The sequence below is a fragment of the Xiphophorus couchianus genome, chromosome 16 (genome assembly GCF_001444195.1).
Source record: "Xiphophorus couchianus chromosome 16, X_couchianus-1.0, whole genome shotgun sequence".
NCBI classification, from domain to species: domain Eukaryota; kingdom Metazoa; phylum Chordata; class Actinopteri; order Cyprinodontiformes; family Poeciliidae; genus Xiphophorus; species Xiphophorus couchianus.
Window position 1 is genome coordinate 19,069,847 of NC_040243.1, and position 139,912 is coordinate 19,209,758.

Consider the following 139,912-nt stretch of genomic DNA (forward strand, 5'->3'; position numbering starts at 1 on the left):
GCCTGACTACAAATATGGTAATAGGCAGTCAGAAAGGTTCGGCTGAGGAGCCGAGTGTGAATAAAACACCAAGAGACAGGTAGTAAGTTTAAGTTATTGTATTCAAGCTTACAGTTTTACATAAATTTATGGACCAGTTCGGCAAACATCAAAGAAGCTCATAAACCGACGACCCACCAGAACCGCACACGGTAAAAAGCTCTGCCAGGATCCAAACAACTGCTCGGCACTTCCAATCCATTGAGCCAAATCCGTGCAAAAGTTCTGACCGCGGGAATTGAGGCAGCTGTTAAGTGGTGGCGCAGTGATCCACTCCCCCCACCTGAGGGTTGTTGACTTTAGCAGGGAGAGACACTGAGCAGGAGCGCAGAGCCGTGTGAGTGTGTGTGTGTGTAAAGAAAAACCCGCCTGTGCGCTCCGGAGCTCCCCAGTCTCAGGAGGCGCCCACCCACCCACCGCTGTCACTCCCCGGTTTTTACTCGAAACTCGGTATTTGGCGCTGAAAGAGGGATGTGGAGCTGATTACTCTGCCTTCCACCCGGTGTGATCCCCGCAGGAAGAAGAGATGAGCGGTAAGAAACGTTTTTTGGAGTAGTTTCTCGCTCTATCTGTGCTCAGTGCGTAACGAGGAAATAACACCCGGCTTTGTTTTGGTAAATCCTTATGCGCTTCGAACTGGAACAATAACCGATAAGGCGGTTATCGGGAGATCCCCGCTGACCTGTAAAAAGGGTTAGTAGTAAAAAATAACTAAGAACCCAGAAATATGCGTGTCAATTTTTTATTATTAATTATCTAATTTATATGTGACTTTTTTTAATGGCGTATTGAGAATTATTTATGCCTTTTGAAACCCTTTTCAGAATGACTTTCCAGTTGGGTAGAGCACCCAGAAATTGCACTGAATTAAGAAATACGTCAATATATTTTTACTCAAGTGAAAATACAAAGTAGTCAAATCAGTCACGTAAGAGTAAAAATGTAAGTTTGTAAAAAAAAAAAAAAGGCTGAGTAACTGGTGATGTCATCAGATTATGAAACAGATAGTATACTGTATGTGCAGTTCTTTCATCTAAAACACTAAAATGAAATAAATTACACAAATAAATAGCATTAAGTACAAATTAGCATAATTACATAACAGCAAATTGAGGCAGAATTTCAATTCTTTTTTTTTTCAAAATAAAGGACTCAGCAGGTAGAAAATAACATTAGAATAACAAAGCTATTGTACAAACAAGAGATCTCACTTCTACATAAGCTGTAGGTCTGTGTCTGGTGCATTTGTTTTTTATTTTGGTAAAAATTTGTTTGTTGTACACTCAGTGAAGTTACCCATAGTGGGCAGAGACTCTGGAAATTTTACTTAAGTAAAAGTAGTGATACTTCATAATAATATTACTCAAGTAAAGTACAGCCACTTCTAGAAGTACATACTTTTCAAAAAAGTTACTCGGGTAAATGTAGCTAGTTGCAACCCAACTCTGGGTATTTGTGATGATTTTTCACTGTTGGGGATTGGAAGACCTACTTACCATCACCCTAATCTTTTACGTCCAGACTCTATGAAAGTCAAGTCAGGATTCTGCTGGGTCACTCCAAAATGTGAGCATTACTTTCAATCAGAAAAAAAACAACAACATGGCAGTCAGATACAAAGACTAATTTAAACCTTAATATGCCAAGAGTGTAAATAATTGTGGTTTTTAGCTGTAGTGTTGCAGAATCGCAAAATCGGCTCAAGATAGAAGTGGATTAAGCCGGCAGCATGTCAGAGATGGTGACTTAGGTTAAAGATTTGGCTTTTAGTCACAAAAGTAATTCTTTAGACTTGACTTAGACTTTAAGTTTGACTCAAGTTGCTACAGACAGCAGCTCTGACACCAGTGGGCTTAATTTACTGTGAGAGGGCATGTTTGATTTATTATCCTTTGACATTAAGGTAGTTCCAGCTCTAAATGATTTATAACGTTTAACATAGTGTTAGATGTAGCGTCACAATCTCAGGTTTCTCTGAACGACCATTGGAAACAAAAAATACCATGTCTCACTCGCATCACGTTCTGTTGCTGTTAAGCTAGCAGCATCATTACAGACCAACAACACTTCCTGCTTATAAAAAAAATCCCCACTGTTAAAGTGAAGATTATGTTCATTAAGAAATTCAACATTGCTTTTTGAGTTGCCACACTGAGCCTTTTTCGTTATGTTGTAATTTGTATTGAGCCTTGAGGATGTTTACATTTCCCAATTAATACGGGCTTTAGATTTAAAACTCGGTTTCTCAATACTGTCAACACTCAAGAGTAACGTTTGATTTGTTCAAAAGCTTGACATGAACCAGTGTTCAGATCTTTCTATTTTATAAATACATATTTAAATGTCTCAGAGTGCATTATTAGCTTTTAACACATTTTATGAACGTTATAAAAAACATTTTTACTGAAAAATCTTTGTTACAGACATTATAGTCTGAAATAACGACTACTTGTGAACATATCTAACCTCATAACCAAGAGTTCTTGAATTCTAGCACTTCATATATACGGTAGCTCTCAAAATAAAACGTATCAAGACCTTCCTTTTTTAGGCTATTTAAAATTCTAATTTTAAATAGTACATCTGATAAGATTTAAGCAACCTGACAAGTTTGCTAGTTGTAGACGGTCATTTTACTACTGCAGGCATGTTCAGACCTGACTTGTTTAGGTTAAAATGGTTCTCTAATCTACAGAAATGTATTTATGTGACTCCATAAATAACATCTTAGCAGCAGGAGGTCACTAAGAGCTGGTTTTGTTCAATCTGGGGTTGGAGTCAACGGGCCAAGATCCGGGTAATAAATGCAGAGTAATAAAAGTGTTTTAGTCGATTACAAAGATGTTAACATACATGGAATTTGATATTTTCTCTACAATTCATAAAAATATTTCCCCCCAAAAATCAAATAAACTCATGTGCAAGGGTCTAATACATTGGCATGAAATGGAAAACGTTACTGAGAACAAAATGACAATGTGTAGAAAGTCGTTGATAATTATGTTTAGTTATTCATTAATGCTTCAATTTTTGTCATTTTTTTCCCGCTCAGGTTGCATTTTGTCCCATATCTCTTTTTGGATCAATCTAAACAAGATTTATCGGTTTAAGTCAAACCAAAAATAATTTATTATTCTCATTAGAATCTAAAATACTTCATTTTTAGTGCTATTGGTTTATCTAGTTTGAAGTGACTGATTGGATTCATCTGACCATAAAGACTTTCTCCAAAAATCGACTCACTAGTTGACAATAAAGGCCCAATACACACCTGGGTAAACAACTTAAATTGGATGCCAGTGTTGCTATGGCGACCGGTTGGTAATAGGATTAACTAGAAGCGGGTTCCCAAATCCAGTCCTGGTAACCTTAAAACAACTCTGCAAAAACATCGTCAGAGCCTTTTAAAAGGTCATCAGCAGTCGCGTAAGGTCAAACCTTTACCTGATTTTTATTTAAAAATCATTTTTATAAAATTATAAGTTAATGTGGCTTGAACATGTAAATGTTTCAAAAAGGAAAGTGGGAAAGCAATGAAGAAATGACTTTTACTTCACCTTAGGTTGTGTGATTTTCCACCAATTCACAAACAGTGGTTAAAGTTTCATAGATGTAACAAAAACAAAAATAAGAGTGAAAGTTATTAATAGAGAGTACTTTTTTTTCTATGCTTACTTTTTAGAAATGAAAGTATCTTGTTCTAGTCCTCCTTTCTTTGCTGAATATTAACCAGCTCCTACCTGTTCTGAGTTGCAAAACTGTTATTAATTTACAGATATTGTTACAAATTGCAAGACAACAATTTGCTACAATTTGCTGCCTTGTTTTCAGAGTAGATCAGATGAGCACTGAGTCTCTTTGGGCCGTTTCCGGGTTAATAACAGAGATTCCTGAGCATCCTGAAACGCGTCCCGACCTGCCTGCTGGTTCTGATGAACCTTCCTGGCACTTAGTCACACAGTGAATCAGTAACACACTTGGCAACAACAAAGATGTGATGGGTAAATAGCCTCAATCACAACTTATTTGCCCCCACAATGTTGATCTTAGTTGTCATAGCAAACCATCAAAAAAAGAGGGGGATGTGATTTGGTCTCTGGGTCAATGGGTTTGTGGTTTGTTTGGACTTTTCTGGAAAACGAGGAGGAAACCGAAAACAACGACGCATTTACTACGTCGGACTCCATCTTGAAGCGTTCGCTGAAACTTTCTCTTGTCGCTCGCTCGAAGCGAACGGACAGAGAAAGCTCTGGCCGCTGGTCGGCTGGAGTGTTTTTAGGTGTGTGAGATGAGTCACGCAATTGTTCGCATTCCTGTGCTCCGAGATAATGACCTACATGCGGTACTCCCTACCATTTATGAGCACACCCCACTGGACCTTTTGTCACTATAAAACAACCACCGATGGTTCCGGTCACAGGCTGACAGACACAGACATTACCGGCACGAGTGTCGCAATAATACGAGGCTTTTAATGATGCGTATGAGTTGTTGTTTCTAAAGGTTGTGTTGATAAAATACCTCTTAACTTCAGTCATTAGATACATCACTTGGATTTATTATGTGGGGTTTTTTCCTGGGGATGTTTGGGTTGTTTTGAGATTTTTCTGTGTCTGTATTTTTATGTATGCTTAGCATAGATCTCATGAGTTGTTCTCTGTTTATTCTGGTTTATTTATTCCTTATGCTTTAGTTATTCCTGCTTTTCCTATTATATTTATTAGATTGATGTTTATTTCCCCTCTAGCTTGTCTCTAGTAACATCTCTTTCCCTCAGCCTGCCTGCCTGGTCTCCCCTCTCAGCTGCACCCGGTTTCTAATCAGCCACATGTTCTCTGTGCAGTAATCAAGCTCCTCAGTATTTAAGACCCTCATTCCCTGCTAGACTCTTACATTAACTCTTTGCTCCTTTGTCCTGACTCTTCATGTGTTTGTTCATTATTGTAGGTTTTCAGTTTCTTCAATTACTTTAAACACAACCCATGCTCCCAGCTCCTGTCTGCGCCGTTGTCCACCTGTGACATTTGCCAAACCTGACATTTTCAAACTGCTTCAAAATTCTACATAGATTCTCATATGTTTATTATACATTCATATATGGGGGTGTTACATCCCCAAGGCAGTAAATTGTTACATCCCCAAGGCAGTCTAGGGGTTTTGGAGGGGGGAGGGCTGTAACAATAGATAAGCCAGGAAACATTAAGAGACAAAAACCAGGAGGGTAAAATTAAAGGGTTTATTCTGGGGGATCCAGAGAAAACTCAAAGATGAAAATGAAAACCTACAAGAAAAGAAAAGGGAGAATAACAATGAAAACCAGGGTTTCTAGTAGACCAAAATCCTCATTTGCAGCACCACCAAGCTGCAGCACACATGCTGCCCAATTGGCCAAGAGGCACCGAAAGTCAGTTTCCCAGCTAGTTTTATACCCTGCTCATCAAGAGACAGAGTGAAACCAGCTGGGCCTGCTTAACCCGCCGGAGCTCAGCAGCAACCCGAACTGGGAGGAATCCCACATGCAGCCACCACTGCATGTAACAGGGGGAAACTTTATTGTTGCTTTGAAAACATGCGTTTTGTAGCCAGCAGGAGAGAGCTGGAATAATCTTGGTTGGAGTTCGGACCCCTCTTCCTATTGGAAATGATCACATTTATTGAAATTTGTTTATTTTCTTAAACAGACATTTAACACATTTACATTGAATAATTTTCAATAGAGTTAAGATCAACGATATTACAACGTTTGTCTGCTTTATCTATTTAAAAAGTAGTTTTATGTGTTTTATATTATTTCATTTCCACCATCTACTGTTCAGAGATTTTGATCCTTTTGCTTTATTCCCCTCACTTTGTACAATCCACCAATAAGACTGGCAGGAAATCAAACCCACAGCATGATTCTGCCACCAGTCAAGCTGGAGTGAGCGTGATAGCTACTAACTGCTTCACAGTTAATAGTGTTTTTAAGTTTGAAAGAATCACCTTGACTCCTTTAAGCTTATTTAATGTACTTGTGAACAAATATCTAAATGTTTGCTTCATCTGACCAAAACAAATCCCTCTGTATTTTTTGTTTGTCCTTGTTGGAAGCTGCAGGTTGTTCAAGTTAAACTGTCTTCCCTGTGGTTTCTGAATACACCAACCAATTTCCTTCCATCGCATAGCAAGAGTTCACATTACACTTACATTCAAAGGACTTTAGTATAGCTTAAACAGATCATTTCCTTGATGTTATCCCTATTGGAAATTTATGGACTATGCCTAAAAGCAGGATCTGTGCCGGGAAGCCAACCAGTTCAAAACGACTCGTCCAGATTTAGTCAAAATATCCAGTCAGAAATTTGCCAGAAGTTTGTTGGATGTCGACAAAAGTCACATAATTTTCCCTCCAATGCAGAAACAAACATTAAACCAAATATTAATGGGGCTGTATGAGTATATGTGAGCCTCTATGAGTCATTTTGCCAGGATGGAGTAAATCACTTACGTTTTATTTCATCTTGGCTTGGGAAAGAAATCCTTTAAAAGCACAAAAGTAGTTTAATGGAAACGTCTCCCCAGAACTGCTTCCCATATAGTCTGAATAATTCAGCTTCTTCCTAATGCAGCTTAAATTTCACTGTGATTTTTTTTTGGGGAAGAGATTTATAGAGATACACACCTTATCAGAATTAAACACACTTTCACAATCATTTCAAGAGACAAGATCAAAAAAAGAGAGATTTTTATCCATCGTCTCTCCACTTTGGAACATGCTTTAACTTTAGATAGTTGATCTGTGTTAGAAATACATGAACTTGCAGCAGTGACCCAATTTCATGGAAGCCGACATAGAGATAAAGGCGAGCAGACAAAAACAAACTTCCTTTTTGGGGAATGTATTTAGTCTGGCGGTGGACATGGGCTGCGTCTGAAACTCCAGGCGAGCACAGAAAGAGAGACGTGTCGCAAGGTGGCAGGAATGCGCTTCAGAGAACTGATGCTAATCAGCATCATGATAACTCACTCCTTAAACCGTCTCTTTTCTGGTCCCATCCAGGCGACACCGACTGGCCAGAGGGCGAGGGCGCCCCGGAGGAGGCCCGGCCCACCCCCCAGTGGTCGGAGGAGCGCTGCGAGGAGCTGTGGGAGCGCGTGGAGGGAGTGCGCCACAAGCTCACGCGCATCCTCAACCCGGCCAAGCTCACGCCGTACCTGCGGCAGTGCAAGGTCATCGACGAGGAGGACGAGGACGAGGTGCTCAACTCCACGCAGTATCCGCTGCGCATCAGCAAGGCCGGTGAGGGCGGAGGGGGGCGGCTGTCCGTCCGATCATGGGTCGGCGCCGGTCGGAGGCATCATGTGATTCTTTTAGGGAGCTGCTGAAGAGAAAACGCAGGATTACACTGTAAAAACACAAAATCTCACCAAATAAATTTGTCTGGCTCCTAGTGCATAAATCTTATTACACTTTAAATAAGACAAAACTGATTTACAAGTAACTTTTCAGCAAGATATAGGAGCTTGTTTTAAGTCAATAATACCTTAAGTTATGCAAAATAAACTTTTGCATAAAAAAAGTTTATTTTTAAAGGAGAAATCCTTTAATCTCCCACAGCAACCATTCAGCTGTCCAAAACGCCTGGTTGGATCTAACTCCGCCTCCTCGGAGCTGCAGTGTCCAAGCTTCCTCCTCACAGAGCAGCCCTCCACCACTCGGCTCCTTCAGACTAGCCAGCAGCAATTAGCAAACACCTGGTGGAACTGCGCATCAGCTGAGCTCATTATAGGAGCTACTTCTCAGTGCAACGCTGCTAAAAACATTAAAGGGTTAATAGAGGAGCCATGTTGTGACGACTTCCTGAAGGCGGAGTTTCAGAAATAGGAGTTTTTAAGGAGACAGAGGCCCAATTTCAAGGCATTAAATCAGGAAGTCCAATTTCTTTTAAGTCATATTTTATATATATGTAGCAGTTTTTTAACAGCTGAGGTAATTTACTAACTTGATTGTACTATAAAAAGGCACTATGAGCCTGGAAACATATAACACTGTCCATTTAATACTGATTAAAAAGTAATAGTTCCTGTCAGATTATTTCATTTGTAACACATCTTGCTATAAATGGAAATAATCCGCCAGTGAAACGAGTACTTTTTTTTAAAAAAAAAATCAATCTTAAGAAATTACTGACTTAAAACAAACTCCTATATCTTGTTGAAAAATTACTTTAGCTTCCTTATTTCAAGATGTTTGCAGCAGAAACTAGACAGAAATAACTGGTAAGATTTTGTCACCTTCAGTGTACAAGGAAGATGCTAATACTGCAGTTAGATAAACTGACATGCTGTGTGTTGAGAAACAGAGGTGGAGAATACTAATATACAGATAAAAGATATTTTAAAACTGACCTAAGTGCTGAGGTTTGTGTAAGTGAGTCAGTTCATGTCAGTCGTTCATCATGTTCATCCTGAATACCTGCGTCACTACAGGGAAGCTGACACACATCAGAGATCCTGATTACACAGCAGTGAAACCTGACAGAACTTAACCGTCAGAACTGACAGACAGAACTTTGTTCAGTCAGTTTTGATTTTTGTCTCTGCAGAGGGATTTTGTTCTGATCTTTCTTTCTCCCTCAGGTCGATTGCTGGACATCCTGCGCGTTCAGGGCCAGAGGGGCCTCCAGGCCTTCATGGAGTCGCTGGAGTTTTACCACCCGGAGCAGTACACCCAGCTGACAGGAAAACCGCCGACACACCGATGCTCCCTCATACTCGGCAAGAAGCTGTTCACTTTACATCTGCAAAGCATAAAACTACTTTCTTACTGCGGATGAGTGATGGATGCTCTGGTTGATACGGAGGGCTGTTATTACCCCGTTTTTTGACCTCAACGCTGAAGCTATTAGTAGTAGATAGAGATTAACAACTTGAGCTCGAAAAGGATGTTTTCAGCATTATGTCAGAAAAAGATCAAATAAACCACCAAAAAAAACAAACAAAAAAACAGTTTCAAACCTGATTATCTCTTTTTTTGTTTTGGGGATCCTTTAAAAGCATATATCGCATCGTTTTTGGCCAGTCAGGCTGCACCAATAGTCCAGCTCCTGTTTAGAAATGAGTGTCAAGATACTACTAGGAAAACCTGTTTACTGGAATGATACTTTCTCCAATATGTTTGTATCAGACTGTAAATTTATACTCCTGGAAAAGAGGAGCATATTTAAGAATCAACATAGCAGAAAAATATGTTGTTTTAAATTCATGTTCAGTTTTAAAGTAGAAAAGATTTTTATTGTCCTGCAAAGGGGAACTTCAGGTGTAACATCAACATCAGGTATAAAGATTCACACAAAAGAAGTTCATATTGTGTTAAAAACAATAGATGAACAATAACAATGATAATATTCCAATAATAATAATGAGCTGTACAATAGAAAATGCACTGCAGTAATTATAAATGTTCGACATTTGATTCACTTTCCCCCCCAAAAAATTTAAAAATAATGTAAATAACGTGCTTGTGTGTTGGACATCTGTAATACAGCTGTACTGATTCAGCAACATGTTGACAGATGAGGAAGGTCCAGAGGGTTTGACTCAGTTTCTGCTGCTGGAGGTCCGCAAACTGAGGGAGCAGCTCCGAAACAGCCGCATGTGCGAGCGCCGCCTGTCGCAGCGATGTCGCATGGCGGAGGAGGAGCGCAGCCGAGCCGAGCACAAGGCGCAGGAGCTGCGGCACGACAAGCTGCTGCTGGAAAGGTCTGTCTGCTGCTCGACAGATACGAAGTGTGTCGGGGGGGGGGGGTTTGTTGTTGTTTTTCAAATGAGCGTCTCTCTCAAAACCGGACCCGTTAATAGTCGCTTGTGTCTAGGCTGCGTCAGGACTGGGAGTCAGCCAGTCGGGAGCTGGGTAAGCTGAAGGAGCGACACCTGGAGCAGGCAGTGAAGTACTCCAGGGCCCTGGAGGAGCAGAGCAAGGCCTCCAGCAGAGAGAGGGAGCTGCTGAGGCAGGTGGGTCCGCCGTGACCGCAGAGAAAACGATACTCAGTTCATCGGTTTCACCTCTTGAACTCACAAGTAACTTGTTGACGTGTGTGTGTTAAACTGCAAGCTTTATTGAAATTGTATGCAGAATAAAGCAGCTCATTAATTATTGTACAGTGAAAAAAAAAAGAGAGCGCCTGTAGCTTATTTTAATTCTGCTCTCGCTAAATACTTTTTCGAAAATATTTTCTTGAAGGATTGCTATTCCACTGGTAGATTTATCTCAGTTTTTTCCGTGTTATTAATGAAATAATCCACCGGTGGATCTAGAAATTAAATATTAAGGAATTATTTACTAAAAAACAAGCTCCTATATCTTGCTGAAAAGTTACTTGTAAGTCAGTTTTGTCTTGTTTCTAGTATCCTAAGATATTTGAACTAAAATACTTGGCAAGATTTAGTGTTTTTGCGGTGTGCCTCTTAACTTTTCCTGTTACTAATATCTCTGTCCCTGCTGATGAAAACCGTCTTCACAGCATAATGCTGCCGCCACCATGTTCCACTATGGTGTGTGTTAGTTGTCTGATACATCGGTTCCCAAAGTGGAGGGGGTGGAGAAATGATTTTCAGAATCATAGCAATGTGACCCCTGAGTTATATTTAGGGCAGGGGTGGGCAATCCTGGTCCTCGAGGGCCGGTCTCCTGCAACTTTTAGATGTATCTCTACTTCAACACACCTGAGTCAAATAATGAGGTCATTAGCAGGACTCTGGAGAACTTGACTGCACTTAGGAGGTGATTCAACTATTGGATTCAAGTGTGTTGGACCAGGGAGACAGTCAAGAGTTGCAGGACACCGGCCCTCGAGGACCAGGATTGCCCACCCCTGATTTAGGGCCAAAATTAAATAAATATATTCATCATGAAATAAATAAATGTGTTGTTAAGCTACTAATTAGTTAATAACTATACAGTTACGTACTGCTTTGATCATTTTTATCAAAGGAATTTATTTACAAATATGTATAATTATTTGACTTTTATTTGTAAATGTATAGAGGGAACTAATTGTTTCTAAGCAATGCGGCTTTGTTTATGCTGACGGTGGGACTTGATTTTATTTAGGGGTGTCAGAGTGAAAAATAAAATCACGATCATGCACTGCTTTCTGTCGGCCTGTCATGTAAGATCCCATTAAAATTCGCTTGAGCTTCTATGTTTCAGCACGAGAAAACGTGAACAGGTTCAGCCTGATGTTTAATGTGCTCACAGCACGGAAAACGTATATTTTCACCTGGAACGCTCGGGGCGACCCGCGTTCAATCAGCGCAGCTGGCGCAACAAAAGATCTGAGCCGAGCGCCCGGGGGCACCCGCAGATGTTATTCACTCCTCTGTTTTTTTTTTCATTTTGTCTGTGCGCTCTCACAAGTCTGAGTTATGATTCGCTAGGCCGCACATGAACACAAGCGTTATTGTTGTTATTAACATTCTTACTTTCGGGTGAAATCAACAACCGCGGCGTTGACACGCAATTCAGCCGATCCCATCTTGTCGACAGAATCATTGCGCTCGGTTTCTTGTTCCCGCTTCGACGAAAACAGAGGGATTTGTGTTCTGATCTGAGACCACGCGACCACTAATTGTCTAGAGTTATGGTGCCGGTATATTTTGGTTGTTACTATAGAAATATACCACAGCAGAAGCAAGAGTTTTGCACTAAAAAGAGAGTTAATAAACTTGTTATACGCTGCAAAAATGCAAAGTCTTACCGAGTGTTTTTGGTTTAGTTTCTAGTGCACTTGTAATAATACAAAACTAACTTACAAGTAACTTTTCAGAAATAAATAGGAGCTTATAATTGCTCAATATTGATGAAAACAAATGAGTTATACATGAATTAGTACACCAGTGGAACAAAACATTTGATCTTGTATAGAAAAAAAATGTCTTATCTGTCTTATAGCTATTGCTTTTTGATCAATATTAAGGAATTATTTATATAAAACAATAATTCCTGTATTTTGCTGAAAAGTTACTTGTAAGTTAGTTTTGTCTTATTTCCAATATATTTAGATATTTGGACTAGAATCTAGACCAAAACAATACTTGGTAGGATATTTTTAGAGTGTAGTTGTATTCTTTCTGCTTACAGGTGCAGGAGCTGAAGTCCAGACTGATTGAGGCAGATAAAAGGACAGAAAACCCGGGCGGCCCAGAGATTAACACAACAAACGGCGTCCTCTCCAACGGGATCAATGGCTCCGCACCAGAACGACAAGAGGAGCCGCCGCACCTCACTGATGCTCAGAAAGCAGAGAGAAAGGCAGTTCAGACAAGGAACTCAGATCCCTCCACTGGAGTCATTGTAAGCCTGTGTTTATTTAAAAAGAAAAAACAAAAACTCTTGATGCTTGTCGGGTTTGTTTTGCTTTCTATAAATAGTATTTCTGCCTATCTCAGGCCCTGATGGATATCTTGAAGCAGGACCGCAGGGAGGCTACAGAGCAGAGACAGGAGCTCTGCGAGATCATCACCAGACTCCAGGGAGAGCTGCAGGCCGCCGAGGAGAACCGGACCAAGGTCCAGAAAAAAAAAAAAAAAAAAGAAAAGAAAAACACTCTACATTTGTTTCTTTCCCTATTTTGGGTTGTTGCAAAGTTGTCCCAAAACTGGTTACATACATTTTTTTATCTCAAAACTATGATAGTGAAACCAACAAAGTTTAGTCGAGGGAATTTCATGGGAATTTGTAGCCCTTCTTCCAGAGGACCAACTCTGAGATCAGACACTGATGTTGGACAAGACGGACGGATTTACGGTCTGTGCTCTAATTCAGGCCAGAGGTCTTCTGTCAGGCTCACAGTCCTGTTTGACCAGGAATGGTGAGATGGATTAAATTATCCAAAACGTCTTGGAAAGCTGAAACAGCAGCTGTGTTTACATGTGCAAATTTCCTGGATCGGACTGAATTTAGTTTGTTTGTGTGGGCACAAATTAATTTTATACGATCATGATGTGTGTTTCAATGCAGCGGGCTGTTTTTTTTTTTCAGAATAGATGCACTGACATGCTCAGAGTTGTAAAATTTCCTTAAGCTCCTTCAGACTAGCCAGCAGCAATTAGCAAACAATTGATGGAACCGCACATCTGCTGAGCTCATTATAGGAGCTACTTCTCAATTAAATGCTGGCAAAGACGTTGTTGAAAGGCTAATGGAGGAATGTTGTAATGATGATTTCCTGAAGGTGAAGTTTCAGAAAAAGCCAGCCAGAGTTTTTAAAGAGACGGAGGCCGGATGTGCTGTGGTGGCGCAGGGGTTAAGCACAACCCACATAAGGAGGCCTTAGTCCTCGAAGCGGCTGTCGCAGGTTTGATTCCCGGCCTGGCGACCTTTGCTGCATGTCTTCCCCCTTCTCTCATTACCCACTTTCCTGTCAATTAACTATCAAATAAAGGCCACTAGAGCCAATAAAAACCTAAAAAAAGAGACAGAGGCCCAATTTCAAGACGATTACAAAGTCGAACTTCTTCTAAGTCACATTTGATATATTTAAAATTTTTATAACATCTGAAGGTAATAAAGTTATTTGATTGTGTTATAAAATGGCGCTATGTGCCTGGAAAGCACACAATACTGCCCATTTAATTCTGTGACCTCTATGTCACCTACTGACCTGCTGATGTTTAGCGGCCTTCCACTTGGTGACTAAGCTGGTATTTTTAGCAAAGGCTCCCACTGTTTTCATGAGAGGAAAAAAAGACATCATGCCATTAGAATTTAACAGGGAATGTGTTAAAGCTGAAGCGCAGTGAATACACACTCTATCTATAAATATTTGCTCTGATATTGACTACTTCCAGGACTATTTAAAGCTCTAGTTCAAACATGATTCTTCTGCCTCTAAATAAAGGCGGTAATGGTGAACTGTGTTTGCAGCTGGAGGCGCAGTGTGAGCAGCTGCTGCTGAAGGTGAGGACGCTCCAGCTGGACTGGGAGACGGAGCAGAAGAGAAGTCTGTCCTACTTCAACCAAACCATGGAACTGGAGAAGGAGAGAGACCAGGTGAGTCTCTGGGACTGGACAGCCTTGCAAATGGTTTGTAGCAGTTCCAGAGCATGATACTGCCACTGCCGTGCCTCACTAAAGAGGAAGGAGCCACAGGGCTGATTGGTTTGAGTCACACTGCAAAAACACAAAATCTTGCCAAGTATTTTTGGTCTAGTTTCTAGAGCTAATGTCTTAGTACACTTGAAATAAGACAAACCTAACTTATAAGTAGCTTTTCAGCAAGATATGAGTTTGTTTTAAGTTAATTATTCCTTAATATTGATGAAAAAAGTACTAATTTCATTGGCAGAAAATGTCTTTTTACAAGTGAAATAATCTGCCAATAGAAAAAAATATTTTTTTCATCAATATTCAGGAATTATTAACTTAAAACAAACTCATATATCTTGCTGAAAAACTCCTGTAAGTTACTTTTCACTTATTTCACGTGCACTAAGGTATTTGATCTAGAAACTAGACCAAAAATACTTTTAAAATACTGTTTTTCATTTTGTTTTTCAGTTAAGAAGGTTTCGCTCAGTCTTTCAAATCAATGTATTCCCTTTCGTAGCAGCTCCGTTGTGAATCTATATGTCACATGTTTTCTTACAACCGGTTAAAGTCCACTGATAGATGTCCTTATCATTTTTTATGACTTTGTCGGTCTAACCTAAATATTTTTAAGGCTGACCTTTGTGTTGCTTGCTTAACTGTGTTGCAAACTCCTGGGTCATTTCATAACAATGGGAAACTTATGCGACACATCTTGACTTAGTTCTTTTGAGCAACCAGCAGCAGCGAAACATGTTATTTTTTTACATCACAAAAGCCTTACATTTTGACAGCTGTAGAAAACTGTGGAAAAGACATCATGATCTTCTGCAGGGCCGGAGTTAGAGGGATGTGGGGCCCTGGGCTGGAAACCATTTTGGTGCCCATTTCACTAAAGAAAAATTATTTTGTTCCTAATTCAAATTACTGTACACTAATAGGTAGTGCTATACATATGAACTTATGATACCAATTGATGATGGTAGGTTGAAAACAACATATTTTGTTTCCATAAGAAAATACTATAACTTCATAATTTTCAAATACCTGAGTATTGTTCACATTTCGTAAATAATCCCAAATCCTAAAATATTACCGCACCTCACCTTATATGGGACTATAATTCTTATGTAAAGTACACTATATTCAAAACACATATTCATTAAAAAAAAACATTTTAATGAAAAATAAAATTTTAAAAACTGTAACAACCCCTCCCAAACAAAATTGGGGCCCTGGCCTACTGCCTGTGTGTAAACCCTTCCTAATGTCTGACCCAGCCCTTCAGTCTAAACATCAGAGGTGAAAGGTAAAAGCTATGGACATCTTTTAATGTCCAAATATTGTTGGACATTAAGAGTTGGTCTAAATACTAAACATCATTGCTTAGTCTGAAACTGGACGGGACGTGTGAGCTAAAAACGTTAAGAAGTTGAGTAACTACCACTGCATGCTTTGCAAAACCCTTCAAAGTCTGGCTGTTGACATTGCAGCTCAGCTTTAATCCTGTATGAAATAGTCTTTATAACACAGTAAGATGGCCGCCATTGAGCAAATTCAGAAAGTAAGATTTAAAATGAGATATTCCCTGCCTGGTAGTTAAATATTTTCAAAGGTTAAAGGGTTAGTTTATGTTTTTGTGTTCTAGAATAGCCATAAAATGATGCCTATGAACAGTTTGGGGGGGATAAAACAAGGATCGACAAAGCCTCCAGTCTTTGGGGTTTTGCATTCATAGTCCTGTTGTCATTTTAGCATCTTTTTCTTGTTTGTGTGTGTGTGTTTTGATCAGGCTCTGCGCAGTCGAGACAGCCTGCAGCTGGAGTACACCGACTGCCTGCTGGATAAGAACCGGCTGCGCAAACGCATCGCAGAGCTGCAGGTCAACCTGGAGCAGCAGCAGAGAGAGCTGGAGAGGGAGCGAGAGCGCTGCCGGGAGCAGATGCAGCAGAGTCCCTGTCTGAACTGCGTGAGTCAGAGCTGGACGCACACGCAGCTCCAATCCGGTTGACTCAACCACAGAGCTTTGTTTACACATCGGTTCCTCTGTGTTTCTGGTCCCCAGTCCCACTTGTCCCTGTGCAGCGAGGACCAGTGCTTCGGCCCCTGCTGCTCCCTGGACCTGGATCTAAGTCTGCAGCCCGTTCTAAGGAAGGTCAGTGCTGGACTCACTGTTATGGCTGTGATTCAGGCAAACTGTGCAACTAAAAGAGGCATCACCACGAAAAAAGTCAAAATCTTGTGAGATTAGAGTCATAATATTACGAGATGTGAGAAAGTGTGAATAAGTTTAAGTTGCATGGAGACGTTTGGAGGGAATTGGATCAGAAGGAATCAGTTCTCATAAAAGCTGCTGGATGTTTTAGATCGCTTTTGTGAAAGAAATTGTTTTGTTATGTTATTTTTACTTTAAATAAAATAATATGTAAAGTTAGACAAATAAAAGAAAGGGGGCAGGGGAAAATAAGTTTATACTTCTGCCTACCTCCTTTTTAAACATATTTAGAAGAGAGTATTGATTTAGATGTCTAAATCAATATTATAGTATGAGAATAAGCTTCAAAATGAGTTTGAAATAGCTAAGCTAAGCTAAACTACATTAAATGTGAAAGTACATTTTCTAAGTAATGCAGAAATTGATGTTTAGATCAAGAAAAAATGCTACAATTTTACCAATTATCCTCTGCTGGTTTCTATTCTATGAACTTTCTCTGGACGGAACTGTTTATTAAAATACATGTGTATTATAATAAACACATTATATTATAGCGTCTGGTGCTACTATGATTAATACATGTTGTGTGTGTTTTCTGGTCACTGTTTACACAGAGTGTAACGCTTTCCTCGTATTGTGAGACGGGATTTCCATGAGCCCCTCTTCCCCACTGCACAGACATGTTTCTTATTTATTTTCTGCTGTTATTACGTTATGCAAGGAATGTAGCCTCTGAAGAGCAAAGCAAAGTTTTGTTGTTTTTGGGTGTTATGTAACTGAGCGTGTTTGTACATGTCCCACCATCTCTCAGTGGCCCCGAAGTGATACAAAGTCTCTTGTTTTGTGTGTCACAGACGCCCCCTAGAGGCCAAAACCACGAGAACTCTGAGGGTAAGCAGTTTGATCTGGGAAAAATGCATTAATAATCTTTTGTTTACATAAAGAGGCTGATATTCAGTTGTTAATTTAATCATTCTCTCTAATCACTTAAAGGTTCAGTCTACAACTCGGAGGAGAACCTGCTGTCTTCAGTGAGTTTCAACAATTTTCTTTATGTGAATAAATAGAATCCATGTTTTAACGTTTACTTTGGTTTCTTCAGTCTAAAGATAGCGAGAAGGAGATAAACCGCCTGTCCACGTTCCCCTTCCCTCCGTGTGTGAACTCCATCAACAGGCGGTTTAACACGGAGTGAGTTCATCGCCACGCTGACAATTTTTGGCCCCGTTTTAACTTTGTCTCTGCTCACTGTTGACTTTGTTGCTCTTTTTCTCAAAGGTTTGATGTGGAGTCTTGGGGCAGCGACGAGAACGATAATATTCCAGGTAGGGCTGGAACGATTAATCAGATTAATCGATTACTGAAGTAACCGTCAACTAATTTAGCAATCGATTAATTGCCAACTGCCGTACAAGACTCAAAAAAACAAAACTAGTTAAGAGAAATAATTAAGCCAAACAAAAAACTGAACAAAATATATATACAGTTTGTGCTTAAGATAAAAGAAAAACACCTTTTGTCTGTAAAAATGTTTCACCCAAAACTCTTCAAGTGGCAAAGTTTCAGCTTCGCCTGGTTCAAATTTACTAAAAGAATGTTGTTATTGTAGTTTAGGCAATAAAATTTGGTCATTTAAAAAAGGATTTAAGCTCTTTGTTTATTTGCATCATTAATGTATTTCTAATATTGTGTTAAAAAAGACTTAAGTGGTATAATAAATTCAGATAAATTTTATCTGATGAATCGATTAATCGTCAGAATATTTGATTATTAAAATAATTGTTAGTTGTTGCAGCCCTAATTCTAGGTGTGTTTCCACACATTTGGCACCAAACTGTGACAGTTTTCACATAAAGTTTGTCATAAAACGCCGTCTTGTTTTTGTTTGCTTGTGTTTTAGGGGAACAGACTGAACCTTCTCTGTGGGATTCCTGGACCTCTTTGCACTCCCATCTCTTCCCCCCAGATTTGGTCAACCTGCCCCCAGTTCCTTCTCACCCCTCCAGCCCTAATGTTCCCAGGTACCTCTGACCTAACAAAGTAGGGCATAAAATATAATCGCGATAACAAAATCTTACTGTACGATAAATTCTCCCAGAAATTATTCAGATGAATGATGATATTGTTGTTTTGGGACCATTTTAAAGTGTCTTAAAGACTAATAAACTTCCAGTTTTTGTACAGAATACTCCAAACTGGAACTGGGAGACATTTTAAATATCCAAAGTAAAACAAAACAACCAAGAACAATACATGAAAGAAGGAAATAAAAACCATTTACAACCGAAACAATAAATAAAATGAAACAAAATTGCCCTTCGAAAAATATCTGAATGGAAATGATTGGGCTCATTTTACCTTATCATGCGATTAATTGATTAATTGATTAATTGCTCATTGTGACTGGCTTAACAGAACTTTTATTATACAGATACAATGGCAGAAGTTGCACCAGCAGTGTTTTGCATGTTGGATCCTGGACTTGTACTTAGTTTCACTTTGTTGTTGTTCTCAGGAAGCCACCTTCACCCTGCTCTTCACCTTCAAGCCCCTCCACCTCGCCAAAGCTCGGAAGAGCCAGCCTGGCCAACGACATCACCATAGTTGGAGGAAATCGGACCGGGATCTTCGTGAGCCACGTGAAAGCCGGCTCTCCTGCCGAGCAGTGCGGGCTGAAGGAGGGCTTTGAGCTGCTGGAGGTCCGTGTCTGCCGCTGTAACTTCAGATTTTATGTCATTAAGCTGTAAACGAAAACGAGACCGTAACGCCGTTCGGCCGTTTGTGTTTATGGTGTTCAGCTGGACCGGGTTCTGTTTGGCGGGGCAAGTGTGCAGCTGGCTCAGTGCACCGCTGAGGTGGCCCACTTTTCCCTGCAGTGTTGGGCCGAGCCCTCATCGCTCAAACACCAGAGCAACCCGGAGGGTGAGTCTGCAGGTCTACCTGATGCAAAAGGAGAAGTAAAATAGACCTGAAGGTTCTGGGAAAATGTTCCAGACTTCAGAGAAGTTCTGATCCAGTCTGTACTCGCCTTCTTCAAATTAAACAAAACTAGTGTCAGAACGTTTATGCTACGTTTCTCTCCAGAATCTTTTCTTTATATCGCTATCATTTTAAAAATTTTAATAAATGTTGCCAGAGGTCATTGAAGGCCAACCAGCCAGTCCACATTTACAAAATCAATGAACTGCGCTACAAAACTTAATTTATATCAATTTCATTTGGTTTTCTTAACCCTCCGGCAGTGTTAAGAGAGAGGGTTATTTAGACCCCCAAGTTTTTTACTCTGACCGCAGTCCGGTGGGGTCGCACTGACCCTGTGTGCGCTTCTACAAGTCTTTTTTTTTTTTTTGGTGTGGTTTTGGGAACTGACTGTCTGATGGGACAACCCCCAGCGACATTTGCAGCGGTAAAACTGTGGGAAGGTGAATATGAGAGTGGAGGGAAGGGCAGGTTGATCTGTGATGACCTCTGGAAACTTTTTTTTTTTCTTAAAAATTATAACAGCACAGACTAAATTTTTTGCTGCACTGTGAAACCATTTTATCATATTTTGCAAATATGATAAGACATGGCGGGTGGTAGATCTGTGATGACCTCTAGAAACATTTATTAATATCTACAAAATGATGGGAACTGAAATGAAAAGTTTTGCTTCTCAAATGAAGCACAACCATCCAATTTTGTTCAACTTCAAGAAGGTGGTGGGCAGTAACTTCTCTCTGGTCTTATCCTTCATTTTCCTCCTGCACGCCAGTCATTCTCCTGCCGTCCGTTCTCAGGCTACTCCAAGCTCCGCTCAGAGCTTTCCTCGCCGTCCTTTGCGGGCGCCGACTCCTTCTATGCACGGGTCAATCTCAACATGGAGCCTCATGGCGATCCGCCGTCTCTGGGCGTGTCCTGCGATGACATCATACACGTCACAGACACGAGGCACAACGGGAGGTACCAGTGGCGCTGCTCGCTGGTAAACCGGGAAACGGCCGTACCCCTGCAGACGGGAACTATGCCCAACTACAACAGGTGGGCCAGATTCAAATGGGTTTTAACAGCTTTATTAGAAATCATTTGGAAAGATGTCAACTGATTTCAGTCATGCTTTATAGTTTTCAATAACTTTCAAACGTAAGACACCTTTTCTCTTCCAGGGCACAACAGTTGTTGCTCATAAGGTTACGAAAAATGTCAGTGCAGCAGAAGGACTTCAGGAAGAAGATGGTAGGTCTGTTCCTAATGTATTGAAACTTAGGGTGCATTCACACCAGTCCTGTTTAGTCCACTTTAATCAAAATCAAATTCGTTTTTCTGAAAAGTCTGGTTCACTTGGGGAGATGTGAATGCGCAGTCGAGCTCTGATGCGGACCAAAAAAAGCTAACTCTGGTCTGCCTTGAAACCTTTGTCTTGGTTCAGTTGAAGTGATTTCTGGTGCGCTTCAATGTGTGAATGTCAAGCCGACCGAAGACAACTTCAAAAACAGAAAGTGGGCTATAGTGTAGGGCATTCTGGGTAAATCCAAAGTAAAACAAATGCGCTAGAAATCCTACAACCACTAAAATCTGATGCTACTCCATTTTTGTGAAGGAGGAAATTGTGCTCATGTCTTCTTCTGAGATATTTGTGTCGTTTCCTTTAATAGTTCTTGGTGCAGCGCCACCACAGGTGATGGAGGGGGAAACAAGTTTTTCAAAGAGTTTAGTTGGTTTGATACAATGCAGTGTGAACGCGAACCGCAAGAGCTGAAAATGTAGCAAATGTTGCAACCAATCGAACCGAGTGAACCGGACTATCAGGTGTGAAAACACCCCGAGTTTCATAACGGTGGTAACCAAATTATTGTTGAACCTCTAAATCCATAACATTTCCCTTTGTTTTATTGTGCTTCATTTCTGTAGTTTGTAAAGAAAACATCTGACCGAGTCCGACTGGTCAAGGCGGTGGATCCCAACTCTCGGGGTTCTGATTCCTCGAAGCAAATTTTTTACACTCTCAGCAAACGTAAGCTGCTGTTCCCAGAACTTTGTCCTTCTATCCGTCCACAGCGTATTGTTCATATCGGTATCCCCCTCTGCAGGTCATGAGGACCACTTGATCCCGTACAGTCTGGTGAAGCCGGTGAAGGTCCAGACTAAGCGGCCGGTCATCTTCTCGCCCTCCCTCCTGTCCCGCAGGCTGATCGAGAGGCTGCTGCAGCCGGCGGAGTCCGGTTTGAACTTTAACACCTGCCCACCTGGTGAGGGTGATGTAGAAATGTACAATACCTTAAACTGGTCGTAATAAAGGCTGAAACAATCAATGATATTAATGAATCGATTATTGAAATAATCGTCAGCTATTTTAGTAATCGATTAATCGTTAAGTGGAGCAAAAAGAGACAGAAAGATGCCATTTGGTGAAAGAACAAAATACTCAGAGGAGTAATTTAGCCAAAAATACCAAATATGTATACATTTTTGGTATCTTTACCAAAGATAACTTTATGTATTTAAGTTATATATAAAAAAAAAACCTTTATCTGTAAATAGGTTTGATCCTAAATCCCCTAATTGACATTTGGTTCAAATTCTATAAGAAAAAAATGTCCTATTAAGCACCTTTGGCTTCCCAACTATTAATTCTTTTATTCAAAAAAAAATGAACATATAGGCTCTACACTTCATTGATCTTAAGTTAAGGAGAAAGGGCTGAACTTTTAACATGTTGATGTTGGAAATATTTTTTTACCTTTGCTACAAATGATCAAGTGTATTTTTTTTAATGTTTTTTTCTTTTAAAAAGGAAGTTAATTACTTGTTTATTTGCATTTTTCTGTTTTTTTTTAATGCTGTATACAATAAGCTTAAGTGATTAGGTGAAAAATCTGGAGAATGTGCCATTTTGTTGTGCGATCAATCGATTACTAAAACAATTGTTAGTCGCAGCCCCACTCATAAGCCTTGATCAACACGTCAAAGTGCGTCAATTAGACAATAATTGTGAGGTGGAATTGAAATGATTAAGGTTTTTTCCACATTTGTCTCACTAAGAAACATTCTGTGTGCATTTGAACTCGTACTGCTGAGTCAACACTTTGTGGAGCCATCACTACCACTTCTGCACGTCTTACCAAAGTAGCTCCAAATAACTCAAACTCAGTCGAATTTGGTGGAGAGTGTGTTAGAATATCAGTTTAAAAATGTTGCCTTAATCTCTTTACTAAGCATTTTAAAATTAACAAAGTCCCTTAGTTTCAAGATATTTGATTGTATAAATAATTTATTAGTGTGTTCCCCTGCACTCACTTTATATTCTCGTAGCTTTCTCTTGTGTCACAAACAAAGGTTGGTGTGGTTGAGTGTTGGTTTTATGTGCGTAACACCATGACTCCTATACAATGCATGGATCAACAATGTTCTCTGATGAACAACCAGAGTTGGCAGTTCTGGATTTCATTCAGGGGAATCAGAGTAAATGAGGCTGAATACAAATGTATGCCACACTTTCCTTTGAAAACTGTGTACGATTTTCCCTCCACTTCACAAATGCGCACTGCTTTGTGTTGATATATCACATCCAACTCTATTGAATCACATGGAAGTTTTTCTCTCTTTCCATTTACATGATGCTCTATACAAAAAAAACAAAAAAAACAGGCGGTACGTTTCGATGATGCACCTCATTCTGTTTCCCATTTTCAGAGCCCATTCAAGCGTCGGAACAAAAGGACAAAAGGATATTTCTGCTGGATTCCTGCAGCCCAGAGCAGGCTCTGGGAATACGGCTGGACTCAATACAGGATGTGATCAGTCAGGTAAAACAAAACAAAAAACAACTTGCCGCTCTTTTGTCGCGCGCCGCACACAAAGCAGCGGCCAAAACGCTGCTGAATGCACGCTGTCACACGTTCTCCCATTCTTTCCCTTTATCTCCATCAGGGCAGGCATTGTCTGCTAGAGCTGGGGCTGCCCAGCGTCGAGGCTCTGCTGAGGCAGGGGATTTACCCCATTGTCATCCACATTCGCCCCAAAAACAAAAAGCACAAGAAGCTAAGGTAGGGTTTTTACCGGTGCCGGCGGAACGAAGCCGGGAGTAACGATTCTAACCGAAATGTCTTCTCGTGATGCGAACAGGAAGTTTTTCCCGAGGTGCGGCGAGGACAGCATCATGGAGGAAGTGTGCCAGGCCGAGGAGCTGCAGCTGGAAACGCTGCCGCTGCTTTACTGCACCGTGGAGCCGAGCACCTGGAGCAGCACCGAGGAGCTGCTGGAGGCCCTACGCAACGCCGTCCACAGGCAGCAGAGGGCGGTAGCATGGGTGGAACTTGACAGGCTGCAGTAGAAGGTGGACGTGTGCGTACACTGTATTTAATGACACGCACAAACTTGATCGTCCTGTTGTTATGGGAGCGGGTGCCAAACCAAAGCAGGATCTTTACAGTGACTGTGATGCAATGTATTTGTGCAAGGAAGGCAGACTATTAGGCTCTTGTGCTTCTAGTAATATTAACTATTTTACATACCCTGTTATAAATTGTGAATACAAGTCAACCTGTAGCAAATACTACATGACGCGATTTTGCCTACCCGTTCAGGCTCCTCATTATAATTAACGGCGTGTCATTTTCTAAAGCTGTAAATGTAATGTATGATCTGTACAGTAAAACAAGCGAGCACGTGTTTCTCCAACTACTGTGAATTCTGCTATGTTTTAACGACAAAGAAAACGTACTGATGTTGGCATCTTTAAGTGAAATGTGTGTGCTTAACCCAATGTTTATTGTAATCTTTTTTTATTATTCCGGTGACTTTTTTTCACAAAAATAAATATACATTTGAAAAAAAAAAAATCTGGATTTTTATTTCGCATTTCAATATTTCTGTTTACTGTTAGTTTAAAATAACACTAGATTTTAATATAAAAATAAAAGGCAGGACTTTTGTGTGTTACGTAATCCCTCTATTCCAAGATGTGTGGTTTAAATCCTTATTACTTTATATTATTTAATAGTATTGTTAATCTTTTAAGTATAGTAACTTAAACACAATCCACCAGAGGGCGCTTTGATTATAAATAATCAGTTCAGTGGCTCTGTTATGCAAATAAATGTGAAGTTCTGTACAGTAGTAGTAGCATCTCTGTATAAGCTCATTTAAAATGTGATCACTGACCCCTAAGTAAAATACTATTAATATCAATTACAAAATAATGTATTTTTATATATATGAATAATATATAAATATAATTATACAATTAAATAGTAATCATAAGAGTTATGATTATTATAACTGATGGTAGATACTTCAAAAGATGTAAAATAATTGCAATCATCACCATTCTAATAACACTCCTCTTCGTTCTTAATCAAAACTAAGCAACAGCAGGCTGAATTTAATAAAATGTCTAATTTTTTTATTGGGCCCCTGGGTGTATTACTAAAGGTAAACGCGCCCTCTGGTGGACCGAACCTATAATTGCTACCCTCGCGGAAGGAGCTCAAAGGCGCCCTCTGCTGGTCCACAGCCGACCTCGCCTGCTCCTCCTCCCCTCTCTGATCAACAAGCAGCCTGGTGATATAATACACTGGCTGAACCTCCACAGAGAAGCAAAATGGCCGATAGTAAACTAACCGATCACACAGCGATAGACAGTCATCAAGAGGATATGTATTTTTTGTTTACAGCTTGAGAACTGCGTTTGCGCAAAAAAGGGTAGTTGCGGTTTTTTCCCCACTTTTTCTACGATTAACATTTTTTCGCCTACCGGTGATGTCATTTCTTATTCAATTTAGCCTTGAAAGCCTCGAAGAACTAGCTCGCTAGGCTAGCTACCTTGCTAGCCTGCTAGCGGTGGGTCTGCAAGAATATTTGCACAGAAGCACTTTATGTCCTGTGTGATTCCCGAGGTGAGTAATTACCCCTTTTTTAAATGTTTATGCGCCCCGGGAGCCTTTCCACACCGCATATGACGCAGCTAAACCCGCAGCTGGTTCCTTCATTCACACGGCGAGCTACATCGCTGTTTTAGGGTAGCTTCGCTTGGACGAACGTCATACAAGTTTCGTCGTATAAATTTGACCCTGGCAAATGTTGGAGCCCAGCACCCGGGCAGCCTGCTAAACCCGCCTCTCACTTGAAAACCTTGAAAGGTTGTCGAGGGTCTAATTGCAAAATGTGTGTAGGAGGGGAGAACGAGAACAAGCGGCATATTGTTAGTAAGTTAACGTGACGTTGGTGTTTGTCGGCTGCGTTCAGGATGTGGCTGTGCGGAGCCGCAGGGAGACACCTTGCTCCCTGACAGCTCTCCGCCTCTAACCCCGGCTCTGTGGGTCAGGGAACGGTGCTCAGCCGCTGCTTCACGGGGGACCATGTTGAGCTTCTTTTGAGTAAAGCTGCTCCGTTGACAGCTACCCACAAACCTCCACTGTTCCTCGTTAGCGTGTTATTTAGATGAGGCTTATTCATTTTTCCTGCGGCTGCCCGCGTGCACTTAAAAACAGCGTAAAGACACGTCGTGCGTTACATGGTGGCGGATTAAACCCAACAAGCTAACCAGCTAGCTTGCGCTAGCAACGTAAACATTGTGCTAATTGCGTGCAGCTAAACAAGCTGGCTTGAGAAAGTAGCTTTCTGTCTCTCTAGAACAACAAGTTCAATGTATTTAAGTTTTATTTTATGTAGTGGGACAACATAAGGTGGTGCATAGTTTTCAAGAGGAAGGAAAGTGGAACCTGATTTTCTATTTTTAAAATTTATTTTGCAGGGGGAAAAAAACAACCTGGAAAGTGTTGCATGTATTTCCATTGAGACCACTTTTCCCCTGACGCCCCCAAATAAATTGCAGTGTTACCAACTCCCTTCAGAAGTCACTTAAATGGCCAGCATGTTTCACCTTTGGGTAGTTTGAGCAAAGTTCATCTGTTCCACCATCTGAAAATGGAAACGGTGCGGCACAGCTGGCACAAATGTTCATGAGAATAGTGGCAAGAACAAAAACCACAAAAACCGTTCCTGAAAGAAAGCCGTTCAAAGACCAAAATAGGGCTTTTGAACTAAATGCTGTTGTACAGCACTGACAACTGTACACCCCCTAAAACACACATCTCCATCTGTGCGGTGGAAGTGGCAGTATCATGCTGTGGGGATGCTTTACTTTGGCAGCGACAGGGATGATAGATGGAGCAGAAAAATATTTGAAACAGTGGCGGAGGTTCACCTTCAAGGAGGACATCGACCCTTAAAGCAGCAAGAGCCACAACTGGATGCTTTCGATTACAGTATATTCAGGTGTTTGAATGGCCCAGTCAAAGTAAAACTAGCAAGAGTCAAACTGACGCTCTCCTTCCAGTTTGACTTAGATTAGATCCCCAAAACTCCGGTTGAGACATACCCCAATGAATGAGGAGCTATGTCCCTGCAAATGTGCGCCACACTTTTCAGATTTGTATTTATTTTTCAATTTAAAATGTAAAACCTTTTTTTTCTTCTTCTTTTACCATGTCACATTCGTTCACTATATACTAAAATCCCCCAACATGCGTTGTAGTTTGTCGTTTTAAATGCATTCAGGGGGTTCGAATGCTTGCGTGAGGCGCTCCAAACGCCTGTGTCTAAAAAAAAGAATTTAAATGATGTTGCAGTTGCGATAGTGTAAAAAAGTTGATAGTTTTGCTGCGACATAAAACACACAGAAAGTATTTTTGATGTGTTCGCAAGCCGCGCTCCAATAACGGGACGTGCTGTTTAGGTCAGTGTAGCAGTCAAAAGGTCTCTTTTCCTGCATAACATTTCTTACAGAAGACTTAAGGGAGTCTTGGTTTTTCTTTTTGCTTTATGAATGAAATGAAACAAAGCAGTGAAATAATTGCACATTCTACTGAGGTCTCAGAATCTTTTGGGTTTCTAGTGAAATTTTCTTCTGGAAAAAGAAAATCTTCTCATGGTTGTAAATTTTCTGGACTTTCTCACTTTTGCCCAGCCGACTCGCCTGTGATAAGCTCACCTGGAAACTATTCTCCTCTGCTGCCAAAGCGCGTCAAACGTCGGCTTTTTCAGAAACGTACGAGTCCACGCATGTGTATTTTTATTTATTTATTTTTCCTGCAGTCTGCACTGTCTGCCGTTTGGACTCGCAATGGTTTGCTGGTTAATGAATTATGCAACGCAGCGCCAGAGTACCAAGGCCTGCTCTCTAAGTTGTCCAGCCCTGGTTACCGTTTCCCTCTCTCTCTCTCTTTACACCGCTGACATTGTCGGAGACGATCCGATGAACGCATCGAAACATCCCGCTTGTTTATGAAGACGGCGCGACTCTGACGCACTTGCGTTTAAACTGCAGTGGCTTTAATAGCATGAATAATTGAACGTGTGCATTTCTTTTTCGCAGGCAGGAGAATCAAGAAGGGGAACAGCAGTTCATGGAAGACAAGAAAAAGAAGAAAGACGAGAAAAAGAAAAGGGAAACCTCTCAGAAGGTCAGTCTCCAGCACCTGCTGCGTTTTTTTCAGTTGGTTAAAAAATAATAAATAAATAAAAAAGCGTAGTTGAGGCGAAATGATATTTTAAAATGGATCTAGAAATGTTTCTCATTAGTCAAAGCGGATTCAGTCTGACTGATTTGTCCAGATAATAAAAGCAGAAGTTTAATCAGGCTCGCACCAAAGCATGTGCTTGCATATCTGGGCTCTGACCCAGAAGTGTTAAATGTTTTATGGACAATAAACTAAACAGTTTTTTTTTTTGTGACCCAAATTGTCCAACCTGTAGAGTAAATTAAAATCATTTATGCATGTAGGAAATAAATAAGTTGGTTTTTTTTAACTCAAGCTCTGAGTTGTTGTTTTTTGTTTTTAGCTTTGCTGTATTGGTAAACGTTTATTTTTACATGTGAGATTGTCATTTCCATTCTGTTCTGAGAAAACCCACAAACTTCTCTGTTTGTTGGGGTTTTCTATTTTTATTCTGAGCTTGCGAAAGATTTCAGAAATAAAATCGAAGGAAGTTTAGAAGTGATTGAATTCTTCTTTTTAATGTATCTGTTTCTTCTTTTAGGTGCCAGAGCAGAAAATCAAAGGTAAATATATATATATATTTTTAATAATGACTTGCATTAAATATCATGGGTGATGTAAAGATTTCCTCTTCATTAACGTTGTGAATAAATCTGTCACAATTAATTAATCACATGATAAAATGAGATTTATTATTTGCATTTTGTTTGCAGAGATGTCACAATCCATTTTATGTATGGTTTCGATTGCGTATGGTTTTTAGTTCTGTTTATTGTTGTGTTTTATTTTTGGTCATGTACAATATCTTCCAGTTCCAGTGTTATCTGTTTTCTGCTAAATTAAAAGTTTATTGGTCTATGAGAGAGAAAACTTGCATTATTGTTCCATTGTCACGATTTGAAAACCGTCTCAAAACAACAAAATTGTTGATCGCAATAACTACTGGGACAATTGATCGTCCAGCACAATTTATCGTGACGGGCCTCGTTGTGAATGTTACACTAAGCGTACTCCGTAAACGAGCTTTTCTGACGTTTCAGTGCCAGAACCAGCCAAGCCCTCCTGTTCCCAGCCGCTCGCCACCCCAGGCTCAGCGTCCCCCAGCCCTGGCCCCGTTTCCCCGTCGTCCCCCAGTCCTGGTGCAGGTGGGGGTTCCGCCCAAGTCCCTCCTGGTGGCGGGAACAATGCAAAGCAGCGAACTGCTGTGGCCAACGGACAGCCCTCCTCCTCCGCCTCGTCTCCTTCTGGAAGTCAGAGTTCGCAGCAGCAGCAGCGATACATGTCTAGAGAAGTCCCACCGCGATTTCGCTGCCAGCAGGACCATAAAGTGCTACTGAAGAGGGGCCAGCCGCCGCTGTCCTCCATGCTGTTGGGGGGAGGGGAAAGCAGTACGGGAGAGGTGGGAGGAGGCAGTTGCTGGGATGTTGCCCCATCCTTACAGGGGGCAGAAGGCCCTAATGCAAACGCTGACGGAAATACAGGTGAGGCTAATGGCAACTAGGTACAGAGTTGCCTAGTGTTTGCCATGTTTACAGAAACATGCAAATTTCTGGATTTCGATGTGTGTTTAGCTGATGTTAACTGAAACCATAAATCTAGAGAAAAGCAGTTTTCCATAAATGACTGAATACCATTTGAAAAATAAATCCCAATGTTATTCTAATAAGGGGTGCACCAATTGCCCTTTTCTGGCCGATCACTAATATTTAATAAGCCTGACTCGCCGATTCCAATTTTGGCTGATACCGATTTATTTTGTCTGAAAAGTTGCTAAATATAGCAACAAAGTTGCCAAGTCGGCAGCAGTGGGACGACTATTGTGCAGGCATAACCTGATGGGTGAGTCAGTCGGTCAGCTCTCCCTCACAGCAGAGTTAAAAGGAAAAGTGACTGATTTTCAGACCTTTGTGAAGGTAGATAAGATTGATTTCACATGCAAAAGTCACCAAACATTACAGAAGTCTGTGCTGATTCCTTGGCGCAGCCTTAATTCAAATAATCTAGTCTCCAGAACTATTGTATCCTTCAATAGATTCGGTTAAAAACTGGAATTGCTCTGGTGGAGGAACCCAACATGTGAAATGTTCAATAAAACTCTCAGTTATAATAACTTCTTCAACTTTTGTCCACAGATTCCAACGTGGGTTCATCCTCCCCTTCACCCCCAACCTCATCCTCATTTTGTGTTGCTGCTCTGTCGTCTTCTACTACTACTTCAACTTATGCAAATTCCACATGGGGGGCCAGCTCCAGCGGCCAGTCCTCCTCTCAGGGCTGCAGGAAGGTGTTTATGGATGGGACTGACCTGGATGACTGGCCTAGCATCACTGCTGGCCCCAAACTGAGTTCTGAAGGGGCCGGAGGAGGGATGCAGGAGCAGGACTGCCCTGGTAACAACAACAGTAGTGCCTCATGGGGGGAGAGAAACATGCAGCAGAAAGGAGGAACTGCAGGAGGAGGAGGAGGAGGTGAAGGGAACATGGACAATATTTCCCCACCTCGCTCTTCTCCTCTTTCTTCTTCTTCCTCGCCTATTGAATGTGCTCAGCCAAGTAGTGTGTGGGTCTCCTCCGCCGCGTCCCAAGTGGAGGTAGGCCACGGCTCGGCAGCATCTTACAATTCCAAAGTCTCCCATCTTCTTCCTGGGCCTCAGGAGAGCCCGTTGGGTGGCAGCAGCAGCGTCCCTGGTGCCAATTTCAACCCTAATGTGAACCCGTCTGCCTGGCCCGCCCTGGGGCAGAGCGGGACCTCCGTTCCGGCTTGTAGCGCCTCATCGCAACACTCGTCCGTGACTTCAGCTTCCTCATTCTCTGCCAGCACCACTGTCATCACCACTCAGACACTTTCATCTGTGAATCAAACTGGTCTCTACCAGCAGCACACTGAAACCGCTGTGGGGGCCAAGACTGGAGAACAGCAGCAGCAGCACTTAGGAAATCCAGGGCCAGAGCCGTGTTCGGGTGGGGCGGGGAGAGAAGCGGGACCAAATCAAGAAGGCGTCAACGAGGGAAACTCTGAGGTTGGCGGTGAAGGTGAGGCGAATACTTCTGGGTCTCTGTCTTCCTCCTCTGCTGCCTCGTCATCTTGGAGCGCTATGCCTCCGGTGACCTCCGAACCTGGCGCTGGTGCCTCGCAGGCAGACGGGTGGGGTGGAGGGGGTACTGGAGCTCAGGGGCATGAAGGGAACGTTTGGAGGTTTGGTAGCCAGGACGACAAAGCTGGGTGGGGCAAGGGGAATGGCGGGGGGTCAACCAACCCAGTTGTATCTCAGGGAGCTTGGGAAGGAGGAAGTACAGAAGTGAATTGGGGTGGCACCGCAGAAAGTGTAGGTTCTATTAACTTAGCAATAGGAAGTGGGGGAGAAGTGGATGGAAGCAGCATCAGCAGCAGCACGGACAGCGGCGGCGGCTGTTTAGAGGACTCTGCCTCGCAAAACTTAGCAACTATGACAAAAGCTTGGGACAATCAGAAAGGGATGGAAGGTGGAGACGGGACAGTCGAGGAGTGGGGAGGCGCAGGAGGGCAGGGCGGAGCTGTCGGAGGCGGCGGGGGAAATTCGTCGTCGAGCGGCGGTGGATCCGTCGCTGGAAGCGGAGGTGGACAGAAGGAGCGCTCCGCGCGGCACCATTCCGACCATTCCTCCGAGGCAGACGTGGCCTTACTTAGCATGCTCAACAGATCCGACCTGGACCCCCGGGTTCTGTCCAACACGGGCTGGGGCCAGACTCAGATCAAGCAGAACGTGGCCTGGGACCTGGACACCTCAAAAGGTGTAGGGAACAGAAACGAAAGAAACCCTTCATCTTCCTCTGCATTCTCATCAGCAACCATAAACACTACCACCATCCGCAGCTCTAGGTACCCATCCGAGAGCGGTTCTGCGTCCAATGATGCGTCGTCTGGCAGCCTAAACTCTGGCCCCGCTACTCCCAGGGATAATTGGGAGGGTGGCACTAAGCAGTCCACCAGTGGTCCTTTTATGCCTAGCAGCACCATGAGGAAGCCAGGATCGCCGGAAGACGACGTGCAGGGCAGTCAAGGAAAGGCAGCTGGAGGATGGGGGGAACCCCCACCTGAAAAAGAGGGCAAAGGATGGAGGACGGACGATCAGCAGTGGGGAGGTCACAGAGGAGGAAGGAAAAACTGGCAAGACTATGAACAACAGGGTAGCGGGTGGGGAGATGGAGCAGAAGACAAAGGAACAGGGGGGTGGAAGGGATCTACAAGAGGAGAAACAGGTGGTTGGGGAGAGGAATGGGGCAAGAAAGACTCGGCTTCTGGAGCCGGGTGGGGAGATGGGAGGAGGAGAGTCGGAAGCAACTCCGACGAGGGATCCTCCTGGGGAAACATGGACGAAGGGGGATCTCAGCGAAGAGGGTGGGGCAGTGGAGGAGATGTGGGTGGAGGCAAATCCCACCAGGACTGGGGGAGCGCCAAACCCAACGCAGCACAGATACCAAACAGCCAAGCGGCACCAACGAAAGCCCAAAATCATCATCATCATCAACAACAGCAGCAGCAGCAATCACCGGAGGGGTTTAACAGCCAGCCGAACGTCGGGGGCGGAGCTCAACTTTCAAAGAACCAGAACCAAAGTTTGGGGTGGACCGCTGGCCCAATTCCTCAAATCTCTGGGGGCGCGGGGGACCCGCTAGAGCCCAGCGGCTGGGAGGAACCGTCGCCTCAGTCCATAAGCCGGAAGATGGAGATCGACGACGGCACGTCAGCCTGGGGGGACCCAATACGCTACAACAACAAGAATGTCAACCTGTGGGACAAGAACAGCACCGCGCCGGGGTCGAAACAAGGTCCACAATGTCCGCCGCCAGCAATGCAACAACAGCCTCCGAGACGGCAGCACAGCATCAACTCCAACCCTGGCAGTGGAGCAGTGGGTAAGGGAAGCAGAATAACAATCAGGACTGATTACAAGGGTTTCCATAGCAATTTATATAGCTAAATGTTCAATTCCTTTGCAGGCATGTGGGGGGGAGCTGCACAAAGCGTGGATGATGGTACAACGACTTGGAGCCAGGCGTCGGACGCTGCGACCAGCTGGAGAGAACCGGACGATTCCAGCAAATCATCTGGCTGGAGGAACCCTTCACCCAACCCCAGCAAACCTGGTAGGAACCGAAACATTTATTGATGTAGCTCCAGTGGCTTCCAGAAGATTTTAATCCACTTTTTAGCACGAGTAAATAATGAGGTTGGCTCAACAATCTCTAGACTGGACTGCTTTTTAAGCCGTCTTGCTTTGTTTTTGCTGCAGGAGTGAAGTCGGTGGACAGCTGGGGCGGGAAGGGCGACAGCTCCATCGCCGCATCCCGGCACCCGAGCTGGGAGGACGACGAGGACGGCGGCGGCGGCGGAGTCTGGAGCAGCGCTGGTTCTCAGGGAAGCGGCTCGTCGTTTAACTCTGGAGGCTGGAGTCAGAGTCATGCTGGGAAGAGAGGAAACATCAAGGTTAGGAATGGGGTGACCTTTCTGGAACAGAACTATTTTCTTTCTTTTGCTTACTTATTTTTTCACTTTGTTTTTTACTGTTTTCCCACATTGGTGGGAACAAAGACACTGTCAACAATCTTTAGCAAATACAATCAGTCCTAAATCAATCCAAAACAAAAAGTCACACAGCAAACGATAGATGTTTCATGTTGTGTCCATCTTGTTTTTCTCTTCTTTTTTTTTAACCATGTACATTATTTTCTATTGAAGAATAAATGCTTTTAAAACTTTTTTTTGCTTGCTTTTGATTGAGAGCAATGTTTGGGTTTCTTTCTTACAGAGTGGAGGAGGCGACAGCTGGATGAATCCTGTATCTCGCCAGTTTTCCAACATGGGTCTTCTGGTAAGAAGTTCTCCAAAAATCCCAAACCGCTTCGCTTTTATAAGAGGTTATCATTAAAACATTCCTTTTCTCTTTTTTTTTTTTCTTCTTTTTTCTTAGGGTGATGATCCAGGCGTGGAAAAAAAGATGGACGGGGACAAGAGAGGAATAAATGACTACAATGGAGAGATGCGAAGAGGAGGGCGAAGCGGAGGAGGAGGAGGGTACCGCATGCCTAGTTCCAAAGACATGGGCCCTGGTGACATGGGACCCTATGGTGATAAGGTGAGAGTCTTATTGTGCTATATCTACATGATTTCAACGTAACATTGAAATCACAAGTCACCTGAAACTCTTCAAAGCCTTCAGTTTGATTCTCTTAGCACAGAGTTGCTAATGGTTGGTGGTACGTTGTTGTTCTAGATGGGTGGCCATGGAGTGTTTGCTGCAGGTGGAGGAGGGATGTCTCAGCCTCGAGGGATGCACCAGCCTGGCATGCATTCGATGAACTCGTCCCCAGGGTTACGGGCTCAAGTGCCTCATCAGTTCCTTTCTGCTCAGGTTGGCTGTCCTCAATTGTCGTCTTCTTCTTGTTTTTTGCCAAACAAAAAACAAAACGAGAAAAATACCAGCAAGTATTTATCTTGCTGGTATCGCTACTTTTTATGGTGCCCAATGAGAGTCATAGTCATTGCAATTTTGCTGGTGTCTTTTAGTTGTTTGTTCGGTTCCCATGGTAACCTGTTGTCGGGCTGCGATGTTCTCCGCTACGTTCATTATTGATTCTGGTTTTAACTCAGAAATGCGCCACAGCGTCAGGATATAGGTTTCACACCAGCTGGATTCAGAGTTGTTGCTATGGAGACAGTCAAAAACACAAGTGACTTGCACTTGCAGCTGTAAATCTTTAAATATCGCAACGTTATGCAAACAATGACAACATAGAATAAGATTTTTTTTATTTTCTTTGTTCATTTGATCGGGTCTAAGCCTTTGCTGTTTATTGATCTTTGATTGGGCGAAATTGTGTTACATCATTATCAATACATTTCTTGAAAATGGTCTCAAAACGACAAAATTATCTTTTATCACAATAATCACTGGGGCAGTTTATAATGCAGCAAAATGTATTGTTACATTTCCCTTGTTTGTTCATTCCTCTGTGCCTATAGACTGTGGCGTATTTCAGCTGTTGAGAAAGTTTTGTTTACGGTTTTATAGTTTCTGTCCAACATTATTTCTTTCCCAAGCACCTTTTTTATAAGTGACAAAAGTTCCCAAAGTATCTGGAATCAGTGTGATTCTGTTTTTTGGGTTGTTTTTTTTAATCATGATTCACTTCAGTGTCACCAAACCCAAATGTTTTTTTTACTCTACAGGTGCCGGGTCCCATGCTGAAGCAGATGCCCTCTCCTGGCGGCAGCGTAGGGGGAGTGGGAGGTGTCGGCGGCGTTGGAAGTGTCGGCGGGGTTGGCGGAGGAGTGTTCCCGCCTCAGATTTCCCCGCAGCAGCTTGCAGTGCTCAGCAACATTTACCCCCACATGCAGCAGTTCCATCTGGTACGCGCTGAAACGTTACGTAGCTCACCAAGATGAGTCATCCGCTGGTGACCCTTTCGCGAGACTGCAATCGCTCGAACGAATCGGCCGTTCGAGCGATTGTTGAACGTCGATTTGTAAGAAATGTTTCTTGCCGTCATTTGTGGCAGGCTTGTCAGCTGCTGCTACAACAACAGCAGCAACAGCAGGTCCTGCAGAACCAGAGGAAGTTCCCCCAACCTCAGCCTCTCAGACAACAGACAGACACGCAGCAGGTGAGCATTTCGGAGATCTTTTTAATCACGCACATCTTTGCTTCAGCTGCCCTTTCTTGATCACACAACAAAGAGGCCGCTCCGTCAGGGCTGCCACTGTTAGCCAACGTCATCCAGAAACACTCAGAAGTGTTGCAGAGCAAGGCGTGGCGTCTCCGTGGTTGCGTCCCCCCCCCCCTTAAGTTTCAGCGGGTTGAGTTAGGTTATTGTGTTGCTAAGCGACACAACTACACAATGAGGTTCACAGTGATTGTTGCTGAGTGAAGACAGTTTTATTTCTGTTTGCTAAAGCGGTAGCCACTGCAGCAGTGAAACAAGCGACGACATGAGAGGTCGTCTGATTCGACGGTGGGGTTAAAAGCCATTTTATCGCTTTGGATGATTCTGGATGATCCTTAATTAAGTTCCAGTTCAAAATTTGAATTATACAAGACTGATGTTGTAGATATAGGCAATGTACACATGTAATCAGACTTTAGTTTGTTTTTGATGTATAGAACTACACATAGAGTATTATAATATAAAGTTAATAAAACACAAGATGACATTGACTGGGAAACATGTCTAAGCAAGTATGTAGACAAGTGCAGCCAATATATGTCCTTTTTTTCTTGTTTCTTAGCGGGTGGAGCTTATATTCAGGTGCTCTAACTAGTCTAGAAATTACAGTACTTGTACATTTTCTCATTCTACTTCCTTATATATTTTTCTTCTCAGCTGGCGAGGATCATGGCGATTCTCCAGCAGAGGCAGCAGCAAGTTGGAGCTGGAGGAGCAACAGCTGGTGGAGGGAACTCCAAGGTGTCCCCCTCTCACCTGGGAGGAGGCGTGTCCAAACAATCCATGGTAGACCCCCTCCCACACACTGGAATGGGGGGTCCCTTATCAGACCTTCATGCCAAATCACAAGGAATGTATTCTGGTACGTTCCTCCAGACAGCTGATGTTTTTTTTACTCACCCGTGAGCCAGAGTAAAGGATTGATCCAGGATGGGTTTTTTTCTGGTCAGGGCTCACAGCTGGTGGCAACCTGTCGACACTAGAACTCAGCCCCATGATGGGGGGCATGAAGGACATGAGTGTACAACAGTCCCGCTTTAAATGGATGATGGAGGGACATTCCCCTGCTCCGTCTCCTCCAGACACAGCCCTTCACAAGAACGGTAGGCTAACAGATGGTTCCCAGTGGGATTTTTTTTTTTTTCTGTATCTCCAAAAGTCACACCTCCGATGCTGCCGCGACTCCATTACTCACTCGCCACTCACAGTGTATCCGAGCGTGACGCAGAAAATGACTAAAGCTGTTTTGTGGTTTGTTTTTTTTTTTGCTATCCGCAAGGCCCTGTACCCAGTTTGATAAAGGTTCGAGGAGGGTCTCCGTACTCCCAGTATGAAATGCTGGGGAGTGAAGGGTTAGGGATCCCACCTCAGGGCTCTGCAGACAGCTGGCACCGAACTCCTGGTAGTAAAATGGGAAACAAACCTGCCACTTCAAGCTGGCCTCCAGGTGTGGACATGCTGCTTTTTTTATTATTTTATCTGTTTTCGTCTTACAGGATCAGTGACAGTCTGAGAAAAAATGCGCTGATGAAAACTTTACGCTTATGTTTTTACAAGTTAAATAGAGCTGAAACCTTCAATTATTTTAGTAATTGAATTGATAAATTGGTACATTCTGCAGATTTTTTTTTATTAATCCACTGCAGTCTTTTATTTACACTATCAAAAATGACGAAATGAATTCCCTTTTTAAATAAGAAAATGCTTCATTCTTTAAAATGTAATAACAAAACATTCATTTAGTGTATTCTTGACTATTTGTAGATTTATTGATCTTTTGTTTTCACTAACTGTTCAATAATTGGATAGCAAAAGGTGCTTAAGAGAAGACTTTTTTTTTATTTACAGAATTGGAATCAGGTGAAGCTAAAACTGTTACGAGAAGAGTTCTAGGTTGAATGCATTTACAGAATTTTTTTTTTTCTTAGATGCAAGTGTATATATATTTTTGTACAGTTTTGGCTTAGTTATTGTTCATAGTGTACTGTGTTTCCAGCAGGTTAACGATTTAATGCAAGTTTTTTGGGTAATTATTACAATAATCAATTAATCACAAATAATCTGATTAATTGTTTCAGCCTTAAAGGTAAATAACAGCAGATTAAGGATTGTAATTCAGAATTGGTGAACACTGAGGATTTTAGAACGTAGCCAAGGCTATAAATCTTAATATATGCAAATTATCCAGATCATTTAAGCTACTTATGTTTCTGTTGTGACAGAGTTCCAGCCTGGTGTACCATGGAAAGGAATCCAGAGCACTGGAGACCCAGAGTCCGACCCCTACATGACCCCTGGTAGAGTCCTCGGCTCCCCAGCATCCCCAAATCTCAATGATCCGGACCACCCATTACTACGAGACAATATAGGTAATTCACTGCCAAATATCTTCCCGTTTTTAGTTCCTGGTTTGAGTGTTTCCATATTATCCTTGAGACAAAGGTACATGATGTACTAACTCTAAAAATGATGTTTTGACTAATTGAAAGATAATAAAATCTTATTACACCACATCTACTGTTAGCTGCTGTTGGATTATATTGTATGTATTATACAGTCAAGGTTTTAAAATCAATTTTTTTGGAATAAAGCTAGTTTACCTAGACAGGCAGAGAGATGTTATAGTGCCCTGGTAGTTTAACAAGATTTTCTGAAGTTTTCTTGATTCATCATGAAAATGTTGTCAAACCTCTTAGTCTCGTTCACATTATAACCAAAGCTCAGGATTTTTGTGTGCTTAACAGGAAGCAACACATAATAATAAAGTAGAAAGAAACCTTTTATTCAAATTTCTTAAAGCATTTTTGAGATTGAATATATAAGCATAAACGAAATTCATCTGATTTGGGTGGATGTTCCTTCCAAAGGGAATGAACACATGCTTTTTTTTTTTTTTTAAATGGCCCAGTTAAAGTACAGGACTAAATCCACAAACTTTTCAGGTTTCATGTGTATCCTATAAAATGTCAATAAAAAAAGATTCCTTTAAGGTTTTTTCCTAAAACATGGTGAAGCTGAAGAGTAGCTACCAAAAGCAAGAGGCTCAAGGTTTGTATCCTGGACGAGCCCCCAATTTATGTTCTGATTCAGGTTGTTGAGCCGCAGCGTCAAATGGACAACTGAACAGGAAATGGATAATAGTTTTTTTGTGACAGTCGTTCAATAATAAAAGTCCTCAACAAGCAGATCTGCCCTCTCTAGGCGTGCCGTTAATCTGTGCTCTCTCAGGTGCAGCCAATTAACCCCGTCGAGCTAACAGCAACTGTTGCCGTACTCTAAATCCTGAGAGGATTTTAGATAAACGCTAAAGGAAATGCCATGTTTCTAAGGAATAAATAAAGAAAGAGAACACTCCTTATCACTGAAGCTTCACTGCTCTGTGTACTGTAGCTCAGCCCTGTCGTTTCCTGCAGCCCTAACACAAGGACAATCTTCTTAATGGCTCAGTATTTGGGCTGTTACTTTCTTTTTGCTGTTATTGCTCATGTTTGAACCGTTTGCAGGGCCAAACCCCTCCCTCAACACCTCGCTGCCTTCACCTGGTGCCTGGCCCTACAGTGCCTCAGACAGCCCCCTCAGCAATGCACACAGCACAGGTCTGATTTCTATTTTGCTTCTTCTTTGCATTCAACTCCTTTTTTTTCTCCACGCATTAATTTGGAATTCAAATCACTACATGGTCATATGTTTGTTAGAAAAGTTTCCCCAAGGTTTTAGGTCTGCTAAGTTGCCGTATCTGCCGTCTGCAACGTGCCTCTGTGTAGCTTGCATTTCATAACTCATTTATCTCTCCCACTCTCCAAACCCCTCCCAGGAAAGTACGCCGAGTACAAGCCCAGCTGGCCTCCAGAGCCCATCGGACAAAACAAATTATGGAAGACCAATCGCAGTAGCTCGCAGCTGCCGCGTCCCCCTCCTGGCCTGACCAATCAGAAGCAGGCCTCGCCCTCCCCGTGGGGAACTGGAGGTCCGCGGTTGGCTCGGAGCTGGGGAGGGATGAATCAAGAGTCAAGATTTGGGTCAGGTACTTTGGAGAGAGAATTGGTTTTATAACCATTTTTTTTGTCAGCTTTTGTTTTGATTTTATACTGTTAAGAAAAGAAGGTTTCATGTATCTTAGCTAGGTTCTGACTATGGTAGCATGATTAGCATAAAAGTGTTTCTGTTTCATCATGTTATTCTTCTCTCTTCCTGTTTTTTTTCTAGGCTCAGCTTGGAGTGATGGTACCTCTAGAAGCAGCTGCTGGCTGCTGCTGAGAAACCTAACCCCTCAGGTAAGGACAGAGGACGCTCACATGGACACAGGAGACTAAAAATATCAACCCTTGTTTGGAAATTTAACTCAGAACAATAATTACAGTAGCAGAGGTATGTTAGATTTACTTGTCAGTAACGTCTATATTTTAGTCGATGTCAATCTTTTAATGAGTTATCTAAATAAACAAACTATATTTAGTCAGGTTCACATAAAAGGTTTTCTGATAAAAGATTTATGGGATACAGAGTTACAATCCCTAATACGCAAAATTCTGAGTGTTGCTCACTGATAACCAACTTTTAATCTAATTTTATCATATTTTTAAAGTGATTACATTGTTTTTTGATTTTTTTTATGATGCAGATGCTTACTGTGTGAAAATAATGCAGTCCCTTTCAAAAGTGGCACACCTTCAAGCTGCGCACAAACTCAAGAAACTTTTATTGAGCTATTATGTGATGAGCCAAACAATGTGATATGTAATTTTAAAGTGGAATAAAGTTTTCCAAATTTCTCACCTATTAAAATCTGAAGTGGATCTTGGGATTTGGATTCAGCCTCATCAATTTCCTTAAACAAAGAAAATAGGATAGTTTAGATATAAGCATATTTGTGCTCAAACTCTAAAATAAGTATTATTTGAGACATTTCAACCTCTTTTTTTTTTAATGCAAATTAAACAGACTAAAGCTTGACTCTGCCAGAGCTGGACTGGAGAGATAATTGAGCCATTTAATGAGTTGGGGTTAGCAGAAATTACTTTTTCAGGACATTCCTCAAGAAGCTTAAAAATGAAGATGATAACTTCTGGGCTTACATTAGTAATGCACACCGATTATCTCTCTGGAGACGTTGTAGCGCCCTAGCTCACTGTAACAATTAAGAAACTATAAATGAATTCAATGCAAAGTGCGATGTCTGCTTTGCAGTATTAACACGTAGCTTTTCCTCTGCGTAACCATTCTTGCCGTAACCACCAACGTTCCTTGACCTTTTCTGGCCCAATACTTAATGAACCTGGTGAAATGTTTTACACCAAACATTCTCTCTTTCTTTTTTTTCTTTTTCCGATTCTAGATTGACGGCTCCACGCTAAGGACTATCTGTATGCAGCACGGCCCCCTGCTGACCTTTCACCTGGGCCTAACCCAGGGCAGCGCTCTGGTTCGATACAACAGCCGGCAGGAGGCGGCCAAGGCTCAGGGTGCTCTTCACATGTAGGTTCACCAGCAGCCCCACAGACACTACGGATCCAGTGCTTCTCAGATATTGTTTATAAAAATAAATCCCAAGAATGCTCTAGAGCTTATTGTTGTAAGTAGGGAGGAAGTTACCGATTAATGAGTTAATGTAAAGTTGATTAATCTTGTCAATCAACTAATAAGCGGCCAGAACCTGAGTTTTCTCTTGTTTTAAATTCCCTGTGATCAGAAAGATTTTCACGCAGAAATACCGAAGTACCGTCTACGGTTGCTGTTGAAGGAATATTAAAACTTTGCTCCATAAAATGCATCAACTCACAGCAGTCCTCAAAATCAACCATGGTTTTATTCCACCACTACACAATTGTTCTGTGTGATCCCCTCTGTTTTTTTGTTGTTGTTTTTTGTTATACTAACCTCACCTTTGTATCACATAAATTTTTGGTTGGGAAGTTGAACCCACTACCAAAAAAGTAAAAATAAAATTATGAGCAAAAACTCATACTAGAATAACATCGTGGTATTATGAAAATAACCATAATAATATTACAACTTTGTTCTGGTAGTTTTACGACTTTATTCCCGTACGGGTATATTCTTGTAATATTGACTTTACTCTCGTAATTTTATGACTATATTCTCATAATTTTATCTTTCTTTTTTATTTATTTTATTCTCTTACCGTGGCCTAATACTGCGCCGTAGCTCCGCTCTGTGTTTATGCACTTTTGTTTTGAAATATATAGGCCCTTTTGCATCTCACACCGAACTCAGTTTGGACCCGGTTTGTTTTGGGTTTTTTTGTTCTGTATGTCTCTGCCATCTTAATTCCTGTATCACCTGGCTCCAATTAAGGAAGACCAAGGCTTGTTGGCGGCCAAACTACAACACAAAAACATGGTCTAAGCGGAGGTTATTAGTTAATCAATGATAATCATAAGTCAAATAGTTGTTTGCGTCCCTAGTTATGAGAAAACTTTAAGGAGTTTAATGAATATGAATAATGTTGCATTCAGTTGTATTCCTAAAAGATGTTTGTCTTGACTTGCCTTCCAGGTGTGTTCTGGGAAACACCACCATCCTGGCTGAGTTTGTGAGTGAAGAAGAGGTTGCACGCTATTTTGCACATTCCCAGGCCGAAGGGGCTGGCTCGGGAGGAGCAGCGGGCAACGGAGCGCCCGGTTCATCCGGAACGGGCGCGGCCGTGGCCAGCAGCGGCGGGAGCTCCCCTGGGAGTGAGCGGCCGGCGGTGGGCTCATCTTCAGGTGGAAACGGAAATGGCGCCGGCGGAGGGGAAAGGTCGTCCGGCTCTGGATGGCAGAGTCTCGACGGTACGGGCGCGTCTTCGGAAGCGTCTTCGGCCCAAGGACCGGGGCTCGCGATATTCTCCCAGTGGAGCACCAACGGAGCCGGGGCCGGGGAAGGAGGCGTCGGCGGGGTGGAGAGTGGGCGGTCTGGGCTGTGGGGCGGCATAAACACAGGATACCCGAGCAGCAGCCTGTGGGGAGCACCTCAAATGGAGGAAAGGCACCAAATGGACAGCTCCGCCGGACTGTTGCCTGGCGACCTGCTGGGTGGGGGGGCCGACTCCATCTGATGAGCCCGCCTAACGAGTACGATCTGATTCGAACACACTGATAGGGCATACACTGGGATACATATGTACTTAATATGGCACACATATTTACATGGTATGCATATTGATGTACTGAATACATACCCGTGCGTACATATACTAGGATGCATATTAACGTGCACACACACAAAGCAGAAATGTGAGACATGCTTACACACATTCTCATGGCCAGACTTAAGCTATTATATATTAAAAAAAAAACAAATGCAGGGACTGTTAGATGTGTATTCAGCCTTTTTTTCCACACATGAAGATTTCAACTGCTTAGACTTGAAACCTGAAAAAGAATGAAAAAGAAAAAAAAGTCAGTGAGTCTTAAAGACTCGACTGGATCGCAACGTGCTTAGTAAGTAGGGGGACTTTTTAACCGATTTACATGAACATGCACACACCAAATACAGAGAAGCCTTCAGACAGACAGGCACTGTAAACAGCATTACCTTCATCATTATAAGAGAACACTGAGGAGTGCAGTTTGTATTCACATCCCCTTAAAGACAGAGATTGAATCCAAACACATGCAAAACGGCTCTGATCCAGATCAGGGCTGTACCTTACTGTGTATGTTAGGTTTGTTTTTATTTTGTTGTCGTTGTTGTTGTTGTTGTTTTCTTTTTTTTTTCTTGTTTCGTTTGGATGTATGATTATAATTTTTGAATAGTGAAATTTTGAAAGAAAAAAAAAACTAGAAAAAAAAAAGTCATTGATAACGTTTTCAAAAATGCTGACCTCCTACTGTTGTATCTCACGCACTCTTTTGTTTTTTTCTGTTATTCGTTCTTCAACATGTTTGTTACTGTTGCAGTGATACATGTTTAATTGCTGGCATTTTCAGGCTACGATGCATTTCTCCACGTGTCGATGCTGTGTGCAGCATCACACACACTATGAGTATGAGTGAGACTTGAGACCAAGTAAGTGGATTATAAACCACCGCAGTCGCTGTGCATGTGTGTGAGAATGTGACGACGATGCGTGTGCGCATGGTAATGCCTGTCATAATGTGGGTAAGGCTGCTTACTTATACAGAAGGTCTATATATTAAAAAAAAAATGTTATGAGTGCATTTGGTATTCTGCTGACTGTGTGTTAAGAAATATTGGCACTAATGCTTTTTTTTTTTTCTCCCCTTTTCATTTGAAGTGTTTTTTAGTAGATATGTCTTTTTTTTATTGTCTGACCTGCAATAATAAGAAAAGAAACATTTTAATGACACAAAGAGCTGAAGGCATATGCGTTGAGAAAAATGGACATGCCAAATCTTATCAAACTGTGTGCAGTGGGCGGGGCGGGGCGGGTTGTTTACAGATACAGTGTAAGCGTTACCGTTCGTTTTTAATGGTTTGTTGTGTATTTGTTTTAAATTAAGACAGGCTTTAACACTCCTGTTCAGTGTTTTCGTTTTGAGATTTTACAGAAGAAAAATTTATTTAAACAATGAGAACAAGATTAATAAAGATGAAAGTATTGGCTTCTAAGTTTGTCCTCGTGGTTATTTTTTTTCATGAAATGTACGCAGCTCTCGTCAGAAATTTGCATAAATTCATCTTGGACATAGATGTTCAGATTAATTGTGTGCTTTTCAATGAACAATTAAAAAATTAAGTCATTATGCAAAGACAACTTAAATGTTTTTTTATAACCAATGTTTACATTTTTGGGGAATTTTTCTGTACTCTACACAATGTCAATATTCCACTTAAATATTTAGTATTATATGTATTAAACACAAATGAAACAATTTACAATTGTGGTTCTGTGTTTAGGCTGCGAGATGAACCCAGACAGAACCCACTTATGCACAGAATATACACACTCCTTGTAGAAAAGACCCCAGGTTGTATAGCCTCAACCGATTTGGTTCACCTTAAAAAATAACTGCTAAAAATACTTAAAAGATAAAAATGATGCTGTTTATGCTAACTATGAATGTTTGTAGTCTTCTAACCAGAATTATGTGAAATTTATCTCCCGTTTGGCGATTCGTAATGTGAATTTTCAACAGTATCGTTTGTTCTAACTCTTATATTCATATTAGCAAAGTATTACAACTAATAGTCTTGCAACAAGCCCTGTGTCAGTCATCGTTTTACCATCAACACCAATCCAATTTAAAACCAACGTCACAACCACAGTCAACAATGGCTTACAGTTAACTGTTTACTTGCTGTAAAGTACTAATGCGATATAATATTTAAAAAAAAAAAGATAGCACGTTTAACTGTCAAAATTTTATTAAGTAGTTCCTTTTGGAGCGAATAACGGTAACTAGAAATTTAATGAATGGTGAAATTAAATAATGGAGGCGTAGTTAGATTTGACGTTCCAGTTTTAGTACTGACGGTGACATCCAGAGGGTGACGTCATCGACGTTGTGAGCACGTACGTCGTTAAGTAACGAGAGGAGGGGGAGGCAAGTCAGAGTGGAGAACGGCAGTTTGTGCTGCTGGAGCTTCTCAGGGACTATCAACAGGGAGCGCAACCGACGACTGAGCTCAGAGCCGGGGGTATGAGAGCTGTCATAATCCGCTCCCATCCTCCTCTGGTCGGGTTCTTGTCCGACTGACAACCATCGGATCAGAAGCTCCACTTAACCAGCTGTCAGACGAACCCGATATCGGGTGAGTGTTGGGTCGGGGAGCCATTAAAACCGAGGGGGAAAAAGAGACCCGATTCGACCGAAGCGGAGTCTCCTATTCACGGCTTACAGGAGAGGGGGAGGGGGCAAGTAGTAGGACTGGCTGTCTACCCTGGTTAGTTGAATGCATGTGAGGGTGCGGTTGTAAGTAAGACAAAAAATTTGACTTATTCAACTGTATTAATGTTGAGCTTTCTTAAATTTAGAACCTTTTCAGCAGTACGTCCCACGGTTCGGGTAACGTATTCCTCCTACTAGCTTAGTCGTAGCGGCTAACAGTCAACTTACGCTGATTCCTGTGGCTTATATTTCTAACGCAAACTAGTAAAAGCACATATAAGCCGTCTAAGTCACCTATTTATTATTTTTGTCAAACTATGACTGTATATGTTTAATATTCTTTTTCTAAAAATATATCGCAGCACTTTGTCAAACGGAATACCGACTGAATTGTGCCACTATAGCTATACAAAACCGTCGTTTTGTTAGCATAAATGGGGGTGAAATTGCGCACAAAATGTGGCATCCGTTGAATTCAGAACAAAGTAGTTGTTTGTAGTGACAGCTGTGAGGGGCGTAACGTTAGCAGTGTTCGTGTGATTGCGAAATAATCTGGTTTTGCGTGACTGACATTGTTTTCTTTCTTCTTTTTTTTATTTTAAGAGTTTTGAGTAGATGTAATTTCATATAAAAGTGCTCCAAACAGAAGTTGTTTGGATTGATGGAAAGCTGGAAAAAAATACAAAATATTTCCTTCTTTACAGTCGTCACTGTGAGGTATTAAAGCTTAAACCATAGCAGCCCAGCTCCTTAGTACATCATGTTTTCGCAGCTACTACTAAGACTCCCCTTGAACCAGCAGATATGTACTGTACCATCCTGACCAATCCACTCTCCTGGAGACGATTACTACCGTAATAGCACATGTTGTTTTCCCAGTGCAGTGTGACAAGCTAATTCCCATTGCTTCACCTTATACACTCACCGTCTCTGAGACCTGAGAATGATGAATTCCTCCCTTTGCTGTTAAGCTTAAGATACTCGCACCTTTGAGAATCCTAAAATCCCCCGTCATAAGGCAGGCTAAGACCAGTACAATAGCATTTATTTGAATGCATTTATGCTAACAGTACAAGCACCGGTCTGAAGGATGCAGAGAAATGGAGCTGAGTGTTGTGCGTCTCTGTTTCTGAACTGAGTGCTCTCTGTTTTAGTTTTGTAATTATTTTACTCCTCAACTCTGGTCTTTTGTTGGAACACCGGTTCCACGCTCTTGCGTGTAATGACCCTAACCCTTTATTAACTCTGATCCGTCTGCGTCCGTCACATCTGCCATGGCGAGCTGCCGACATTCAATTTTTAAAAATGTTTTTTTTTAATTGTTGCCCATGTGTTTTGGATTTTTTTTCTCTGTTAACTAGTTTCATCATAAAACCGGAGGATGTATTTATCCATGTGCTTGTAGACAAAGTATTCTAAATAATTACAGTTTTGTGGGTTCGTTTTCTAACTAATGGCATACGACAAGCTTCTTTTGGATCTTAAACAGGTAATAAATGTTAAATTGCTATAGATAAAAACATGAAATAAGTAAAATAATCAGAGATGCACAAAAAATACACTTATAAACCATAATTGGACTATTTTTAGCTTAACCATCACTGACCTGTAATCAACCTTTCAAAACAATCAGTTGTTTTGACTAGATGGAGTACTAACTCAAGATATCAGTAAAATCTAAAAATACTTTTTAAAATGGCTTGAATTATGGTGTCATTCAAGATGTTTTTGACTACTTCCTGACTAGTCATAATTTATTTTTTGATATCAGAAATATTTTTTTCAGATGGTCAGTAATTAATCGCTGATATCTCAATTAAAGCTCACACACAAATTAATGGTAACTGACGTCATTTATACTAGTCAGAAGGTATTTAAGAAATATCTCAAATAAGTATTTTGAACATAAATTAAAATAACATAATTAAGGATTTCTTATTGTAATAATATGTCTAGTCATGCATCAATTTTTAATATCTGGAATATAACCGGAACCAATTTTATGTTAAAACTGCCTGCCTTGGTTCTCCAAGAATTGTTGCCTAATTTGCTGGAGTTGTCCTCAAAGTGAACTTGTTTTGAAGATTTGGATTTTCTCTCCAAGTAAGATAAGCTGAGGTATTTTTGTGGTTCCATCCTAGGAATCAATGCGTTATCTGCATAATATATTTATATGTACTTGTTCCCTTAATATGAATGTATTTGTAGGCTCAGTCTGACTGCGTTCTCCGTAAAGTAAGCCATGCTGCATTTTGAAAGCGCCACATTTTGTCGACACGGCGTTCCCAGATTAACACTGGGAGTAAACCTCGTCTAATGAGCGCAGCTCTGGGCTTTCTGGAGTTCATTACACAGACCCAACGGTCCGAGGGCTCTGACACAGATCCAGGCAGCCAGTGCTCTCTGTTGCCGTGGCTGCTCATGCCTTCTTTCCGTCGGCGTTGCCAGCTGTTGGATTGCCAGCCCAGCATGGCAGAGAGCTCAGCCTCGCTTTGGCAGCGCCTGCTCAATGTGGCGTGGTCGAGCGAAGCGCTAAATAAGTGATGATCCCGCGCCGCCATCACGTGCGAGCTTGGCTCGGAAATTGCGCTCAATTTCCTCATGCATCCCAAAGCCTTGTGCTCGTGCAGCATCAGGTCTTCCTCGTTCCTCTTCCAGGTTTAAATCGGCATTTCTACTTTGGCCTCTTTTTCTTTTCTTTTTTTCCCTTCACTCCTCCTTTCTTCTGCTGAGCCCAAAGCAGTCTCCCACCCCACCATCTCTAGCTACCCTGCAAGTTCCATCTTTTTTTTTCTTTTTTTGTTTTGTTCTGGAGAGTAGATGGGTGTCTCCATCTAACAGGATGCATCCTCTTGTAAACATGTGGTAAGTTTTGCTGGGATAAATTCATCATATGAGAAACCGAGTCTCAACAAAGACTTCAGTCATTCTGTCACGTGGCAAAATAAAGAAACTGGCTCTGATTTTAACGCCGAATGGTTTTTAACCAAAGGGACAATTATATAAACTTAGTTTTATTACAAAACTATGTGGTAATATTGTCATATAAGTGATAAGAGCTGTTTATTACTACTTTTTATGTAACTCTGTGGCTGTGACTGCATGGCACAGCAATTGTAGCCTCTCATGCACAAATTCTGCTCTTGACTAACTTTTCCTTGAAAACGCCATGAGTCAGTTGTTGTTAATTGAATAAATTTTTTGAAAATAGTATCTTCTGTTGAGTATTTATTAACCAATTGATGTATACATAATCACCTTTTAGAAAACAAATGGGAGACACTACAACTTTAACTAATAAAAACTAAACAACATATAACTAAGAAAAACTAGCAAACGCGCTCTAAAAGCGAATCAAAGCTGACGGGTCAAAATGAAATAAAACTGAATCATAATGAAAAACCCAAAATGATGTACAGTAACTGCATTTAACCATATTTAATTCAAAAAACATATTTATTGATGCACTCATTGAACAAACGGTGTAGAAAATGGTAATACGGACAGTTTTAAGGGATTAATTTGAATTTATTGAGCCAACAAATCAAAACTCTTAAAATAAATATATCACTATGGATGATAAACAACACATTAACTATCCACCTTTATTTTTACCCCCAAAATATGTCTTAATAACGAGCCACTGAGTTGAGAATATGTGTGTTTAAACGTTGCTTTTATTCCCGTAGATCTACGTTGTCCGTTGATGACAGTGACACCTCGCAACCATGGAGCTGAGAGTGGGGAACAAATACCGGCTGGGGCGAAAGATAGGGAGTGGATCCTTCGGAGACATTTACCTCGGTAAGCGGGGGAGGAAAATGTTCCTCACCTTCATCCATCGTCAGGCACCACAACGTGCTTCTCCTTACAGATGTGGTTATTTTTGTCCGCTTCTCCTCAGGTGCCAACATTGCGACGGGCGAGGAAGTCGCCATCAAGCTGGAATGTGTGAAGACCAAACACCCACAGTTGCACATTGAAAGCAAGTTCTACAAGATGATGCAGGGAGGAGGTGAGCACCTGCCGCTTCAACGCGCTCGGCAGGATTTTTCAGCGCATTCCTTTATAGACGTCATCGTGGCGGCGCAAAAACATCCTGCTGAACCCGACGCTCATTACTGTAATATTATGCAATGAATCCAGTTAGCAGAATCAAAATGACCTTTGTATATACAGTACAGACCAAAAGTTTGAACACACCTTTTAATTCAATGAGTTTCCTTTATTTTTATGACTATTGACATTGTAGATTCACACTGAAGGCATCAAAACTATGAACAACAAATGTGGAAATATGCACTAAACAAAAAAGTGTAAAACAACTGAAAATAGCCCTTATATTCTAGTTTCTTCAAAGTAGCAACCTTTTGCTGTGATTACTGCTTTGCACACACTCTGCATTTTCTTGATGAGCTTCAAGAGGTCGTCACCTGAAATGGTTTTCACTTCATAGGTCAACCTGCCCTGTCAGGTTAATAAGTGGGATTTCTTGCCTTATAAATAGTCATGAAAATAAAGAAAACCCATTGAATTAGAAAGGCGTGTCCAAACTTTTGGTCTGTACTGTATATACACACATATACTGTGTGTGTGTGTGTGTGTGTGTGTGTATATATATACATATATAATTTTTAACTGATAAGATGTTGCACCACAAAAATGCTTCCCCCCATCTTTTCAGTGGCAAAGAAAGCAGTTCAGCAGATTCTGCTTGCATCATTTCCAGAGACACTGTCAACAAGGAACTTAAATCGGAGTTAGAACTTAGAACCATGTTAAAATGTTCTGTCTGTCTCTGTTAAAAAGTAGAACATGTTAAAATCTGTCATTAATTAATCAAAATTAATGCATTAAAAGTCATGGAACTTTTCCTTACCCTACCTAGGCACGAATGCAGTTTATGTATTACTCCTCTAAGTTCCATCTCCACATATTCCTATATTAATAAGTAGCATTAACATATTCAGTTAATGCTACTTTTCCCTTACCACCCTTGCAGTTTTAGTGTTTTTATTCAAAACATGATCGTGTGGGAAGCAGGGAAGGGTAATAGAACAGCAACCTGTCTGTGTTTACATGGCAGAGTAACTGTTTATTCTATTGAACTGGTTTATTTCCTGAACACAAATCTTCACTGTTGAGATGATAATACTGCTACACAAAAGAAGCGACAGAATAAGCAGTCCTTTGGTATAAATAAAAGCTAAAATTCACCTTAACACAACTTCAATCAACTTTGCTGCAGTTTTAATGATTCTTTTTAAAGCAATGCTGTTGTTCTGCCACTCAACCCTACATACTCCCGTTTTATTTTATTTGACCAGTCGGGATCCCATCGATAAAATGGTGTGGCGCCGAGGGCGACTACAACGTCATGGTGATGGAGCTGCTGGGGCCCAGCCTGGAGGACCTTTTTAACTTCTGCTCCAGGAAGTTCAGCCTGAAGACTGTCCTGCTTCTGGCAGACCAGATGGTGAGACTCAAACTTTGCCTTAAAGAAACACTCAGTCAGGCAGTATCAAGGTGAACGAGATATTTACGCTGCCAGTAGAGGAACATGATATGAATGACTCTTTCTGCAGCAGGTCAGTGTATATTCTGTGTGTAAACATTGTATGCGATTCCCTTGAGGCCTTTTTAAAGGATATAGATGCTTGATTTCCTTTCCTCGCCTGCTGTCGGCTTTATTCTGTGTTGACTGAGATATTTTGTATCACAGATCAGACTCTTGACTCACCTTTTGTCCCTGACGCGTTGCCGTGTCAGACGTCCATATGGCCATCCGATTGGTTGCTTTTGAGCCTTGCGGGGTCATGGCCTTCCTGTCCTGATTTGTCCCGCTGCCACCACCAATCTGTCGTCCTTCTGTCCGTTTGCTTAAGTAGATCTCGCACGGCTGCCTGTCAACGTAACAAAATGTTTCCTTTCCAGATCAGTCGCATCGAGTACATCCACTCCAAGAACTTCATCCACAGAGACGTGAAGCCAGATAATTTCCTCATGGGTTTGGGCAAGAAGGGCAACCTGGTGTACATCATCGACTTTGGGCTGGCCAAAAAGTATCGTGACGCGCGCACGCACCAGCACATCCCTTACAGGGAGAACAAGAACCTGACGGGGACGGCGCGCTACGCCTCCATCAACACGCATCTTGGAATCGGTGAGACCTGACGCGAGTTTTACTGTGATATCTACTGAGGGAGAATCGTTTGTTTCCTAACCTAAAGGTATTCCTCTTATCAGGGTCGCTCTGTTCTGCCTCAATGACGGCTACATGATAATCTGGGTCGCATTGACCTTTGCCTGGTGGTAGAGTTCAGTAGATGCACAGATCTAATTGTCCTTGGAGTTTTCTGTGTGTTGTTCTTTTTTATTATTATTCTTGTTGAAAATGTATTGGTGGTGTATGAACATGTTGGTGGTTTTCAGATGTGGAAGGGTTTGCTGTTACCATCTCATGAACAGCCGATGCTCCTTTTTGTTAATTTTTGTGCAGGCATTCTGACTGGTCACAGCAACTGATGCTCCTGTGACCAATCAGAATGCCTGAATAAAGCTAAGAGGGGTTTAAAAATAATGTGACTATGGCTGGGTGATGTGTACGGAAGAGGATTAGAGCCACCGGAAAACAAAATAAAAAATCTCGGAATTCTGACTTTATCTCACAATTCTGAAAAAAAGTCAGAATTTATTAATTTTTTTTAACTCCCTAATCATTTTCCATAGATTTGGCTTAAAACTATTTTCCCCATAGTATTCTGATTTTAAATGATTTCTACTTCTAAAAAAAGGATTTTTCTCTTACTTAAAAATAATTGACGAATGACAAAAAACATTTTCAAAATCTGGTCTTTACTTCAGTCATGCTTTCTGTGAGTTGTATTAGGTCGTGAAGAGTTTTTGTTTAATTAACGAAAAAGGTCGTTTTAATAAGAAATAGCTCCCTCAATGATTTTGTAACAGTGTCAGCCAATTAACAAACTACAGTACTATGTTTTTTCTTCTTTCAAATCAGATTTTTCAAGCATGTCTTTCTGCATATACATTAGTTCCATAATTACCGGAAGTTGAACTCTACCAGGAAGAAAAATTGCAACAATTCTTTAAACCCCCAGATATTTGTCCCTAAAATCATCAGGTTTAGTTCTGTCTCATTCATGCACACCTGTCGCTTCGTGTCCACAGAGCAGTCGAGACGTGACGACCTGGAGTCCCTCGGTTACGTCCTCATGTACTTCAACCTGGGCTCGCTGCCCTGGCAGGGCCTCAAGGCTGCCACCAAGAGACAGAAGTACGAGCGAATCAGCGAGAAGAAAATGTCCACACCCATCGAAGTTCTTTGCAAAGGATATCCTTGTAAGTCCTTGTGCATTGGTACAGCCACACGCTCCTGAAACCATCCACAGCTTCTGTGTTTAGTTTGTTCTGCTTAAAACGGAACCAGAGATTCTACTATTTGTGTTGACACTTGCAGGTTGTCTGCCTTTCCTGTATATTCACTTTCTCATTCTTTGTTCTATTTTTTGTTTTGTTTTGTTTTTCTTTCTACAGCCGAGTTCTCCACGTACCTGAATTTTTGCCGCTCGCTCCGTTTCGATGACAAACCGGACTACTCCTACCTACGCCAACTGTTCAGGAATCTCTTCCACCGCCAGGGATTCTCCTACGATTACGTCTTTGACTGGAACATGCTCAAATTTGTACGTTTTTCTCTTTTTTTTGGTTTCCAAACTTTCCTTGCTTATTGAAACCTTCAGTGGAAATTTCCTAATATGGCCTATTACATTTCTCAGGGCGCCAGTCGATCAACTGAGGATGGGGATCGTGACAGAAGGGCCGGGGACGATCGAGACGACCGGATTGGAGGAGCCCCCAGGGGGTCTGCGTCGCGGGGCCTCCCTTCGGGCCCCACCCCAGTCGCTCCCAACAGAGTCCGGAATGGACCAGAGCAAGCCATCTCAAACCCGGCCTCACGGGTCCAGCAATCTGGTTGGTTACTGATTAGTGTTATGTAAAGTTGACTTTTTTTATAGCTTTACATCATGTTACATTATTAATCCTTTATCAAAAACATACCTGGAGTGTGTTTTTGATTATTTTGTGCATGTTTAAGAAGTCCTTTAATCTCCCGTAGCAACCATTCAACTTGTGCAAAATGCCTGGGTGGGCCTAGCCCCGCCCTCGAGTACAAAGCTCCTCCTCAGAGCTGCATTTTCCAAGTTCCTGACTCTCAGGGCGGCCCTCCCCTTACTCAGCTCCTTCAGACCAGCCAGCAGCAATTAGCAAACACTTGGTGGATTTTTCCATCTGCTGAGCTCATTAAAGGAGCTACTTCTCAATGAAATGCTGGTTAACGGAGATGCAATGTGTGATGACTTCCTAAAGGTAGAGTTTTTTAAAGAGACAGGACAATTTAAAGTTGTTAAATTAGAAAGTTATTTTTGATGTATACAGTATTTTTATGACAGTTACTTGATTGTGCTGTAAAATGATACCATGTGACTGGAAAACACATACAGCCCCTTTAAATCACTTTAATTGCAAGAGAAAACTTTGCCAACTCGAATGTTTTCTAGAAAATCTTACTCAGAAACTGTCTATTATTTCTCTTCCCTATAGGCAACACGTCACCTCGTGCAATTTCCCGCGCTGAGCGGGAGAGGAAGGTGAGCATGCGTTTACACCGTGGCGCTCCTGCCAACGTATCGTCCTCTGACCTCACGGCCCGACAAGACCAGTCCAGGATTTCCACGTCACAGGTGAGACAACATTCAAGGCACTGAATTTTTCTAAACAAAAATGGTATCATCCTTGATGTTAGACCCCCCTTTTTGACACATATTGTGTTTTAAAACAACAGCTACATGGAATTGATTTCCTCATATGCTAGATTAGTGTTGTTTGCACTGTTCCCTGCTGGGATCGACTCCCAACATTAAACCTCTAACTTCTGGAGGTATTTTGGAGGTAATTACAGCTTACTGTTTCAGTGTTTAGCAATGGAAGTAATTCCCCTTGAGATTTTCTACATTTTCCCACAATACATCTCCAAACGTCGATGAATTTGATATGATGGACCATGTATCACATGGTTGACTGTGAAGAGGTGTAATGATAAAACATGCCTCAATAAAATTCAGTTAATTCGGTTTTTGCTGTGAATCTTGTGTAGATCTGTCAGTTAATTATTTATTTTTTTGTAGAATTAAAAAGAAAATGAAAACCATGTATAATTTTCCTTCACTTCACGATTATGCCCTACTTGGCGTTTCACTTTAAATTCTCCATCTGAACATTGAAGTTAGTGTTTTTACTGCAGCAAAATAAGTATGAACACATGGTTACAGTTCACCTCTGCTCTGATCAAGCCTTGAGCATCTACTGCATCTTAAATCTGGATGATATGGCTGAAAATCGCCTCACTATATAACCGTTTCATATGAGTCTATCGATAATTATTGATTAGTTCTTTGTTAATATTTCAGATATTTAAAACATCTGGTGGCGTGACCTTTCCTGTTTTATCCACAGTTTTCAGTCTGTGCTGTTTGTATTTAAGCAGCTGCAAGTGGCCAAACCAGAAAATCTTACTCAATAGCTTGTTGCTAGGTAACCAAAGAGTGAGTGAGTTTGTTGATGCTACTTGGTCAGCTGGCTGAGTGGTTAAGTGACTTAAGTCTTTCCTCTGCCTACATCTCCCAGAATGCTGTGCGGTTCAGCGACTATTCTAAATAATGACTATTGGATATTCTGTCAGATATTGATCATATGTCTATTGTAACATATACAGTTATAGATTTATTGACTAGCCCTACTGCATCTTGTGGAGCCACAGCTGAAGTTATGAAGTGACATTTCAGACAAATAAGCCAAAATCAGAATCGGCAGGGCGGCCTTTTTAAGGATCAGTGATCGGCCAGAAAGCTGCAATCTGTGCAGCTCTAGTTTACATTATGGGAAGTTAAATCCATTGAAATCCATCCATTTACATTTCAGTTTAATAATATAAACTGGAAGTTGTTTGCCTTAAACTTTATTCCGTCGTCGTTTGCAGGTCAGCGTGCCATTCGAGCACATTGGGAAGTGAGATTTTGCAGCTCCTCATGCACACATATGACAGGTGAGTTCAATTTTTACATTTTCTATTGTTAGAAATATAAATACAAAGTCTAATTCTGATCCTGTTCTTTTTGCAGGGTTGCAAAGAAGTTTTGTCACTATATTTTTCTTTACCCCCAACGTTCTTTATACTTTGTTTATTGCAAAACTGTTCAATGGACATGCAGGGTTTTTTTTTTTCTTTTTTTTTTTTTTTTTTTGCTGCAACAAGAAATTAAATGTTTAAAGGATTCAGGAAAATACACAAAGGTATTCAACATGCGTTCTTACCCGGATTGTTATAGGCTCACCACCACGATACATGAAACTAACGACAATGCTGCACCTTGACAGTTGCTCATTCCTGCCCTGTTGTTTTTGTTTTGGTCCTCTAAACATTCCCTTGAAAAAAGTCGGCATTGAAGGAGCAAAAAAAAAAAAAAGATTTCAGGGACATGCATGTTTCTTAGTGATGATCAGACTTAGAAAAGTTCCCCTTTTTTCCCAGAAAACGGTAACTGTCATCCTCATTATTCATGAAGGAATATGAAATCGAAGGTTGAGTATCCCTGGTTTGTTTCCTTATTTTATTCTTTGTATTTTTTAAGAATTGAAAGCTAAATCGGATGAGGCATGTAGATTAGAGGGTGGCAACCAGAGAGGAAAGGAAGAAAGTGATGTTTTTTTAGCTGTTGTAATATTCCTGGTGAAGTAGCTGGTATCTGCTTTTCCCCTCACATCCACTTTAGACATAAAAAATCCTCTGCACATCTACTCTGCCTATTTTTTTGTTTTTGTTTTTACATGATTGATTTTAATCCGTGGCAGAAAAAAAATATGATTGTGGAAATTCGAAGGTCTCACTCCTAAGTCTTGAGCGAAGCTCCTCAGGAAATATCTCAGCATACCGATATTCGACCCCAGACCACAGCTGCCCGTTTTGGCTTACAAACAGGGGATGCAATTTTTATGATATTTCTTAAAAGTTACCTTTTTTATTCATTTGTTATTTGGGGCTTTGAAGAAGAAGAGGTGAGGATGGGGGGGGCAAGTCACTGTTAGGAACATGAGGGTGGGTCTGGGCATCAAATTTCTTTTTTTTTTTCCTTTTTTGTTGTTTACTCCACTGTAAATATTTTTTATTTCATTGTAAAGCCAAAATGTGGTTATTGTAAAGGTGTAAAGTAGAAAAATGCATACTAATGACTTATAGGGCGTTGAATCCGAAATAAACGTGGCGATAGGCGACTGTTGCCGTGCCAGCTGGGTCATCCAACAGGTGTGAGTGAGTCGAGTGCTACAGTAAAACCTCCAAGATCAATAACGTCACTTCATCTGTTCAGATCCTCCTCTATTCCCCCAAAAAACAGACTTCTAATATTTCTGTTATAGAAAAATAAATTGGTTTAGTTGACACCACATTCTCTTTATTTAACCTCTCCAACTTTGTCATTAGATGCATCTGCTGGCGTGTGTGTGTGCGTGTAAATGTATATGGAGTGCACTGTGTATAGTTACCATTGTACAGGCCACAATGACCCAGTGGCATTGCAGTTGTAGATTTGCGGATGATGTACAAGAGGATGAAGCAAAAGGTATTTCACATTGTGTATTGTGTACCAATATCCTGTACAGTTCTTTAACACTATTTACAGTATTTGTGTATATTTTATGAAGTAATAAAATGGATAATGTTGCTGACAATCTGTTTTTGGTTGGGTGTTTTTTTCAGATATATTTGCACTTGCATGAATGAATGAGCTGGATACTTGTGTTTAGGGAGGAAAAAATTCAGGGTCTTGATACATATGAGAGGATATTAGAAATATGTCCAGGTTTTATTACATTTTCCTTTATTTAAAAGTTGTACACCTGTCAGTCCATTCCATCAGTTCCTTTACCTAACTATCAGTCCTGTCTTCCACCCATTTGTCCATCAAAATGGGTGATTTTTTTTTTCTTTCATTATGGTCAGGGTTTTCTCTTTTATTTAAAGCACGACTAATTAGAAATAGTTGGCGTAATTTATAAGGACGTTTATATATATATATATATGAACTTTAACTGTTTGGGGAAAGCTAAGAAATTTGCAATATTTGACAGTGTAATCTATACTTCGCCATTAAAAACGTGTGGTTCTCTGGAAGTTGAAGGAGGAGGGGAGTGGTGTTGAGAACTTGTACGTAACCAAGCATAAACTGGGCGCGCATGCGCTCTCGGAGCAGAGTTCCAGCGAGCGGCTGTTGACACACAGCTTTATGATGTGGGCGAAGTAACGGTCTGTGGTCATTCTGTTTTGGACTGGCTCTAAAAACAATAGTTATCTTTCATTTTACTACCGTTTTTGCGTGGGGTCTCTAACACGAGTTCAATTCTTAGTTACCTCTTCATGTAAGGCGAGGCTTTGGGCGGTGGGAAGCTTTGCTACTCGCTAGCTAGCAGCGAGCGGATCAGCTGCCGAGCGGGCGACACTTCACAGCTTTTATGGGAAGAGAGGGAGATGCTTCCGGTGCTCGGATAATAATGCAGTGATTACCTACGTGGCTCGCTGTCGACTCGATATTAGCCGTTAGCCACTTAACTTTTAGCTTGGACTCGTGAAGGTTCACCATTCAGCTGGAGATGAAGAGCTAAATTGATGCTTGGATTCAAACATCTACAAAGGAGGTAAGCTTAGCAACACTGAGACATTCAGCAGGAAATATTAGTTTTCGTTTGTTTATCTCCGAATCCGTCATCAAAATCAATATCAGCTTTAGGGATACATATTAATGCTGTTATTTCTCTCCCCATTTTACGTACACGTAACGTATGCGTTTCTAGTTGCCTGCGTTGTTAAATCATTTTTGTTCATTCCTGCTGACGTGACAGCAGATTCACTTGTGACAACGCGCTGCTTTACACCGAAGACAGCTGGTTCGATGCAGCTCAAAGTACGACCCGTGTTGTGAAACCTATCCCCGGATGAAGTCAGCAGGATTGATGAGCTGCTCCTCTCTGTTTTCTGTGGCCCACTGGGAACCAGTAAGCTGTTCCTGGAGCTACACGCTGGTGTTGGTGCGCTGCTGTGGTCCGTGGATCTCATTCGAGAGATTAACCCCCTCTGGTTGTTGTCCATCTCTCCTTTTCTCATTTCAAAGGACCATTCTGCTGTATTTATAGACTAAAGTATGTTAAATAATTCAACTTTATGTGGATTATTTTATACCAGTGAAACAAACAAACCAAAAAAATATTTCATGTTTTTTTTGGGGGGGGGATTTTCATGGGGGTTCGGTTTGAAAACTACACCAACTGAGTTATTCTACACAAAAACACAGTTTGTAATTTTTGAAAGTTTCATTGGCGTTATAGGACCATTAAGGTTGATTTCTATGATCTAAGACCATCTTAGGTTATTGTAAACTAGAGAGGAACACGTTTTCATTTAACAAAAATCTTTATTGAATATATTACAAAATAAGGTTGAAGGCATTTGTTGTTTGGCTTGAAAACTAGAATCAAGAAATAGACAAAAAGCCTTAAAATCTCTCTTTAAAACTCGCTGTTTATATTCAATCTGTCATCATTTGGACACCTTCATCTAGCCCAGATTTGAAGCTCCGAATGGATATAATGAACTTCAGCAATGTTTACAATTTAATCAATAGTTATGCAAGTTTATTGATACAGCAAAAATCCAAAAATGCTTAAAGGAAAAGCAAAAAGAAAATACATTTTTGCTTTAAAAGAGGGAGCTTACTATGTCACAAACGTGTCCAGAGAAACAACTGTTAAAATGCAGATTTAAAAGTCAAAACTGAATATAAATTTAAATCCAAATCTGATGGTTTAATCACTCATCAGACAAGCGGTTCATTGGTCAGATTTGTTTTGTTGAAATCTGCTGTAAACAAAAATGTCTTCAGTCCAGATTTAACCGTTTTCTGCACATCTCAGGTTTTCAGGGAGTTTGTTGACCGTGGCAAATGTTCAGAAACGTTTTTTAACCAGTGTGTGGAGAAAATCAAAGGCAAGTCGCTAAATTATACATGTTGGTCATACTGAGAAGTACGACAATGCAGAAAAAAGGGCTGGTGTTTGAAAATGACGATAATAGATGATCTGATCTGTCCTGAACTCAAGTTTCTTGAACAATCTGGTAAATAAATGGATTTGATATACAGACCCATTTAATAAATAAGAATATTATTCAAAATATCCTTTTATTTCAGGAACTTTATCACATTATATTGATGCCTTTATTTCTGTAAATTAGAATGATTTTTAGCTTACCGTTAATGAAAACATGACATTTAAAATTATAATATTACATGAGATTAAAAAAAAATAAAAAAAATTTTAATAAGAATGTGTACTTAATTAAAAGTATGTTTAATATATGCTTAAAGGTTATCAGTTTTCAGAGGGTACTTTTAATCTGACAACACACATATTCAAATTTATTGAATATGAATGTTAATCACATGATAAATTAAAATTAGCTTGATCATTTCCATTCTGATGGTCAATTTTGAACGGGAAGTTTGTTTACGGAGATGTCAAAAGCTGCTTTATTTACGGTTCCGGTTCTTGGTTGTTTTTTTATTTCCGTTCTGTTCGTTTTATTTTGAGTATTTACATTATCTTCCAGTTGCAGTATTAAGTGTTCTTTGCTGAATTAAAGTGTACTGGCCTTTGAGAGAGCGAACGCGCAGTACTGACATATTGGTTGAAACTGGTCTCAGAGCAACGAATTATTGTCCAGAAAGATTTGTTCTCATGCTTTACAAGTTTGAAGAAAAAAACCATAGTTGAACATGATGATAAAAAAATTTTTATTCACCCATTTTCTTATTTTTTTCATAATGGGAGATGAAAAATAGTGGGAATGAGTCAGATTTCATTGAATCGGCTCTGGTTGTGGATCCAGGTGACTCAGCAAATGCAGGGGAATAGTTTGTTTATTAAAGGGATAGATTTTAAAAAATCTACTTCCTGCCATTCTTAGTCTACAAACATGACACAGGCTTCTGAGACTGCTACAAATCTGACGGAGGTTATTGGTGCATCAAATGGGGATTTTTCTACATTTTTCGTTTTCTTTTAGATTCTAAACTAACCTCGTTTTCTGTTTTATTTGTTACAACCTTCCATCAATCCTTCCTTACTGATGTGCTCCCTGCTTCTGCATTGTCACAAGCTTATTGAGTCTCAAGGCAAGGGGCATGAGTCACTCATGACCACAGGGTACACACACACACAGACGCCTATATTTAGCTTCTACTCAGAAGGGCTTGGGCAGTAATCACGAAAATGAGTTTTCAGTGCGAACGAGTCGATCGCCACCTTCCTGGAAACGCCAAACGTAGTCGTCAAGGTGAGCGATGCGCGTCGCCAAGTTGGGCGTCTTTTTGATGTGATGAGCTTTCAAGTTTGGGCTGCCTGGCTTTCATTTGTCTGAGTGCTGTGCGAATAGGTGGCGTGCATCAAAGATCTCGGTGAAAGCCGTCAGGGGAAACATCTAAACGTGTCTTCTAAGTCTGCAAAAGTATGTGGAAAAAAATAAAAAGGTATGGACATTTTTTTTTATTTCTGCAACTTATTGCATCCATCCGTCTAACCTGCTTAAAAACGGGTTACAAAGTTTTGGGCGATTACTTCTGGAATAGTTCGAAACTTTCTAATGAACTCAGTGGTGAAATTATTTGTTATGAACCTTTTCTGTCTGCATTTATGGAGCAAAACCGAAAATTAAAGACGCCTATTTCACTTTATTTATTTGCTTCTATGTAAATAATTGAAGGTGGTCACAGGTTTTCTGGTGTGGATCATGTTTTGAACTGATTTCTGCTCTCTGCGGAAACTCGTTTCTATGGTGTTTCTATCTTTAGCACGCCTCTTCCTGCCCTCGGCGCAGAGAAATAACCAATCTAAGTTTGTTTCATGTTAATATCTCTGTGTTTTTTTATTTGGTTTTATTTTTTGCGTTCCCATGATTCTCTCCTCTCACCCCCTCGGTCTTCATCTCACGTCACATCCACCCGACGCCTTCTGCATTTTAGATCTGTGCACTGTCCTACTTTCGCTGTTTTCCCTGTCTCTCTCTCTCTCTCTCTGTCTCTCTCTCTCTAACATCAGTGAATGTTGGCTGCAGATTTAGGTCACAGCTCAGGCTTGTGTAGTTCTGTTCAGCTGTATTTTCACATGACGTTGTTTGATTTGGGATTTATAAGTCGTTTAGACGAACCGCTCAAGTTTGGGCTGATTTGTATCGCATGAAGCATGATCACTGACGAGGCCCCACTGTCTCCGAACAGATGAGTCAGCTTTGGTGGCGAGCCAAGCGCCTGTCGGAGAGGTTGGGAAGCGACTCTCCCGATGGCCTTCCTCCGGGCATCCCGAGCACCGTGGCCCCTCAGGGGTCCAACTCCTCCTGGGCTCCCATCCCCCTTGTGTTCAGGCCGGAGGAGCCGTTCTTCCTCATGACGTCCACTGCCCAGATTATCTCCGGATTCTTCGTCTGGACTGCGCTTCTCATCACGTGTCACCAGGTAAGAGTCGGACATTTTGAGCAAAATCCGTCCTTGGCCCCCTGATGGAGGTGCCGTCCAGGGGCGGTCCTAGCCTGTTTGGTGCCCTGGGCCAACATCCTTCACCGTGGGATCACTTAGGTTACCATGTACCATTAGAGACACACTCAAAGTTTTTTTAATATATGTATTTTTTCATTCTTTTTATTTTTTATTTATTAATTCACCAATCAGTGCATAAAATACAGACATTACAGGCTAACAGCCTGTTGTAGATCAGTGGTATTGATCTACAAAAAAAAGGTAAGAGGACAGTAAAAAATAAGAATAAACAAACAATAAAGGAGGTGCACATTAAAATGGAAACATTTCAGACAAAGACAAAACAAACAGAAAATATCCAAGTGGTGTCGCATCAAAAATGGAATTGTTTAACATACGTTGGCAGTTATTTTCTGATTTGCATAAAATATATTTATATATATATTTGAAATTTTTGGGGGGGAGAAACAAGAATAGTACTGTAAACACAGTAAGGCACACAGTATTTGCAGCTAAAAGTATACAAGTACAAAATTGAAATAAATTGCACCATTAGTCCAACATTTATATAATCATTTATATAATCATGTGTGATACAGTTGAATTTTGATGAAGACACAAATTTCACTGCACAACTGTCAATCCAAATTCTTTGAATAAGACATGTTAGACTATATTGCACTTCAGTTAATTTGCACAACTGTCTTACTCTTAATAAGATGATTACTTTTCAAGCAAGAAGCAGTCTACAGGTTTAGCTGCAGAATCGTTTCATACTGTGGGAGATGATGCCGCTCTGCAGGAGGAGCCGCCCTGGGCGTCTGCCCACTTCACTCGCATCAGAAACTGCTACTGGCACCATCAAAGAGATTTTATTTAACCTTTGTATTCATGTTTACACACACTAAACATCTGAGCACACCCAAAGTCTTTTGTTGCCTGGAGATGAGGAGTGTCCAAGGTGCGGCCCAGGGGCCATTTGCGGCATCTGCAGTGATTTTGTGCGGCCCATGACTTCAATTCAAGAATGATACAAACTTGCCATCCTCTTGCTCAGGTGGTTGATGCAGATGGAGACTTTTTATTTTTTTATTTATTTATTTTCTTACCCCTCCAGGGGGTCTTTTGTGGGCTCTAGTGTCCCTTATATGATAGTAGGCTGACAGGAAACGGGGAAGCAGAGGGGGGAAGACATGCGGCAAATGTCGTCGGGTCCGGGAGTCGAACCCGCGACGGCCGCGTCGAGGACTCAAGGCCTCCAAATACGGGTCGCGCTAACCGCTACGCCACCACGGCACGCCCCGACTTTTTATTTTTAACCAAGGCAAAATTATAGCAAATTAAAATCTTAAAATGGAAACCGTTGCTTACAATAACCAGACCTTTTTGTCTTCTCTTGTGAGGAATCCAGCAGGTCTTTCTTTTAATGAAATGATTAAAACTTTGCTATGTACTTTTAAACAAAAGCGACCAGAATCGTGTTTCTATTTCAAATTGACAAAAAAAAAAAGTTGTTTTGTTTGCAGTCGAGACCTTTCAAAATTTGCAAAGTCTACACCAGATCTCCAGTTTGTTTTGAAGCGGCTAGATGTTTTATGTTCGGTGTTAGCTCTGCTGATGAGCTTATTACGCCTCAGTTTGTTTGTTTGCATTCATTGTGCCTTTATGACCTGCAGATCTGTCATACCCCGAAGGCTAGATTACTTGTCTCTCATTGTTTGCAGATGCTCTTCACATTCAGAGTTAAAGAATAGGCTGTTGTCGCTCAGGCAACAGGTGCTCCACTAGCACCTCATCAATAATCAGGAGATGAGTGTCTTTTGCTCGTGTTTGTGGGCGTGCCCGTTCAGCCCAAGGCCACCTAGCAACAATGTGTGTAGATGGGCCAGCTCGTTTGGTGTGTGGTCACCCACTTGTCATCACTGCATCCAAGGTGAGGGTCTGGGGGTGGAGGAAAGAGCAATAGGTGCGGACATTGTGTAAAGAGGGAAAAGCAGGAGGTGCGAGGGGGCCGCATGGAGCAGGCAGAGGAGTCACAGTGATGAATGATTATCCTGTTGTTCCTGCCGTCTCCTGCTCTGAATAGGAGTGATAAAAGCTTGGTGTCATTTTCCTAAAAACAACCCCCCACACGTCGGTTCACACGCACGCATCCTGCCGGCTAACACGCCTCCAGAGTTCGGCAAGTGAACACTGTCCGCGAAGATTCGGGTTTCAGCAGGTTGGGTTTAGTGTCAAACGGCTTGTTTGTAAAACCAAAAAAAGACAGTAAAACATTAGATTCACACAAACCAGAGCTACTCGTTCAAGACTTTCATATGGTCTCTGTTGTTTGCGTTTCGTCACTTTTGGGTGCATGCATGCTTAGGTTAAGGTCCCGGATGTTGTCGGGTGATCGATCCAGGCTCGGTTTGTTTACAGTTTTCGATAACAACTTTTTAAAACAGTGAGACAGACACCCGAGATCTCTGACTGACAGTCTTCCCAGTTACTGCACTTTGTTCTTAGGTTCCTCCCAGTGTCGTATTACTACTAGGCAATTAACCCTTTGCTTCTTGTTTATCCCTGAAAGGGATTTAAAAAGTCTGAAATTCATATATCTAAAATTAAAGCCTTAATATATCTTAAATTCATAAAATAAAATGTGAGATGGCCTTAAATGTGTTAGTCACAGGTCTTAAATTGCGTCATGGCGGAACTTTTTAATCTCATACAATTTTTTCTTTATCTTTTGGGACCTTTCTGTGAGTCAAACGTTTGAGTTGCACGCAGACATCTTCACTGCGTTCTGTAACTACCGTTAGCTAAATGCTAATATACCATTGCTAGCTAGCTTTTCTGCATTTATCATGGGTAAGTACAAACTTTCGTCTTTGCCACTGGTTCACTTATGTTGTTAACCTGTGTGAGGCTAGGTATATTATTTTTTTTTTTAATTCTAAGCTAGGCTCTATGGCGTTAAGGCTGTAGAGAGCCATATGCAATGTGAGAAGCACAGAGCCATTGCTAAGAGCCACAAATGACCCCAGAAATGTCACTGTTTTTGCTATTTTTCCTTGTAATATAGCATAAATCCCCCAACCGTCTCCTATATTTATAGCTTTTAGGTCTTAAATTTTATTCAAGGTGGCATTAAAAAGGTCTTAAATTTAACTTGCTGAAAACTGCAGCTACCCCGTTGTTTACTCAGACACTACCTGCAAAACCTTAAGTTTGTATAAATATCAGAGTAAAACTGTTTGTCTTATTATTTCTCTCCAAATCTTCTTAGATCTACATGCACCTCCGTTACTACAGCTCTCCAAACGAGCAGAGACACATAGTCAGGATCCTGTTCATCGTCCCCATCTACGCCTTCGACTCCTGGCTCAGCCTGCTTTTCTTCACCAATGAGGAGTATTACGTGTACTTCGACACAGTCAGAGACTGCTATGAAGGTTGGTACACAGCCAGAGCCCAAAGCTGACCCTGGTAGACAAAAAAACCGTCAGGGCAGAATGAACAGCTGAGTGTTTCAGAGTGCGTCTCCTGCTAGAAATGAGGCCGTGTGGATTTATGTGAAACCCTGGTGGCAGATGGCCTTTGTAATGTCTTCGTTTACAAAGGTTGCCATCTTTGTTGTCACGTCTCCAAGGCCTGTTGGGATTGCAGAGGAGGGGGAAACCAGTTTCCTAGCAACCGTGTGAACACGGACAAATCCTTGAGAAAGGACCCCACCTTTGGGCAGATTGATCATAACTTGTCCAGTCAATCTCATCAGACGATGGTTAAATTATTAAACACAAAATTGTATTAATATAACTGTGAAGTGGAAGAAAGGAGATTCATAAACAAACATAAAAAGTGTGGCATGCATTTGTATTCAGCAATAATTTGCAGAACCACCTTTGCAAATGAATGATGCAATCACAAATACACAATCACACACAAAAAGAAACAAATGTAAAAGTTGCAAAGACAAAAAATATACGCAGAATTGACAAGTAACAACACCATTAAAGACCTGTTGCCTGAGTGATTTTCTGGGACCCAAATGGAGCCAGAAGACCGCTTAGGTCTTCTGGCTCTGGTCTGCGCTGCTTCCCAGAACCAGAATTCAGCTTCTATGCTCCTCTAATCTGGAATAAACTTCCAAAAACTACAAAACTGCTGAAATACTGAGTTCCGTTAAATCAATGCTAAAATGCAACCTGTTTGCCTTTGATTCAGAATTACTAGAAGATAGAACAATATGTTTCATGTGTATTTGCACAATGATTTCAATGATGCAATTTGGGGGGAAAAACGTGATGTTTATTGCTTGTTTCATAATTGATTCATGTTTTATATTTTTGTGGTGTTAAACACCTTGAACTGCCTTGTTGCTGAAATGTGCGCTACAAATAAACTTGACAAACTAGCGAAACTAATTTAAATAAAACATTCTGCAACCAGAACAAATAGAAGCAAAAAAGGAAAATAGCAAAACAGCAGCAAGTATAAATCGCTGCAAACTCACGCCACAAAACAGAAGTCCTCCAGACCACTAGGGGGAGTCGACCACCAAATCATACGGTATCAGACCCTCGGTGAAGTTGGGATGTTTTGAAGAAAGTTGGAGGAAGGAAGAAAAAATGCGTTATACTTTGGGACTTTTTCAAACACACAGTCCTTCAGAACGTAGGACAGGAACTGAAGAACAGCAGCGTATCTACATAGGTAACATTAATGACTCTAGACAACCCCTAGTGGTCTGGAAGACTTCCACTTGGTGGAGCGAGTTTGCAGCGTTTTATACTTGCTGTTGTTTTTGCTATTTTCCTTTTCTGCTACTGTTTCTTGTGGTTGCAGAATTTTCTATTTGCATCTGTTTCGCTAGTCATTCAAGTTTATTTATAGTGCTTCCTCGTTATCGCAAGCGTATTCTGAAACAATTTTAGAACTTATAGTTTTGATAAATTTTGGAGGTTGACACTTGATCTGTCCAGGAAAATGTGCTGTTTTGTCCTGCTCTGGTGAAAGTGAATACTTAGATTAATGGGGGTGCAGGAACTGAGCAGTGACACGAAGCAGATCCTGCAACTCACCATAAAAGATCATCCCAGAAACATCCGCTGCACCTGGAAGTTTTATCCCAAACAGAGTCTGGTTTTTATAAGCTGTGACTGCAGGGTCGTATTTTAGATCCTACAGTGATCTTAGTGTCAGAAAATTCTCAAAGCTGGAACAGGACAACTTTTTGGCTCGCTGAAAAAAACATGCGCAAGTCATAAGGAACAATACGGATCACTGACAGCTCTAAACCTGCAGGGGGCTTCTCTTCCACCAACACCTGAAAACAACTGCGGTTTAGACTCGCCTCATGTGTTTCTGTTCTCCATATTAATATGCAACATGAAGCATTTCATATATATTAACAATCACATGACAATCTGAAGAAAAGTGGATTGTTTTATGCACTATTGCGATTATTACTCTTGGGAATTTTCGCCTGAGCATTTGCATTAACGTTTTGCTTTCATGCACTGCTTGACCTATTCAAGCTACAAGGTCTGAGTTCGTTCTAGAGGGAAAAACACGGCATCTGTGATTATGCAACTCTTAACAAAGCCAGCTCTGTGCTGCTGCTGCTGACTGTGCTCTGGCGAGTGTTTTCACTGCGCTACAGAGTTGAGCTCAGCCACTTTGGACTGTAAAATTAAAAGACAGAGCGCAGACAGAGGGGAGCCGGCATCTGTGGGTTCCACCAGGGGGAGCAGGCAGCGCTTCCACGTTTATCTGCTTCTCTGCAAAAGGGCCGTTACCCAAAATTAGATGTTTATGTTGGCTTTAGGTGTTTTGCAGCCTGACTGGAAAGACACAACAGCAGATAGTGCCTGACATGTTTGCTCAAGCAGCATAACGGTCGCCAGCCGGCTGCAGGCTTTTAAACACAACATGGACGGACTGCTTGAGAACCGATCGTCTAACTACCTCTTTACTTCCGACCGCATTCAGGGTTTCTGCAAGATGCTAAAAGTCTCAAATACATTTTAGCTATCGATTAATCTACTGATTATTCTGACGATTAATCGATTAAACAGATTTTTTAAAAATTGGCACACTGTAGATTTTTCATTTAAGCAACACTCCAGGTATGGTTGAATGAGGGAATGACAAAAAAAAGTTGATAGGAGATTTTCTTCTTTACAAAATTTGAAGCAGGTGAAGATAAAAGAAAGATTTCTTTTGTCTAAAACGCAAAACGCTTATGTCATTTTTACAGTTTTGGCATAATTACTGATTTGCTCTTTCAGCAAATGGCCTTTTTCTAAGTCTGTATACTCCAGTTGAAGATTAATCGAATACTAAATTAGTTGTTAATAATTGATTAATCACGATGAATCCGATTAATCGTTTCAACCCAAAACATACTTCCCGGCAGGCCATTTTTATTTGGCTCAACGGGAGCCGAGTTTTATTTTATTTTATTTTTTTTACAGCTGATAGGTTGTATAAACAACAGAAATACTCAAATCCATTAAAATCTTAGTGTTGCACCTGAAATCCAGGGTCTGTGCCTGCAAAGACACACGTGCACCAAGCAGGAATACAATATGGCGCCTGAACAAGCCTGCGCATGACATCAGCATTATTTTCTCTGTACTGTGGCTGCGTTCCACGAACACCAGCTCTCCCAGGAGTTTGTTTTCCATGAACAGGGTTCCCAGAGGTCCCCTCTTATCACGCTGATCCACTGCCACACTAGAGACCGGCTCTTTAGTATTTATGCACAGACAAGACCAGCAGATGGGTGGGATTCGTTTCCAACTCGGAACCTGGCAGAATCCGCAAAACAGAGCTGCAATTATGAGAGAGGTGTCAGGCACTGTGGAGATTTCATAACTGAGCAATCGCTTTGTTTTCCAAAGAATAAATCCAGTTATTTTTAAAGGTCTTAATAAAAAGGGTAGTTTATATTGAAAAAATAACATGTTTTTATTCGCCTCCCTTTGCAGCGTTTGTCATCTACAACTTCCTGAGTTTGTGTTATGAATATCTGGGAGGAGAGAGCGCCATCATGGCTGAGATCAGAGGGAAACCCATCGAGTAAGTTTCATTTGCTGCTAGCTTAGCTTTCAGTTTAATCTTTACTTCTCCTATTTTACATGAAGATGACCCTAAAAACATGAACTCATCCTGTGTTGACCTGTGCCCTCCCATAGGTCAAGCTGCATGTACGGGACCTGCTGTCTGTGGGGAAAGGCCTACTCCATTGGTTTCCTCAGGTTTTGCAAGCAGGTATCATTTGCTGCATAATGTGAGAGTCAACCCTGTCCATTAAACTCCATCGGTCACCGTCCTCTCCTGCTCCCTCAGGCCACTCTCCAGTTCTGCGTGGTCAAACCTCTGATGGCGGTCATCACCGTCATTCTTCAGGCCTTTGGGAAGTACAAAGACGGAGACTTCAAGTAAGAGTCGGCCACAAAACGCGCTCGCACGAAAATACTCAATACCCAAAGTGTTTTGATAAACGTAATATTTTATACCGCAAAGCCTCAAACCAAGTTCATCACTGGGTCGCCTCAGTTTGTGTGTTCATTCATCAGACTGTTCCTTCCCCGTGTTTCTGCTCTCCAGTGTGGCCAGCGGCTACCTGTACGTCACCATCATCTACAACATCTCTGTCAGCTTGTCGCTCTACGCGCTCTTCCTCTTCTACTTTGCAACGCGCGAGCTGCTCGTCCCCTACAGCCCCGTGCTCAAGTTCTTCATGGTGAAGTCGGTCATCTTCCTCTCCTTCTGGCAGGGTGAGAACGCCACAACAGAGTCAGCAGAAATGTTACTGCAGACGGACCAATGTGGAGATTTCTGCCGATGTACGATAACGTTGCGGTTGTGGCCGATAACGATATTTACTGATATTTCGTACCGTCTCGCTGACCCCGAGAAGTAAACGATAACAAGATGGAAATAAATGTCAGCTGTTAATCTCGGCCCAGCTTTATTTATCGGATTGATATTATAATTTTAAAAAAAGACTGATATCGGCCGATACCGATGTTGGTGCCAATATATTTATTACATCCCTAAATGTAATAAAAGCTTTTTTCAAATAGGGATGTACATAACCGTGTTTATTAAGTAGGTAAATCTTAGCAAATGTTAATAACTAATATTGATTCCTGTCTTGTTGATTAGGGTAGGAGAATTAATATCGGTTTTTGATATCGGCCCAAATTTTCAAATCGGTGCCTTTCAACCTAAAATTCTGTATCTTAATATTAATTTATCACTTTTTCCCACCAATTTACACATTTGCTTCAATATTTAAAGGTTTTTTTGTGCCACTGAGCTCTGGCTGATTTGTTTGTTGTTCTAAAAAATAAAAACTTAACCAGAAAATGTTGCTGATCACGTTTGTGGTTGAAGCCACATGCAGCAGGCCTGAGAGACAGATTCAGGTCGAGGAATAAATCTGGAAAAAGAAAAGCCCAGTAATATTTCTGCATTATTTAAAGCCTCCCGACGAAGACTAAAACATTTATTAATCTTCCAATGAGTGCATAAAGTAACTTCAGGAAGGGGAAAAACAACTTGCTGAGTGGTGAAGCTTTCTTTGTTTGGCCAAAGCACATCAGAAAAGTTCATAAAGCTAAAGCTAGCTTTAGCTTCCCACCATCCTGTCATGGATCTGGTCGTTATTGTGCTTTTATTTTGGATAAATATCCCCCACCAGGGGAAAAGTGGCTCAGAAAAATCATTAATAGTGAACCACAACACTTTTACGCTCATCAGCGTCTGTAACCTCAGCAGGTCAAACCTTCTCCTTGGCCTCTTTGTTTTCGACGCAGGCATGCTGCTGGCCATCCTGGAGAAATGCGGCGCCATCCCTCAGATCAACTCCGCCGACTTCTCCGTGGGGGAGGGAACGGTCGCCGCCGGCTACCAGAACTTCATCATCTGCATTGAGATGTTCTTCGCCGCCGTGGCTCTGCGCCACGCCTTCACCTACAGGGTCTACATGGACAAGAGGCTGGACTCGTACGGTAGGGTGGGGGATCCGTCTTCGTTCAAACTCCTCCTGACTCAGGCTCGGCACGCCGCGGCTCGGGACAGGACCGACCTCTCCCCGCTTCTCACTTTGACTCCTGTCCATAACTCGACGAACTGTTAACAGTCGCTCTCCTTTTCTCCTCCTGTTTGCTCTACCGCTATTTTCACCCTGACTTTCTTTTGTTCCTTCTCTCTTTCTCTGCTCCTCGTTCTGCTGCACTTAAAGGCTCGTTTCCCATCTATGGACAATACGGTAGGTCTGCCTCTGTCTCGTCTTTTCCCCTCCCAGCATTGTGTCTCAGCAGGCTGATTTAACTGTGGTTAGTGATTCATTGCTTTGTCTGTGATCATTCTGTGATATTATTTCACCATTTGAAACGTGCCGTCTTTATTGCTTTCGATATGCGTTTGTAAAACTGAGTTCAGTCTGTTTTTCTTGGTTTTCCTCTCCCTGTATGGAGCATCGTCCTGCAGACTAAATGCTTATCAAAACTACTTTTATTTAAGCTATGCTCAATTCAAAAGATTTAAAAATTAAGGTCATAGAAATGCTTCTTTTAGCACTTTTTAAAATGTGTTTTGTGCAATTTTTCAACCGAATTTCCAAAATATAATTTGGAAATCTGCTCTTTTTGCCTGTAGTTATTATCTTTTTAATTGGGGATTACATTACGTCCTATTACAATTTTTTATAGATATGCTATAAAAGTAAATGTTTTTCCAAACATATAAGTAAAATCTAGTTCTTGAATTAAAGAATTAAAACAAATGTACTAAAAAAAGGGCAACATTTAAGTGTCCAAACTAATTTTATTCAGCGGAACCGAGGGCTAAATCTGTCCTTCGGGTTGAAACGGTTAACGCTTTTACCTCCAAAAAAAACAAACAAAAACAAAACAAATATGTCAACTTTGACATTTACTTTTGATCACAAAGTGAAAGATTTGAGCGTTAAGACTGGAATCAGCACAGGCAGGATTTTCAGCTGCTTTGTGTTTGAACTGTTCTGTTTTTTTAATCCTTTTGCACATTTTACAAATATTTCTTTGCAAAACGAAGCCTTTTTGTTGTTGTTGTTCTTTTTTGTCACTCATCTGCCCCCCCCCCCTTCACGTCTCGCCCGGCGTTGAGTCGTTTTCCCGCCTCGCCCTGCAGGTCGCGGCGCTCCGATGAAGAGCATCTCCAGCAGCCTGAAGGAGACCATGAACCCGGGGGACATGGTCCAGGACGCCATCCACAACTTCTCCCCGGCCTACCAGCAGTACACCCAGCAGTCCACGCTGGAGCGCGGCGGGGGGCCGTCCCTGTCCCGCAGCCACAGCAACCTCAGCGCCCGTGGCGACAACGAGAAAACCCTCCTGCTGAGCTCCGACGACGAGTTCTGACCTCCGACCTCCTGACGTTTTACTCAAGCCTTAACTTTCAGCTGTGTTTTTTTTTTTTTTTTTTTTTAGTTTCCATTCCAGATGAGAGCGACAGCTCTGGTTGGAAACCGTGGCGACCGGAGGCGTCGCGGAGGGACCATCCCAGGCTTTTTGAAGGCCGACTTGTTACTCGTGGCGATGTCATATAGCAGCTGTGGTTGTTACGGTTACAGATGCTAGCTAAATGTCTGCATATATCAGAATATGGGTTAGTACTAAATAACCGCGCCTGCTTATAGCATCTGGTTAATGCACTTTAGATGGTACAGCAGAGAAAATAAGTGCCATCTTCATCTAAAACACACAACTTTCTTAGTTTTTTGCTTTTGTTGGTTTCTTTTCTGAACATTGCCAAAAAAAAAGGAGAGAGAAAAATCTGAGCTCCTCTGATTTTTAAGCATAGAGTTGCTTTATAGAGAAAGGTACGGAGATTCAATCTGCTGGCTTTAGGTGTGTTCTTTTTTATTATTATAAATAATTTTTATATGTCATGCTTTGTGTACAACGCATTATTAACACACTATTTGAGAAATGTATGTCAGATATATTGTGGAAATACTATGTACTTTGTTATTATTGTAGGTTTGTTTGATGAGGCGCAGTGACAGTGAGCCCAGCTGTCCGCCCAGACAGGACAGCTGTAGGAGAGATTGTTTTGTTTTGACTTCGCGTGGGCGGGGGCTGGGGGGGGCGGGGACCGGAAGTACGACGCCCACGCAGATTACAGATTACCGAAGAAGCCATGCTTCCTGCTGAGCTGCCCCAGCTGTGATATGCTGGACTCTGTAATCTTCTGATTGATGCCGTCAAGTTAAGCGCCGAGCCTGCTGCCCCCTGGTGGTTCCCACATGTTACTGCATCTCCATCGCAGTGCATTTCAGACGTAACTACTTTTGGATAAAGGAAAGGCTTTAACTTTAATGGAGTTGATAATCATGACAACACATGGATTTTTACTTCTTTTTTTTTTTTTTTTGTCGTTGGAAGGTGTTAAGAGAAATGTGTTTCAGCAGGAAAATCATGATTTCTGGTGTTTTTGCTGTCCTCTGCTGGCTTTAATGACCTTTCTCCAGAACATGATGAAAACGTTTCCATTTCAGCCATCAGTCGCCGGTGTTGGTCAAGCCTTATGCTTTATTAATGCATAATTCAATCATATTTTAGGTATAAAATTATTGCAGACAAAAACAAGATACCTCATAGTGCAGCTCATATGAATGAACAGTTTCAGTGAAGGTGGACATTTTGATGAGAACTTTATTATTTTTGGGGATGTCCTGAGCCTGAGTTAATTTGAGTCTGAACTAAACCCGACTACACTACTTGTTATTTTCCTGAGTTATTAAAATCCACAGCCTATCCTCATGTTGCCAGTTCGCAAAATGGGATTAGTCGAAGTAACGGGGTTCCCTCACAAATCAAGCGTCTCTTATGTTTACAGTAATATTCACAGTAGCTGCGTTTCCATTGACCGTATAAATGCACTTAATAGTGAATTTTAAATTTTTTTAAAAAGTCAAGTTTTTTTTTGATAAAATGGGTTTTTTTGTACTGGGATGAAATTAGCGTATTTCACAAAAATGCAACAGAAACACTTTTTCCGAATCGCAGGAAACAGCCGGATGTTACTACTGGCAGAAAAGACGAAGGAGACGACAGGAAGTGGTAAGTGGATTGTGGCGCGCTGGGATTTTAATTACGTTTCTTGTCTAACGGAAACACCGCAATTGCAAAAGTTTTTTGTTTTTTTTAAATTAGCAGAAAAAGTTTAGCACATTTGTAATGAAACGAAGCTAGTGAATGACGCTAGCTGTAGCTAGCGTTATCCTACTATTTCAACAACTAATATGTCAGCTCATAGAGGACAGTCGTTTTATGTCTTGACACTAATCTTTAGAGATGAGATCAAATATTTGTAATTATCCAGAAAAGGGATAATATAGCATTTGAAACCACTGGGAGCTAATTGTGATAAAATAACTCCAATCTGTATTGGAGCCCCCCAAAAAAGTCCCGATCAGGACATCCCTGTTATTACTTTTGATTTTTTTTTATACCACAGAATATTTTTTTTGCTTCAGCAGTTTTGCAGTTGTTGGCTGTAACTCTTATTTCTTAAGGCTATGATTTGTGTGAATGCATTGCTTGTGTCTCCTATTAAGTCTTCAGTGAACTCAATCCATAAACTTAATCACTCAGTTAATATTTTATCTGGCTGTAGAATCTTTAAAACACTATAAAATAGTTTTTTTAATTTATGTATTAAGTCTGTCACAAATCTGACAGCTTCATTAATTGTGTATATAAAGCACTGTGCGATTTTTGTAGGGGATGAATGAGGAGTTGCTCGGTAGTGTTCTGTTTGAATATTTTAGCATCGAGTTGTTTCACTTTTATATTTGCTGACGTTTTTTGGTTAAAAAACTTTTTAATATGTATATTGGTTATTTGTTTCGATGCTATGTTGACTTCAGTTGATGTTGGAAAGCAAATAAAGGAAATATGGGGAAAAAATGTTTTTCCTAAGATATTTTTCAACTGTAGAAGTTTTTAATCATCTTACCGTCTTCAGCTCTTCCTCAATCACTCCTTTGCCTAAACTTCATATTTTTATTAATCATTGCAGCCATCTTGACTCATGTTAATTGCTTTTGCTTCAAGCTTATATTTACCAAGCAAGAGGTCTGCAGCTGATCACTAGTTAATCAAAGATGGACCTGGTTCTTTTTTTTATCCTTCTGGTAGAACTTAGATACTTTTCACCATCGGAACAAATTTTTAAGATCACCAAGGAAAAAAAAAATCCTTTATATTCTATTTGGAATATCCTATCGTTGCGCTCTTGCACAGGTCAAATTTACCCGACGTTGTCCGTCGCAAAGCATTTTTTTACTTGGAGTTAGTGCAATGGAACGTGGACTGAGAGGCTGTGATGGGACAGGGGGTGGGTGGCCATCATGCATCACTGGTCTAAAACAAATCAAATCCAACATGTCTGAAGGAGACGCTGTAGCGCAGAGAGCATCAGAGTTCGGCTCATTTTGCATATATTTAAGTTTGATAATCAGTTTCACCTGCTGAAAGCTTCAGCATCAACTAAAACCCAAAGCAATAGAACTGAATACTTAAAGACGTGCACAGGATGTCTAATAATCAACACGTAACAGATGAGGGGAAAAAAACTCCAGTCAAAAGCTTCAAACTTTACATAATACAACAGCAAAAGAGGCACATATGGCAGAAAATACACAGCTCCGACGTTACAGTAGTTTGTTCATTACACGAGATGAAAGGGAAACGGTACTGTGAGAAGAATCATTCTTTGTGCAAACATAAAGTGACTCAGCCACCGTGAGAGAAGCAAGAAATCACAAAAAAACCCAAAACTCTACAAAAGTGTTAATCCAATGTAGCTCGTTTGTGCAGGAGTCGTCCAAACATCTGTCCCATGTTTGCAGAGCATGCCGAGGCAAACGCAGATAAGTTAGAAAAAGAAAAAAATAACGATAAAGCACACGGAATGAGCAAGCATGCACACATTTGTTTTCTTTCCTTCCAGAAGGCGATGACGAGCGGTTGCAGGTTTGTTTGGACGCGGCCATGTAAAAAAAAAACAGACTAGACCTAGAGAGACAGTCGGCTAATTCAGAGTGAAGCAGACACACGTCATCACACCGACTAGTGAGTGAGGAAAACCGCTCCAAAAAAAAAAAATCACCGCCGTCCAAACCGATGTACGCCAGAATGACCGCAAAGGAAATGTGTCTGAAGACGGCGCCGATGGGAGGATGGAAGGCCGAGTCTGGAAGCAGAGAGTCTGTCGGGGTGAGTTCAGGTGCTATAGGTTCCCCCACTTCTCAGGGTCAGGAAGCTGTTCTACACTGCCGCTCTCACTGTGCTCCTGCTCGCCCATGGAGAACGATAGTCTGTACTGTAGCTGGATTTTCTCCTGAAGCACACAGGAAAAAAAAAAAACAAAAACAGAAGGAGTGATTATTCCAACTGCTGCAAAAATTACATACCGGTACTGATTTTTTTCTAATTCCTAATTCAGAATAAACAACTGCTATTCTTAAAAAGTCTTCAAGGACAGAAATGTTTTTTTGTTTGTTTTAGTGCAGAAGATGATTTAATATTTTAGGAAAATCTTTCAAGGGCTACAAGAGTCTAGCTAGGTACGTTTCCAGGTTTTTTCAAAAAACAAAAAGAAAAGTTCCTTGTCAAGGAAAATTTGTTTCTGCAGTGAATTTTGCCAATATTTATCACAGATGAATATTTTTGGTGTCAAATGATACACAGTTGGGCCCGTAAAAATCTGATTTGCTGATAACTTTTCAAGATGGTCGTCATGGAAAAAACATTTTTGCACTAAAATGGCCAATTTAGTGCAAATGTTTGGTGTCACATCCAAGCGTCTTGAGCCATAGAAATCAGATTTTCTTCATCTCCTGTTTCCTTTTTGTGGTGGACATATTTCAAAATGGCTGTCGGGGTTGTGATGTGTTTGCACTAAAATCAATACGGGGGGCTCAGCAAATTCCACTAATGCTAAACTGCTAAACACATTTTAAAAAAATTAAGAATTAGCATTAGTTAATGCTAACCATCTATCTTCATCAACTGGAGTGAGATTGCAAACAGAAAAAGTCCTCAGTTTCTAATTTTGCTGCATATTCTTACTTCATAGGTTGACAAAAGTTACGATGTGACATAAAGTTCATCCAGGTCATGAAAACGTGTAACATCTTGTGGCAATAGTTGGTTCAAAAGACTCAAAAACGGCGGCCATCTTGAAAAATGGAAACGTGAAAAACATGGGACAAAGTTTGCTGCTTGCACTATATTATTGCTAGTGTAGAACACTCATGCAAATAATTTTTAAGAGGAACATTAAAGTCTATGCTAGTAGCTACCTTGTTAGGGTTGGCTAGCAGCAGGATCTGCGTGACGGCAGCAGGGGGCAGGATGGGGTTAAAAGCCGGGAGCTCTGACCCCGATGGAGGCTGCAGCTTCACCCCCACAGACTGCAGATAAAAACATCAGGAATCTTTAACCCAGATGCGTTGACATTAGACATGAGCCAGTATGAATAGACGACGGTCAGATGACCTCAGGTTAGTTAGCTTCACTGTGTTATGATTACATCTCTAAAATGTGTCGTGCAGAAAACTGCAATCGGTGCAAACAGAACCGCAGGAACGGAAGGACAGAAAATTCACACGCCTTCAACCTTTCCCCACATCGTCACATTACAACCACAAACCATTAACCGCTAACGTTACTCTATTACCCCTAAATAAAACCGTGGGCACCCGCTTCCCTTAATCTAGTGAGTCTAAAAGTCAGAATCTGAGGAGGAGACACAGAGTTCATAGGTCATCACTGCTGACCTTTGGGGCTGTAGCTTCAAAGTGAATGTTGGTGGCGGGAATAGGAGCGGAGGACAACATGGAGATGATCACCACCAGCACATCGGGGCGGGACGGGGGCGAGTCGCGGGCGAAGTGAAAGAGAACCCGCAGACTGTGTCCGTCAAACACGGTTATGGGTAACAGACTACCTGGAGGAGCGGTCAGAAAAAGGCTAAATCATTAAAGCTCGAAAAACAACCATATATATGCAAAAAAATAAATAAATAAAAAGTGATTTCTCTGTACTTACTGGGCTTAATGGATTCTAGAGGTACAAAAACTCCAGCCAAGGAGGCTTCAGGGGGAGGAGTTGCTTCGTGAGCCGGGGATTTGTCCAGCAGTGTGCCTCCCAGGCCGGAGCCGGAGGGGTCGGCCGCCAAGGCTACGACAGGAGGAGTGCTAGCGTTGATTCCCGACTTGGTCTGGAGATCCCTCAGAGTCAGCTTGGTCTGCTGCTTGTCCCTTGAAGAAGAAAGACGAGCAGCAGGAATATTTAGGACTTATTTTAACCACCATTTCCTACGATGAAGAAAACACTTCTCTGTTTATAACCACAGAAGTGGTTCCATCTTAACTATAAGATGTTGGATGAAGGTTAAGCTGGTCCTGGTCAGTGTCCACTGTGAGCTGCATCACTGGACTGATTTTTATGAAGCTACAGCTAGCATAAGCACAGTGCTGTGACCAACTATTAGCTCATAGCAGGGTTTCTGCAAGTTTCACCAACTCAAATTTAACACCTTTTAAGGTCATTATGAACAGAATTTATGACCCGTGTCACCACAGAAATGTATGAATGTCTTCCAGCCAACTGGTCAAAACTTTGCATTCATCCATGATAGACGCAAAACAGCTAGCCAAGGTATATTAGCAGCTATTTAGCGGTAGCCTCAGCTGCTTTGAGTCACAGAGCACAATGAAGACTCAAACCTTTCCCTGACAGAAAAGTCCAGTAAGGGGAAAAACAAACAAACAGAATAAACAAGATGAAATTGTCCTGTCAAGACCCATCAACTCATTCTAGGCCTACTCTCTGTTTTTAATGAATTTAAGACATTTCAAGGCCCTTCATTCACATCTTCTGTGTCTTCAAGGCCTCGTTAAAATGGCTGGAAACAGACGTGCAATTATACAACCGTACATCTTCGAAAAGCAGAAGTGCAGCCCCCTGCTCAATCCACAAGAATGCAACAAGTGGTATCTGGTTGCCAAGTCAACAACAAAACACTCGTCTTTTCCATGAGCCATTGTCAGGGGCATACAGCAGTGAGACCAGCTGGCCAAACGTACTGGAGCTCAGATTGGGTTGCCAGGTGACGGGCAGTGGCTGCTGATTTGTGACGTTACATTCAAAAGGGTTTTGAAACAGCTAATTTTCCAGACACCAAAAAACATGAACTCATTGCCCAAAAGACACCGAGCAGAATCAGTAGAAACTCAAACGGAAGTACAAGAACCTGCAGAGTGAGAATTTTGCATAATTTGTCCTTTTTAGGGCTAAACCGGTCAGAGCTGTGGTCTGCAGCTCATTTCCACAAAAGACACAGAAGATGTGAACCGTTTCCAAAACTCCCGTCCCAAAGCTCGAGTCCGTGCGGCGTGCGTGTGAGAGGCGTACCATTTGACCTGCAGACCCTCGGGAGGCAGCGACTGCTGCAGCAGAGCCTTCCCCAGCAGGTCCAGCTCATCCAGCGACGAGAGAGGCTGAGAGTGCGACGGCGGGTCGGGACTCAGCAGGAGGCTAGGAGCAGCGTGGACGTCTGCGTCGATGCTGTCGGAAGACTGGAAGGAGAAATAAGAAAAGAAAAAAGCGAGTTTTCATTAGATTCTTGCACCTGGAGCAGCAGATTCTGAAGCTCTGCGACGTTTTCCCACGGCTCACCTGGAAGGAATCCCAGGCTGTGGCGTCCTCTGGTTGTGACGGAGGGTTGGAGGTGTGCGTCCCTTCGCTTAAGCCTTCATAAAAAAGACGGAGCTTAGAAGACGTTTCAAGTTAGCCGCGTTTCATGAAACGTAATATTGCACAACTTGAAGTTACGAAAATAAATTTGCATATTGGGAACGCGGCAATTTAAGAAAAAAAAAACCCCTCACATTTTTCAATAAGTTTTTTGCGCTACAATAAGGTGTATGATAGATGTATTTCACAGAATTGCAATGGAAACACTTTTTTCGCATCACAACAGTCACATGATCAACAAGCAGATGTTACTACTGGAGGAAATGACAAAAAAGATGACAGGAAGTGTTGAATCCGTAGCTCTTCTGCAAAAATCGCAGATTACAATTTTTCCAAAACACCACCTACATGCACAGCCACTCCCCAGTGTAACGTTATTCCAAACAGTAAGCGTATTCACGTCTGATTTTAATTCCGTTCCTTAGTTTATGGAAACAACACGATTCCGAAAATTGTGATTTTTTTTTTTCGGGATTAGCAGAAATTTTGCACACATTTGTAACGGGAACGCAGCTGCTGTCGCGAACCTCGAGAGCGTTCACATCTAAGTGGGGAAATGGAAACGTTACCGAGTGACATGAGCTCATCGTCCAGGAGGCTGATCCCCGTCTCCTGTGAGGGAGCCTGGAGGCCGTCTGTGTGAGTGGGGAACTCTGGGAAGGAAGGAGGCGACTGGGGCGAAGTGTCCAATCCGGACAGATCCAGCAGAGCCGTTCCTGAATCAAGAGGCAGCACTTTAGTCAGCTTACACTAAAGACAAGCATTTCTTCGGTTCCGTCTCGGACGTTGACCCACCGGCGGGTTTCTGTGCGTTTAGTGTGTTGTTTCCGTTCACAATCTCACCCTTCACCTGCTGCTTGTACAGGTTGATGACGTGAGTCAGGCTGTCGTTGGCCTGGAGGATCTCGGCTGCGCAGAAAGCAGAGCGAGAAGTTTTCATGCCACAAAGATGGACGCCTCTCATCCACAACGGCGGAGGAGAAGACGCGCGGCTCACCTAGAGCTTCGTCGTTGTCTTCCGTGTCGCTCGCCAGCCGGAACAGCGTCGGTCTCATCTTCTCGCAGCGCTGGTACAAATCCTGACGGCAAAGACGGGTTTCATGTTCAGGGTTCGTTCACTTTTCCCTCAGTGAAATTCAAACACTTTTCAAGCATTTTTTGAGTAAATACTCAAACGTTTCGAGCATCACTTTGGAGATGAAAACAATACAAACGAACCAAGGAAGACAGTTTCAATAGGATATATTTCATTACCGTTATTAATGTCTTGTGGTAATATTCTACATTACACAGCAAGGGAAAGGTAAATTAAAATAGAACAAAATGTTATGTTTTGAAATATCTCTCTAAAAGCACACCCTATACACCTGATGAGTCCGAGAACAAAACAATAAAACATAAGAAATTCTATCAATTTGGTTAAAGTGTAAAATCTATTTCAATTACAAAAGCTCAATATATCATTGAGCCTTTAGGAATAGTAAATATTTGTTACTTTGAAACCAAATTCAAACAAATCTCGTTAAGGTAAATTGCATTTCTGCTCAAATTAAATTCTTAAACACAATATAAAAAAATAAAATAAAATAAAAAACAAACATTTTGGGCATTTAGCAAATATAAACAAGAAAAGTTTCGTCTGATTTAACTAAGAAATGTAGCCGTTTTTCTTGGGTGTATGTAAATATCTGGATTTAACTGTGTCTGATTGCACCGTTTTACAAAACTGTGCATTTTGGATATCAAGCACTTTCAAGAACGTTGTACAGAAATCAAGCATTTTCAAAACCTTGAAAACACCTGATGGAAATTCAAGCACTGCCAAGGATTTTTAAACACCAGTACAAACCCTGCATATTGATAATCAAACCTGTGTGAGTGTTTTGATCACCTGTATCAGGTCGGCGTTGTCCTGGTTGGTCGCCGCGCCGTTGTAGTCCTGCAGGAGCTGAGTCAGCAGAGCGACGCTCTCCTTCACCTCCTGGATGGCGTTGACGCGTTTCGACACTTTCTCCGCTCGCCGCTGATCCTGAGCAGACAGTCAGGACATCGGTTGGCCCAAAAGTATTCATACAGGCTCAGAGCGACATCCTCGCTAATGTGTGGTTGGGGTTTTCTCCGCAGACTGTGTTTTATTTGCAGGCAGCAGAGAAAAAAAAACAAAACACACACACACTTTCTGTAGCTCCAGGGATAATTCTGACTGGAAATATGACCGCTCCTCTAATCAGAACTCATTTTATTGTCTGGCTTCCTGGAACAGAAGCGTAGAGTTTACCTTTTACAATTGCTAAACCTGTTTTGCTGTGTGTTCCTTTTGAGATGAAGTTCGAGGAATTCAGTCGACAGCAACTTACATTTAAGACTTTTAAAGACCTTTTTTTTAATACCATCTTGAATTAAATTTAATGACCGAAAAAAATATAAATACAAGGGATGATTGGGGGGACTTGCTCCATGTCAACAAAGCGTAGAAAAAACTTTGAACCCAGCTTTGTGCCCATGATAGACAGAAAAGCTAGCTAGCAAGGGTTTATTAGCTGCTAGTTAGCGGTAGCTTCAACCGTCCGCAACGCAAAGATGATGTTTGTGTCTGACTCAAACCTTTGCCTGACAGAAAATTCCAAAATAAAAAAAACAACATTACATAGTCCTGCTACGACACAATTTAAATCCTGTGATAAATTCTGACTACATTTGTTTAAACAAATTAAAGGCATTTTAAGGCTTGAATTTTAGACACAAATTTAAGACTTTTTAAGGATGCCTGGACATCCTGGTTGAAGTCGTCCGCTTCGTTATTCCATCCACTTTGTACAACACACCAGAACCACTGGAACAAAAACAGACCCTCAGCATGACGCCGCCACCACTGTGCTTCACAGTTAGAGAAGCATTTCTCCGCTTGAAAGCCTCATGGAGAAAACAAACCAGTTTAAATAAATCCAAGAATTATGCCAGAGAGCTGTGTGGATTCTCATCAACTTGCACACAAATCACAAAGGTACACATTTCAGCCTGTATTTATACTTTTGATACGGTGAGCAGTAGAAGAAATCTGCATTAAATTCACATTTTTTGCATCCAATTCCTGCTGGTAAAATTCAACGTTGAATCTCAGATTAATCTTTCAATTTAGGAAAAGAAAGATTAAAAAGCAGCATTTAGAAGCTTTAAAACTCAAATGAAAATAAAAAAATTACCTCTTGGACCATTTCCTTGATGAGTTTGTTAGCAGCTTTCAGGTCTTCAGGGTGTGAGCTATTTAGCAGGCGGGACAACATCTATTAAAGCAAACGGCATTGAAAAAAAAAAATGTCACTGACCAGAGCAGAAACATAAACAATGACGGCAAAAGGAAAGTTTAGACAGTAAACAGGAAATTGACTGAAAATGGCTTTCCACCGCATCAAATCAACAGTTTCATTTCGATAATTGTTACAAAAGGTTTTTACTTTTGACTTCTCCTCATCCTCAAAAATGGCATTTTTAGGTCTGCGTGGAGGAAGGTTCAGCAGCTTGTCTGGGGGAAGCTCTGGGTCTTGTTTAATGATACCTGATTTACAGACACAGTAAAAAAAATAAAATAAAGAAAGAATCTAATTTTATACTCCAATAAAATAATGAAAAAAAACAAACTTTACAAGAAAAGCTTAAATAACAAAAAACGTAGCATTTGCTAGCAGCCTCTTACCTTGTTTCTTTAGCATCTGATAAGCATCTGAGATCTTGGGCTCATCAGGCAACGCCAGCGTCCAGCTATAGATCAACTCCAAAACTTTCTTTTTTGCTGCCTCTGGAGAGCGAGAGCCTAAATACTGAGCATGAGAACAAAACGGCGTGTTTGTCGGTTCACTCGTTATAAAACAAAAAGGCTACGAGTTAAGTCTGGCAGACTGTGACGGGTCGCACCTTTGGTGAAACTACTTTGATGAGCTCGTTCAGAAATCGGAACTTGCCCACTTCGCTGTGAAACCTTTTCCCGCAGTTTCTCATGCACGTCTCCAGGACCTGGAGTTGAAACGGTAAAGACAAAGCAATGAAAGACAGCAGGAGGGAGGAAGGAAAGTGTTTGTTTGTAAAGGCAGCTCATTCTGAGCAGGTGTCAGCTCACCAATAGCGCCTGCATGGCCTCCCACTCTTGAGGAGACTGGATTTTGTGGGCCAGGAGCCTGGTGGCCAGCTGAGGCCTGGAACAGGATCAATTTCTCAAGGTGAGAAGACGTTTCTTTATAAAAAATAAACCTAAAAAAAGTCAGTCTGGGGGTTGTAAAATAACTGAAAAGGCATCGAGTCTCCTCTTACCCCTCCAGTTCGTTGTTGAGCTGGTCACAGAAGGCATTGATGCTGCTCCAGTCTGTGTCTCTGTTCAGGGGATTTGTGGCTCTGTCTGAAATGTCGACAAACAAAGCAAGGCCAGTCGGTAGGTTGAACAAAAATGCATCACAAAAAAATTTGTTGGAAAACATATGCATGGGGAAGTAGCTGTACCTAGGTTGTCGTATGTATTTATTTGAAACAAATGTCGTTTTCCTCTGTTACACCCTCTGTCAAATGTATATTTTTACATAAGCACCAATGTCATGCAAGTAAAGAAAACCATATCAACCGCCAATAAAACTGAAAAAAAGTTGAATAACTGTTTAAGAATGACATAAAAGATGCATAGATGAGATTAGGTTTGCCAATAATATGGTGTTCAAAAACCTGTGGTAATTCAGTCGTTTAGACTTTGACATGAAATGTTTTTCCCAATGAAAATATGCGCAATTATTCAGCTCAAAAGGCAGGAGACCAGCTGTTCGACCTTACAATTTAAAGAGGAACAAACCTGCCAGTGTGTCACCTGAGTGAACCTCAGGTGCTAACAACGTCACTGTAGCTAGCTTTCACTCAGCATTTCTAGTCTTTTCTCCGATTTTTCTCACGACACAAAATCACTGTCGTACGCATTTTTATAACACGTGTGATTTTTTACAAAGGCTGCCCTGATTCTGACACACACAGCCCGGCAAGCAGGTGCCCGTCCGCCGGGGAGCTAAAGCTAGCCCTGAATGTGGTCGGTGGCGTTGACAGCTGGCAGGTCCAGCAGCTCCGTAGCTAGGCTAGCATCCTGGAGGTGGCGGCGGGCTTTGAGCTCCTGCTGCTGCGCCAGGTAAGCCTGCAGTGAGCCGCTATGTCACCCACACCTCGTGGATAATGGCCAGCTCATGTCCGGAGCAACAGGCAACACCGACTCTGAGGGGTACGTTTGAAAGACTTACTGATATGAGACTCCAAACTCTCCGTATCGGGCGGCGCAGCCATCACTGCGAGATTTATGTACGTAGGGGCACGTAGCGCGAGGCGGAAGCTGCGTAAAAGAGGAGTGGACAGAAAAAACGAGTTTAGTTGCGTTACGCGGAGTTACGTAATGCCGTAAACTCGTGTTTTTGTTACTGCAGGCTGGTAATAGCATTATTACTAAGTGTAACTTGTTACACTTAATATTAAGTGTAGCAAGTTTGTTTAAAGACACGTTTGTTTAAGAGGTGTTTTAATTTATAAAAGAAAAATGAACCCAGTTTGGTTTATTTTTTAATGAAAATTTGAAATGGCACCCAAATATATTGTTCTTTCCAAGTTATTAGTATTTGTTTTTTGTATTTAAAAAACATTTGTCTCGGGGCCGGCCCAAGGCATAAGCAAACTAAGCAGCCACTTAGGGCCCCAGGGCCACTAAGAGGCCCCCTCAGTGGAGCTGATTTATTTATTGATTTTTTTTTCTTAGTAATAGTTTCTGTGTCATTATAATATCAAAAACACACAATTTCACTATGAACTGATTTGTTTTTACAATAATGTATATTTGATAATGTATGTAGAAATTATGTATGGTGGGGTGAATATTGTTAACTGCAAACGTTCAGACCTGACCTGGTGGGCCGGTCTGTCAGTCACACCTCTCACTGCAGAGCAGAAGGGGACAGAGACTGATTTTTAACCCTTAGCTGACAAAGATAAGATTAGGGGATAAGATCAGCTTCACATGTAAGTATCAGCAGATCACGATACCCCAAAATTAAGGAAATCGGCACCCAGAAATCAACTGGTCAATCAATCAGTTGGCCAATAAATGTGTCCTATTATACATGTATATAATGTAAACAGTACTGCCAGAGATGCAATAAGTTTATAGCAGGTGTGTGAATGATCTAATGATCGAACTGCTGATTGGAGCCAGTCCACATTGTTAGCAGAACTAGGGGCCCCAATACCAAATTTCGCTTAGGGCCCCATGGGCCGGCCCTGATTTGTCCGATCATACAATGAGAGACCTTCATGTCAAGTTCCCATTAAAGGGGACTATCCATCCAAGAAAGTGTATTTTCTATTTTACTTCCACAGTATGTTGGCTAACTCACTGAGAATTAGAAAAAACGATATTTTCAAACCTTTACTTTCATAAACCTTTAATTATGATGGTTTTCAGCTTGAAGTTGATGAAAGCACGTTTAAGATTAGGACATTGCATCAGACCAATAAAAGCATTATAATTCAGAAATGTGGGCTTGACAAAAGTATGCCTAAAATTTGACCAATCAGAATTCACATTCTACGTTATTTAATATGCCTGCATATATTTATATCACTAGAAACCTAATTATATAGCGCCACATGCAGGCAGTAAGTATGTTTTAACAATGCTACGTTTAAATAATTTATTTTCCATTTAAAAATATGTCTACATATATAACTGGAATACATATATTTTTGTTTATATGGCAATAAACATGTAAGTATTTTCTGTGTAATCCATATGAGCCGCCTCCAGTCCAGTAATGATGGTGTAGTTTAACAGTAAACTATATTTACCATCAAATGTTATTTCACAACTTTTCGGATAATAGTAGAAGGCTGTAATGCAGTCTTTAATAGTAAATACTGGTTTCTAAAAAGTAGTTTGTTGGAGAAAATGTGGCAAAACATTATTAAAAAGAAAATTTAAATCTACACGGAAGTCATGGTTAGGCATTGCTTTATGTCTCTATGGAACTACAACTTGTAATAAGCACAAACAACCTAACAAGTAGAGAATTGGTCCTACCAAAGCAACATTTAGTCTATTTTCTTGAATTTATTTGAGTGGAAAAATGCAACAGCAGAGACAGGGAAGCTGATAAAAACATTGGAAAAGAATAAAGAACGTCATCATACAAAGATATAAAAAAACAAACACATTTGGTTTCATGATGGGAAAGAAAGACGACTTAATCGTGAGTTAGAAAGCATGTGCTTTGAGCTGCTGACAGTAATCTCGTAACTAGTGACCTTTCCCTCCTAATTATAGAAAAAGAGCGGCTCCACGTCTCCCTCTAGCGGCGGCTGTGGAGCACAAAGAGGAGGAGCGAGCGACTTGCTGGGTTTTATTCAAATTAACACCTATTTTATCAGGTCTTTCGGGAGACTTCGTGGCACTGGACATATTCAGACAATAGTTCTCCTCCCTGTTGAAACTCTCTGGTAGTTTTATAGTGGAGAAACCGAGTCCGCGGCTCAGTGAGTGTGAGAAGAACCGTTTCTTTAACTTTGGTCGTGGCTAAAACCTGCGGGGAGGAAAGCCGCGCTCTTTATACACTCTTTAGCGTGGATATCTTTAGGTGGTGAAGATGCACATTTAAGTGTGAAGAAATAACCTCCTTCCTGTTGCTTCGTTTGGATTTGGCGCATTGTTTGCGCAGTTTGGTGGTTTTGGCAGAAGAGGGTGAACGTTTCCTGTTCTCTTCACCAAACCACACCGTTCTGCTTTTCTTTCCGTTTGATGTCTCACCCGTGAAAAGGGAAATGTTTTTTTCCCCGTGCGCAACTGAACGTCGTGCAAAAAGATGGCAGCATCACCGAAGGCTCTGCTGGAGTGGTGCCGCGTCACATGCGCCAGCTACCCCGCTGTGGAAGTGAAGAACATGTCAGCCTCCTTCAGGGATGGGCTGGCGTTTTGTGCCATCATCCACAAACACCGACCCGACTTGATGTAAGTAGACCAAAGGCTCCAGCCCTCCATCTGAAATACTTGTACTTTTCTTGTCTTTTTTTCTTCTTCTTCTTCTTCTCCCTCCTCACACGGACCTTCAGTTCAAACTGAGCTGAAGAGGACCGACCCGTTTCGTTTACAGTGGAGACTATAATCTGCTGGACTAATCCCTCTTCTTAACCTCTCCAGAGCCAGACTGAACGGATCATCTGACGTGTATTCACGCTGTAAAAGTCTTACTACAATTGAAACTTTAGAGAAAAGAATCATCTGAAAAGTGTGGCGTGTATTTATGTTCAGCTCACCTAACAGAATCGTCTTTTGTTGCGGTTACAACTGCGAGTCTTGTGCAAAGAACATATAAATATATATATATATTTGGTTGCAGATAGGCCGGCCAATTAGCAATAAATCAATTAATTGCATAATAAATGCAATTGATCAATAATTTCCATTTGAAGTATAATTTTTCACGTTTCTCTCTCTGTTGCTGCCACAAACTGGATGACAAAACTACTAATAATAACAGTTTTCTGAAACTTCCTAATTCATTGTATTTGTTGTTTAGTTTACTTATTTTGGATATTTAAAATGTCTTCCAGTTCCAGTGGTAAATGTTTATTTAAATTTAAAGTGGATCGATCCCCGAGAATGCATTATCATGTCATTGCCATTACATTACTTGAAAACGGTCTCAACGATGTTATCGTTTATCGCGATAACTTCGGGGACAATTTATCGTCCAGCAAAAATCTGTTATCGTGGCGGGCCTGACAGATTATTTAATCTGCACTGTGGGTCTCTGCAGCTCCTCCAGAGTTACCTCCTTGCTTGTTGACTCTAGAAAGTAGGTTTTGGTAGAAAAAGATGGAAATAACTGAGCTCATCTTAATTTTCCGTGTGATTAATTGATTTAATGCTTGTTGCGACAGGCCTGTCTCTGCCTTAACATCGGCATCGGCCCAGTAAATGTTTAACGAAGCAATATTGATCCCATGGGTAAAACCGGATCTATGATAATAACCGATGTTTGTTTTCATCTTGTTGATGTTTGTGTCTCAGGAGAGGTTGGCCATATTTGTTTAGGCATGTATCAGTAATGCAGCAAAGGATTGTGGGATGTTTAACTGAGACAGAGAATCAATGTAGGAGTCTGGTCGTTTTTTCCATGGTGTCGAAAGGGCTGTGAACTATTTGTAATACCAGTAAAAACTGTATAGTTACTGGTGTTAACAGTAATATTAATATCGGGTGTCAATATTGGCCTAATTTTTTCTCATCAGTGCGTCCGACCTGTTTGGTAATTATGTGACTTCTGGATGCAATTCATGACACTGGATGAGTTCACAGGAGGAGCCGCCATGAAAACAGAGGCTTCGGTTTGAAAGGTTTGGTTCATAAAAACATTTTTAAGATTCCACTTTCCTCCCAAACCATGAAATTACGATAAAGCACACTGAAGGGTGCGATAAAACAAAGTCATAAATGTTCACGTTGATACTTTTTAAGAAACGGTACCATTGCTGACTCCAGTTTAATCTAATGTGTAATCTTTCATTCATAAATTTAGCTTGTTTCAGTTTATGATAGTCCAACCAATTGTGATCTTCTTTTCTCCTGCTTCTGACAGTTTCTAACAGTTTTTTTTAATCATTGTTATTCTTGCTTTACTCTAGAGACTTCAGCTCTCTGTCCAGGGGAAATGTTTATCAAAATAACAAGCTGGTGAGTCACTCGCGTCTTTGTCCAAGCCGGCAGGAGTTTCCCGGGCAGCATTGTGTCCGACGGACCGCTGAAAACTCGCTCCTCCTCTCGGCTCTGCAGGCTTTCGAGGTCGCAGAAGCGAAGCTGGGAATCCCTCCTCTGCTGGACCCACAGGACATGGTTTCCACGGACGCGCCTGACTTTCTCACCGTCATCACCTACGTCTCCCAATACTACAACTTCTTCAGCGGAGAATCTCCCGGTCCGTTGCCGCGTTTCTGTGTGTTTGTCTTTGATTGCATGTGTTGCTCTTTGGTTAAGCCGCCCGGTTCACTTTCAGTTTGTGAACTGCTTACCTCACTTCCTCGCGTAGACTTAGACTTACTTTACTGTCATCGCACAAAGACACGACGGTACAATTGGCAACAAAATGTCGTGTAACACTTCTGCTGGACTGGGGTCGTGACCTTTTGCTAATGAAGAGCTATAACCGCAGCGCTTCTTTTAAGACCTAAAGAAGCTTTAGTAAAATCATTAATGACTCCAGACACGTTTTAGTACAAAAGAATCTAAAACCCCAATGTCTATTTTAAATTAAAAGCTCATGATTAAAAGACTGCTGGCCCGCAGCGTCACAGATCCTCCACTTTACTTTAGCACTTTGCTGAAAAGCTCAGGTCAGGCGGCTTAAAGATGGCGCCTAATGGTTTGGTTGTCATGGAGACGCTGTCCTCCAGATTTCTAAAAGTACATCTCTGTTATCTTTTTTGGTGGCAAACATCATTATAGGTCAGAGTCCAGCCTTAAAGGGACAGGCTTCTGTGTCACATCACATTTGGACCCCAGTTTAAAAAAAACAAAACGATTATTAATTAGGCGTTTCTAGAAACGTTTCATAAAATTAAAGGTTAAATAAAAAAATATATACATATATTCAATTACATTAATTGAAAAAGGATAGCTGGGACTACTGTTTCATGTATTGTATCTTTTTCTTTTTACTATTATTTCTTAATCTAGGAACTTTCCCTCCCCACTGATTACATTTTTTAAGCAATCTTAATAAACAGTTTTCTGAAGATTTTTCAAAGTTCCCATTTGGACTTCAGCTGCTTTTCCCCCACAGTTCTGATGACAACAACATACTGCAGTTTATGATAAGTAAGAGTAACACTACTTCTACACGTTTTTACCTGAACAAAAGGAAAACGTAGCCAACCAAGAGTGAAAAAATATTTGGTGAAACTGTTACTTGAGTAACTGGTCATAAAATCTGATTTAACATTTTGAAAAATGTTGCCATCAACATACGAAATATACATGTATGTGCAAATTCTGTCATTTTAAAGACGAAAATAAAAACTAATACTACAAATAAATACATAATAACACATCTAGGCAGAAGAAACACGTTTTCAAACTTTACCAATATTAATCTTCACTGAAAGGCATTACTTACAGAAGGTAAAGTGCATATGTTAGAGCAATTTATTCTACTTCCAGTGACAATATGTTGTGTTTTCTGTGTCGTATTAATCTTCAAATGGCCCAATAGGCTCAGCAGATAGAAAAATAACATTAAAACAACACGTTTCTTTTTAAAATATATTAACTTTTTCTTCATTGAATTGTATCGAGTATCCAGGACTTTCACTCATCTGAGAACAGCAGTAGTTCATAATCATATTACTCCAGCAAAAGTACAAAGATACTTCTGAATGTACTTGAGTAAGAAGTTACTCAAGTAAATGTAATTGAGTAAGAGTAACTAGTTACTACCCACCTGTGCTTAGCAAAGAGCTGTTTCCATCTAGTTAGCGACACTAGCATAGCTGCCAGCATGTGTGCAGCAGGATTTAAACAAAAACAAGCAGCGTTTTGAAAAGTGTTGTTTTCAAAGCAACAATCTATAAAGTGACCGTGAGTTTTTTTTGTGTGTTTTTTTTAAATCAACTGTAATATATTTAGGGTCTCATTTCCCCAACTGTCTTGTGTTGACTTCAGGTCCCTGCAGGTCGTGGTCGTCGCAGGTCCTGAACGTCACGAAGGTGCATAAAACTCTGAGAAGCCAGAAGGTACGGCGCCTCCTCGCTTCCCGCTCTCTCTCTCTCTCTGTCACTCGCCTCGCGTCCGACTGCCCGGTTTCTCTTCTGCTTTCAGAGCCTGACTGAACTGGAAACCAGTAAAGAGGACGGTCATGCTGGCCTGAGGCGCAGGGCGGTGTGTTCCCTCTGCTTCAAGCCGGTTCACCTCATACAGAAGAGTCTGGCTGACGGGAAGGTTTACCACCGCGGCTGCTTCAGGTGAGAGACGCTCGTCTTTCCCGGTTGGAATGAACTCGACGTTTGTCTCTAATGCGCCTTAGTTCACCTCTTTTGACATTTGACCTCCACACCTGGCTGTGACTAGGCAGTGCCTTGTTGAAGTGTCCGTCCCTCTTGATGCGTTTTGCGTTTTATCTGCCACGTTCTTCTTTGGGATTTGTTTGGGGGAATTGCTTTTTGTGAAACAGTTAGAAAGATCATCTGGAGACTGAAGTTTTTTCTCCTTCTTTTGTTGCAAAATAGGTCAAGATCAGTCAGATTGGACAGAGAGCGCGTGTGGACTTTAACTTTCTAGCTCTGGAATTTGACTAGGCCGTTCTGACACAGGTTACGCATCACGTCACAACGTTTTCTTCTCACAAAACGTAGGCAGCTTGAAAGTATGCCGAAAACCTGAATGTTGGCCATTCAGCGATGGGTTTTGTACAGCCTGTCCTCCATTTGTGGAGTGAACAACTAATACATTTTCCAGATTATTTGTGAAAAATATTGTACTTTTCCTTTCTATGATAGAATTTTGCGCTAATCTGTGTTGGTTTTTTCTTGAAATCGCAATAAAATACGCCGAGGTTTGCTGAGAAAAAGCTCGTGTGATGTGTCTTTTACAGTCATGGATAAAACCTTACCAAGCATCTTTGCTCTAGTTTCTTGTCCAAATATCTTATTACACTTGAAATAGGACAAAACTAACTTACAAGTAACTTTTCAGCAAGACGTTGGAGCTTGTTTTAAGTTTATAATTCCTTAATATTGATGAAAAATTACTAGTTATAAGTGAAATTATTTACCAGTAGAACTGGTCTTTTTTAAATATCAAAATTAAGGAAATATTGAGTTAAAACAAGCTGCTATATCTTTCTGAAAAGTTACTTTTATAGTCATTAGTCTTATTTCAAGTGTGCGCTAGAAAATAGGCCAAAACTACCTGATGATGTTTTGTGTTTTTGCGGTGAGTGACTCGTGTACTAGCAGCATATTTGAGCTGTAAAGTCTGCAACACCTTTAGCGTTACGTCAAATACTTTGCGTTTGGTCCGTTGTCTTTCAGGTGCAAAGTGTGCCTCTGCGTTCTGTTACCAGGCTCCTACCCTCCAGGAAGTGATCAGACGTCCTTCATCTGCTCTCATCATGCAACGGACAGAAAAGCTGCCGGCGTTGACAGCGAGCGGCAACTCGGGTCTGCTGGTCATCGGCCCCGTCGTCCGATCCAGACGGGTTTCTACTCTCTGAGCGGGTCGGCCATCTGCAGCGTGCCTCGCTACGCCGAGCCGCGGCGAGCCACGGAGGGAGGGGGACTTCCTGTCCCGGCTCCCAGGAGAAGCCTGGACTCCTCTGTGGCTCCTGTTCCTGCGTCCAGGTCCAGAACCGCTCAGGCAATGAGTGACTCCCCCGCTGGAGGTGAACAAGTTTTTACTCGACTTAATGTTCTCTAAATGACGGCGTGACTCTCCATTCAGAAATTAAGACAAATAAATTGTTTATGGGTTTTTTTTCTCTCTTTTTTTCTGCGCATGGATATCAGAGTCTTCACCTCAACCTCCTGGCCTGTAAGTGTACTGAACTTTTTAAAAATAATAATTATTATTATTTACAAATGACAGTAAAAATGAAGCACAGTTTCCAGTGGTATGGTGGCTGGTTTATCAAATCTTAAAAATACCCAGAAGAGATTTGAAAAACAAATGCGTTCCTCAATGAAAAGGATCTAAAATTTGCAGAAAGAGAAATCTAAAAGTTGCCCCCATTTTAAATGTCATATGCATTAGTTTGGATGAAATGCTTAAAACTTTTGATAACTTCATTTTTTGTAAAAATCTCTATCTGATTACAGTCTGTCAGATTTTATTTGGAGATCTTGTCACTCAGTTAAATGCAACACAAAGAGCTTTGTGGAGGCTGAAAACTAAGCGCAGCAAATAGCAAAATAAACTTAAGTAAATAAAACAATAATTATGAAGCAAAATTGTGATACAAACCGAACAAACTGATGAAAAGAATTTGCAGAATGGAAGATAGAAAACTCTATAAACATAGTACGTATGAAACTACAAAGTTATATTCATGCCGTCTCTTATTATTTTGATTTAATTGTAATTATTTTGTAAAAGAAATAATCAGTTTTCACTTTGACACTTGGGTTTTTGTAAAAAGTTTTTGGTAAAAAGCAAAACTTGGGTGGAGTGAATTTTACCACAATATTTCGTAGTGCTATTGTGATAACGACAAAAATGATCAGAAACTATGTATTACCTTTTATTTTTAGGCAACAGCATTCATATTATAAGCTTCTCAAAGAAGTATAATTTATTAAAAAATATATATACAGACAGAATTCATTTAATCATATTTATGAATTTATTGATGCTCTTGTGGAAAAAAACAGGGGAGAAAATGGTCAAATTAACATTCCAGTCTTTTTTTTTTTTTTACATTAACTGAAATTTATTGCGACAACGATGAGTCAAAATTCTTATCATGACGTGAATGTTTTATGATAAATGCCCACCTTATGCGTAAACTGGCCCTAAATGAGGCAAAGTTCACATCAGAAAGAGACTTAAGATGCACTAAAAAAAAAAGACACATAAAGTACAATACAAATTCAACATTTATTGTAATCACAGTTCAAACAGGCTGATCAGTGCTGAGTGGCTCAGCCAGATAAACCAAAGCTGTGCTTGGCGCTCGCTCCAGAACCGGACCGCCAGGATTTACCCGGGTCAGCCAGAAATGTTTCCACCAATCAGAGCGCGACTTTACAGCCAAAGGGAATTGAAAGGCGGACAATTGACAAGAGCTGGAGTTTCAGATGTGATTGTTTGACTTGTCCTCTTCCTCAGTCAAGGCATGTTGAACCAGGAACCGTTCTAGTTTCACAGTCAGGACTTTGACGAGGCCGACGTTCAGTAGTGAAGCTTACAAAGATTCCTGAAGTAGTTTTCTTAAAATGATGCAAAGAGTTTTCTTTCATGATCGCTTGTTTTTTTTTTGTTGTTGTCTCATTTAAGAGCTCAGCGGAGCTCCGGCTGGTTTTTATATAAACAGCCTAAAATGGTCACAAAGTCAACGACTGTAAGCAAGAAGTGAAACGATCGTTTTTGAACAAAATGAGGGTCAAACAGGAAATGCGTAAGTTCCAGTTACTTCAAAAACACAAAAATCTTACCAAGTATTTTTGGTCTGTAAATATCCCCATCCACGTGAAATGAGACTGTTACGGCCCGGCTCGGATGGCCGCAACAAAAAATAGGGAGGACACGGCAAACCCAACGGTTTTTAACCCCTTGAGAGGCATTTATTAAAAACACAAGGTGTCAGCTGTGCCAGCGCCGCCTCCGAGTCTGGATCTCGTCTGCTTCTGGTTCTGTTGTCGGCCAGCCACACATCCCGATTAATGGAACGGCGCTCCTTATATACCATCCCGGTGTCTGGAGGCACCTCCCACAATCAAGGACCTAATGGATAAACAGCCTGCACTACACAGCACACATACAGGACTGCACCGCAGGGCCGTCACAGAGACTAAACTAACTCACAAGAAAAAGTATTTGTTTCATCGGCAGATTATTTCACTTATAACAAATCATTTTTCCAGTGTTACAAGTGAAATCATTTGCCAATGGAACTAGCACTTTTTCAACAATGTTAAGAAATTATTGACTCAAAATAAGCTGCCGTGTCTTGATGAAAAGTTACTTTTGAGTTAGTTTGGTCTCATTTCAAGTGAACTAAGATATTTGCAACTGAAATTGGACCACAAATTCTTGGTTTTCTGCTTTTTGCAGTGAAGGAGATCAGAAACCTCTAACATTCCCTGTTTTCTCTTTCCTTGTGTAACCAGCAGGAGCCCCAAAGTGAAAAGCAACCATCCTTGGATGGCCATCGTGCATCCTGGACCCTGGACCCAGCTGCCTCCGGCTCCACCTCCGGTACCCGTCCCTCGGTCCAAACCCATCTCCAACACGCGGACGCCATGGAACAGACCCAGGACGCCCTCTCTTAATCCATTCGAGGAAGAGGAGGAGGTCGATGAAGCGCCGAAGCAGGAGGCGGCCAGTCGGACCGGGCCTTCTGCCGGTCCCTCGGAGGACAGCGGCATCGCTCGCGTCCAGGGCGGAGAGGAACCTGGCAGCAAGTCTGAGCGGAAGGCGGACGGAGGCCGGGACAGGCGCGCGTGTGTTTTTACGGAGGAACGTGAAGGAGCGGAGCCGGACCCGGTTCGGGGAGCGACCGCCGGCGGTAACTCGGCGGGAACCATCAGTGGAGAACTCGCAGACGGAGGTCAGAACGGTCCGTCACACGCGACAGAGCCGAGGTCCTCTGAAGCACAGAGGAGCGCCGCTTTACCCAGGAGTCTGTCCGTGCCAGCGATGCCGTCTGAACGCTCCGAGAGCGGCGCCGCGGCCGCAGGGCTGCGTGACGCCGACCGGCCCGTCTCAGCGTGCGAAGGGGAGGTACGACACAAAACCACTACAGGAAAGAATTAAATATGCATTAATACTTACTTGCTTGGTTCCAGACGGTTTTATGTTAAGAAACTTTTCTTACAGTAAGTTACTATCATAAAAAAACCCAACAATACACCATCCCTTGTTACGTTGCATGAAGGTGTTCCTCGAGGATCTATTTTAGACCCCGTTTTCTTCTCCGTTTCTATAAATGAGTTGCTTAGTGGTATCAGTTTCGGCAGAGATCGCTGCTCCCTGTGTTTTACACACACTCTATAAAATGACACGCAACCTGTTTTTTCTCCTCACTGTCTGACATTAGTTCCCTTTCTGCAAGCAAAACCTGAGTCATGTTTGCAATAAATCACTTGATGGCATGATAAATCAAAACGAACCTGATCGTTTACAGTTGGACAACAGTCGTTAAAGAGATGCTCCCCTTTAACGTATTTGAAAAGGCAGTATTTTGTGAAACACTGCAAATGTTTGATACCCAGTGCGAAGCAGTTGGCTCGTTTTTTCTTTTTTTTTTTACGACAGTCCTAATTTCCAATTTAGCCTGTTTTCTCTTTTTGAATTCAGGTTTGGTTAGAGACTTCATAATACATTATAGTTATTGTGTTTTTTTGGATACTTAAAATCTTTTCCAGTTACCGTGTCAAATATTTGACAGAAATTAAAAGTATTTTTTTAGGTATTTTTGATTGGGCATAATTGCATTAATATGACATTATGATTATTATTACATTAGTTGAAAATGGTGTCAAAATGACAATATTATCATTTATAGCAATAATTACTGGAATGATTTATCGTCAGTGAAATTTGTTATAATGACATTATTTGCATGCAAAATGTCACTTGAAATATTCCACCCTCCAAACGCTGCTGCTCTTTTTCCACCGTAAGTTCTGACACATAAATCATTCACCAGTGTTGAAGTTTATTTCTCCCCATTTCCAGTCCGCCTGTAAAGAAGATCCATTCTCGGAGCGACCTGGGATGTCCCGGTCCCAGACGGTTCAGAACCTGTCGTCCACCCGTGGGCCGGCGCCTGGACACGGTTTCCCTCTCATCAGGAGGCAGGTACAGAAAAAACCTCTGATTTGTTCGCAATCGACGTTTGCCTGCAGCAAAATGGCGACATGCTGTCGCCACGACAGGTGCGGACGGACCGGGACGTTTCCACAGAAGACCTGCAGAAGCAGATGAGGAGCTTGGACGGCGACCTGGAGGCGCTGGAGCAACGAGGAGTGGAGCTGGAGAGGAGCATTCGAGACGGCAGGACGGGTACGGCTGACGCTCCGTACCGGAAGGGATTCTACGTAAACTTCGCTTCTCTGCGGCGGCTCAGAGTTTCTAGCAAACGTGTTTGTTTCTGTTTCAGGCAAAGAAGAACAGATGCTGACTGAGTGGTTCGGCCTCGTCCATGAGCAACACACTCTGCTGCGCAAAAACAAAGAACTGGTCTACCTGTAAGTGGACCAGACGAAGGTTCCAGCTGTGAGAGGCGGCGCCTTGAAATTCTTCCACATTAAAAACACAAACATTGTTGAACCTTCTCGGGATCTTCCTCCGGTAAAACCGACAAAAAAACCCCCAAAACAACAAAAAAAATGCGCAGAACTGAAAAGAAAGAATAATAACATGATTTCAAATTCAACCAAAATGAATGATCTGCCCCCTTTACTCTCATACCCCTCAATAAAATCCAGTCCAACCAATAGTCTCCAGAAGTTACCTAATCAGTGGAGAGACCTGTGCGTATTTTATTCCAGCTGCTCTCCGAAGGCCGTCGAGATTTGTTACAGAGAAATAATCAAGATTAATTTCCTCACTCTTAAGGACCAAACCCTAAAGACAAATTTATTGCCTCCAAAAATATTGTTGAAATAAAGAAAAACTAAGCTACCTAAACACCCGAAACTAACTTCAGTTCTTTTTCTGCAAAGAATATTTTGCAAGGAAGAACTAGAGAAACATTCAGCGGTCAGATGTGTACAATCTGCTACATATATCAAAACAGCTGCGTCTGATTCTGTAAGGGCGAGCCAATAAAAAGGGTTTTCATATATGTGTTGGTAAAAATGTTGGCGATCGTGTTTTATTGTCCTTCCATTTCACAACCTCTGCGCTACTTTGTGTTGGTCGATTAAACGAATTCCCGACTCGCACTGCAAAAACACAAAATCTTAGTATTTTTGGTCTCATTTCTACGGCAAATATCTTAAAAATAAGACAAAACTAACTTACAAGTAACTTTTAAGCAAGAAACAGAAGCTTGTTTTAATTTAATATTTCCTTAATATTGATGAAGAAATTTTAGTTTCGAGTGAAATAACCTGCAGCTAGCGCAGGTTATTTGTCGCGATAATTTCTGGAATGATATATATCGTCCAACAAAATGTGTTATTATGACTAATGTACTTATGGTTAACTGGTACTTTTTCATAAATATTAAGGAATAATTTACTTTAAACAAGCTGCTATTTCTTGCTGAAAAGTTACTTTCAGCAATTTAGTTTTGTTTGGTGATCTAATTGTTTGTGTTGTTTTTGTTTTGTTTGTTTTTTTCAGCACAAAACAGCAAATATTAGAGGACAGGCAAGCGGATGTGGAGTACAAGCTCAGATGTCTCCTCAATAAGCCCGGTAGGTTTGAGTCCTTTCTGCTCAACATCGGCTGTCTTGGCAGTGGAAGCACGGTTCGATTTGGGTCTCTTGAATTTTTATGGTTTTCCTTCTGTTTTCTAATCAGAGAAAGACTGGGATCAGGAGGACCGAGGCCGGGAACAGCAGCTGATGGCTGAGCTGGTCACCATCATTGAACAGAGGAACCAGATCATCAGCAGCTTGGATCAGGACAGGTAGATGGAGACAAATAAAAAGTCTTTCATAATAACAGGCTGAAAACTTTTGTTTTTGTCATTAGAGAAAGAGACGAAGATATGGAAAGCACGAGAAATAAGAGTGAGTCAGATAAAAAGCTTTTTTTTTCTCTCTCTTTTTTACATCCAGAGTCACTTATTTTGCGTTAGGTCGTGAATAAACTGATAACTCTCCTGGATTCTCATCAGGCTTTCAGAAGGACGGGCCGAAGAAGACCAAAGGAAAGCTGAAGGCCCCGAAAGTCTTTAAAATGCTGAACCACAAACCAGAGAGCAGCAAGGAGCCTGTGGAGAAAAAGAGCTGAAAAAGCATTCCCACCGCACTAACAACCCGCAATCCATGTTCATCTCGAGTTTGTTATAAAAACATGCAACATCAGTGTGCTAAATGTATGTATTTAAGTTCTTTAATTTTGTAAAATGACACTTTTTTTTTTTTGTCCAAGTATCTGCCTGGGCGTTTAAGCCCGTTGATACCTGGTGGTGTAATGTCATTAATATTTTTTGGCCAGTAACATTTTAATTCACAAAGGATTCAGCTTCGTTCGACTGGCTTCATAATTACATTTTGTCTGCTGCTTCACATTTCATGTCATGTTTTTTTTTTTTTCCCAGTTCAACATTATGATGTGCTCCCAACTGTGTTCTTTCAAGGATCTATAATGATAAATATACGTACTTTTCACAGTGTTGGTGTCCTATGATGTGTTGAAATATGGAATCAAGCTATCAAGAGAGGTTAATACTGGAAGGCATAATTATACGTTTACCATAACTTACAATTTCTGAAAACAATTTAAACATTTTTTTTTCTAAGTCACAATTGTCTAAATTAAATAAAAAGGTCAATAATAAGCAATCAGTATATAAAAGATTCACTTTAGGAATTGAATTACTCAACATGCATCTACTTTTCAGTTGTACTCTAATTTAAACGAGATAATGAGAAAAAGTCATGCTGAAAAATAAGTAAGCAAGAAATAAAATATAGAACTTGTGAAAAATATCTATATATAATAAGATTTCTTAACTCACAATAACCTTTAGCTGACATAGCGGAGACGACTAATAATTGAAAGGATTTTTAATTTATTTTAAAACAATACAGGAGTTTTTTATATTTCTTGTAGAAAACTGAAACAAAGGGTTTTGGCTTGGTTGGATGAAAATTAAGATTCAGTCTAAATTCGCAGGGGGTATTAATAATTTTGAGCAAAACTATTCATAATACGGACAAGAAATGTGTAAAGAGCATCGAACTTTATGCTGAAGAAGATTTAAAAAAAATAAACGGAACTCAAATGTTGATCGTCATTGCGCACGGAATATTTCCCGGCGTACCACTCAACCGGAAGTTACATATACCGCTCATGTGGCCCAATGTTGACAACAAAACGAGTACCTGAAGGAGAATAACAGGAATATACAAACGTCTCCAAATAAAACATGTCCGACAACGAAGATAAGTAAGTACTCACTCAGCACTAACAGTGAACATTAAGCTCGGTGTTTGCGGAAATATTGTATATGAGCTAACTGTGATGCTAACAGGCAGTTAGCGATTTAGCTAACATGTTAATAAATTTGTAGCTTCGATGATGGAGATTTTGATTACGCCGAGGAGGATGAAGGATTAGATGACCTCGAGAACGTTGAGGACGTAAGTACCGATAAAAAAACCCCCCAAAACATCTAGATAAATAGTAAGGTTCATCCAACCTGGATGTTATTATACTTGTGGTCAAGTTAAGTCCGAATCTGTGCGTTTTCTTTCTGTCGGAGCAGGAAGATCAGGAGAATGTGCAGATCCTTCCTGCAGGAGAGGGTCAGCAGGCAAACCAGAAGAGAATCACCACGCCGTACATGACCAAGTATGAGAGGGCCAGAGTGCTGGGGACCCGAGCTCTGCAGATAGCGTGAGTGTGTTGAATTTTTGTCAACAAATCTGAGATGATCTGTGTAATATTAAGTCAGCACAGCGTCAGTGTTTCCTCTAAATGTAATATATTTCAGATCATCAAACGAAAATTGTCCAACAGAAATTACCTGAGGAATAAATAGAAAAAAGCATTTTCAAATGATTATTCCCCTTATGGAAGCTTCTCCTACTTAACCGTAGTTATTCTGAAAAGCGGCATTAGTTTTATGCCACACGTAACAGGATGCACGCCTTCAAAACCTTCCTAAAGTTTCCCTTTCGTTTCATTAATCCACGTCATATTTTTCAAGAATTTTTGTCAACAAAGCTGAGATGAGCTTATGGAACTGACATAGCCGTATCTAGGTCAGTAGGCCAGCGCCCAGGACTCAGATTTAAATCATGGCCAGAGCCGGATGCACAAAGACGTGGGACCCTGGGCTGGAGCCAGCTTTGGTTCCCTATCCTCGAAGGAAAAAAAAAAATCTTCTACTAATGCAAATTGCAGTGCATAAATAGGTAGTCCTATACACGAATTGGTGAATGGTAAGTTTAATACCGAGCTGTAGCGCCATGTTGTTTCTCGAAAATTAAAATTTCATAATTTTCAAAAACTTAAATATGATTTATATTCATAAAAATTCCAGAATGTCATCACAATCTATCTGATATGGGTATATTAGCTTTTACAAAGTGTAATGCAAAACATCCATATATTTAAATTTTAAAAAAGTCTTGGGGGGAATTCCCCACAAAATTGTTGCCCTGGGCTACTGCCCTTTTTAAGCCCTTTTTAAAGTTTGGCCCAGACAATGACCCTCTCTGGAAGTTTTCCTGCTTGCTAAAAACGGTATGGGGAAACTCCCATGCTCCATCGTGCTTATTAGGGTGTACATTATGTTTCTACTTCTGTGTTTACATTCACTGCCTTAACGTGACACTGGAATTTTGATCCACTAAATTCTCATAATAAAAGCTCATCCTGACGTGTTGTTTCGGCAGCATGTGCGCTCCGGTCATGGTGGAGTTGGAAGGAGAAACTGACCCCTTGCAGATAGCCATGAAGGAACTTAAGTAAGTCCTATTTTGCTTTTTTTTCCCTCTCACAACATCCATCCATCCATCCATTTTCTGTTCACCCTTGTCCCTAATGGGGTCGGGAGGGTTGCTGGTGCCCAACTCCAGCTACGTTCCGGGCGAGAGGCGGGGTACACCCTGGACAGGTCGCCAGTCTGTCGCAGGGCAACACAGAGACATACAGGACAAACAACCATGCACACACACACTCACACCCAGGGAGAATTTAGAGAAACCAATTGACCTGACAGTCATGTTTTTGGACTGTGGGAGGAAGCCTAAGTACCCGGAGAGAACCCACGCATGCACAGGGAGAACATGCAAACTCCATGCAGAAAGACCCCGGCCGGGAATCGAACCCAGGACCTTCTTGCTGCAAGGCAACAGTGCTACCAACTGCGCCACTGTGCAGCCCCTCTCACAACATTTGAGAACCAAATCCCTTTTTTTTTTGTAAAGACTTTTTAATCCCTCCGTTCCAACAGAAGCAGAAAGATCCCCATCATCATCCGTCGGTACCTTCCTGACGGCAGCTACGAGGACTGGGGCTGCGACGAGCTCATCGTAACCGACTAGAGATCGGACCGATCACCTCTCGGCTCCTCGCATCACGTCCGGCGTCTCACGAGCTTCTACGCTGCAGTTTGCCACATGTTCACACTGACCTGAGTGAACACTAGTAGAAGAATTTATTTATCCTCACTATTTTAATAGCTGTAGTGCCAGGAAGCGCCACAAGAGGGAAACAACTTTTTTTTTTTTACTCATTCAATAGTGCTGTGTTGTAAGATTCCATTAGTTGTTTTCTTCCAGAGAAATAATTTGTGTAAAAGAAATGTTTTATTATTATTATTATTATAAATAAACTCTTTTCTATAAGATGTGGTTTCTTGTTTGCTTTAATTACACCGCGCCGTGTCACGCAGGCTTGTTGTGGATTACGATTTGCACATGAAATATCAGTTATTTGTCTACGATTTGACTACATAAATATGCAATTAGGCAGTGACTGTGTCACGTTTGTGTTTTTCCACAAAACACCCACTGAACATATTATTTCCTGTTGTGACCACAAACTTCAGTTTATGTTGTTTTGTGTGACAGACCGTCACAAAACAGCAAGATGATTATAAACTGGATGGAGACGTTCTGGAACATCAGTTCTTGAGTCTTTTTTTTGACATAAATATGATTTAATATAACAGATTAAATTGCAAAAGGCGTTTTACTTAAACGCCATTAACTTAAAGCTCTAAGTTAATGGTCCAAACGTTATTATAACAGGGGGAAAAAAACAGTTTAATAAGAAAGATTTGGGTTAATCACAATTAATATGACAGGATTAGCCATATTGTCACAACATTATATTTACCTAATATCCTGAATCTCAAGTAGTGGCTCTTTGAATTATCCAAAGAGCCACTACTAACCTCTATTAACCCTTTAACAATATTTCCCCGCCCCCAGCTTTCCACTGAGAAGTACCTCATATAATAAGCTGAACAGATGCACAGGTGTTTGCTAATTGCTGCTGGCTAGTCTGAAGGAGCTGAGTGAGGTAGTAATGGAGGAGGGCTGCTCTGTGAGCCGGAAGCTACAGAAGTTTGGAAATTCCAGCTCCGAGGAGGAACTACACCGATCAAGGTGGTGGTAGGTCCCTGAATGGTTGCCGTAGAGATCAAAAGATCTGTCAAACATTCATGAAAGAGTCAAAACAACACCCCAGGTGTGTTTTTGATGAGGGAATAACATTATAGCATGATGTAAAACCTAAGAAAAAAGGGGAAAAAAGTTGATTTTACATGATACTGCCCCTTTAAGCTGGCTCTTGTGGATTTAAAAGCTTTGACGTGTTTTGTGTGGATGTATTGGCTTTGGATTCCTGGATCCATAATTCAGAGTTCTGGTGTGTTGCACATTTGTTAGTGTTTCTCGATGTACTGCGGATTAAGCCTGACTCCTAATTCCCTCCGTTTAATCGGCTGTGTGATACTTTGGAAAGACAAAGAGGGCCATTGATGGGAACGTTGGGGGAGGAGGGAAGGAAAGAGGGAGCCGTACCCAACTAACTACCTCGCCTGTAGCTTCACAGGGACACAAAGGGACCATTACTCTCTGCAGTCCTTTTTCCTCTCTCCCTCCCCGTCGCTTTCTCCAATACTTACCTACAAAATAAACCCAATTTGCTTGCCAGGTTCACTCTGTGATGGAGTGAAAGACGTGGAACGTTTTAGTGGTGTGATTTAGTAAAGTTTGCAACACTGGACTCTGGTTGTCAGAAGGAATATTTAGGGCCGGCAACTTTTTAAAAATTATTTTGATTTAAGTATCTAATCATTGTCAGAAATCCAAGGAAGCAGAATTTGGATCGCACCAAGGAAATGTACTGAGTTGAAAGACGAAATCTGACACGGAGCAGAGCGACAACAGTGTAGTCAAAACAATTTAAATTAAAACCCAGATTATTACGAGTCCGCCATTCTCAATAAGTTTCATTGTCTTTAGGCCAGTTGATCAAAAATATATAAAATCACGTTTCCTAAAGTGCAACAAGTGACCAAGAGAAATCGTGACTGATCAGAACAAACCAAACAGAGAGACTGTAGCAACCATAACTGAGAAAACTAATGGACAAAACATGAATATTCAGCTACAAAATCATTTTGTTTGCTGGCTTTAAGGTGGCCTGATGACCTCACAGCGGTTGGTAGGGTGAGCATCACATGGGCTGCCCTCTCATGAGACGAGCGCAGCATCAGCCTCAGGTCACGTCTCCAGAAAGGCTTCTGTATCCTAAACTTGGGTCCTGGTCATACCCCCACATTAATTACAAAGGAATAAAAAATTTTATATTTTATATTGGCTGTCACAAAGCCCTGAAAATCTGTAAGCAGAAGTAAGTAAGAAAGTAAAGTCCTGTATGATACTAAGCGTGACCACAACGCAAAAAAAAAAGCAGACATTTTGTGATGGACAAACAATTTTTGCGCCACTGTAGATGCCACTGCACACACACGCTAAGCAGATGATTCCTTGATCTTTTCCCCAGAGTCACAAATAGTCTTTTCTACAACAAAGCTGGTAATCCTGTTTCTTGCAAACTCTAAAACTCCCTCTCTTCCCCCACCCCCTCAGCTTGCATGTTTCCACCCGAACAGCAAACTCATTCCCACACAAACAACAGCAACACAGGGACTGTTTGGCTGCTTTGCATGTCCGTGGTGAAGAGCAGAGAGTCTCGCCGGGACAGTTACCTGTTTATCAGCTGGAGTAAACTGGTTACTTCTGCTCAATATTTATCGCCAGCTTTTATACCTTCAATAAAAATAAAATAAATAAAATAATTTTAAAAACTGAGAAAATTACAATAATTGCAATTAGGGTCTTGACTTTATTGAATTTCTCATGTGAGTCAACTTGGAGGGATTTTTGGGATTAATATTTATACTTCCTTCTTTTACCACAGCAGTTTCAAGTTAGGGAGAGCAATAAACAGAGAAGTAGCCAAAAGGCCCATGTTAACTTTGGAAGAGCTGCAGCGATTCACAGCTCTGGTGGCTCTATTGACTCAGCAGAATAGTATGTGCAACATTTACAACCCAAGGAGGAATTTTATCCCTCAGTTCAGCTAAATAAAACTCAATTAAAACAGTTAATGTTTCATGACTTTTTGTTTTCTTAAAAGACAATTCATGTTTTTGGTAAATATCTGCTATAGGATTTCAAACATGACATATTTCTATTCTGGGGTGTTCAAATGCAGAATAACAAAACTTTTGCATAAATTGATGCATTTTCTGCTATGGAAAGTTGATAGTTGTGGGAAAAATAAATTAGAAAAATAGATCTAAAATATATTGTTGGTACTTTTAGTGTCATCCTGCTGTGGAAATACAACGCAATTATTAATTGAAAAACAGATAACTTCTTGGTTTCAGAAAGAGCATAATTTGTTACAGTGACAGAGGCCTGATTCCAAACCATTAAATCAGGAAGTAAAATTTATTTTCAATCATATTTCATATATAGAGCATTTGTATTACAACTGAAGGTAACATAGCTACTTGATTATGCTATGAAACAGCACTATGTGACTTGAAAACATAATACTTTAACTTTGAAGTAAACTAAGCAGCTGCTATGGGTCTCCACACCAGCAGGGGGCCCCCAAGATCACTGGAATTGTGAATAAAATCTTATTTCAAATGTACCGAACACATCGGTTTTACTCATACAAACAAAGCAAATAGGTTGATAACTTAATCGTCTGCTACTGGAGAGTGTGACGTAAAAGAAGATATCGCCGTAACTCATTTAAATAAACCGCGGGTGTATATATATATATATATATATATATATATATATATATATATATATATATATATATATATATATATATATATATATATATATATATATATATATTCACTGTAAATGGTATTAGTTTTATTTGACTTTTGTCTTAGTTTATTGTCAGTTAAACAGGCTTTATCTTCTTACAGAAATAATTAAAGAGGCAGTGTTATGTTCAATCAGACAAATAGCTTTATTCCAATAGAAAGTAAAGGAGCACAGCACATTTTCACATGTTAAGGCTTTTAGTTCCTGTTTTTATGTAGTTGAGCCATACTCTGCTTCTAAAAAACATAAAACACAAACCATATCAGTAAAATGGGTCATAACAAAGAGAAACAAACAGTGCAAAAATGATACAAAACACACACATAAATGAGAAGTGCAGCACTCAGAAAACACTCCTGCCTCTCGTCGCGAAGGTAAATGTTCAAATAAGCACAAACAGCTTAGATAGAGAATGACAATAAACAGCTTGGATATGCTGACCAATGGTGATACAAACAAGACATGGCAAATTATTTTTTATTATTTGACCTTTGTTTAGGGTTAATTAGGTCCTCAGAAATGCAGATATGTCAGAATTACAAAAAGAAAGATTAGGCATGAAATGAAAGAGATACATTAAAATTATAATTTAAAAATTCAATGACAAGAACATGAAATAGTCTAGAAGGTATAACCCCTCTGCACCAATTATTAGCATGCATTATTAAGGGCAACACACTTTTTTTTAAGTTAATAGACTGCATTAATACACAAGTGGCAGCTGCTTCTTATTATTGGCTTGTCAAACACGGAATACTGAACTTTTACATAAACAATGAATAATAACGCTCAAGCAAAAAGCAAAGACAGCAGTGAAGGCTTCCAGTGTAGTTACGTCGTCATGGCAAACATAAATTCAGCAGTGTAATTACAGCAAACTGTTAGAGCTAGAAATGTGTTCTCGACGGCCCACTTCCACAACCAATAAATATAGTTAATCGACATGCTGAGAAATAATTCATCATCGAAATTAGTGCTAATGGACAAATAACGAGGCAAAAGTTAATTTTGACACATATAAGTAAAATTATACAGTAAAACAGACAAGAAAGGTCTACTTAGGTAGTTTTGGATGTCACGTTGGGAGAAACATCTTAAAAAATTCAGTTTGTTCTTTAGAAAACATCAAAAGTTTTGGTCATAAAACTTTGGTCAGCTTACATAAAGTTTGCATAAATAAATGACAGGTGCATTTATAGCTTCACATGCACTGCGTCGTCTTTCTCGATGATAGTGTGAAGTTGTAAAGTTGGTTTTGTGTAGATATACGACACACTTTGTCTAACTGTTCATGTTGTTTACAAAGAGACGTCAGATTAACATATCGTAATGTCTAAGCTGAGTAGAATCCTGCTTTCTAGGTTTTTTGTGTAATTAAATGTCAATCCTGAGTTAGAGTGGAGAGCCGACGAAGGAATTAGCCCTCGGTTAGTGAGGCATTTGATGTGTTTCATAACAAAAAGAATTTGGCTTGCATTTAGTCACACCATTCAAACCCTGATCAAGACCTTACTACTGTGGAAGAGGCTTGTAAAAGACAAAGTGCCGGGGCGTGCTGTGGTGGCGTAGCGGTTAGCGCGACCCATGTTTGGAGGCCTTGAGTCCTCGACGCGGCCATCGCGGGTTCGACTCCCGGACCTGACGATATTTGCCGCATGTCTTCCCCCCTCTCCTTTCCCCTTTCCTGTCAGCCTACTGTCATATAAGGGACACTAGAGCCCATAAAAGACCCCCTGGAGGGGTAAAAAAAAAAAAAAAAAAGACCAGCCAGCTGTAATTCACGTGAAGTTTCCACACTAAAGGGAACACGATGCCCATGCATAGTTTCGATGTTTGAAGTGTCAGAAACTCTGCTGTGGATGTTTTTCTTTGCATTACCAAAGTATTACAATCCCAGACTCCTACACCAAGTGCCGGCGGCGACTTAAATTCGATTAAAAGGTCCACACTCGGTACACTCGGTGCTGTAACAGCATGCGCTCCACCTGGCCGAGATCAGAAGGTGTTTCCCCCTCTGGGTCTCCAGCCGACTTCCCCAGTGCTGGCCCACTCCCTCCCCAGACCAGAGCACCTCCATCTCTGACGTAGCAAACTGCTTTGGTCTGACACTGGGGCAGAACCTGCACCGGCGCGTTCTGCTCTGGCCGTCTGTCATGGCCGCGATAATGTTGTGTAGACGGGCTGCTCCCAGTGCGTGGGGCTGTGCGACTGCGATGCACTAGTTGGGTCAGTGATGGCGGTGTAAAGAGGCCTCTGCGAAGGCCCCATGTAAGAGAAGGCAGAGTACAACCCCGAAGCCTGGCCGGAGTGGCCGTAGTACGTCCCCGAAGGCTGGTGGTCGGCATATTCCGCAAACTGAGCCCTTGAGGCCAACGTGGGGAAAGCAGAGCTGTAGTGGGGAAGGCTGAGCGGCGTGTAGGTGACGTGGGCACCTGCTGAGGCTGCTTCCGCAAAGTGAGACCCAGAACCTTCGGCCTCGCTCTTAATCTGCGCCTTGTATGGATCTGAGCCCAGCGGGGAGCTGTGATGTTGCTGCGGCTGCTGCTGCTTGGAGAGCCAAGCTGCGGAGTGACCGCCGGCTGCAGCCAAAGCCGACGAAATGCCGTAGGCAAACGGAGAGGCCAGAGAGGCTGCTGCAGCTCCTCCTGCTGCTGCACCAACCCCTGGATGCCCGTTGGGGGGAAGGTACTGGTCAAACTCATTGACATCAAACGGCTCCATGTTGGCCATCACCTCATGGCTTATCTCACCGATGTCCACATTACCAAAGTCAATGTGAGGTTTGCCAGATCCAGGAACGCCTTCTGCTCCCGTTGTCCCCCGTGTGCCACCATTCCCAGCTCCCTCCCTCTTACCATCTCCTGTCTTTCCAGACTGAAGTTCGGTCTTGGGAGTGGTGGGAGGTGTGGGAGGACTGTGGCTCTGACCTGTAGAGACACAGTAAGATTGTTACCCCATTTTTAGTTTTGCAGACTAAAAACATTTATCAAACACTGTGCCTTCTTTTGAAGTTGAATCTAAGGGTGAATTCACACAATCTCTGTTCAGTCCATTTTTATTGGACTCCAGTTCATTTGCCTAGAAAGTCCAATTCGTTTGGGGATGTATGGATGCACAATTGAACTCTGATAAAGTCCAAAAAAGTTAACTCTGGTCCGATTGCATGGGTGGACCTCCAAAAGTAGGAAGTAGATTATAACGCAGGGTATTCTTTGTAAATACAACCAAAACAAACACGTCTATCGCTAGTGGGTGAAATGGTTTGTGTTCTTTTACAAAAGTCAAAAGAGAAATCCTACAACTGCTAAAATCTAATGCTACTCCATTTTTGTTTACATTTCACAAAGAAGGAAGTTGCACTCGGTGTCTTCTTCAGAGGTTTTCATACTGTTTCCTCTAGTGGTTCTCGGTGCAGTGCCCCCGCAGGCGGGGAGGGGAACAGGTTTTTCAAAATGTTTGTTTTATTTGACACAGTACAGTGTGAAAGCAAATCGCACCAGCTGAAAATGTAACAAATATTGTAATTTTGTTCCCCAATTGAGCCGAGTCTACCGGACTATCAGGTGTGAAGCCAGAGGGGACTCGGCTCCCTCGCTGTGGGCCACTTCCAGGTGGAGGCCCTTGTAGTGGGATTGGCTGTGGCTGACCTCACCCTCCAAATGGCCATCGGCCTCACTTCCTGACCCGGAGCCGTGCTTCCCGTTTTTGCGGCGTCGCGGCTGGTATTTGTAGTCCGGGTAATCCTTCTTGTGCTGCTTCCTCAGCCTCTCGGCCTCCTCGATGAACGGTCGCTTGTCACTCTCATTGAGAAGCCTTGGACAAGAAGAAGAGATTTAAAGGGATACTTACAAAGATAAACGCTATGCAATCAATCCTATATTGGATACGCCTACAGAATTTCAAAGACCTTTGCATAGCACTATAAATTAAAATCAGATATGGGTCTTCATTAAAATTTTTGGCCTTAGTTGCATTTCACTCAAATGTCTTTTGGGATATTTCTCTTCCAGCTTTGCATATCTAGAGACTGAAATATCTTCCTATCCCTCTTTGTATTGTTTATCATTTATCGTGATAAATTTCTTATCATGATATGATTTTTGATTTATCGCTCTTACGGTAAATTCCAATTAATGATGCTTAAACTCTCCCAAAATTGCCTTTGTTGTCGAGTTTGATGGTTTTATTATATATGTTTGTTCCATAAAAGCATAAATAAATAACAATAAATTTGAAAATGCAAATACCATGTGCAGTTTAGTGAGACAAATTACATTTCGTTATGTGACTGGTGTCCTAAAGAAACGCATTAGAAATATAGATGTTTTTCAAGAACTGTATTTGTATTTGTGGGGCTATAATTGCTGTGACACACAATTATAGTCATATGGTTACCTAAAAGACTGTGTAATAAATATTTCTTATTGTCAAAATATCGTGATAAAACTTTAATTCCATAATGTCCAGTCCTAATCGTAAGTCAGGGCATTTAGGGTCAGTGTTTGTCTGGAAGGTGAGCCTTAAAATAAAAAATATAAACACACAGTTTATGCTGTACTTTGTTTCGCTTTATTAGAAAGAATCACTTTTGAGAATCACTGTATACCACAAGGACAAGTCAATTCAAATACAATCTACTTCAGATAAATGTGTGATAATGTGTTTTTGCATTTTAACAAACTGTGCTGAGTGTCGTTTTCTCTTTGTTTTCCCCCCAGATAGCTTAATTTAATCCAAGTGCACCACTGATTTGCCTGCCAGGGGGCTTTTGACTGCTGGACAGTAATGAAATAAAAAGGCCAAGGTCGCATCCTGTCTGCGAACATGGAACTGAGCTCCTTCTATTACTACGACTGGAAGGGGGACGGCATGAGAAACCCCTGACCTCTCTTAGCCTCCCTGTTTATCGTGTTCCAGGACCAGTTAACTCATCCTGACTGAGCCCAAGGTCAGCTTTTATCTCATTAATATTTGATCCGATCAAGTTTAATTCCTTTAACTTTGGTGACCTTTATGCCTTGAATTAAGTATCGCTATCACACTTAGCTGCCCAAATGAAACTTTAGTTAGGTGTTTGCATGTGAAGATGAGCATCCAGAAAGCCATTCTCATACAGCATGAAATTTAGAATAAGAGTTCTGGGGAAAACTTTTTGTTTCAGTTCAAAGTTTTGAAATAAACATGTAGTGGTATTTGTGTTTAGAATAAATCCCTCTTTTGACAGAGGATAAAACCCTCGACAATGTTTTGCCGTGGTCATGTGATCATGATAGAAGTAAGTTGGTGAGCTGTGAACAAACGAGGCCAACAAAATGGCCAGAGCGGTGTTCCTGAGTGATGCTTTGGGATAATACAAGCTAACTAGAAAAAAAGTGAGTGTTGGACTATTTCTTTTTTCATAAATAAGCACAGCAGGTATCTTTATGTGCCAAGAGGAAAATTAATAAGTGTTAGCAGCCTCTCCCCAAAGCAAAAAATAGTTGAAAAGACAGAAAACACTAGGTGGCCTTCCATCTGAACGACCTAATATTGTTGTTAAAAAAGTGAGTAGTAAAAAAAAAAAAATCCACAACATTAAATCTAAAGGTGGGTAACTGGAGATGATCAACAGGACTGACGAAGTTACTTTCAGTGTCTTTGGCCAAATGTAAATGGAATCTGTGACACGTAAAACCAGCTGGATAACCTTACAAACTATGCACTGCTACAGCTTTTATGATGGGATATTAAAAAACACGTAGATCATCGCCTGATAACTGGCGAATCCAAATGCTTCATGCACATTTCCGTTTCAATGCTTCACATAGCTTTTTTAAATTAAATGTTTTTTGTTTTTTTTTGCTGGTGCCACTATGTAACAGCTCCTGTAGATTCCTAGGACTTAAGAGTTTGCTTTCGGCAAACTGCAGGAACTTCTACTTAACTTTGTGGTTGCTTTCCAGAAACTTACTAGCGACTTTCATCAACTTTTTAATAGACTTTCATCTATTACAATTCTAGAGTATTCCAGAATGGCACACCTCAAGGTGGCAGCATGTTGGAGAGCAGCTCTGTAACACAGACTGCTACAGGAGTTTCTTCCTTTCCACTGCCATCAGCATCTACAACAACTCTTTGAAGAACCTTGGATAAGTTACAACATTTAACTTCCATTCAGGATTAATCTTTTTTTTTTATTATTAATTTTTAAATACAACTTATGAGCCTATAATTAGATCTGAAGAATGCTTTCAGGCTAGATGTGAAACATTTTTCGAATTAAGAAAATAAGTTCAGTTTGTTTTTAGCACTTTGGACTGCCACTTTCCTGATAATAGAGAATATATAGAAACATCTGGAAAGTAACCTCTAAGTCCAGAGAAAGTAGTTCCTGGTAAGTTCAGGGAAAGTAAACAGAAAACGTTCCATATAAGTAGACCTAGTAAGATCTGAAAAATATCGAGAAGTTCATGAGATTCCACCAAAACTCAACACAGTGACATAAAACACCAGCAGCGCGGTGTGGGGCCCTCACCTCCACAGCTTCCCCAGGGTCTTGCTGAGCTCCGCGTTGTGCAGGTGGGGATGCTGGTCGGCCAGTTTCCTCCGCGCGGCCTGCGCCCACACCATGAAGGCGTTCATTGGCCTCTTCACGTGCGACTTGCTCTTGCTTCCGGCGCTCACGCGCACGGGCATCGGCACGATGGTCCAGTCGTAGCAGTTGAGCACCTGACTCACCGCCTCGCGGATGCCGGCGGGGAAGCGCTCGTCCTCGTCGTCGGACCTGACGGAGGAGCAGCCCGCCGAGGCCTCGTCCAGAGCCGTCAGCTGCGGCTCCTGCCCGCCGAGAGGCGAGTCGATTCCATCTGCCGCGCTGGAGGAATGACCCGGGGACAGGGAGCGACTGTCGTCCGAGATGCCGGGACTGAGCTCCAACTCTGAAATGCTCTGGACCTCTCTGGACATCTTCTTTGCCCCCCTTTCTCTTTCTCTCTCTTAGACACACTCTCTCTCTCTCTCCTCCGGAGTACCAAACTGTTCCTGAAAGCTCAGCTCTACCTGTCAGGCTCCGGCTTCTACCTATTTACCTTAGAATGACTCGCCGAGCGGAAGCTCTCCCTTCTGTCTCTTTGGCCTCCAATGAAGTTATAATATAAACTGCCAGTCTGTCTCTACTCTGAGCCTGCGTTGCAAAACTCTGTGAGGGTTCCACATTAAAGTTCTTTCCATCCGCGTTGTTGGTATCATAGGCGGCTCAGTGCGCACCTTGGACCCCAGTTTACCTGCTAATGGACAGCGGTCCGTGCCAAACTCACCCAGTCCCACTTCCTTTCTGACTTCCCGTTCTCTCTCTCCTGCGGGTGTCCTGCGGTCGAAATCCAACAGCGAGGACCTGGAGCAGAAAATGTTTAAGTTTAACATCAACTGATCAAATCCTGTTGGTTTATCGTGAAAAAAGTTCTATGTTGTTGTTGTTATTATTATTATTATTATTATTAATAATTCGCTAATGTTTGTGTAACTTGAACATGGGCGTCTCCAGAAAATTCCGTAAAAAAAAAAGACCTAATGGGGGCCCGGCCAAAGAAAACAAAAATAATCACAGCAACATAACCATATAAATAGTAAAGTTCATTAAAACTTGCCCTTCACACTCTTAAATTTGTAATAAAAAATATTGTGCCTGCGTGTACGTTTTTAGGCGTTTCTGCATTGCCTGTACACATTTTAAAGCCAAGTTGGAATGACTGAAAAAATGATCTTCATTCCAACAATTAGGTAAAGCTATACAACAATGTTCTACATTATTCTTCATAAAATGTTGCTGCCAACCCCGCAAACAAGCTGTTGCGCCACCTAGTGGATGCCATGGCCCCTTTAAATTTGCCTAACCTTCCAGAAAGTATACACGATGTTCTTTGTAAAAATGAATTTCATGATTTAGAAGAATTTAGAATTTAATTCCTTGACTTACTATTTGCTTATTCATTCATTTCTCGTCCCCCCCCCCCCCCCCCCCCCCCCCCACTCAATCTTTTAGCCAACCATGCAGAAACAACGTGAAATTAATAATTGAAATGATTCAAATGAGAAATGGTCTTTGTTCTAGCATTTTCAATGGACACTGCTTTTACGTGGGACTAAAAAATGAGCTGATTTGAAAGCACAAACCACACAGAGTTAAAAAGTTTTTTAAAAGTTCCTAAGGTGGATTAAAAATTTGAAAACAATGTAAGCATTTCTGCATAGCAACACGCCTTTAATTAAGTCACACTATGGTTTTCGTTTTTTTTCCGCTAAATATGATTATTTACAGAAAGCGGGAAAGACTTAGCGACTGGCGCAGGAAACATAAACCTCATGCATTTCCTTTACGCGCTAATAAACTAGACAGCGCTTTTGTAAAACGAGACAAAGGTCCACAATCGTTTTCTCAGTGAAATGGACTCCTCTCGTTAACCTAAGTGGATGCATTAACCGTGTCTCTCTATAAACGTGTTTCAAAAACTAGCATTTAATTGACAGGTGTCGGCGGTGTTCGTTTCCAGAAAACAGGTGAATGACGCTCCGCCACCTGTCCAACGTCTTGAAACTCGCTCACCACCTGGACTACAAGTCCCAATTAGCAGGCTGTCATTAGGTCCCAAGAGATTTCAGTGCGTAAAAGCCGTGCGTAAAAGGTACCCAACGACATGTATAGCGCCACGGTTCGCTTGTTTGTGTCTCTTGTTTATGTCCGACTTTATTGTCAGATTGTCAACATTGTGTTCTGGAGAGGAAACAAGGAAAACCTTAGAATCTACTGCTGGTTTTCATTAGTCTATTAAGCACATTTACTGGGCATGATGAATTTGGGCGACGGGATCTCATTATCACCGCCTGACTGGCCAATAAGTTGGCCTTAATTTGCTCGCTGCAAAACTTTGTTTTGTTTTGTTTGTTTCCTATGTTAGGTTCATCCAAGCTGCAACATACCACACTAAAAGAACAAAATGTGATTTTAAACAGTGCGCAAAGTTTTTAAATAGTCGAATCCAGGCCACATTTTTAAATAGTAAAAAAAAAAAAAGGTATAAATGAATAAAAACAAAATAAATGGTCGACGTTGTAATCGAGAAATCCGTCTGCAACAGAAGCACTTGTTGCTCTAATAATTCCAGGAATCTTAATAATAATAATGAAACAGGACTTAAAGCCATTCAGAGCAAAAATGTTAAAACGTCAAACACACAAAACCAACCAAACTACTCCACAACTCTTTATCAGCAATCAAAAGCGATGACATTACATTTCTAATTGTGAAGAGGCGAAAACGATCAAATCGCGGAGCCGGAGCGGTCACCGCCGGCAGAGAGCAAAGAGTTGGAAATGCTGAGCGCCTTACTTCGGGAATGAGAAAAGGAGGTCGCCGGTTTAGCACGAGGATCCGTGAGTTCCCGAGTCTCCAGAGTGACGCTCGCTTCCCAGCCCCCTCGCTCGCAGCCCGAGAATGAATGCTGGCTCTGTGTGTCCGTGCCAGGGCTTAAAGAGCCCCTTGTGCGAGGACGGCAGAGGGAAAAAAAGAAAAAGAAAAAGATGCAGGGGATGGGTCTTAAAGTCGCAGCGCGCATATATGCAAATTCAGAGAAGTCTATCTATCTATCTATCTATCTATCTATCTATCTATCTATCTATCTATCTATCTATCTATCTATCTATCTATCTATCTATCTATCTATCTATCTATCTATCTATCTATCTATCTATCTATCTATCTATCTATCTATCTATCTAGAAGAAGAAGTAGTTCTAAATTAGTATTAAATACTCGGGTTGACAGTACATTGGTTAAAATGTGAATCGAGCATATGGTTTATAAACGAAGTGTTCAAAAATTGTTACATTCCAACAGCCTTAGCTGATAGATAGATAGATAGATAGATAGATAGATAGATAGATAGATAGATAGATAGATAGATAGATAGATAGATTTGGTAGTTTTGTTCAAACTTAATTAATTTGCTTTTTTTTCCCTTTTTTTTTTTACAACTAATGTGGGAATTCCGCCTTTAAGATGCGCTAATGCTAGCGGCCTATCATTAGCTGGCGTAGCTAACAGAGTTGCTTTCTATTGGTCTGTCTCAGATCATGTGAAATGCATTTCATTGCTGAAGATTCTGGCTTGGCTTTACCTTTTTATTTTATTTCTATATTTTTTATTACAGCATAATGTCTGTGTCCATGGCGCGTTACGCTTTATGCAGGCTTGTCGTGTTTTCTCACTGGATCAGCGCCTTTTTACAAACTGAGACATGAACGCTCGTTGAAATCAAACATCACTTGTATATAAACAGAAAGGAGAGACTAGAGAGGACGTTATGGGTCGCTCCGACACAAACACAAGCGCTGTTCCCCGCTACAATGACCCCTTGTATCTCTGCCATGCGACACACACACACACACACACACACACACCGGCCCCCAATCCAAAATTCACCACGTTTTTCATTAGCAATGAATGTTGACTCTGATAAGAGAGGCCCTAACAATGATGACCCTGTGCCTCTTTTATTCCTCCTCTCTCCCCTCCTTTTCTTTGTATTTGTTTCCATCTCAGGTGAATTCTAATCATGTGATCACAAACGAGCGCCCCTTTCCCCGTGTTAAAAGAGGAAAAAAATGAACAAAAAGAAATTTTGTGTAATGCAATAGGAGAGAAAAAAAAAAGACGGAATGAAAATAGTAAAAAAAAAAAAGCTTGTGTCTTGTTTTGCATTGCCACGCAACCCTGACACGGAGAGACCGACCCTCCGGGAGGACGGCGGCTTGGCCCGGGGAGCTGCGCTGGGACAGTCCGCCTCGCGGTGCTGTGAACCGGGGGAACCGTCGGAGCGCCGCTCCGGGAGTTTGGTCCAGGACGGAGCTGAGGACGAGCGGCTCGGCCTCGGTTTGCTGTGAGTCCTTTTGGGTGCGTGTTTGTGGAGTTATGGCTGAGAAGAAAAAAAAGATTAAAAAGTGCGACACGCATAGGCGTAAACAAACGGATATTTTGAAGATGAATAGAAGAATAATTCTCTTTTTATGAGCTAATGTAGTAGACGGAAGCGGTTGTGCGGAAATTGTCATCATTCCTGGCGCTTTGGAAAAAAAATGATGTGAATTTTACATTCGTCACATTTTAGTCTGACTCTATAAAGACCCACAAGAAACCGGAGTATGGATTTTTTAAATATATATTGAAGCACTTTCGTTCTTGTAATAAATAGCATATAAAACAACTAACAAATGCATTGTCATTACACATACAATAACAATACACTGTAAAGGCCTCTACGTCAATTACTTCAATTCTAAATATAATAAAACAATACTATCAATACCTGTTTCTCGTTCATGAAAATATTGTTGAATTGAAAATTCCTTCCTTTAAAAGGAAAACAAAAGATCTGAACAGCACTGAGAACAAAACTCTCACAAATAACATTCATTAGTAAAATATTCCATAAGTTATTATTATTATTATTATTATTATTATGAAAATATGAGAATGATTTTTAAGTTAGAAAAATATAGTAACAACAAAAGTGCTAAAATGTTTTCAGTTTATGAAGAAATCTCCATGGAAACATGGAGATTTTTTTTCTTCTTTCTTGACAATAAGAGATTTGTTTAAGGGGCGTTCTCTGTAAGATGCACTCTGTTTTGCCTGAAAGTTTGTTGTTGTTTTTTAATAGCAAAAATATGATGGAAAATTGCAAACTGAACCAGTAGACCAGTAGTCTGTTTGCTGGAAGGTCATCCTCTGTGACCATGCTATTAAAACTCTGACGTTTTCTCGAGCAGAATAATTTGTAAACATAATTATCAATAATGGTTCAATTCTTTCAACATTAAAGAATTGTTTTTGCAAATAAATCCTATCTTAATATTTTGAGCACCATTTAAAAGGATCATTCACAACCCACATTTGCTAGCAAGATGAGCCACTGATCCCTGTGCTAATTTTTGTTGAAAAGGTTGTTAGAATAAATTTGAAATTTGTATTTCCATTTCCAATAACCTAATCTCCACAACCCGTGTAGCAAAGCGCTAACACAAATTAAGGCCACATCCTGGACATCAGGATAAACTGTTCACATGCCTCCTCTATAGAATAGCTTTAAAATGTGCAAACAATACACATTTCACAAATATGTATTACTAATTTTGTAGCATTTTGTGGCTAACTTGCTTTGTTACAGCGCTGTTGTTAATGTCAAGCTTGTTAACTATAAATTTGTTACCTGATGGAGTTTAAGAGCTCACTGCTACATCTTAGCTTTTGTTGTCAGGGAAAAATAAATACATCTCTTTGGAATAGCTTTAAGAAGTTCAAAGCTATTTTATGGCCTCGTCACAAATCAACACTTGTTGCTTTTTAACATGAAGAACAAACTTTGATCTTAATGCTCAATTTTGAATTCAGCCTCAGTAGTTTATTAAGTAAACTTTAGCAATTGCTTTGCATTTCAACAATTTATTTGCCTTTTAAACGGTTAAACTGACGTCATTTCTGATTTGAAGAAGTGATTGAAATGTACCCAAATTAAATATATTTAAATTGTTACTCTAATTTTTTTTTCAGTAAATCTAAGTCTATATGTATGTTTTAAAGCTGCTTACATCAGAGAGGGTCTGACTCTACCTCTCTGTGTTGGGCTGTCTTCTTCTCTTTCATGCACCTGTGTGGGGCAAAGCAGGTGAGTCTCTAAATGCCCTCACTGAAGTGGATCAGCCAACCCTGGTGGATCTGGTGCGCTATTAACCCAACAGTTATTAAGTCATTACTAATGGAATCAAGACTGCCTTTTTTGCAGTAACTCTAGCTTGACTCCCTCTGGCAAAAAAAAAAAAGAGGAGATATTAACAAGATACTGATCGATCCCTGTAAATTTTCCAACCCTGAAGCAAAATTAAGGAAGTCACATGGTGAGAATAGCGCACCGAATCACAACAGGGTTTCATTTTACCGATAGATAGCTGCATAAAAACAAAACAAAAGTGTTTATATGGTATATTTGGGTTCAATGATGTACTGCAGCTGGGGGAGGGAGCTGTTTTTTATTCTTAAATGAATGGATGAACGTCTGTGGGTATGAGCAGAGTTGTGAATGTGTGTGTTTGTGTGTGTCTTTGGGTTTCGCTGCTTTAATGAATAGCCCATTGTGTTGTTCTGTTTCATGTGCGCACTGACCAACCGAGGGAAAGAGTCCAGTTACCTCTTGTTGTGTGAGGGGGAACATCTAGAGGAAATTGATATATGGGGGTTAATGTGGGTTGGGGGGCGGAGGGGTCACTCGGGGCGAGCGTCCCAGATGAGAACGAGAGAGCAAGTAGAGTTTCGTTAAGCTGATCCCTGCTGGTAATCCACGAGTATCAACCTGACGATATAAATGTTACCGCTTGGTCGTAACCAACGTGTCTCTGTGCTTGGATATTGCTCAGCAAGCTAATTTTAAATAGACACTTTATTGTTTGTGTTGCATTAAGGATTCGGTGGATTGCTGTTAGTTTTCATCTCTCTTTGATTGCCAGTTGTTATTTTGTAGCAACAAATCTAAAGGACCCCGTCTTCATACTTTGTCATGTCTCAACCACAGATTGACACTTTTAGAATTTAGCAAATAGACCAATGATAGGCGTATTGCATGATTTTGCAATTAAAGGAAAAATGTACATGGTTTTTGAAATACTCAAAAAAAAAAAAAAGCAGAAAAATGTGGTGCGCATTTGTAATCAGCACCCCAGAGTCAATAGTTAGCAAATCCACATCTTCGCTACAGCTGCACCTGGAATTAGATTGTATGTACGCTAAAATGTAACAATTTTTTCATCGTCTGATCAGATTAACTTCAACCTCTTGATCATTGGCTCCTCCACATTTGCTGTGGCAAGATGCAGAGATACACAGCCAAAACCTCCCAAACAGCTCACATCTCCGTGGGACGAGGAGGACGTGGTCGAAGAATGATAATTTAGCGGAATGAGAGGCGAGGGCCACGGCAATTGAGTCATTTGAAGGAAAATGTAGAAAACGATGTTCAAGAATTTGACTTTGGGAACAAAGGTGTCCTTTGTTGGACGGCTTCTGTCTCATGTCTCGCTGGTTGCTGTTTTGGAGTTCATCACACAGCGATGATGTGCTCCTCTAAAAATATTCGGTTTTAATAGTTTCCCACCCCCGTGGACACAAAACGAAATTCTCAATAATACAGCCATGTACGTAGTTTGTTAACGTTGATGGTTGCTGAACAAAACAACATGCTTTTAAGACACATGTAGTCACTGTGTTGGCATCATCATTATTGTTGAAATGTACAATTTTTTGTTTTTGTTGGGAATTAAAATTTTGTTCAATTCGACAGTTTTGCAAAGGGTTTTTGCAGTTTGTTAGCACTGAAATAGAAACTTCATTGTATTTCATTGCAATGTTATGAATTAACCCAACACAATCTAGTGGATAATTGTCCGTCCGTCCATCCACTTTCGTCCGGTTATCCAGGGTCGGGTCGTGGGGGTAGCAGCTTCAGAAGGGAGGCCCAGACTTCCCTCTCCCCGGCCACTTGTTCCAGCTCCTCCGGGGGAATCCCAAGGCGTTCCCAGGTCAGCCGAGAGACATAGTCCCTCCAGCGTGTCCTGGGTCTTCCCCGGGGCCTCCTCCCGGTGGGACGTGCCCGGAGCACCTCACCAGGGAGGCGTCCAGGAGGCATCCTGACCAGATGCCCGAGCCTCAACTGGCTCCTCTGGATGTGAAGGAGCAGCGGCTCTACTCTGAGTCCCTCCCGGATGACCGAGCTTCTCACCCTATCTCTAAGGGAGAGCCCAGACACCCTGCGGAGAAAACCCATTTCGGCCGCTTGTATCCGTGGATAATTGTAAGTGGAAAAAAAAGATTAAATAGAAAATAGAAAATTTAAATAGAAATCTGAAAAAGTTTATGTCCTCTTTTTAAAGGGGCAGTGTTATGTAAAATCTACTTTTTTCTATCTTTACATCATGCTGTACTGTTATTCCCTCATCAAAAACATACCTGGTGTTGCTTTTATTCTGTCATGCATGTTTCAGAAATGTTTTATTCCATGGCAACTGTTCAGCTGTACAAAACGTCTGGTTGGACCTAGCTCCGCCTTCAAGGCGTAGCTCCTCCTCGGAGCTTAAACTGCCTCTTGAAGGCGGAGTTTCAGAAAGTACACAAGTGTTTAGAGAGACAGAGGCCTAATTTGAAGTCTTTAAATTACAGTCATACTTTGTAGCATTTTTTACAACAACTGAGGTTACAGTGTCAGGATTTTATAGTGCTATAAAATGCTTTAAAATTCAGTTGATAGTCTGTGGAAACACTATAAAATTGCTGTTTGCAGAGACTGTTCATTTAATCTGACTAAGTTTGAGCTGTTTTTACGAACAGTAGATATATAAGTGTATCTACTGTTTCTACTGCAAAGCTGGTGGTAACATACTGTAGTTAACTCGCAGCTGTGACTGCAGTGACAAGGGGCTGTGCAAAGTTTTGAGTCAGTGGACTGAATAAAAACACACGCCACAGCTTCCAGACTTTTATTTCTGAAACAATTGTAAACCCATGGACTACTTATCCTTTAAACGTGTTATAGTTTGTGTTGATTTTTCACATAAAATCCCAATAAAATATGTTAAAATTCGTGATTGTGGGCGTGCCGTGGTGGCGTAGTGGTTAGCGCGACCCGTATTTGGAGGCCTTGAGTCCTTGACGCAACCGTTGCGGGTTCGACTCCCGGACACGACGACATTTGCCGCATGTCTTCCCCCCTGTCAGCCTACTATCACATAAGGGACACTAGAGCCCACAAAAGACCCCCTGGAGGGGTAAAAAATAAAAAATAATTCGTGATTGTGATGTAACAAAACATGGAAAAAGTCAAGTGTCATTAATAAGTAAGACAGTAATTTGTTGTCCTGCTCATGGTGCTTTGCAAGTCTTAATATACCAAAGAAAAGTTGGGTAGTTGAGATGTTTTTCACTTCGGCTATATCTTTTCAAGATACACACAGACTGCAAATAAATAAAAAATGTAAAAAATCATCTCATGACAGTAGAACATCGGGATTAGAACTGGCTTAATACCGATGCAAATTCAGTGCTGCCGGGTAATTATTGCATTTAAATCTGAATAGAGCAGCACTGACTAGATATAGACAGCAAAACGCAACTCCTCAAAATGACCACGAACCTCTCAAAGCCTTTCAGTTAGTTTAATCTCAGAAATGCTTAACATTAAAGTAAGTTTCCAATCTGCGCTGCGGTATAAAACTTTATCATTTACATGAGAACGGGTCAAGCAGCCACTTCGTTTTTAGTAAAAAGAAAACAATTCTATTTGTTTCATGCATTGTTGTGTTTTGGAAGGTTTTTTTTAACATGGGTTAAATTTAGAAAATGAATCCGTAAACCAACTTCTTATCTTTCATTGAATAACAGATCTACCTTGTGTTTCAAAGCCCTATGATAACAGCTTGTTTTACGTAAGTGAAGCTTAAGCATAATCTTTTTACAGATCCTTATGTAGCAAAGTTAGTTTCACCTTTAGCCTTTTGAACATACTGCTGATAGGTTCCACTGCTACTGTATTTACAGAGGTGCTACTCAAATATCACAGAAATGACACAAGAGATTTAACTTTATGCAACATTATGCAGACTCTTTGTCTGCATGGAACATTCCCTCACCTCAGCATGCTGGATGCTTGAAGTGGCTCCCACAGGTGGCAGCTACAAAGTAAATTGGTCTGCAAAATATATTAATATATTTGTGAAGTATATTTATTTTTGATAAAACTGAAAAACCACCTCATCACAGCACAATTTTATTTTTAAAATCAGAAACCTTTTTTTTTTTAAAAAATTGGCATTTTTCCATTAAGCAAATTTATTTTTCAGAATTCCAATTTGTGACATTTCAAGGCCAGAGGATATGCTGCTAGAGATTGGTTGATGTTCTACAAGGATCTTTTTTGTTAGTTACAAAAAAACATTTAATTGATATCTTGTATTTGTATTTGACGCATTTTTTCGTTTTCCTAAAACAGAAAAAAAAAATGTTTTCCCAGTGTTAGATAAAAAATAAACAATTAGAACAGATGATCACATTTTGATCATCTAAAAATATATGAAGAAGAGCTCAAATGACCTTGCTTGGTTGGTGTGTTTGTGCATCACTCAATTGGGCTTTAATACATGTAAGAAACTGAACATTTAACCGACAACCATCACGGACTTTCATTTTTTCTTTCGTGTAAAAATAGTTCTCAAAGCTCCATCATACTGACTTTTTTGTGTCTGTATCCTTTTTTTGTTTATAAGCTCTTTTAGTATCACTGTGTGCTTTAAAGCAGAAAAGGTTGACCTCAGCTTTACTTCCTTTGAGTTGACGGGGGCAAAAAATTGTTTTGATGTATCTGACAAAAAAACCAAAACTGAACTGGGCAGAGCAGGAAGATACGGCAACATTTTCTTCGCAAATTTATCTACAAGGGGGAAAATAAAAAAAAATAAAAAAAAGTAATTTTCCAATCATGAGTTTTTCTCGGAACATTGAGTTAAGCAGCGTGAACGTTCGGAGGCCTGCGAGGTCCGGGGGTGGCTGGTGGCAAAGTTGGCCCGAATCAAAGGGGGCCGTTGTTTGATGCTGGGAGCCAAAGATGAAAGGCAAGAAGAAGATGGTGAGTTGCACCAGCATCAGTCTCCTCTCGCCTTCTCACCCTGCGGCCCTCCCTCGTTCTGCCCATGTGAGCCAGGGTTCAAACTCAGGACCCACAGCTGCGCCTATCTGCACATCCGTGTGGATATTGATTTTCACTTGTTCCCAAACACATGCTTAGCTAACATATGCAGCCATACCGGCTATATGACCAGAAATGTGGAATTGTGTGGAACCGCCTTGACTTGAAGGTATTGAGCTGGAAACAAGACGCTCTTCTTAGGAAGAACAGTTATACTTTGTGAGGGTAACGAGTCAGGCTTTAAAAAAAAAACAAAAAACAAACAAGCAAATTCCTTTATTGGCTGATTTAAGATGTCATGAGTAGGCTTTTTAAAGCCTGAATCAATTCTTTTAATCCGCAAAGACACGTCTGAAACACAAACGGCAGTGGGGGTTAGAAAACCCCCCCAAAAACTTATCACGTATTTAGCTGATTGAAGCCATTCAAAAGACCACATTATTTTTATAGAAATTAATTTTACTTGGCCAGCATAAAATATGTCATTGTATTGAGAAAATAATTATGGGAAGAAACGATGTGGGTGACACAGACTCGAGGCATCTTTCTGGCTAACATTGCAGTCGCGTCCAGATGCTTCCTCCATGGACTCAGACTAGTCATTTTGTCTTTTTAAGTCACTATCTAATCATGTCAAATTAAGCCTATGTGAACTTCAGAGTGATGTGAAGCCAATGTGGACAATGAAATGATGCCGTATGATGCTCTCATGTCAAATAAATCTTGTGCGTGTGCGCTGCTTTTCCTTCCCCTTGTGCCTGTTCTCCTTGTCACTGAGCAAAGTAGCAAAGGGGACGCTTCTCTGGCATCTGCAACAATGCCCAATAGTAGTAAAAAGATTGTTTTTATTGTTTCTTACAAGACTGTCACAACCCTAGTCATAGTACTTGTTAATGTAGCAATGTGATTGCCATTTGGTTTAGAAAATAGCAAATATGAGGGCGTTGGTGTGAAAATGGCAAATATAGCAAGTTTTGAGTAAAGAAAAATAGTACTTTTCAATAAGATATAAAATTACAAAATGCTTCAAGAGCCAGCAGTTCAAAAATCACTGTCCACGATGGCATGAATAGTGGGGAAAAAGTTGTGAGAACAGGAAGCAGCTAGTGAAGAGGTCAGCCAGTAACAGAGAAAGCAGTGGGGTATCAGTGCCTCGGGAAAAGATGGAGAGGAGAAAGGTGAATTGAAGGAGTGTAAATTCCACGAGAGGAATTGAAATGATTGAAATGAGAGGGATGGAAAATACCAGGACTTGATGGATTCTCACTGGCACAGACAGAAACACGCACATCCCATAATTAGCATGCTAGCAGGCAGTTAAACGGCTCGCACAAAGGCTCATTGTCGGGCTCCCGTTGCTCACGTCAGAGACAATGCACAATAGGAGTCAGCAGGAGCCCCCAAATCACCCTGATAGCCAACGTGGTCCAGATCGGCCTCTCGTATTTTACCCTTCCGCCGATCACACTCCTTCACTCACTCACTGACTCGCTAATGAAAAGCAGATAGCCTCAAGGCCCAAAGTTGTTGAGCTGCTGGCCCCTCTATCCTCATGTTCGTCCACCAGAATGAGAAAATCCTTCTCTGGTTATTTGGGAGTTTGTAGTTCAGAAAATAGACTGAATAGGACTAACAGTTCTGATGGAAACATCCTGAGACTGACTGACAAAAGACAAGGAATGCTTAATTAAAGAAAGATCAGGACTGGACCTTCATGACGGCTCAGAGCAAAACTTTCTTCGTCAGAAGAAGATTCAGAGGTTGAGCTTTCAGAGCCGACCTACATTATTTCTTGTGGTAAAGATTGTATTTATTACAGGAACATAATCTCACAGTGAAAATATTAAAGAGGATGTGTGTTGGAATCCATGTCGGCATGGCAACACAGTATGCAAAAATTTTACAAGGGCAGTATTATATATTTTCTAGGTATAGTGCCATTTTATATAGCACAATTAAGTAATTATGTGACCTTCAGTTGTTATAAAAAATACTACATATTGATATATGTCAAATATGACTTAAAAGAAATTTGATTTCATAATTTAACATCTTGAAATTTGGCTTATGTTTCTTCAGAGCTCCTGCTCTTTCTGAAACTCCGCTTTCAGGAAGTCACCACAACATGGCTCCTCTATTATTTACCCTTTAACAACGTTTTTTTTTACCAGCTGAGAAGAAACTCGTATAATGTCAGCAGATGTCAGCAGATGCGCAGTTCCTCCAGGCGGTTGCTAATTGCTGCTGACTAGTCTGTAGGAGCTGAGTGGGGGAGTCGCATTGGAGGAGGAAGCTCAGCTTGGAAGGCAGCACTAAGTCCACCACAGAATCTACCTGAATGGTTGCCATGGAGATTCAAGGATTTCTCAAACACGCATGAAAGCATCAAAGCAACAAAGCAACACTCCAGGAATGTTTTAGATGAGAGGATAACATTATGGTTCTCTTTTTGTTTTAGTAAATTTGCTAAAATGTCTGAGGCATTTTTCCACATTGTCAGAACTGGGTATTTGTGAGGAAATTCTACTCAAGTTTCCTCAAAATTTGAGCAATTCTAATTCATTTAGTTCTGTTAAATTAATTAGAATGAATTTAATTGAACACAAATAAAGTCTTCACTGTAATTTTACGTGTTTCCAGCAGAGAGCACTGTCTGAACATAAACAGAAAACATTTTCTATTGTTTGCTGACTTAGGGAGATCAGTGGTCTGACCGGTTGAAACAGACTAAGAGCAAATGAGGGTAAAATAAATGCAGAGGAGGGGAGATGGAGGGGGGGAGGGGGGGGGGGGGGGGGGGGGGGATATGTAATTTTGCATTTTTACCCAAGAGCTGAAACCAAACCTAAACAATTATTTAGAAATGTCAGTAACGTCTGCTATGTCCATCAAGAGAAAATCTCAGTTCTAACTATGCATGAGTACAAACTTGTCTTTAATGGGGTAAGAAAGCATACTGTTCAGAAATCAGAAACAAAGCAGATTTCTTTACTCCAATGAAAAGTCCCACTCAATGTCGCCCTCAGTGGTTTAAAGAGTTTAAGTTTCTTTGTGTTTTGGCGAAGTGGAAGCAGAAATAGACGTAGTTTTCACCTCATCCATGTTACCTTCCTTATAATGCCTTTCCCTTCTTACTTGTTTCCTTCATTTCTCCTGCCAGTCTCTTACTTTCTTTTTAGATTATAAATTGTCGTCTAAATGAACTTTAGTGTTTTATTGTGCGGTCAATGCAAAGGAAGGGGAGCTGTTGAAAGTTTAGTCTGCAATACTTTTTAAATGAAAAGTGTGTAGAAAAGTCTGGAGATAAAGAAGTGCTTTATAGTATTTTTCTCCAACCGGTTTTGAGGTTCTGTTGATCTTTTTTTTGTGTGTGTGTTTCCTAACTCCACAGGGACATCTAGTGGCTGGAGTTGGATATAGCATAAAGATCTCAGCAAAACTTATTGTAAAAAGAACAAGTCATAGGATAACATAGACATTTATTAACAACGTCAAAGATGAACAAGGGAAAGTAAAGTGCTCTGTATTTCAGGCGTTCCTAAAATAAATTAATAAAATACATTTCTTTCAGTAATGCTCCATGTTCTCTGCAAGAAGAGACTGGAATTGAAATAACAGGAATAGCGAAAAAATCTGCTTGCTTTACAGTTCAGGAAGAACCTGGTAGCAAAGTAGATAAAAAAAAAAACAAAACATTTTTTATCTAGATATGCATTTCCATTGTGCACATGTCAAGTAATACAGCTCAAAACATTATATTTTTTTGGGTCATTTTCTAGAGTTCATCCTATGGAAGCAGAAAGTTAAACATAAAATGAAGTTATACATTTAATCAGAAGTGGTTCTGATTTATGGGATATGGCTCACCACTCAGGGCGCCACCCTAAGAGGGCGACAGAAGCGGTGGGGAAAAAAATTAAACCTGTTTCTTCTTCTTTTGCTAATTTGCTTGTCCAGTCAATGAAGAATGTAGTATGAAAATATGGATGATAAAATAAATAAACACAGGCATTCAGACTGATAAACTTAGGTCTGTCATTTATAATAAAAAGAGAGAAACAACAACAACTTTTGACTGGCAGTGTGCCTATTTCAATTTAAGGATAAATGTTTCTGCTTAAAGTTTTTTCTTGGATTTTTACATTTATAAAAATACATTTTATTAAGATCTTTTACTCAGATTTGGGTGATGATACTTTCCTTCAATCAATACATGGACATACAATTGCTATAAAGAAAAGAAAAAATGTGGTTCTTCTCAGGATTTTAATCCTGAGAAGGATTAAAATCAGTTCTTTGAGATTACAATTTACAGTCTGTCTCTTGTAAAGCGGCAATGCTACGTTTGCTTGCTGCACGAGTGAACAAAAACTTGATCATTTAAAACAACATTTTGCCTTTAAAGTAGAAAAAAAACTCAGATGGAAAGGGAAAGTAATTAGAATTTTAGTATTACCACAGTGACTGAATGCAGTTTTTGGGTACAGTACATTTTCAGGAAATTGTTTACAAATCAGCATAAATTCAATGGAATTTACCTGCAAAATGGAAGAGATGTCAACAAATTATATTTTCTAGAGAAAGAAAAAATTAGAACACCCTGTCTTCTTGTAGCTACCATGACAAGCTACTTACTCCACAGCATTTTAATAATCTCAATGCAATGGGTTTTGACTTTCCATTGCCTTAACTCTCTTGGTTAAGGTTAATTTTTGGTCATTTTTATGTCACCCTTCTGTTTCACCGTTCATGTTTTCACAGATGTTCCTGTTGCATGATGGAAGTCCTGCTGGATCCTACATGACCGGATCCTGCCGCTGCAAATGGCCCCCAAACCATGACTCTTCCACCTCCGTGCTTCACAGTTGGTGTGAAATTTCTACATTTGGTTAACGTCCACTGCTTGTGTTCAAATAGTTCATTTCATACATTATTCCAACAGTTCTTTCATAGGGTATTCTAATTTTTTCCCCCGCTAGCCTTTATTGACCTTCATACAAGTGGGAAAACTGAATTTCAAATATTTTTGTAGTTTAATGAGCTGCTTTTAAAGACATCCTGAAATAATCAAAATCTCAAACATAACTTCTTTCAGGTTTTGTTTTTCTTTTCCAACTTTCTTTTAATGATTTCGATTCTTTTCTGAATTTTGTTTTTGTTCACATTTTCAAAAGCAAATCAGCTTTCTTGGTTTGGTGTTACACCATATGAATGACTTCTGATCCTTAACAAGCAATCATTTATACACAAAGTCCCTAAAATCGGATTTAGATCACATATAGCATCCAAACCTCTCGTCATCCTGTCCCTTTAAGAAGAGTTGTCGTCCTGTAATATCATCTATTATACAATCATTGCACCAACTCATACCGAAGCACTTCCCATGACATTCAGTTACTCTTGAATTCATCCTTTCTGTGCAAATCCAGTGACATGCTGAACATCTCTGATGACTGTACCAGCAGCCTTCATCCCTTTTGTGTCCTGTTCGGGCCTCGCGGCGACCTTTCACCCTGCCTGCCATCACAGACACCAAGTACACTTAAACTGCCCTGTTCTCCACATTACCCACATATGGGATCAGAGGCACTCCTCCGCCTTTCGCTTCCAAACTCCAGACGTTTGGCAAACAGCAGCAGCACAAATACAACTTAAAGCCACTTCTCAGTGTTGTTTCTCTCATCACACCTTCACTAGAAACAAAACATAATTATATCTGCATCCAAGCGAATAATCAACCAAAAAAAACTCCTACTTTGATTATTTTCAATCCTAGAAAATCAATTTGTTTCCGTCTTTATAAAATCTGAAATCTAGTTTACATTTTATATTACATAAATGTCAATTTAAGCACTGAACATTTGAAATGCGGGGGTTTTTCGCAAAAGTTCAAAACAGGCAGTAAAAAAAAGCTGTCTTAGTTGTGAAGTTTGTTTACTTGTTTTTGTGTGGGGCACCGTGGAGTAGCTAGCAGCAGTCAGTAACTTCCCTGCACTAGACAGCAGCCAGAGGAGTTTGTAAGATCAGGCATAAATAGCAATAGTTCTAATACTGCACACATACAACATATTACAAAGATATTTTTAATGCTTTACAATAATAATTCCTACCTGAAGCTAACTACTATTAGCAATACAAGCAATGACAAACACTACAGCAAAGCGTTCAACAGCAGAATATGTACAGCGCTAAGATTGGCAAGTGACTTACTGAGAACAAATTACAAGAGAGAAAAAGAGCAAATTGACTTTTTACCACGGCAACAATCGCCATGTGTGAAACACATGGCAGCCATATTGGTTGTTGAGGTCTGGGTTGGCAGATTTGAGGCTAACTGGATAATCAGTGTCCAACAAAACGGAAGAAACAAAACTGAAGAATATCTAAGTATTATATCCATCTGAACTGGTGTGTGATTTTAATGTAGCATTGCTTCAGCTGGCTAATATGTAAGTTGCTTTTCGCTTGACTCTCACATGAGAATATCTGAGTTCCTCAGATCGCTCTGACTGCTGCTCCAGGTGAAATTGTGACTGGTTGTAATTATTCCACACAACTCCACTGAAGAATAACCTGAAATGTTGATTTAAGAAATGCAAATAAACCCATCTGCTACACTTAGAGAATGCCCTGAAATGGCTAAGTTGCTTCAGGGATGTACTAAGAACCTCTCCCTGAAATTGTAAGCCTTTCAGTACAAGACAGAGAAATTTTAACTAAATCAGTTGCTTTCTTCTAAAATCTTTTAGTTACATTTCAAATAAAGTATTTTATACAAAGGTAATTTTGAACCATGCGAAATATACACCCATTCTAAAGTGTACTTTAAATTCTTGGTCTTAACATGCTTGTGCTTTCATTTGGTTATGAACTAAAGCCTCAGCATCAGAGATATTTTGTCCACATGCTGAATCAGTCTCCTTGATCACCATGGCCCTCCAAGCACTGCAGTCTTGGAAAAACTATACTGCTGAAATTTTAACACAATACGTGAAAAGACAATAACAATAAAAAAGAAAGAAAGAAAGCACTGGAAAGGCAAAATGAGCTTCAGCTCTTGTTCTTGCTGATGTAAGCTGAACAGGCATCCAACTTTCTGGACAAACGACCCAAGCTCCCACTCTTTAGGCCTCTTGCTCACTCTTATAGCTGACTGGATCAAGGGGAATCGCAGTCTGTAGGATGTCAAACTCCATCTGGTTATTGTCCATGTCCAGAACACACATGACATTGTGACTGCCTGAGGTTATGGTTGCTGTGTCGTGAAACATACTTTGAAAGTCAACAGAAGTCCTCCTCTCTTCTGCCCTGTCCTTCCCTACCATCTGTGTGGAGTCAAATATGTCTTCCTCTTCCTCCTCCGCACAGCTCAGTGTGACCTCGTTCTCATAGCAGAAGGCGGTCAGAGACCGCGGGATCAAGTCTAGCGTAGACCTATGTGCTGATGCAGGAGATGCAGTGGAGGATGCTCGGCTTGCTGCTTCATCGAGCTCTTTTGCGCTGAGATGGGGCGTTGACGTGACCTCGTAGGTATTGTGGAATCGCGCGTAGTCTACCTTGTAGCGGTCCCGGTCCTCATAGATCACTGGCTCAAACCTGTGACCCCAGATGATTTCTCTCGCGAGGTAAGAACTACGGAACTGCGTGGTCATGGCTGTGGCCTCCACCATCCCCTCCAAGATCACAACAATCTCAAAGTCGTCTGCTTCCAGATCAGCTCGGCTCAAGGTGTACAAGGGGCTATCCTTGTCTATCTCATGGACTATGACCAGCGGAGACACTAAAAACAGCCTGTCCGTGCCTTCGTCATAGCCCACATTGAGGTCCATCTGTTCCAAAGGGATGAACTCACCCTCAGCTGTGACATACGATCGTATGAGCTGCGCACGGACGTGAGCTTCCACGATGTGGCTCCTCCGCAGGTTGCCCACTCGCCACATCAGGCACAATTTGCCATCGCGAAGAGCAATGACGGCGTTTTTGGAGAACATCAGTGTCTGGTTTCTCTTCTTTGGCCGTGCCATCTTCGCCATGATGGTGCCAATCATGAAGGAGTCAATGATGCAACCAACAATAGATTGTATAACCACTGTCAACACAGCCAGAGGACACTCCTCTGTAACACAGCGCCAGCCGTAGCCAATAGTAGTCTGGGTCTCCATGGAGAAGAGGAGCGCCCCAACAAAGCCCTGAACATGCAGTATGCAGGGCATCCTTTGTGTCTGCCCACCGACTGTGTGCCCAGAGGAGGCTCCATACATTCCTGCCACCAGCACATTAGATTTCTGATTAGTGGGCTCATCAAAGTCCCCGTGTGCAAGGGCAACACTGTAAAAGATTACACCAAAGATCAGCCATGAGATCAGGAAGCTGGTGCAGAATATAAGCAGTAGGTATCTCCAGCGGATGTCCACGCAGGTGGTGAAGATGTCGGCGAGGTAGCGCTGACTCCTGTCTTCCATGTTAGTGAACACCACATTGCATTGCCCATTCTTCTTCACAAAACGGCTCCGGACTTGGCTGGAGCCCCTGGTCAGGACCTTCCCGTTGTAGTTGTTCATGCCTCTTTGTCTGCTGGAGCCGGACACGACACTGGAGGCTCCGGGCCTCCTTCTGCTGCCCTCTCTTTCTGCGTCGCTCTGCTCTTTCACCTTGGCAGAACCGTGACCGTTGTAGAGCGCAAGGCTAGAAATCTTCTGTAGCTCTTCCTCCGGTATGATGTCTGACACAATGCTGTACCTGTCAAAGGATTAACATTAAATATTTTATATGTATAGATAAAATACAACAATAATAATAATGTTCTATTGAGGAACGATTATAAAATTAAAGTACACTCAAGCATCTGCATGAATGTCACTTTTTGTTTTGGGACCTTTGAGGATTTGTTTGAGTTTTTCTTTTGTTGAGGTCAAGTGGTTGTATAAGAAACCATTTGACAGAATAAAAAAAAACAGCAGTTTGAATTTATTATGTTTTTTTTTTTTTTTTTTTCGATGAAACATATGCTCTTAAGTAACTCATACACTTGAAAATGAATGGCCCAAATTTATCATTAAAAACTCAAAACTAATAGGACATACAGTACATTCCCATGGTAAGGGTGCATAAATATTTCATCCACATTGTATGTTACAGATTAATGCATAAACACATTACACACTTATCCTGACATTTGCTGAAAACAGAATAATACCACGAAAGAGTTGAAAGAACATCTTGAAGATATTTTTGATGCAGAAGTATGTGTGCTTTGCAACTGTGAAGTTCAAGTTGCAGAGAAAAGTCCTACAAAAGAGTGGTTACACTACTTCATAAGTACAAGTACAAAAATTAAAATGTCTTCAGAGGACAATGTACTGACATTGGAGTCAGCAGAAAATAATCTGTGCATCGGATACCACAAAGAACTAAAGATCAAAGATCACTTATCTTTGGGATCCCTGATTATGTTTTAGGAAACATAGAGAATCTCATAGCAACATGCAGGGAAACATACCGCATGTCACACAGTCAAATGGAAAGATAGAGCACCGAGTTATCGCTTAGTTAGACACAATCCACTCAAATTTGCCAAATTACTGTTCGACAGAGTGGCTCATCCAAAGTAACCTGTCTCTCCGGGAGGATTACCTGCTGGGAAGGTGAGTTCAGTTTAGCGATCTGAGACGGATTGCTGTCATCAGATTACAGGATTAGATTTAAATCAGTGTCATTCTGACAACCTATTTTCAGAGTGACGTGTGTTTATGTCACTTCCATATGTAGGCAAATGGCAAAGCTCCCAGTTGATCATCCATTTACCCACTGACACATAATCGATGTGGTTGGGGAAATACTCCATTAGCAAAGTCAATGAATACTCGGTTGGCACACCCATACAAAACCCCGAGACAGAAGACGTAAGCAATCAGAGCCTTGTGAGTATAGAACATTTTAGGCCCAGTTATGCTGAACTTTCTGTGTTAACATTGTGAATCCGTTTCAGCTGAGTAACTGACGTAGATCTCTGCCTGCCTACATGCAGGACAATTTAGGGTGGCCTTGGCCTTTCTGAAGATCCTCTTGCTGTAAATACCCCTGAGCTGGGGCTGACTCACCCGGCCAAGCCATATTAACAAGCCCTCTATATTCTCACAGTACAATACACAGTACAGCCACAGCTTCAGTAGAAGGGTTTATAACAACTAAAAACAACATACTGTCAGTCAAACAAAGCCTAAAGGTGGAGGCCGTTTCTACCCGGATGGAGGCTACGCACCTGTTGGATCTACTTCCCACGGCGCCTGTCATTGCTGTGAACGGGCCGTGGTGGGATGACAGACTGCGCTGTACCCCCAGACTTTAGGTCTCCGTGGCTGATGAGGTGCATCTGAAGAGCCACCAAAGAGTTTAGGAACCTAAACAAAAGCAAAATGTGAATGAGATTCAGAATCAGAATAGCTGCAATGTAGCTCGGTAAAAACCAGCCCCTTGTTCTACACTTTGCTTTCTACAAAGGGTCTGGACGGTTGGTCATTGGGAAACGTTTGCTTCCTCTGTTGAAGTTTGAAACTTTACTCAATTGCTAACATTGACGTATGTAATAATCCAGCTTGACAGTATAAAGTTTAAGATGTAAACAATCATCCTCGACTGTGAAAATAAAAGGCCCAAGTCAAACAAAATGGCTCTTGTTGTTATCAATATTTGAAAGCATGGCCAACACGGACTGACCGGCTTCGATTACTTCCTCCACTACCACTGCTAAAACTACGGCAGACTACAATACTAAAACAGTGCAGAAAAACGGCGTCATCGTTCACAACTTCTCCTTGTGAACGATGACCAATTTTCTGATTGGTCTGGCTGAAATTCTACTATAGGAATCCACTTTAATGGGAGAAAACCCAGATGGAGATGAGAATCAAGTGGAATTGTGTAGGGATTTCTAGGTGACTGCAACTAGCAGCCGCATGATTGCTAGTTGCAGTCACGTGAATTTTAACTTTCCGCTTAAAGATACGGCACGAAATATCTTAAATTACTACATTTCACACAACTGTAAAACTCCAAATCATGACTTTTTGTCGTTTGTAGTTCTCTAGAATGTTGGGTTTCATCAACTGAACATGTTGGGTTTGATTTTGACTGGTGTTCGTTCCATCCATCCATCCACCCATCCATCCATCCATCCATCCCCGCTTCTCCTCGCAGGCTTGCCGGGTATTTCAATCAGTGAACTAAAATCTGGATTTAGATTTCATTTTGATCCAATCATGTAAAATATATCAAGGCTCTGTGAACTCCTTTGACCTTCTCTTCTGCATAGACAGTGAAGACAGGATTATCTCGTCACAGCACCTCGCTCTGGGGAACGTCTCTTTGTGGTTTGCTAAATGTAGATGGGGTAATGTAGCATGTGTAACATTTAACATTCCTCCATGAAGTTCAGATCAGTTTTGCATTTAGATGGAAATTAAGCTAAAAAAAACACACAACAAAACACAGTCCTTAAACACCCATTTCACATGTTTTTATTTTAGCGTCTCACATTTCACTATATATATTTTTTTAAATCGGGATTTGTTGTGTCAAGCCAACACAAAATGGTACATAATGTTGTAATGAAAAGAAAAGAATTGAAGGATTGTTTGAATTTTTCTAACACGCATACATTTGAAATGTGTGGCATGCATTGGTATTCGGTGCGCTTAAATGGACCCTTTTTAGAACCATCTTTCGCTGCGGTTCCAGAAGCAAGTCTTGAAGGAATTATTCTACCAGCTTCTAAAGGTTGATATTTTTAATCATGTGCTTAAATGGCTCAATCAAAGTCCAGGCCTCAGTCCAATCAAAAATCTGGGACAAGGCTTAAAAGGCTGATGTCAATAAACACTATTGTTGCAATCTGAACGTTTGTAAAGAAACATTTGTGCAAAAAAAAAAATTACGGCCATTAGAATTCCTTAAAGACCTTAAAGATGGAGAACTTCCCACCAGTGTAGAAGTTTTTCAACTAAATCTTCTGTTTTGGTTTCTTAAAAACACAAAAGTACTTGGTGACAGAAGTGGAAGACTGCTTTCAAAAGAAAAAAAAAGAAGTAAAAAGCACGACTCGCACAATATGGACAGCAGATTTCTATGCCCTGAGGGGGCAAAGTAGTCTTCACACAGGTCATTAAAAGGAGGAAATTAAGTCACTGTCTTGGAAAAGGTTTGAATTATTACCTGACACATTCAGTGGCAAGTTATAGAACAAAGGTTTCCTGAGTGGCTTTAAATAGAAAGTTACCTTTTGCATTTGTGTTGCTCCGATTGATTTTATTAAAATTAGTCGAACTCAGAAAGATTGGCACATTAATAATTGTTCCCTATTTTATTTGGCACAGTGGCCAGCAGTAGCTCAGACACATTAATGTGTGATCATAATTATGCAAATAGGTTATCTTGAAAATGATCATAAATACAAAGACATTTTTCCAGGACAGAAAAGCGTACTTAGGAAACCTGTTTAGTTGTTTTTATGACAGCAAACTTTCCTCCTCTTGAGTTTTTATCCCTTGTGTGACAGCGTGGGTCTTTGTCATGTTTCTCAACCTTTTTGGGAACAGTTAGAGGGGTAAAAAGCCTTTTTGAAATAAAGATGTAGATTCAATCAACTCAACTAAGTTCATATTTTTGATTTTAGACCATTACCTCTTTGCATTAAAAGCTTTTCATTCATGTAATTTTTAACACTTCTGCTTTATAAACATTTCTAAATCTGATCACTTTTAATCTCATAATAATAACAGTGATTTCTTTTCTTTTTTTTCATTTTTATTTAATGATAAGACTGATTTCTTTTCCCTCCTTTTCTTTTCTGAAGGTGGCAGAGGCACCGGCTTCACTCTGAACGAAAACCAGGCACTCCAACGTTGTCGGCTTCTGTTTGAGCTTATAAAGTGTGAACAATTTGCTGAAATGCAAACATCTAAAGTAAAACACAATTTCCCTCATGTGCACATCTTCTGATTATCAAAAATAAATAAATAAAAAGGCTGTGAATTGATGAAAAGCTCTACTCACCCCGCTGTTCAGTCGTTGTGGTTTTACTGGGATGTGTTTTATCCTCCTTGTTCATTCTCTCACTTTTTAACCTCACGTTCACTTGTCAGGGCGGTGCTCCCATATTCTTCCTTTTTTAGTAATTTTCCTATATTCCTCCAGTTTTTTAGTTTCTTCTTTTAGTTTCACGCTTGTTGCACATCTCTTATTTCATCCCAGTTGTGTTTGTCTTTTTAATCCTTCATTGTCCTCCTCTTCCTCCTTCACTGATTGTAATCCTGTCTACTCTACTGTGCTGTGTGAACTCACAGAACAGACTGGAAGTGCTGCGTCAATCAGAGCAGGGCATGATGGGAGGGGGAGACGGAGAGGAAAGGAGACGATCAGGAGCTTCCTCCCTGTCTGAGCATCCGTCTTACTTACAGGCACCCCCGGTAAAGATGTGGGGAAAGAATAAAACATTCTTTATTGTAGAAGTGCATTTATTCTGTGGGGAAAATAAAATAAAATAATAATAATAAGTTTATTGTTTGAACAAAATCCTCTCTGTCAGCCTTATCTCTTCTTACAAACTCTGTAAAATGAATATACCAAAATATTTTCTCATAATTTGTAATAAACCTTTTTTTGAGTTGATTGCTGTGTTTGCAAACTTTCACTTAGCAGTCTGTGACTCCTTGTTTTCACGTGAGACCGAGGCCTTCTATGCACTCTTCAAAGTGGGAAAGACAAGAAAACGTGTCACTTCAGCTAGATTTTTGCTGAAGATCATAAATAAAAAAATAAAAAACACACACACACAAAATAGTTGCTGCTGTAAACGCAACATTTACACTCGCACTTGAAATAGGCTGCAAACAGATCAATTGTACAACCGTGCGTCTTCGAAAAGCAGAAGTGGAGCCTCCTGTACAACCAACAAGAATGCGCCAGGTGGTTTCTGGGTGGTAAATCAACAACAAAATGTTTGTCATTTCCAGCAACCATTGTACAGCACATACAGCAGTAAAACCAGCTGACCAAACGTGCTGGAGCTCTTTGGTTCTGGTTCTGGCCCGGACAGTAGAACATCCACCTCAGTGACCACCAGTGAGATGTTTGTCCATGTGTCTCTCAGGACGTTCTGTAGTTTCTCTTTGAGCTCTGACACAGCTGCTGTCACGTCCTCAAAGTGTCTCAGAAGACGGATGTTGATGCTGGATGAGTGTGTAGACTCACTGAGTGCTGGCAGTGAGGGGTAGTTGAGGAGAAACTGATTGTGATCCTCTGTGTGTGAGAGCTGCTCCAGCTCAGCGTCTTTCCTCTTCAGCTCAGTGATCTCCTGCTCCAGCTTCTCCTGAACATCTTTGACTCAAGTCACTTCAGTTTCCAGCTGGGATCTGATCTGCTGCTTCACCTCAGAGCTTCTTTTCTGGAGGAGACGGATCAGCTCGGCGTCTCCACTGTTTTATCAGCAGCGCGGTTGATGGCCTCCTTTTGAAGCAGATTCACATCTTCCTCCCTGTCCTGGATCATCTGCTGGATTTTTTTCTCATCTCTGTGTAGTGCAAAAATCACAGTCCACATCTTCAGGTCCAGCATAGCGGGCATCAGCTTGCAGTTTAGTCTTCTTCGGCTTTATTTCCTAAAACAACTGAGTTACCAAAACTCAGCTGTCTAAAATGTAATTTCTCCACAGTATCACATAATGAAATAAAAGAATTTGCTTTTTTCCCCTAAGCACAAAATACATTTCATTTTCATGATATAAAAAGCTGATAGAAACATACTCTAGAAGATTGACAAATATCAGTGAAATGGTTGAGTGTATTTTTTTTCCTTCCACATTCTGAACTTTGAGTTGATCCATTACATAAAATTCCACTACAATAATTACAAATTCTTTTATTTGTGGTTGTAGTGTGTTTTGTACAAGGCAGCTTCAAACATATCCACAGTCATTGATGGGGGGAGTGTCACAGCCAGCTTAAAAAGTTTAAAAGCTAACTAACTGGATCTTTTTCTGCAAAAATGTAAATATGACGAACCAACGTGCCCACATTCCATCATCTGAGGAAAACACAACCAGTCAGGCACACTCACCATGCTGTGTGTCTGTATAAATAGCTTCTAATCAGGCCTGAGTGTCAGATTAGTTCCCATAACCTTTTGCTCAGCTCACGGTTATTGTGGCAGTCTTCACATGGGTCAGCTCTGTCTGGGATTTCCTCTGAGAAACATGTGCTGCTTTCAATTGTCTGAGAAAAACACAAACATTTGTAAAATAAATAAATAAATAAAATTACATATATATATTTGAAATCATAAGATATTTCAAATGTTTTGTTTACGGATGGACAGACTCATTCAATAAATTTGAATATTATTGAAAAGTCAATTTCTGAAACTTTATTACTAAGTGAAACACGTGATATAGATTAGTTACACACAAATGGATGTTTGAAAATCTTTAGTTCTGTTCATTAGGATTTCCACTTACAGTTAACGAAAACATGTCATTTAAAATTAGAATACATAAAACCAAAATAAAAAACAAACTACCTGTTTAAAGTTGGCTATTTTCAAAATGTATTTTTAATCTGACGAACGAGACG

The 139,912-nt window shown here is 40.9% G+C and overlaps 9 protein-coding genes across 15 annotated transcripts; 6 read left to right on the forward strand and 3 right to left on the reverse strand.

The window, feature by feature from the left end:
• The first annotated feature begins 239 nt into the window (after window positions 1–239).
• LOC114160050 (caspase recruitment domain-containing protein 10) lies at window positions 240–24,132 on the forward strand. Its single transcript, XM_028042415.1, has 24 exons — window positions 240–572; window positions 7,079–7,318; window positions 8,659–8,796; window positions 9,594–9,780; window positions 9,894–10,032; window positions 12,161–12,373; window positions 12,469–12,588; window positions 13,946–14,071; window positions 15,900–16,076; window positions 16,173–16,262; window positions 17,177–17,213; window positions 17,316–17,353; window positions 17,425–17,513; window positions 17,601–17,647; window positions 18,223–18,343; window positions 18,838–19,021; window positions 19,121–19,244; window positions 20,102–20,342; window positions 20,468–20,537; window positions 21,213–21,315; window positions 21,392–21,550; window positions 22,995–23,107; window positions 23,232–23,347; window positions 23,427–24,132. Exons 1-24 carry the CDS (start codon window positions 566–568, stop codon window positions 23,632–23,634), a joined length of 3,087 nt encoding a protein of 1,028 aa, XP_027898216.1. The 5' UTR covers window positions 240–565; the 3' UTR covers window positions 23,635–24,132.
• A 743-nt stretch (window positions 24,133–24,875) lies between these two features.
• Window positions 24,876–44,079, forward strand: tnrc6bb.1 (trinucleotide repeat containing adaptor 6Bb.1). Its single transcript, XM_028041892.1, has 21 exons — window positions 24,876–25,198; window positions 27,679–27,766; window positions 28,344–28,365; window positions 28,843–29,283; window positions 29,935–32,697; window positions 32,782–32,928; window positions 33,075–33,268; window positions 33,591–33,653; window positions 33,753–33,917; window positions 34,056–34,193; window positions 35,012–35,191; window positions 35,341–35,445; window positions 36,163–36,367; window positions 36,456–36,608; window positions 36,785–36,952; window positions 37,728–37,874; window positions 39,009–39,101; window positions 39,320–39,529; window positions 39,712–39,779; window positions 40,841–40,980; window positions 42,022–44,079. Exons 2-21 carry the CDS (start codon window positions 27,710–27,712, stop codon window positions 42,560–42,562), a joined length of 6,000 nt encoding a protein of 1,999 aa, XP_027897693.1. The 5' UTR covers window positions 24,876–25,198; window positions 27,679–27,709; the 3' UTR covers window positions 42,563–44,079.
• Window positions 44,080–45,002: 923 nt separating this feature from the next.
• Window positions 45,003–57,104, forward strand: LOC114159847 (casein kinase I). Its single transcript, XM_028042056.1, has 11 exons — window positions 45,003–45,222; window positions 48,989–49,103; window positions 49,204–49,314; window positions 50,627–50,775; window positions 51,234–51,462; window positions 52,488–52,658; window positions 52,854–53,002; window positions 53,096–53,291; window positions 53,922–54,061; window positions 55,357–55,422; window positions 55,499–57,104. Exons 2-10 carry the CDS (start codon window positions 49,028–49,030, stop codon window positions 55,387–55,389), a joined length of 1,254 nt encoding a protein of 417 aa, XP_027897857.1. The 5' UTR covers window positions 45,003–45,222; window positions 48,989–49,027; the 3' UTR covers window positions 55,390–55,422; window positions 55,499–57,104.
• A 507-nt stretch (window positions 57,105–57,611) lies between these two features.
• LOC114159892 (transmembrane protein 184B) lies at window positions 57,612–74,908 on the forward strand. 3 transcript variants are annotated; one of them, XM_028042138.1, is made up of 10 exons: window positions 57,612–58,067; window positions 61,700–61,933; window positions 65,226–65,391; window positions 68,932–69,022; window positions 69,139–69,214; window positions 69,293–69,384; window positions 69,554–69,723; window positions 70,768–70,962; window positions 71,196–71,222; window positions 72,125–74,908. In XM_028042138.1, exons 2-10 carry the CDS (start codon window positions 61,700–61,702, stop codon window positions 72,352–72,354), a joined length of 1,281 nt encoding a protein of 426 aa, XP_027897939.1. In that variant the 5' UTR covers window positions 57,612–58,067; the 3' UTR covers window positions 72,355–74,908. The 3 variants fall into 3 exon arrangements, 2 of the variants coding, with proteins under 2 accessions (XP_027897939.1, XP_027897940.1); XR_003598679.1 differs by having other exon boundaries at window positions 70,768–71,222; window positions 72,125–72,249; XM_028042139.1 differs by lacking the exon at window positions 71,196–71,222.
• Window positions 74,909–75,186: 278 nt separating this feature from the next.
• Window positions 75,187–85,144, reverse strand: LOC114159891 (ADP-ribosylation factor-binding protein GGA1-like). Of its 2 annotated transcripts, XM_028042136.1 has the most exons (17): window positions 85,029–85,144; window positions 84,070–84,154; window positions 83,879–83,954; window positions 83,677–83,775; window positions 83,459–83,582; window positions 83,220–83,320; window positions 82,968–83,048; window positions 81,656–81,793; window positions 80,762–80,843; window positions 80,560–80,673; window positions 80,334–80,480; window positions 79,687–79,760; window positions 79,423–79,586; window positions 78,055–78,266; window positions 77,784–77,953; window positions 77,307–77,417; window positions 75,187–76,342 (listed from the first exon to the last, which is right to left on the reverse strand). In XM_028042136.1, the coding sequence occupies exons 1-17, from the start codon at window positions 85,069–85,071 to the stop codon at window positions 76,232–76,234; spliced, it is 1,932 nt and encodes a 643-aa protein (XP_027897937.1). In that variant the 5' UTR covers window positions 85,072–85,144; the 3' UTR covers window positions 75,187–76,231. The 2 variants fall into 2 exon arrangements, with proteins under 2 accessions (XP_027897937.1, XP_027897938.1); XM_028042137.1 differs by lacking the exon at window positions 85,029–85,144 and having other exon boundaries at window positions 83,879–83,992.
• Window positions 85,145–86,905: 1,761 nt separating this feature from the next.
• On the forward strand, window positions 86,906–99,826 carry LOC114160205 (MICAL-like protein 1). 4 transcript variants are annotated; one of them, XM_028042676.1, is made up of 15 exons: window positions 86,906–87,775; window positions 89,452–89,500; window positions 89,600–89,759; window positions 91,484–91,554; window positions 91,640–91,782; window positions 92,851–93,200; window positions 93,325–93,349; window positions 95,647–96,256; window positions 97,214–97,336; window positions 97,414–97,540; window positions 97,638–97,725; window positions 98,828–98,901; window positions 99,008–99,116; window positions 99,182–99,219; window positions 99,327–99,826. In XM_028042676.1, exons 1-15 carry the CDS (start codon window positions 87,630–87,632, stop codon window positions 99,440–99,442), a joined length of 2,229 nt encoding a protein of 742 aa, XP_027898477.1. In that variant the 5' UTR covers window positions 86,906–87,629; the 3' UTR covers window positions 99,443–99,826. The 4 variants fall into 4 exon arrangements, with proteins under 4 accessions (XP_027898477.1, XP_027898476.1, XP_027898479.1 ...); XM_028042675.1 differs by having other exon boundaries at window positions 86,941–87,775; window positions 95,644–96,256; XM_028042677.1 differs by having other exon boundaries at window positions 86,948–87,775; window positions 89,600–89,741; window positions 95,644–96,256.
• Window positions 99,827–100,432: 606 nt separating this feature from the next.
• Window positions 100,433–103,013, forward strand: polr2f (RNA polymerase II, I and III subunit F). The gene is made up of 5 exons (XM_028042679.1): window positions 100,433–100,603; window positions 100,728–100,797; window positions 100,923–101,053; window positions 102,058–102,129; window positions 102,618–103,013. The coding sequence occupies exons 1-5, from the start codon at window positions 100,584–100,586 to the stop codon at window positions 102,706–102,708; spliced, it is 384 nt and encodes a 127-aa protein (XP_027898480.1). The 5' UTR covers window positions 100,433–100,583; the 3' UTR covers window positions 102,709–103,013.
• A 5,564-nt stretch (window positions 103,014–108,577) lies between these two features.
• Window positions 108,578–116,043, reverse strand: sox10 (SRY-box transcription factor 10). The gene is made up of 4 exons (XM_028042344.1): window positions 115,898–116,043; window positions 113,048–113,905; window positions 110,186–110,346; window positions 108,578–109,460 (listed from the first exon to the last, which is right to left on the reverse strand). The coding sequence occupies exons 2-4, from the start codon at window positions 113,476–113,478 to the stop codon at window positions 108,685–108,687; spliced, it is 1,368 nt and encodes a 455-aa protein (XP_027898145.1). The 5' UTR covers window positions 113,479–113,905; window positions 115,898–116,043; the 3' UTR covers window positions 108,578–108,684.
• Window positions 116,044–129,409: 13,366 nt separating this feature from the next.
• kcnj4 (potassium inwardly rectifying channel subfamily J member 4) lies at window positions 129,410–136,420 on the reverse strand. The gene has a single exon (XM_028042146.1). It carries the CDS (start codon window positions 132,848–132,850, stop codon window positions 131,414–131,416), a length of 1,437 nt encoding a protein of 478 aa, XP_027897947.1. The 5' UTR covers window positions 132,851–136,420; the 3' UTR covers window positions 129,410–131,413.
• Window positions 136,421–139,912: the final 3,492 nt, after the last annotated feature.

Coding starts and splice junctions, on each gene's coding strand:
- LOC114159892 (XM_028042138.1), top strand. CDS start 61,700: ATGAGTCAGCTTTGGTGGCGAGCCAAGCGCCTGTCGGAGAGGTTGGGA. Junction 69,023..69,138: donor ATCAGAGGGAAACCCATCGA/GTAAGTTTCATT, acceptor GCCCTCCCATAG/GTCAAGCTGCATGTACGGGA. Junction 70,963..71,195: donor CAAGAGGCTGGACTCGTACG/GTAGGGTGGGGG, acceptor CTGCACTTAAAG/GCTCGTTTCCCATCTATGGA.
- LOC114159847 (XM_028042056.1), top strand. CDS start 49,028: ATGGAGCTGAGAGTGGGGAACAAATACCGGCTGGGGCGAAAGATAGGG. Junction 49,104..49,203: donor CTTCGGAGACATTTACCTCG/GTAAGCGGGGGA, acceptor GCTTCTCCTCAG/GTGCCAACATTGCGACGGGC. Junction 49,315..50,626: donor CAAGATGATGCAGGGAGGAG/GTGAGCACCTGC, acceptor TTATTTGACCAG/TCGGGATCCCATCGATAAAA.
- LOC114159891 (XM_028042136.1), bottom strand. CDS start 85,071: ATGGCTGCGCCGCCCGATACGGAGAGTTTGGAGTCTCATATCA. Junction 83,049..83,219: donor AGGATGAGGAGAAGTCAAAA/GTAAAAACCTTT, acceptor TTGCTTTAATAG/ATGTTGTCCCGCCTGCTAAA. Junction 77,418..77,783: donor TTGAAGCTACAGCCCCAAAG/GTCAGCAGTGAT, acceptor TTTTATCTGCAG/TCTGTGGGGGTGAAGCTGCA.
- kcnj4 (XM_028042146.1), bottom strand. CDS start 132,850: ATGAACAACTACAACGGGAAGGTCCTGACCAGGGGCTCCAGCCAAGTC.
- LOC114160050 (XM_028042415.1), top strand. Junction 20,538..21,212: donor AGGACTTCAGGAAGAAGATG/GTAGGTCTGTTC, acceptor TCATTTCTGTAG/TTTGTAAAGAAAACATCTGA. Junction 23,108..23,231: donor TACAGGATGTGATCAGTCAG/GTAAAACAAAAC, acceptor TATCTCCATCAG/GGCAGGCATTGTCTGCTAGA.
- sox10 (XM_028042344.1), bottom strand. CDS start 113,478: ATGTCCAGAGAGGTCCAGAGCATTTCAGAGTTGGAGCTCAGTCCCGGC. Junction 110,347..113,047: donor ACCCTGGGGAAGCTGTGGAG/GTGAGGGCCCCA, acceptor TTCTTGTCCAAG/GCTTCTCAATGAGAGTGACA. Junction 109,461..110,185: donor GGCCGATGGCCATTTGGAGG/GTGAGGTCAGCC, acceptor GTGTCTCTACAG/GTCAGAGCCACAGTCCTCCC.
- tnrc6bb.1 (XM_028041892.1), top strand. CDS start 27,710: ATGGAAGACAAGAAAAAGAAGAAAGACGAGAAAAAGAAAAGGGAAACC. Junction 35,446..36,162: donor AACAGACAGACACGCAGCAG/GTGAGCATTTCG, acceptor TTTTCTTCTCAG/CTGGCGAGGATCATGGCGAT. Junction 39,530..39,711: donor AGAGTCAAGATTTGGGTCAG/GTACTTTGGAGA, acceptor TTTTTTTTCTAG/GCTCAGCTTGGAGTGATGGT.
- LOC114160205 (XM_028042675.1), top strand. CDS start 87,630: ATGGCAGCATCACCGAAGGCTCTGCTGGAGTGGTGCCGCGTCACATGC. Junction 97,726..98,827: donor AACAAAGAACTGGTCTACCT/GTAAGTGGACCA, acceptor TGTTTTTTTCAG/CACAAAACAGCAAATATTAG. Junction 99,220..99,326: donor GGAAAGCACGAGAAATAAGA/GTGAGTCAGATA, acceptor GATTCTCATCAG/GCTTTCAGAAGGACGGGCCG.
- polr2f (XM_028042679.1), top strand. CDS start 100,584: ATGTCCGACAACGAAGATAA. Junction 100,604..100,727: donor ATGTCCGACAACGAAGATAA/GTAAGTACTCAC, acceptor ATAAATTTGTAG/CTTCGATGATGGAGATTTTG. Junction 102,130..102,617: donor ATAGCCATGAAGGAACTTAA/GTAAGTCCTATT, acceptor CCGTTCCAACAG/AAGCAGAAAGATCCCCATCA.